The sequence below is a fragment of the Rana temporaria genome, chromosome 3 (genome assembly GCF_905171775.1).
Source record: "Rana temporaria chromosome 3, aRanTem1.1, whole genome shotgun sequence".
In the NCBI taxonomy this organism is placed as follows: Eukaryota; Metazoa; Chordata; class Amphibia; order Anura; family Ranidae; genus Rana; species Rana temporaria.
Genome location: NC_053491.1, coordinates 486119215 through 486263393, shown reverse-complemented (window position 1 = coordinate 486263393; position 144179 = coordinate 486119215). Strand labels below are relative to the sequence as shown.

The window sequence follows — 144179 nt, the reverse complement described above, 5'->3', positions numbered from 1 at the left end:
ATCACACATGTGATAAAGTCCTGTCCATAAATAAGGATCAGACCTAGCAGTCCAGTAATTCCTCCACAGAACAGTGTCTAGATGAAACACCTCCACCCAAAATGCAACGTGCAAAAATGAAATCTTCAGTGATGACACCTCTGAGTGTGCTAGCAGCTTACCTCACGGCTGTTTGTCCAAACAGCTAAAAGAGACACTGATCGCAGCTGGAGATAATTATCTCTGTTAGCTGTTTGGACAAACAGCCGTGAGGTGAGCTGCTAACACACTCAGAGGTGTCATCACTGAAGATTTCATTTTTGCACGTTGCATTTTGGGTGGAGGTGTTTAATCTAGACACTGTTCTGTGGAGGAATTACTGGACTGCTAGGTCTGATCCTTATTTATGGACAGGACTTCATCACATGTGTGATTTTTGATAGTTTTGCACCTTTTTTTCACTTATTTTATGCTAGTTTTGGTGTTTGTATATGTAGTAGCCATTTTACTGTGCATTTTCACTGTTAAATCTTTACAGGATTATAGGTGTTTGTTCACTTTCATCTGTATTGTTCATTGTAGTATCATCAGATACCTCCTTTTTTTCTTTCACTGTTTAGTTCACCCACGATCCCTTCACTCCTCATTCCCTTTCACTTCCCCTTTCCCTTCCCTCCCTCACAGCGCAGCTACCGTACTTTACATTATTATCCCTTTTTCTGTTAGGATCAGATCCACAGGTGCTGCTGCAGTTCCCCCCCTAGTCCATCAGACAGCGCCGGAGTTCTCTATTTCTATAAGAGTCAGGATATATCTGGATTATGAGGCCGGGCGGATCTCTTTTTATGATCTGTGTGACCCGATCCGACACCTCCACACCTTCACCACCACCTTCACTGAGCCCCTCCATGCTGTGCTAGGTGCATGGAGAGGATGTATAAAGATGTGTGGGGGGTTGCCAAGAGAAATAACCAATCTGTCCAGAGAGTGTCGATGTCACTGGGATGGAGGGTCCAATTAATTCAATATTCATCCAGTTGTATAGTTCAAACATACATAGAGAGATACAGTACAAAGTAACATTGTTTATAAACATTGATCAGACAGGAGATGGAGAGATACAAAGTAACATTGTTTATAAACATTGATCAGACAGGAGATGGAGAGATACAAAGTAACATTGTTTATAAACATTGATCAGACAGGAGATAGAGAAATACAAAGTAACATTGTTTATAAACATTGATGAGACAGGAGATGGAGAGATACAAAGTAACATTGTTTATAAACATTGATCAGACAGGAGATAGAGAAATACAAAGTAACATTGTTTATAAACATTGATGAGACATAAGACATAGAAATACAAAATAACATTCATCTGCAGATCAAAAAGGTGCTGTCAATTAAAGGAATGTAACTATAAATGTAAGTATGTAAATATATACAGTATAGATGTGTGTGTAGATATATATATATATCTACACACACAGGCCCAGATTCTCAAAGGACTTACGACGGCGTAGCGCCATGTACGCCGTTGTAAGTCCGAATGAGAGCCGTCGTATCTATGCGGCTGATTCTTAGAATCAGTTACGCATAAATTCGGCTAAGATACGAGTGGCATAAGTCTCCTACGCCGTCGTATCTTAGGGTGCATATTTACACTGGCCGCTAGGGGCGCTTCCGTAGATTTCCGCTTTGAATATGCTAATGAGCTAGATACGCCGATTCATGAACGTACGTGCGCCCGGCGTATCAAGATACGTCGTTTACGTAAGACATACGCCGGCATAAAGTTACCCCTCATAAAGCAGGGGTAAGTCATGTTAGGTATGGATGTCGGAAACGTCGGAACAGCGCGGTGTTTTACGTCGTTTGCGTAAGTCGTCCCTGAATGGGGCTGGACGTAAGTTACGTTCACGTCGACTAGGCACTGAGCGGGCGTAATTTCATTTGAAAATTCAACGTGATACTGAGCATGCGCGCGCATGCACCGTTCGATAAAAGCATCATTTACGTGGGGTCACAAAACATTTACATACAACACGCCCCCTACCAGCCTAGTTTGAATTAGGCGGGCTTACGCCGTATCAGATACACTACGCCGCCGTAACTTAGAGCGGAAGATGTTTCTGAAAACGGGACCTGCCGCTCTAAGTTACGGTGGCGTAGTGTATCTGAGATACGCTACGCCCGCCTAAAGATAGGCGCTTTTTTGAGAATCTGGGCAACAATTTCTATTTAGTTCTTATGCCGCATACACACGACCGTTATTCATGTCATGGAAAAAAAACAAAATTTTTTCGACATGATTCCTCTCAAGCCTGCCTTGAATACACACGATCGTGAAAAAAATGCTCTAGCAAAGCGCGGTGACGTACAACACGTACGACGGCACTATAAAGGGGAAGTTCCATTCGAATAGCGACACCCTTTGGGCTGCTTTTGCTGATTTCGCGTTACTGCGTGTTATTAAAAGTTTGGTGAGAGACGATTCGTGCTTTTCTGTCTGTTACAGCGTGACGAATGTGCTATCTCCATTACCAACGCTAGTTTTACCAGAACGAAGGCTCCTGTCTCATAACTTGCTTCTGAGCATGTGCGTTTTTTCCCCCCTCGTTAAAGCCCACACACGACCGTTTTTCACCACGTGAAAAATGACGAGAAAAAATAGAGCATGTTCTAAATTTTTAATGCCCATTTTTCTCATCGAGAAAAATGCTCTGGAGCCCACACACGACCGTTTTCACGACCAATTTTAAAAATGCCATTTTTTTCGTCATGAAAAACGGTCGTGTGTACGCGGCATAAGTTTACCCTAATCCACCATAATAAACTCCTTCTTCTACTTTTCTAATATATATATATGTTTGCTACTTTTATAATAATTAAACAATTAATTAGGATAGGTTCTTGTGCTGATCAATTTTGGGGCAGGGTGCTTTGCTGGGTGGGCTTCCTTCTCCATATTGAAGACATGTGGCTTGATATTCTTCAGAAGGAAGGGTGCACTCATCACTCCCCTCCCTTTCCTTGCCTGAATTGTGGAATCAGGGTCCAGTATGGAAATTGGAGGGGACCCCAGCGTTTTTATTTATTTATACATCTTTTGTAAGGCGTTCCCCCTTGACATCCAACACCCTCATCAGAAATAAGAGTCTGGGTGTGTGTTTTTTTTAAGTTGGTTTCCCTAATAACATTTTTATCAGATCCTCATCTAGGATAAGTATCTGGTATATATGAGTGAAATTCCTGACCAGAAGTAGCCGGCTGGGAACTGTCATTTACCAGCATTTGTTTCTGTGTTAATGTCAGTGTTGCTGCAGTAGGTCACTGAACATGAAAATTGCTACATCCACCACGTCTCCAGCCAGGTTCCTCCCACCCCTTGCAGCAGCAAAGCCACGCAAGACAAACATGGTTGGGAGAGGATGTGGCAACCATTAATTCTGTGGGTGGCCTATCGCTGGCCCAATACCCTTGTATTTTCTTATAGGGTATGACTGACAAAAAGTATATACACGCTATGTTAAATATTTATTTTATATATTATTTATTTTTTATGTTTATGTGCATATCATTCATATGTAGGGTTGAGCGAACCCGAACTGTAAAGTTGGGGTTCGGTACGGACTTTGGGTTTTTCCCGAACCCGAATAGTTGGAAAAAAAACGGGTTTGGGTTCGGAGTTCGGGTATGTTTTGGCGCGCTGCACGGCAGCCAATCGCCATTCGTGTTACTACTGTGACTGGGAACTGATCACAGCCATGCCTACTTATGGCATGGCTGTGATTGGCCAGTGCAGCATGTGACCCATCATGTGACGTGCCTCTATATTAGATAGAGGCACACAGCACAGATCGTCACTCTGCTTCACTCTAGATAGGGAAAGGCTGCTGGAATCTGCTGCTTAGGGAAAGTCTTAGGTGTATCTGGCTCGTTTTCACTGTATTTCACTTATGTGAGGGAAAGGCTGCTGAATCTGCTCAGGGAAAGTGTTAGGTCTATGCTGTTAGGCCTCGTACACATGGCCGAGGAACTCGACGTGCCAAACACATCGAGTTCCTCGGCCAGTTCAGCCCTGAAGCCGCCGAGGAGCTCGGCGGGCCGAGAGCTCCCATAGAACAACGAGGAAATAGAGAACATGTTCTCTATTTCCTCGCCGAGCTCCTCGTCGGCTTCCTCGGCCGAAAGTGTACACACGGCCGGGTTTCTCGGCAGAATTCAGCCAGAAACTTGGTCGGAAGCTGAATTCTGCCGAGGAAACTGGTCGTGTGTACGGGGCCTGATACTGCTCCAGAAATATCAAGAAGCACACTTAATTTCTTTGATATCTGCATCATCTTATGGCATCTGGCTCGTTGTCGCTGCTTCACTTATGTGAGGGAAAGGCTGCTGAATCTGCTTAGGGACAGTTTTAGGTGTATGTTGCTCCAGAAATATCAACAAGCACTCTATTCCTGTGACATCTGCTGTGCTTCATATAGTTTAGGAATTTTGTTCAGCTATAGGGGCAGTTTCCAATCTATAGGTGACTCTGAATATTTCAACAGCAGTACACCTGCCACACCACCTGTGCACCTGTGATATACTGTGTTTCTGTCAAGTACATAGTCAGGGAGAGTTTCCTGAAATATTTTTCCTATGGGGGCAGGCAGCAATCTATAGGTGACTCTGTATATTTCAACAGCACTGCACCTGTCCCCTGTGATATACTGTCTGTGCAGTACATTGTTTAGGGCTGGGTTCCTGCTTCTTGCTATAGGTGGAGAAATATATAGGTGAATCTCTGCCTATTTCACCAGCTTACACTTTTTTGTATTTAATTTTTTTCAAAATTAGGGCAAGACCCTAAATTTGAGAAATATATAGATGAATCTCTGCCCATTTCACCAGCACTCCACCAGTACATTGTTTAGTGCTGGCTTCCTGCTTATTGCTATAGCTAGAGAAATATATAGGTGAATCTCTGCCTATTTCACCAGCTTACACTTTTTTGTATTTAACATTTCTCAAAATTAGGGCAAGACCCTAAATTTGAGAAATATGAGGAAAACGTCAAATAAGGGACGTGGCCGCGGTCGTGGTGCTGCTGGTGGAGCTCCTGTTACAGGGAGAGGACGTGATCAATCTGTACCAGCTACACGCACAAGTGAAACACCTTTCTCAGGTGCGAGTATCCGACAGAGCCTGCAGCGGTATTTGGTCAGGCCTAATCCAGCTCTACGAATGTTGAGGCCAGGAGCAGAACAGGCGGTAGTAGATTGGGTTGCTGACAGTGCCTCCAGTTCCTTCACATTGTTTTCCAACCAGTCTTGTGCTGAAAAATCAGAGTTGGCGCCTGCAACCGATGTCCACCATCAGTCTTTCACCTCACCCCCTTGCAAATCAGCCAAGCAGTCTGAGCCCCAAAGCATGCAGCAGTCTCTTCTTCTTTTTAATGAGTCTGTTAGCATGTGTTCCCAGGGCCATCCACCTAGCCCAGCCCCAGAAGGGGAAGAGATTGAGTGCACCGATGCCCAACCACTTATATTTCAGGATGAGTTCATGGGGGGACCATCACAGCACGTCTTGCATGATGATGATGAAACACAGTTGCCAACTGCTGGTGCTTTTGCAATTGTGCAGACCGACAAGGAGGGCAGTGGTGAAGACGGGGTGGAAGATGATGTGGAGGACGATGAGGTCCTCGACCCGACATGGAATCAACCTCATGCAGGTGACCCATGTAGTTCGGAGGAAGAGGCGGTGGTCACACAGAGCCACCAGCACAGCAGAAGAGGGAGCAGGGTGCCAAAGCAGAGCGTCTGTCCCCTAGACAGTACGCCTGCTACTGCCCAACGCAGCAAGGGACCGAGCACACCAAAGGCAGGTCCAAGGAGTTCCCTAGCGTGGCAGTTCTTCACACAATGTGCTGATGACAAGACACGCGTGGTTTGCACGTTGTGCAATCAGAGCCTGAAGCGAGGCATAAACATTCTCAACCTGAGCACAACCTGCATGAGGCATCTAAGTGCAAAGCACGAGCTGCAGTGGAGTAGACACCTCAAAAACCAAGAAAGGTCTCTGGCTCCTCCTGCTTCCTCTTCTGCATCAGTCTCGGGCCTCTCGGCCTCTTCATCCACCTCCGTAGTGACAGTGCCACCTGCCACCCCTCAATTAGAGGACTGGCAAGCAACACTACCACCTGGGTCACCAAACATCTCCACAATGTCCCATGGAAGCATTCAGCTCTCCATCTCCCAAACACTGGAGCGTAAGAGGAAGTACCCCTCTAAACACCCACGATCCCTGGTCCTGAATGCCAGCATTTCAAAATTACTGGCCTTTGAAATGCTGTCATTCCGTCTGGTGGAGACGCAGAGTTTTAAAAGCCTGATGGCATTGGCTGTCCCAAAGTATGTTGTGCACAGCCACCACTACTTTTCCAGGCGAGCCATCCCTTCCCTGCACAACCAAGTGGGGGACAAAATCAGGTGTGCACTGCGCAACGCCATCTGTGCTAAGGTCCACCTAACTACGGATACGTGGACCAGTAAGCACGGTCAGGGACGTTATATCTCCCTAACAGCACACTGGGTAAATGCAGTGGCGGCTGGGCCTGAGGCGGATAGCAGTTTGGCGCATGTCCTTCCACCACCGAGGATTGCAGGGCGCTTCAGTTTGCCTCCTGTTGCTAACTCCTCCTACTCCGCTTCCTCATCCTCTACCGCCTCCTCATCCGGTCAGCGTAACACATTTACCACCAACTTCAGCACAGCCATGGGTAAACGACAACAGGTAGTTTTAAAGCTTTCCTGTTTGGGGAAAGAACCCCACACCGTGCAGGAGTTGTGGAGGGACATGGAACAACAGACCGATAAGTGGTTGGCGTCAGTGAGCCTCAAGCCGGGCCTTGTGTGTGATAATGTGCGAAATCTCGCAGCATCTCTGAGTGAGTGAGTGAGTGAGTGAGTGAGAAACTTATATAGCGCAACACATGCAAACTGAATGGCCTCTGGGCGCTTGGTATCCATTCCCTGGGCCCTCAGAAGAGAGGGGTCTTGATCTTTCTCCTGAAGGCCAGGTGGTTTACCTCCAATCGGATGGTGGTTGGTAGAGCGTTCCATAGTCTGCGTCCTTGGCCCGCAAATCTTCGTTCTCCTTTGGACTTGTATCTGGCTTTGGGTATCTGGAGTAGATTTTGGTTGGTGGATCGCAGAATGCGATTGGTTTTGTGAGCTTTTAGTTTTTCGCATAGATATTGGGGGGCGTTTCCCAGAATACACTTATGCATTAGACAGAGTGCTTTGAAAGTGATTCTGTCTTTTACGGGCAACCAATGAAGGGATCTCAATGAAGGTGAGATTGATTCCCATGTTTTTTTGCCAGTCACAATTCGAGCGGCCGTATTTTGAATGACTTGCAGATGAGTGATTTGGTATTTGGGGAGTCCAAGGTAAAGGGCATTTGCATAGTCAAGTCTGGAGTTGATAATTGTTCCCACCATGACTTCTATGTCTTTTTTTGAGATAAAGGGAGTGAGTCTGCGTAGAAGGCGCAGCAGATGGTGCGGTCCGCTGACTACTGACCCTATTTGTGCATCCATTGTCATGTAGGTGTCGAAGATGACTCCGAAACTTTTGACTTTGGTGCTAGGGGTTATGGATTGACCCAGAATGGGTGGGGGCATCCATGTTGTTGCGGGATGAATCTCCGATTGGCCTGAAACAGGAGAAGTTCTGTTTTTGAGCCATTGAGTTTAAGGTAACTCTTTGTTATCCACATTTTTCTATCAAAAAAAGTCATTTCTCTAGTCCAAGATAATGATCCTTTTTGTTGCAGATGCGAAAATATAGTTGTGTGTCGTCTGCATAGAAGTGGTAAAGTAACTTCTGGTTACTGATGATTTCAAAAAGAGGGCGGAGATAGATATCGAAAAGAACAGGCGACAGAGGGGATCCCTGGGGGACTCCGCATGACACCGTGCGTTTTTCAGAAGTGAAAGGGCCCAATTTCACTATTTGTGATCGGTTTTCCAAGAAGGAGGAGAACCACGATAAATCACATTCCGTAACTCCGGCTACTTCTACTAGCCGTGTCAGCAATAATTTGTGGTCTACCGTATCAAAAGCTGCGCTTAGGTCCAGCAGTACTAGAAGACAAGATTCTCCTTTGTCTGCGGCCTCTAGAGCATCATCCCATATTTTGAGCAGTGCTGTTTCTGTCCCGTGACCCGAACGGAAACCGGACTGAAATGGGTCAAGTAATTTATGGGTGTCTAAGTGATGTTGTAGCTGTTGTACAACTTCTTTCTCCATTACCTTGGAGAAGACATTCAGGCCTGTTATGGGGTGACGGTGGTTATGGTCTTTGGGGTCTTTGGGGTCTTTGGGGTCGAGGGTGTTTTTTTTTTAAATTGGTTTGATTATACCTTGTTTCAGCAAGGGTGGCACCACGCCCTCCTTGCAGGTTTATGAGCTGCATGATAGCTGGAGCCAAAATATCGGCACATTCTTTCAGTTTGGTGGGGATGATATCATTGGGCGCTGTGTTATTTCGCAGAGTCCTGATGATATTTTTAGTGCCATCGATGGAAATGGGTTTTAGAGTGAAGTTAGGTGATTGTGGCAGAATTATGTGGGTATAAGGTTTGTGATTTGGGGGGGGGGGGGGTAGATGGAGGTTGTATTTTGTGAAAACTTTCACGGATTCTTTCAATTTTGTTGAGGAAGTAATCCGATAATTTGTTGCAAAATTCTTGTGAATCAGAATTAGGGGCTTCTAGACAGACTAGGTTCATGGTCTTGGTAACTAGATTGAAGAGTTCACAGGGGGCGGTTTAGGGCATTGGTGATAATATTGGAAAAATGATTTTTTTTTGGCAATAAAGATTTCTTTATGGTATTTTTTGGTTATTATCTTATACATGGTGTGGTTTTCCTCTGAAGAGCTTCTTTTCCAGGCTGCTTCAGCTCTTCTACGCTCTTGCTTTACCAACGACAGCTGGTCTTTAAACCAGCTGGAGTTGTTTTTCCAGATGCACGTTGTGCGTTTTGGCGCTACTAAGTCGGCTGACTGTAGCAGAGCCTTGTTTATAGCATCAAGAGTTTCTGTGGCTGTTTGATGTAGTTGGATTGTTTTTATTTTGTTCCCTAATGTAGTTTTGGAGAGTTCCGAGTGGAGCTTCTTCTGAGATCTAGTCCAGTGTGTTGTCACTGGTTTTACCGTTTTTTTTAGGGGGCGTTTATGTTGATTGTGAATTTAATGGTCTTGTCTGAAAATGAGATCGAGCGTGTGACCTGAAGCATGTGTGCGCCCACATACTAGTTGCTGCAGACCTAATCCTTCCAAATGGTCAATGCAGGCATCTGCGACGGGGTCCTGTGAGGAGTTGGCACAGAGGTTAAAATCCCCGAGCAGCAGGAGATGTTTGGTGTTTAGGGTATAGGTGGAGATCAACTCGGTCAATGACATGAGCAGGTGTGTTTTTGGACCTGGTGGTCTATAGCACAGGAGTATGTGAACGGTGTCCTGGGGATTTGTTTGCATTTGCAGAGTGAGGGTTTCCATAAATGGAAGTAAGTACTGAAGGACTGGTTTAGTGATCGAGAGGTGAGTCTTGTGGATCACCGCCAGGCCTCCTCCTCTTTGCCCCACTCTGTTTTCTGTTAGAATGCGATAATTCTCTGGCACCAGTTCTCCCAGAATGGTGTTACAGTCGGCTGTGAGCCAACTTTCTGTGATAAAGAGGCAGTCTAAATTGTTTTGTAGAATGAAATCATGGATTTCTTGTCGGTGTTTTACTGCTGACCTTGTATTGACCAAAGCGCATGATATGTGCTTAGGTTGGGGTAAATGTGTGTATTTTTTGACTGTCGATCGTCGATTGATTCCTAACAGTTGCTCATTCCTTAGAGATTTTTTGGTGACGGCTGGTAATATTGAGGCGAATGGCTTTAGACCCCAAATGATTTCTGCAGGGTATCTCAGATTAGACATAATCGCAGAAAAACGCTGGGGAAGTGATAATTGATCGGGGAGGTATTCAATGATGATGGGAAGGGCGATTTCCAAGTGGGTTCCCCACTCGGCAAATCTTCCTCCCCGTTTGATCCAGAGGAAGTCGAAAAAACCCTGGCCGTGCTATGCCAATCTGCCGTGACCGGGGGAAAAATATTATATAAATATATCAAACACTAAGTGGTGGCGGACCCTGGAATTTGAGCTGTTGGACCTGAGGATGTGGGGGGTGGGAGCCAAATCCCAGCTTTGGGGCTGGGGAAGGGGAAGGGGGCTATGTCCCAGCAATATCACAGTTGCTGGAGTGTAGCAAGATGGCCACCAACCGGGACTAGGCCTGAGCCAGGGGCTGTGCAGCTGGGTGAGGCCTGGTTGTAGGGAGGAGGGGGATGGAAGATCTATCCGTTATCCCCTTTGTTGGGCCACAGCCACGGCTTATCCTAAAAAGGACGGTTGCGAATTAGCCCAGGGGGAGGTGGATAGGCCTGAACGAAAAAAGGCCTTACCTTGATGATGTTGGGGAGGAAAGAGGGAGGCCAAAGGTGGAGGAAGAGTAGCTGTCCTGGATCCTGGCTGAGGAGACCCCTGCCTGTCTGGACCTAGGAGTGAGAGTTAGGAGTCGGCGCTGGGGGTGCAGAGTCTTGCTGGATGTAGGAGGCTGGAATATCGCTGGCTGGACTACCTAACCTTCCTCTGGCAGCAGGTGCTTCAAACCTCACTGCAAGCAGAACAGAGGGCAAATGTCAATTGATTCCTCCTGGTGATCCTCCGAGTGAGAGCAGACTCGTGCAGTCTACCAGGAATCTTGTTGGACCTAGCCGGTTTGACGCACATCCCTTGCCTGGCACATGTGCTGAATTTGGTGGTGCAGAGGTTCCTTAAAACTTACCCCGATGTACCACAGCTGCTGCAGAAAGTGCGGGCCGTCTGTGCGCACTTTAGGCGTTCTCACCCTGCTGCTGCTCGCCTGGCAGCGCTGCAGCGTAACTTCGGCCTTCCCGCTTACCGCCTCATATGTGACGTGCCCACAAGGTGGAACTCCACCTTGCACATGCTGGCCAGACTGTGCGAGCAGCAGGCGATAGTGGAGTTTCGGCTGCAGCATGCACGCGTGAGTCGCTCTGCGTGAACAGAACCACTTCACCACCAATAACTGGGCCTCCATGCAAGACCTGTGTGCCTTGTTGCGCTGTTTCGAGTACTCCACCAACATGGCCAGTGCCGATGACGCCGTTCTCAGCGTTACTATCCCAGTTCTATGCCTCCTTGAAAAAACGCTTCGGGCGATGATGGAAGAGGATGTGGCACAGGAGGAGGAGGAATAGGGATCATTTCCAAGGCTTTCAGGGCAGTCATTCACAAGTGGCTCCGAGGGTGGGTTCCTGCACCAACAAACGCCAGGTACACAATTGTCCAGCAAGAGCACAGTTCAGGAGGATGACGAGGTGGAGGAGGAGGAGGTGGAGGAGGAGGAGGAACCATGTTCACAGCATGGTGGCACCCAGACCAGCTCATGGCCATCACTGGTGCGTGGCTGGGGGGATACAGAGGACACAGATGATACACCTCCCACAGAGGACAGCTTTTCGTTGCCTCTGGGCAGCCTGGCACACATGAGCGATTACATGCTGCAGTGTCTCCGCAACGACCGCCGTGTTTCCCACAGTATCTGTGCACACGCCTACACGTACTGAATGACGGGTCTGCCCCCTTAAACTTCTGGGTCTCCAAATTGGGCACATGGCCTGAGCTTACCCTTTACGCCTTGGAGGTGCTGGCCTGCCCTGCAGCCAGTGTATTATCTGAACGTGTATTTAGCATGGCAGGGGGTGTTATCACAGACAAGCGCAGCCGCCTGTCCAGAGCCAATGTGGACAAGCTCACTTTCATTAAAATGAACCAGGCATGGATCCCACAGGAATTGTCCGTACCTTGTGCAGAATAGACACGTATACCGGCCTTACCCAGCCATTCTTGTATTTCTGATTTTTCTCACTCTTTTGGGGTGTACCCTAATTAAAAAAAATAAAAATAAAAAAAACCTGTGTTGGCTACCTCGTCCTCCTCCACCGCCGCTTCCACCTACACCGCCACATCCACCGCCACCTCAACCTCCTACTCTATATGGACCTTGTCCTCCTAGGCCAAGATTATTATTTTTTTACTTTTATGTATTGTATGTTATTTTTAATTATTTCCCTATCCACATTGGTTTTCAGAGTACTTGCCATGTTCTTACCAACATTTTGCTGCCATTTGCAGACCTCTAGAGTCTAGCCCATTCCATTAGTGTTTTAGAGACATTTTAGTACTGAAAAGTTTGGGTCCCCACTGACTTCAATGGGGTTCGGAGTCAAGTTCGAGTTCGAGGACTTTTTTCTGAAGTTCGGCCGAAACCCGTTGAACCCGAACATCCAGGTGTCCGCTCAACTCTAATTTTAATAATGCTTAAAGCGGGGGTTCACCCCCAAAAAAAAATTTAACATTACATTCAGCCGAGTTGTCCTAATGACAATCGGCTGTTTTTTTAAATTGTATTCCCGTACATACCGTATTTTCACCGCCGCTTCCGGGTATGTCTTCTGCGGGACTGGGCGTTCCTAATTGATTGACAGGCTTCCGACCGTCGCATACTGCGCGTCACGAGTTGCCGAAAGAAGTCGGACTGCGACTTGACTCTATACGGCGCCTGCGCACCGACGTTCGGCTTCTTTCCGCAACTCGTGACGCGCAGTATGCGACGGTCGGAAGCCTGTCAATCAATTGGGAATGCCCAGTCCCGCAGAAGACATACCCGGAAGCGGCGGTGAAAATACGGTATGTACGGGGATAAAATAAAAAAAAAACAGCCGATTGTCATTAGGACAACTCGGCTGAATGTAATGTTAAACTATTTTTTTGGGTGAACCGCTGCTTAAAAGTGAAACAGTAAAAGTGAAATATTCCTTTAAACTTCGTACCTGAGGGGTGCCTATAGTAGCAACTAGGGATAAACATCGAGCTCATCCCTAGTTGCTGTATTACTTGTGATTGATTCTGGTAGGTATCCACCAAGTCATTATGAGCCAAAACTACCTCCACCACTTTTGATTCTAGGTCCCTCGTTTGTTCGGTAATGTGGGTGATCTGCGCCTGTGTGTGGCTGATTGCTCTGTCATTGTTGGATTGGATATCCATATATAGTGACTACAGCATATGTTTGAGCTCTGAAACAGTGGCAGGCTTTTCTGAGGTAGGGAATTTCCTCACAGGGGTGGTCAGGCTTTTTGCAAGGCAGCGGTGTCAGTGCAGCAGAGAGATTCAACTTTTTACTTACATGTGCCCGGGATAGAGAGGATTGCAGTGGTGAGGAGGCTGGTCTTTTATGAGGGTCTTTCTGGGGCAATTGGAGGTCTGCAATATCCTCTGTGAGTTCTACCGTATTTATCGGCGTATACCGCGCACTTTTTTGCCCTGAAAATCAGGGCAAAATCGTGGGTGCGCGATATACGCCGATACCCGCTTCCCGCGCCGAGTTTGAACCACTGCACCGGCATATACCGAGCGCAGTACACTCGGGTATAGTTGGGCAGGCTCGGCTTCTCTTGCGGTCACATCCTGGACGTACAGGACGTGACCGCGAGAGGAGCCAAGCCTGCCCGACTATACCCGAGAGTACTGCGCTTGGTATTTGCCGGCGCAGTGGTTCAAACTCAGCGCGGGAAGCGGGGAGGACACCGCAGAAGGACGCCGGACCCGACAAGGAGGACACCACCAAAGCCGCAGACGGACGCCGGACCCGACGAGACCGCCGATGGACGCCACGCAAAACACCAAAACTGTAAGTACTAAAAACATTTTTTTACAGGAATGCGGGTCCACTTTAGGGGTGCGCGCTATACGACACTTTTAATCCCTTGATCACCCCCTAGTTAACCCTTTCACCCCCCTTTTGCCAGCGTCACTAAGCGATCGTTTTTCTGATCGCTGTATTAGTGTCGCTCGTGCCACTAGGTAGCTATTTTTTTTTTTGAGGTTCGCCGCCATGTTTTTATAGCGTTAGGTACCCCCATAAATTTTCTAACGCTATAAAAACATGGCGGCGAACCTCAAAAAAAAAACTAGCTACCTAGTGGCACGAGCGACACTAATACAGCGATCAGAAAAACGATCGCTTAGTGACGCTGGCAAAAGGGGGTGAAAGGGTTAACTAGGGGGTGATCAAGGGGTTCAAACCTTTATTGGGGGGGGTAGGGGGCTATCCTGGACCTGACACTAACTGCCTGACACTAACTGCCTGTCACACTGACACTAAATGGAGTGATCAGTAAATGATCACTGCTATTTAGTGACAGTGTGACAGGGGGGGGCTGGGGGGGGTGATCGGGGGGGGTTTATTTGCATATGTGTACAGGTGTCAGTGTAGTGCTTGTGTACTCACTGTGTGATGTCTCCGCTCCTCCGCCGGACTAATACACCGGCGGGAGAAGCGGTGACATCACTTCCTCCTCTGCCTGTGTTTACAATGCAGGCGGGGGAGGAAGCGGATTGGCTGGGGAGCGATCCGGAGGGGGCGGACAAAAACGAACCGCCGCCCCCTCATCCCGGATCGCTCCTGAAGATTACCAGACCGCCGCAAGTACCGGAGGGGGGTCCCGATTGGACCCCCGACCCACGTCAAGCAGAGGACGTACAGGTACGTTGATGTGCCTCTCCGTGCCATTCTGCCGACGTATATGTACATGTACATGAGGCAAAACGATGTTTTTAAACCCGCACATGCTCAGAAGCAAGTTATGAAGCGAGCTTCAATGGAAAAGAGTGCTGAACGTAACCGCGCTTTGCTAGAGCATTTTGAAAAAACTATGGTGTGTAGGCAACGTCGTTTTTGAAAATGAAGTTCAAAAACGTTGTTTTTTTTTCCATCACAAAAAACGACCGTCTGTACGCGGCATAAGGCTTACCTGTAGGTCCAATAAATATCTCCTTAACCTACACGAGAGTGACGTCATCACTGCTCCGGCAGCACTCCGGGAGAGATGGTGGCGGTGGAGGTGGTGATCGAGGAGCGCTTCGGGGGCTTAGATTTTGGGTAAGTAATTTATAATGAGCTAGTATGCTATGCATACTAGCTCATTATGCCTTCTCTTGCAGGGTTTTTTTTGCAGATTTTTTTACTTCCTCTTTAACCACTTCAATACCAGGCATTTTCACCCCCTTCCTGCCCAGACCAATTTTTCATTTTCAACGCTGTCGCACTTTGAATGACAATTGTGCGGTCATGCAACACTCTACCCAAATGAAATCTTTTTCAAAAATAGAGCTTTCGTTTGGTGGTATTTGATCACCTCTGCGATTTTTTTTTTGCGCTAAAAACAAAAGAAGAGCGACAATTTTGAAGAAAAAAAAACACAATATTTTTTACTATTTGATTTATTAAATATCACATAAAAAAAAAAAAATTGCAATAAGCGTGTATTAATTGGTTTACGCAAAAGTTATAGCATCTACAAAATAGGGGATAGTTTTATTGCATTTTTATTTATTTAAATAATTTTTTATAAGTAATGGTGGCGATTTTTTATTGTGACCGTGACATTGCGACGGACATATCTGGGGGACTTTTGACACATTTTTGGGACCATTCACATTTATACAGAGATCAGTGCTATAAAACTGCACTGATTACTGTGTAAATGTGACTGGCAGGGAAGGGGTTAACACTAGGGGGCGCTGAAGGGGTTAATATGTTCCCTGGGAGTGATTCTTACTGTAGGGGGAGGGGACTCACAAGGGGAGGAGACCGATCTGTGTTCCTCTGCACTGGGAACATACCATCGGTCTCTTCACCTCTGACAGGAGGTGGATCTGTGTGTGTACACACACACACACAGAGATCCACACTCCTGCCGTGATCACGGGCAATCGCGGGTGCCCGGCATACATCGCGGCCCCTGGGCACGCACACCGGGCTGCGAGCAATGGCGGCGCGTGCGCGCCGCCCTAGTGGCTGCGAAGCAAAGGACGTCGTATGACGTCAGCTCCTTGCGACATCATATTACTATGGCTCAGTAGGGAACTGGGTAAGGCATGTTTAAAGTCATGGCGTATAACACGCACTTTTTCCCCCCTGAAAATCGGGGACAAAGCAGGGGTGCGTGTTATACGCCAATAGTGTACCTCAGAGCTGTCATCTCCTCTCCGTTCGGCTCCTCTGCTTTGACTTTACACACACAGTCCCACCTCCGCCACCGCCATTGGACCAGTGTTCTGCCTATCACAGTAGCTGGTCCAATGCCAATGGCGGAGGCGGGATTGTGTGTGTAACGTGAGAGCCGAGTGCAGAGGAGATGATGGCTCAGCGATTTCCTGGTTCAGGCCTCTGCACAGCAGATGGTGAGACTGCAAATGCTTATAGTTATAAAAAGGAATTAATGGCAATAATCAGGCTGCAATGAGGACTTTGTGTGCTGCATTGAGGACTTTATTTGTGCTGCAGATGGACATTGATGGTCACTGACCCTTAATTTTCTTCAAAGTTGTTAATTTTTAAAACATGTTTTTTTTCCTGAAACTTCCCTCTTAAAATTGGGGTGCGATAAATACGGTATATTGCATTGTGTTACTGCAAGTTTGATGCCATAGATTTCATTGCATTACTGCATGTTTAATGCCATATATTTCTGTGCGTTACTGCAGAATTAATGCCATATATTTCTGTGCGTTACTGCCATAGGTGTGCGTAGCCTTTGGCATTAGGGTGTGCACCCCAAGAGTGTGTTTGAGCACCCCAAAGCTCAAACACACTCACTCACGATGTTCATTTAGAAAGGGAAGGGGCCAGTAAATGGCATATTTACTGGCCCCTTCCCCCAATCAGCCTAAAATATCCACAGTAACAACCAGTGGGAGAGGAGGGCAGTGCTGTGGGGGGGGGGGGGGGGAGGAGGGAAAGCCAGGTCAGTAGGGGGGATCTGTTCTTCACAGGGTGAGCCTGGGCACACCTGGCACACCCTGTGCGCACGCCTATGATTGCTGCATGTTTAACCCCATATATTTGTGTGTGTCACTGCACATTTGACGCAGTATATGGTAGTGTATCCGTGGAATGTATCTGTAGTGAGTACTCAAATTAAAGTGCACCAAACAGCACTTTCCATTGATTAAAGTGCACCCCCGTACACATTTCCACATCTTTATTACTTTTGTGGAATAAGAACCCCCATCATGTCTGGGGGGGACAACAAGGAGAGGCAGATGTTTCCATGGCACTGTAAGGGGGCCAGCAGTGTCTGTGTCCACAGGCAAAGGTGGACATGGTCAGTACTCAGGCAGGGCATCATTTCCTCTATTTAGTGATGTTGGCTATGCAATCCAGCCACAACATGCATAGGAGAAGGTGGACTGGCTTACTAAACTACCTCATCCTCTGTCACCCAAGCAGAGACTAGTACAGTCTCCTGCAGCTGCCATAGTGGCTAAACCTGCCAACTTGTCCACAGCTATTCCTGCAATAGCATCAGGCATGGAGGAGTCAGCTGAGTTATTTGAACACAGCGTCAGCCACTTGCTACTTGATGATGCACAGCCATTACTTGATTCAGATGTTGGTTCTGAGGTTGAGGAAGGCAATAACACGAGCCTAGAGAGAGGGGAGAACACTGGTGCACAAATTGGCATTCATGTTCCCCCAGCCGCAGCATATTGTCAAGTTGTCTCCAGTGGTAATATGTGTAGCAGGCACATATTGCGATTTTTATTACCAAACATATGTAGAAGAATACATTTTTGGACTAAAGTGAGAAAAAAAAAATTGTTTAAAAAAAAAATTAGATATTATAGCAAAAAGTACAAAATGTGTTTTTTTCAAAATAGTCGCTCTTTTATGTTTATAGCTCTATTTGTGGGGGGAAAAAAAAAGAAGGATATATATTTTGTTTGGAAGCCACGCTGCACGACCGTGCAATTGTCAGTTAAAGCAACGCAGTGCCGAATCGCAAAAAGTGGCCTGGTCTTTGACCACCCAAATGGTCTGGGGCTGAGGTGGTTAAAGTAGAACTATAGGCAACACTTTTTTCATTTTGGATAGAGTAAGGAAGGGTTATAGCCCCTGTCAGTTTATTTTTTACCATCCCTGTACCACTGCAGAGATTTCCCTTCACTTCCTGCCCCATAGCCAAACAGGAATCGTGGGCAACCTGGACAGGCAAGTGTGCTTATTATCACAGTGTTTGTAGCGGCTGACTCAATTATTTTTTTTACCGCCGGACCTTCGCTTTAAAAAACCCTTTCAAGCCTAATCCCATTTCTGATATTTGTTGCTTGTGAGTTAAACTGTTTTTTTTTTTTCTAGAAAATTTACTTAGAACCAAACATTTTATATATATTTTATTTTTAGCAGAGAATCTAGAGAATAAAATGGCGATTGTTACAATATTTCATGTCACACTCTATTTGTGCAGCGGTCTTTCGTTTGCCTTTGTAAATATGAGGGCTGCTGCAGCTATCTCTATCTCTGGGCCAGATTCAGAAAGAATTACGTTGCGCAGCGGCGGCGTAACATATCCCATTTACGTTACACAGCCGCAGGTTTACAGCGTAAGTGCATGATTCACAAAGCACTTACCTGTAAACTTGCGGTGGTGTAACGTAAATCCGCTCGGCCCAAGCCCACCCAATTCAAATGGAGCGGGCACCATTTAAATTAGGCGAGTTTCCGCGCCGAGCGTACTGCGCATGCTCCGTCCGTCAAATTACCCGACGTGCATTGCGCTAAATGACATCGCAAGGACATCATTGGTTTGACGTTAACGTAAATGGCATCCAGCGCCATTCACGGACGACTTACGCAAACGACGTGAAATTTAAAATTGACGCGGGAACAACGGCCATACTTAACATTGCTTAGACCACCTAGGAGGCAGCCTTAACTTTGCGACGCGTATCGCTACGGAAACTACGTAAATTTAGATCGACGGGCATCGCGGACCACCATAACTAGTCATTTGCATATTCTACGCCGACCGCAATGGCCTTGCCACCTAGCGGCCGGCCTAGAATTGCAGCCTAAGAGCCGACGGTGTAACACAAGTTACACCTGTCAGATCTTAGGGCTATCTATGCGTAACCGATTCTATGAATCAGTCGCATAGATACGACAATCGTATCTCAGATACGACGGCGTATCAGGAGATCCTCTACCTCAAATGTCATATGTATTATAGCAATAAGCAATCAATTATTTTTCCAACTTTGTTGCTTTTTTTTGTTTATAGCCCAAAAAATTAAAACCACGGAGATAATCAAATACCACCAAAAGAAAGCTATTTGTGGGGAAAAATTTTGCTTAGGTACAAAGTCGCACGACCGCGCAATGGTCAGTTAAAGCGACAGTGGCGTAACGCAAAAAATGGCCTGGTCATGAAGGGGGGGGTAAACCTTCCAGAGCTAAAAATGGTTAAATAAAGGTAAATGGAAAAAAAAAAAAAAAAACATTCAAAATGTTGCGATGGCAGAATATGATATCACTGACGCCGTCTGTATAAATTGTATTGTTGGCAAAAAGAAGGGTCTTTTTTGCCCAACTCCTCATGCCCTTTGTTTGACAATCCCTTTCCTATTAGGAAGTAGAGGGGGAGGGTGGGGGATGGAGGAATGGTTGCTGAGGCCAGACCCAGAACAAACCCGCCCAATTGATGTATGGACTATCTCGGTACTGATAAGTCAAAGTAAACAATAAGTGAATAAAAATATATATATTTATTATAATAAAAAGTTGCATTGAACAATAATGTACACCAAAGGAATGGTCAGAGTCTCTACTAGTTTCGCGGGGGAGCCGCTTCTTCAGGAGAACCAATCTAAGACAATAATGCAATAAAATACATATAATGCAATTCAGCAATGCAATTAATAATACATAACAATTAAAGGTTTACCCAATGTGTAGCGAAGCAGGCGCGGAGCCCAACTGCCCGGGTGATTGCCCCCTTTCATATTAGCCTTGGAAATGTCCTCTTTAGACTTAAATGGCGTTTAGATTAAATTTCACTGAATAAACTTTCTGACTTTACAATGGATATGAGAAATAAACCAAACCCAGGCTGTTCCATGAATCTCCAGTTCCCATCCAAACATGGCTCTTCTCCCAAGAGACGCACAGGAATCTACAGGAGATCATTTTATGTTTGTTCCTCTGTAGGATTTATCCAATGGAGTGCAGGTTGTAGTGACGCCTCGTCCTGTGTAATAAAAAAATGTGCAACTCCATTTACTCTGAGACTTTCACTTTCATTTCCTCGCCTGCATCGCGTCTGGCGATCTGAGAGCTGAGCTGGAATGTTCCGTCTGAACAAATATACCGATCCTGTAAAAACCTGAGATGTGGACACGACTTCTTCCGGGTCTGTTTTGATCGTGTGCTGATACACAGGGGGGGGTCTGGAGATTTCTTCTGTCCTGTGTGCAGAAAAAGGTTCAGGAGTCGTCCTGCACTGCAGAGGAACACAACACTTCAGGGAAACATTACTGGCTGGGAGGTAAATGTCGGGGGGATCAAACAGATGGAGAGTCGGAATAAGTTCTGGAAAGTGTTGATGTCACTGGGATGGAGGGTCCAACTGATTCCGTATTCATCCAGTTGTGAGTTTCAAACACACCTAGAAAGATACAGTACAGAGTAATATTGTTTATAAACATTGATCAGACAGGAGATAAAGAGATACAAAGCAACATTGATCAGATGGGCAGGAGACAAAGTAACATTGTTTACAAACATTGATCCGATGGGCGGGAGACAAAGTAACATTGTTTACAAACATTGATCAGATGGGCAGGAGACAAAGTAACATTGTTTACAAACATTGATCAGGCAGGAGATAGAGACAAACAAAGTAACATTGTAAGTATATAAATATTTACAGTTATATATAAAATGTAATTTATATTCAACCCTTAGTTTTCCATAATCCACCTTAACCACTTAAGGACCGCCTCCTGCACATTTACGTCGGCAGAATGGCAGGGCTGGGCACGTACAGGTACGTCCTGTGCTAGGGCGCACGACCCGATCGCCGCTGGAGTCCCCGCGATCGGTCCCCGGAGCTGAAGAACGGGGAGAGCCGTGCATAAACACAGCTTCCCCGTTCTTCACTGTGGCGGCGTCATCGATCGTGTGATCCCTTTTATAGGGATACATGATTGATGACGTCACACCTACAGCCACACCCCCCTACAGTTGTAAACACACATGAGGTCACACATAACCACAGGGGGCGCTGATGGGGGTTAACTCCCAAACTGCAATTGTCATTTTCACAGTAAACAATGCATTTTGAATGCATTTTTTGCTGTGAAAATGACAATGGTCCCAAAAATGTGTCAAAATTGTCCGAAGTGTCCGCCATAATGTCGCAGTCACAAAAAAATATATAATTTTTTTTTTTTTAAAAAGCACACGCCTCCATTCTTCAACCTGTACACAGCACGCGCCTCCATTCTGCAACCAGTACACAGCACGCGCCTCCATTCTGCAACCAGTACACAGCACGCGCCTCCATTCTTCAACCAGTACACAGCACGCGCCTCCATTCTTCAACCAGTACACAGCACACGCCTCCATTCTTCAACCAGCACACGCCTCCATTCTTCAACCAGCACACGCCTCCATTCTTCAACCAGCACACGCCTCCATTCTTCAACCAGCACACGCCTCCATTCTTCAACCAGCACACAGCACACGCCTCCATTCTTCAACCAGCACACCGCACACGCCTCCATTCTTCAACCAGCACACAGCACACGCCTCCATTCTTCAACCAGCACACAGCACACGCCTCCATTCTTCAACCAGCACACAGCACACGCCTCCATTCTTCAACCAGCACACAGCACACGCCTCCATTCTTCAACCAGCACACAGCACACGCCTCCATTCTTCAACCAGCACACAGCACACGCCTCCATTCTACAACCAGTACACAGCACACGCCTCCATTCTACAACCAGTACACAGCACACGCCTCCATTCTGCAACCAGTACACAGCACACGCCTCCATTCTGCAACCAGTACACAGCACACGCCTCCATTCTGCAACCAGTACACAGCACACGCCTCCATTTTGCAAGCCCCCCTACACAGCAACCTCCCCCTTCTCTACCAGACCAGCACAGTCAGAATGGCAGAGGGCAGACACCTTCTCACAACCCATACACCCCCCTATCATCAGCTCACCTGGGGCTCTCAGTTTCAGACTCCAGAAGTTGGTGTGGACACAGTGTGTAACAGCAGCACCCACCCCCGCGCTGGCTTCTCAGCAGTGGTGGGGGGAGCTAGCAGGGCAAAACAGAAACCAGACCATACCATTTTGGCCACAGCACTGGGGGTGTTCCAGCTAACAGAAACAATACTAAACAGAGCAGCCAGAGACAGGGAGGCCCTTGGGAGTCTGTTAGTATCACCCGACCTCGGTGCAGAGTGCACCCCCATAGCAATGTCACCTGGCCACTGACACCCCCCAATGTGTGGCACCCTGGGGCAATATATGGTGCAAACAGCCTAACCAAAACCCCCAGCAAACAACTTACAGTTTAGTAGAGGCTGAAGACAGGAACCGAGGGGGAGAAAGGACAAGCCAAGTAAGCGGATCAAGGCGGATATACACGGGGGCAACCAGAAAGCAGCATCAGAAACAGGCAGGGTCAGCAACAAGATAAGCAAAAATCCAAGGCTCACCATCAGGGTCCCATCAGCACCACAAACAGGTACCTATACTAGGGGGGAAGGACAGGAAGGGGAAGTGGAGATTTATAGGGACACTAATGAGATGACTACCAACAGCTGGTCCCAGGGTGGAGCCCACATCCCAACTCATGAAGTAGAAAATAACCAGGGTTCTGCCATAATACAAGTTTCCTGGTGGTCCAGGCCAAGAGAAACCACCCATGAACACCAGGTCCCAGGATCAAATCCTGGACACAGTGTGACAATGAGTTTAATAAAGTTGTGAAAACTCTCAAACAGCTGAATAAAAATTTGGAAGGGACGTCACGTGTTGCATTTTTGAACGATCGCTGCACTGATTAAATGAAAATCGTACGATTTTTTTTCCCCGTACATGTCCGATATAATAATATCAGATGAACTGTCGTGATCGGCTCTCGAAATGCTCTGTACTAACAATCCGATTATCGTATGATCGCTTCATTTTTCTGAGGATTCGGATGATTTTCTGATCGTGTGTACGGGGAGTTTAACCACTTCCCGCCCCGGTTCATAGGGGAATTACGTCCGGGAAGTGGTTCTGAAATCCTGACTGGACGTCCATGGACGTCCTGCAGGATTTCATGCCGTGCGCGCCCGTGGCGGCGATCGGTGATGCGGGGTGTCAGTCTGACGCCCTGAACCTCCGATCAAGGGAAAGAGCCTCTGGCGTAGACTCTTTACCACGTGATCAGCCGTGTCCAATCACGGCTGATCACGATGTAAACAGGAAGAGCCGTTGATTGGCTTTTCCTCACTTGTGTCTGACAGACACGAGTAGAGGAGAGCCGATCGGTGGCTCTCCTGACAGGGGGGTTCGCACTGATTGTTTATCAGCGCAGCCCCCCCTCGGATCGCCACACTGGACCACCAGGGAAGCCCACACTGGACAACCAGGGAAGGAAAAAAAAAAAAAAGGGGACAAAAAAAAAGGGGGGGCAAAAAAAAAAGCAGTAAAAAATAAAAAAGATGCCAATCAGCGCCCACAAATGGGCACTGACTGGCAACATGGATAAATCAGTGCTGCCCCACATTGTCCATCAGTGCCACCCCACAGTGTCCATCAGTGCCACCCCACAGTGTCCATCAGTGCCACCCCACAGTGCCCATCGGTGCCCACCTATCAGTGCCCATCTGTGCCACCCATAAGTATCCATCAGTGCCACCCATAAGTGCCGCCCATGAGTGCCCATCTGTGCCGCCTATGAGTGCCCATCAGTGCCGCCCATGAGTGCCCATCAGTGCCGCCCATGAGTGCCCATCAGTGCCAACTATGTGTGCCCATCAGTGCCGCCTATGAGTGCCCATCAGTGCCGCATACCAGAGCCGCCAATCAGTGCCACCTCATCTGTGCTCATCAGTACTACCTCATCGATGTCCATCAGTGCCATCTCATCGGTGCCCATCAGTGCTGCCATATCAGTGCCCGTAATTGAAAGAGAAAGCTTACTTATTTACAAAAAAAATTACAGAAAAAAATAAAAACGTAATTTTTTTTCAAAATTTTCAGTCTTTTTTTAGTTGTTGCGCAAAAAAAAAAAAATCGCGGAGGTGATCAAATACCACCAAAAGAAATCTCTATTTGTGGGGAAAATAGGACGCCAATTTTGTTTGGGTACAGTGTAGTACGACCGCGCAATTGCCATTCAAAATGCGACAGTGCTGAAAGCTGAAAATTGGCTTGGGTGGGAAGGTGCGTAAGTGCCCGGTATGGAGGTGGTGAAACCTCATTTGCCATGTAGGTGCCCCCCCCCCCCCCCCCCCATTTATTTGTTCAGATCTTCTTGCAAGGTTTCCACGTCCTGTGGAGAAGTTATTGCCTTGCTTAGTATTGTCCGCAAATACAGAGATTGAGCCGTTTATCCCATCCTTCAGGTCCTTTATGAACAAATTAAACAGGATCGGTCCCAGCACAGAACCCTGGGGGACCCCACTTTCCACCCCTGACCATTGCGTGTTCTTGCAGTAGGTTGTATACGTTGTACAGATGCTCCACCACTTTACAGGCGGAGTCAGGGCATCCCCCATTTTGCATTTTTAATGTTTCTCTTTAAAGGGGTTGTAATGGTTCATGTTTTTTCACCTTAACCATTTAAGGACCGCCTTACGCCGATATACGTCGGCAGAATGGCACGGCTGGGCACAGGCACGTACCGGTACGTCGCCTTTAAGAGCCCAACTGCGGGTCCCGCGTCCCCGAGTGTGAAGCTCCGTGACCGTGCCTGTGGGACCAGTGGACCCGATTGCCGCCGTTGTCCCGCGAACGGTCACAGAGCTGAAGAACGGATGGAGAGGTGAGTGTAAACACACCTTCCCCGTTCCTCTGTGTGGCAGTGACACTGATCGTCTGTTCCCTGATAAAGGGAACAGACGATCAGTGATATCAGGCCTACAGCCACACCCCCCTACAGTACGAATCACTCCCTTAGGGCCACCTAGTGGTTAACCCATTTACTGCCAGTGTCATTTTCACAGTAACCAGTGCATTTTTAGAGCACTTTTCGCTGTGAAAATGACAATGGTCCCAAAAATGTGTAAAAAGTGTCCGATGTGTGCGCCATAATGTCGCTGTCACAAAAAAAATTGCCGATCGCCGCCATTAGTAGTAAAAAATATTTTAAAAAATGCCATAAAACTATCCCCTATTTTGTAAACGCTATAACTTTTGTGCAAACCAATCAATAAACGCTTATTGCAATTTTTTTTACCAAAAATATGTAGAAGAATACGTATCGGCCTAAACTGAGGAAAAGAATTGCTTTTAAAAAAAAAAATTGGGGATATTTATCATGGCAAAAAGTAAAAAATATTGAATTGTTTTCAAAATTGTCGCTCTATTTATGTTTATAGCGCAAAAAATTAAAAACACAGAGGTGATCAAATACCACCAAAAGAAAGCTCTATTTGTGGGAAAAAAAGGACGCCAATTTTGTTTGGGAGCCACGTCGCACGACTGCGCAATTGTCAGTTAAAGCGACGCAATGCGGAATCGCAAAAAGGGCCAAGGTCCTTAACGTGCATAATGGTCCGGGTCTTAAGTGGTTAATGCATCTTAATTTGAAAAAACATCTGATGTTTGCCGCCCCCCGTTTACTTACCTGAGCCCTCGAAAGTCCCGCGTTGTGAACCAGGAGGCTTCTCAACCGGGCTTTTCGGCTAATTCAATAGCCATTGGTTCCCGCTGCTGTCAATCAAACCAATAATGTCCCGGGGCGGGGCCGAGTGATACAGTCGGCGGCTATGGCCACCGACTGTATCACGGGAGCGTGCCCGCAAGCTAACCCCCTTGGGAGAGAGCTTCCTTTGAAGGGGGTTAGCTGATGCAGGGAGGAGCCTAGACAGCCGCCGAGGGACTCCAGAAGACCAGGATCGGGGCCACTCTGCACAATGGAGGTAAGTATAACATGTTTGTTATTTAAAAAAAATGTGATCCTTTACAACCCCTTTAAGGCCCAGTTCCCACTGCTGCGACATGCGCTTCCGACTTTGAGAGCACAACTCGCATGACAAGTCGCTCCCCATTAAGTGCAACGGAAACGTTCTAATAGGCGCGACTTCAGTCGCTCTGACTTAGAAAAAGTTTCCTGCACTACTTTAGGTGCGACTTTCGACTTGCATTGACTTCTGCTAAAAAAGTCGTATGCAAGTCGTGCCAAAGCCACGCTGGGGTGTCGGCATCAAAGTTGCGAACTGGGCCTAGGCATTATTAAAATTTGCCTCTCTCCACCAAATTGAATTTTTTTATTTTTACTTTTTTACTTTGGTGCCTTGTCCCCCAAGGCAGTGAACAATCAGATAAACATACACAAGGAATGAGCTAGTCACAGCTTTTCTAACACTTTATTTCTCAGCAGTCAGTAAAACACAATACAACATACAGACTCCTATCGTGTTTCCCCGAAAATAAGGCCTAGCGTTATTTTCCAGGAGGGCTGCAATATAAGCCCTACCCCGAAAATAAGCCCTAGTTTAAAATGCTTGGAAAATCCTATAACCCACTCTATTACAGGAGTATATAATGTACAATGTGTGTGTTTCTGTAATATAATTGCGGGGAAGAGAACTTCGGCGGGTCACAGAAGCGCAGAGCGGCGCTACAACGAAGGAATTTGGTACAATTATATTACATAAACACACATATTGTACATTATATAATACTGTAATAGAGTGGATTATAGGATTTTACAAGCATTTTACCTCAGTTCACAGTGGGGATTCCTGACAGGAAGGGGGGGGAGAGGGGGGAGAGAAGACCACACATTACATGTGTAGCACCCTCTACCATAGGTTGGTGCTAGGTAAGGTTTTTTTTTGTGATAGCTGCCAGGCAGGTAAATTTAGGCAGGCCTATGCTTCAGGCTAGGCCTGCTTGTTTTGATCTGGGGGGCAGGGAGTGGTTAGTGTAGCCGTGGGTGTGACCACCTGTGCTTCAGTTCTTGGTTGCCTCCCCTGCTTCCAGGGAGAATGTTCCGGAAGAAGGGCAGGGTTGGGAATTGGAGTGACAGGGAGATCCTGTGAGGAGCCCTGACCAATCCCCAACTGAAATTGACAGGGGGCAGGCCTCCTTCATAAGCTGAGGTCCAGCCCACTGGAGGGGAGTTGTCGGCTGGGTGAAGTGAAGAATGGAGTGTTAGACTGCAGCAGGAGGCCCATCCCCATCTGGGGGGGTGCAGACCTCGGCGGAGGAGCTCAGATGCCTCTCCTTATACGGTCATGGAGGAGGTGTCCTGGAACAGAGGAGCTGGAGAGGCAGTCGGTACACATGTCTGGGTAAATTCTTCATCAAGGACTCAGGGCAGGAGAAGTTCGGTGAGCAAGGCACAGTGGATATCTGGAGGAGGCATGCCAGGGGAGCTGGGTGCAGGGCCAGAGGAGAGACTGTGGGGTTTTGTGTCAAATCTATGCAGCCACGCTACACATGGTAAGACCTACCCCGAAAATAAGCCCTATTGTGTCTTTTGTTGCCAAAATTAATATAAGACCCGGGCTTATTTTTGGGGAAACACAATATCATGGCTGCTTCGTGTGGATTATTATATGTGATTCTGTGGTTTTAATAAAAGAGCCAGCAGGCTCCAGTCACTTTCTCTTGCTGGTGAATGCTGAAAGAGGTGAGATGTGGTCTTTTTGTCTATGGATTGCACAAAGTCTCACCATATTAATTTGGACAAGCGGCAGAATGGGTTTCGCCTTGAGAAATTGTGTCAGGAAATTAATTAATCTATTACAGATGAGTGAGTGTCAGGATCAGATTAGTCCCCAAAATTATGATTTTTTTTTCTGAAAACCACATATGTTAATACAGAATAATATGTCATCACATTCATACATTCTATGACCGTATCCAGACACCTTTTTTGCTTAATTTTCTTCTTTCCCCTTCAACTTTTATAGGGCATCAAGATGAGCGGTGGCCAGCTGGTTCCCGGGCTCAGCGATCAGTAACGTAAGCCTGGGAACCACCGGGAGGTGACAGCAGGCAGGAGGGGGGGCGGCACCTCTCCCGCTACTTCTAAAAGTGATCCTGTGGGGGAACGTGTCTTAATGTATGGAGCTGTAGAACATGTTCCTCTGTAGCTCCTGATCCTAGAGACTCCCATGTGGCTCTATTCTCTCTCCCTTCTCCTCCAAACTACACAGATGGGCAAGGGCGCAAGCCTAAAGACTTGAGGAAGCGGTGGCCATGTAGGAGGCGATCTGGATCACTTTTTCACCCGTTCCTCGGCTGCATCGCCAACATGGCGCCAGCGTCCTCTTCACAGGCCCGCTCTGAGTCAGCAGGCAACATTCAGATGAGCACACAGGGCTGCTATGTTTCCCCTGAGGGTACTGATGGGCACACACACTGCTCCCAAAGCCTCTCACAAGCCTAACTATGCTCTGGGGATGGTTGGGACATGGAATCCCAGATGAGATCCCTTCACAAATATATGCATTCACTGCCTACTAAAGGAGACTTTGAACATTATGTTAAACGCATTGAGAAAACCTATCAGGAGGAGATCACTGAGCTTAAAGAGGATCTGGGGGTCATTAAAAACACCACGGACGGGCTGTGTAATGCTACACAGCCTCATGAGGAGATTTTAAACTCTCATGCCCCATGCACACGATCGGAAATACCGTCGGGATAAACTCTGACAGAATTCCGTTCAAGCTGTCTTGCATACACACTGTCACACCAGATTCCGACCGTCCAAAACGTGGTGACATACAACACTACGACGAGCTGAGAAAAATGAAGTTCAATGCTTTCGAGCATTCGTCGACTTGATTCTGAGCATGTGTGTTTTTTCTCCATCGGAGTTCCATACAGACAAACGGAATTTCAAATGGAAATTGTTTTCATTGGAAAAAAAGAGAACATGTTCTCTTTCTAAGTCCGTCGGAATTTCCGATGGGGGACACACATGGTCGGAATATCCAATGAAAAAATTCCGTTTGACTTTTTCCATCGGAAATTTCCGATCGCGTGTACAAGGCATCACACTGTTTTGCAGCAGCAGCAGCAGCTTATGTACCAGCAGGATGATATTGAGAACAGAAATCGACGAAACAATATAAGAATCTGGGGTATTATTGAAACTGTTAAGCATAAAGATTTGGCAGGGGGAGTCACTGCCATCTTTAATCAGCTTCTTCAAAAGCCTAAGGACTCTCGACTTGAGCTGGACAGAGTTCATAGGACTGCAGACCTGAGGAACCCTGAATCATCTTTTGTATGAGACAAATTGTGCAGGGTGCACTTTTATAAGATCAAGGAGGAGATCATGCCGGCTGCCACCACACAAGATTCCATTTTGCTGAATGAGACCCCTGTCATGCTTTTACCAGACTTGTCTTGCCAAACAGCTGTGAGTGCCTTAAAACCACTCAAACTACTTCTGTGTCATGATCCGTGTCATGACTCTGGTCACCTGCTGGTGGCACTGTTCCCTCCAGTAACAGGGGTGCCGTTCTGGTGGCCACCAGCAGGTGTCTCCCTATGTATATTTGCACAGGTATTTAACCCCGCCCTAAACTGGAGTTCAGGGCTTCAGTATTTTGCTTGTCAGCCTGTTCCCTGCCTGATCTGATAGCTGTAGCCAACCTGTTCATGATTTGCTCCCTGCCCTGGACTCTGGTTCTCCCTTTTGTCGCTTATTGACCCCGGCTTGTACTTTTGGACTTTGCTGCTCTCTCCTATCCTGGACCCCCGGCTTGAACCTTGGACTTGCTTGTGTCTCATCCCTGCATTACCTGCTAGTTACGCTCTGATTTCTGGTATATATTCATTCACTAGTTCTGGTGGTTTATAGTTTGCTGTGTCATGCTTGCTTGTCTTGGGGGTTTTCTATGATTGTTTTGCACGTGTGCTTAACCTTTAATAAACATATATTTTTCACTATCTTGGTGCCTATTTCCGTTAGTGCAGCCCATTGACCTGTTACCCAGTACTCAGATGCCTGCGTAGGCATCCCCTGACATAATACTGAAGCCCTATAAACAGGTCGGCTGCACTTAGGAAATTGGCTCTGGGCATTTGCTTTTATAAAAATGCATCTAGAAGATATTGTGTACCTGTCACTCCTGGCAACAGATGACAGAGATTTCTGCTATCAGGAATTAAGTGAATACACTAGAGAGCAGTTATTGGAATGTATCCGTATGGCTCATGTTTTTGTTGATCATGGCCGTGTTTTGTTTGAGGATGTGCATCCATTGATTTGGATCTGCACAGAGTTGGCTCAGTCTGATGCTGCTACTGGGCGTGATGATTACACACCTCCTTTTAGTGCAGCTCAGGTAGAGTCTTTGGTGTGGCTGTTGGAAGATGATTCAGCCTTTTTTCATGAGCAGTACTCAGCTTGTCCTCAACAGGTGCTTGCAGCATGCATTAATTCTGTGCAGTCTTTGGTCAGACAAGCCGTGTGCAAATCTGATTTTGTGCAACCATTATTACAAGCTTGGTCTAGTTTGTTGTACTCAGCCCCTATCAGCTCCCAACCATCCATTTCTAGTTACCAACCTGCTGGGATGTCTTTTTCTTTACCCCCAATTCCCACTTTTGCTGAACAATACACTCTGCTAACAACAAAGTACCAGTCCTCTGTTTCCTCCTGCTGCACTTACCCTGCCTTTAACCCTTCTGCTGCTTCTCAACTGCCTCCGTTTGTTCCACCAAAATCCTCTTCAAGGTCGGGACCCTCTGTTTCACCACCCCTCCGCTCTTCACCCCTACCAGCTGTATCCATTACCTCCAATCCCATACCCATATACAAGTCCTCAGTGGTGAAACCAAAGAAGAAGAAAAAGTTTTTTCCAACCCACTCGATCCTGCCACTAACCCAATCTGCATCCACTTCAGCCAACCTGCTTCAGCCTGTTCCAGTACCTGCTGCCCAGTTTAAAGTTCCAGTACCTGCTATCCAGTCCGATGCACCTGCTGTTCTTCCTGCTGTGCCAGCACCTGCTGTTCTGTCTGATGTGTCAGTGTCTGTGCCCGTTGTCCAGTCCAGAGTTCCAGTACCTGCCGTCCAGCTCAAAGTTCCAGTACCTGCTATCCAGTCCGATGCACCTGCTGTTCTGTTTGATGTGCCAGTGCCTGTGCCCGTTGCCCAGTCTACAGTTCCAGTACCTGCTGCCCAGTTTAAAGTTCCAGTACCTGCTATCCAGTCCGATGCACCTGCTGTTCTTCCTCTTGTGCCAGCACCTGCTGTTCTGTCTGATGTGCCAGTGCCTGTGCCCATTGCCCAGTCTAGAGTACCAGTACCTTCTGCCCAGTTTAAAGTTCCAGTACCTGCTATCCAGTCCGAAGCACCTGCTGTTCTGTCTGATGTGCCAGTGTCTGTGCCCGTTGCCCAGTCTACAGTTCCAGTACCTTCTGCCCAGTTTAAAGTTCCAGTACCTGCTATCCAGTCCGATGCACCTGCTGTTCTGTTTGATGTGCCAGTGTCTGTACCTGCTGCCCAGCTTGATCTGCCACCGTCTGCTGCCCAGCTTGATCTGCCACCGTCTGCTGCCCAGCTTGATCTGCCACCGTCTGCTGCCCAGCTTGATCTGCCACCGTCTGCTGTCCAGCCTGATCTGCCACCGTCTGCTGTCCAGCCTGATCTGCCACCGTCTGCTGTCCAGCCTGATCTGCCACCGTCTGCTGTCCAGCCTGATCTGCCACCGTCTGCTGTCCAGCCTGATCTGCCACCGTCTGCTGTCCAGCCTGATCTGCCACCGTCTGCTGTCCAGCCTGATCTGCCACCGTCTGCTGTCCAGCCTGATCTGCCACTGTCTGCTGTCCAGCCTGATCTGCCACCGTCCGCTGTCCAGCCTGATCTGCCACCGTCTGCTGTCCAGCCTGATCTGCCACCGTCCGCTGCCCAGCCTGATCTGCCACCGTCCGCTGTCCAGCCTGATCTGCCACCGTCCGCTGCCCAGCCTGGCGGCCCGGTTCCTGCCTTTCAGCCTGATGTGTCACCTTCCCAGCCTGATGTCTCGGAGCTCGCTACCCAGCCTGATGTCTTGGTACCTGTTAAACCAGTTCCGGATGCTCAGCTTGCCGCTGATTCTTCCCTGTCCTATCATCAGTCTGATTATGATGCTCTCGTGTTGTCGGCCCCCGAGAGGTTTATACATGTTGCCCTGCCTGTTTTCACCGCTAGATCCAAACTTCCAGACCCTGGTGGTGGTAGGATGCATGCTCTGTTTTTGGACTCGGGGGGCTTGTCTCCCAATGGATTAAGAGACTTTGACCGGAAGACTTTTTGGGACCTTTCCGCATCTACATGCACTACCAGGGCAAGGGCAGAATGGAGTGTCCAGAGGCCACTCCTTGGGGGGGGGAACTGTCATGATCTGTGTCATGACTCTGGTCACCTGCTGGTGGCACTGTTCCCTCCAGTAACAGGGGTGCCGTTCTGGTGGCCACCAGCAGGTGTCTCCCTATGTATATTTGCACAGGTATTTAACCCCGCTCTAAACTGGAGTTCAGGGCTTCAGTATTTTGCTTGTCAGCCTGTTCCCTGCCTGATCTGATAGCTGTAGCCAACCTGTTCCTGATTTGCTCCCTGCCCTGGACTCTGGTTCTCCCTTTTGTCGCTTATTGACCCCGGCTTGTACTTTTGGACTTTGCTGCTCTCTCCTATCCTGGACCCCCGGCTTGAACCTTGGACTTGCTTGTGTCTCATCCCTGCATTACCTGCTAGTTACGCTCTGATTTCTGGTATATATTCATTCACTAGTTCTGGTGGTTTATAGTTTGCTGTGTCATGCTTGCTTGTCTTGGGGGTTTTCTATGATTGTTTTGCACGTGTGCTTAACCTTTAATAAACATATATTTTTCACTATCTTGGTGCCTATTTCCGTTAGTGCAGCCCATTGACCTGTTACCCAGTACTCAGATGCCTGCGTAGGCATCCCCTGACATTCTGCAGGAAAGACACATCAAATATCAATGGCGGTTCCCCTTCCAGCTTCAGTTTCACCATGAGGGCAAAACTGCATTTTTCCGCACCTTGGGAGACCTACCAAACTTTCTCAGTACCCTAAAGCTACCTCAGGTTTCTCTGCTGGATTGGCCCTTTGCTCCTGCGACTCCAAGCCTACCATTCATCCCACAATGGCAGAAGCAAGGGAAGGAGAAGCATTCCAGATCATCTTCATGGAGCTCCCCGGATGACTGATTCCTTCATGAGCTGATTTACTCTCCTATGCTCAAAGTCTTTTTCTTTTTTTGGGTCCACAATGCTCTTTTGCCTTCATTCAGGGGAGATCCCTTAGGGGTTCAGTTTAGTTTTCCATGTTGCTACTGAACTTTTCTTGTTTTAGGTATTCTTTTATGTTTCTGATCTCTATTGTCACATGGCATTGTGATATACATATACCAGTATATTGTTTTTTTGTTTCTTTTTGCTTGCCCTTATAGTCCTATGCCCTTTATTCTGTTACTAAATGGGTCCCTTGGGGCCTACACGGTCCTATAGTTGTTTAGTTGAGGGTAGGGTCTATGTGTTGTGTAGCTCAAATGTTTTCCCGTGGATTGCCAAGACCAGGGGATGGTCTATGTGTTTCAGAGTCCATATTTCAGATGCATGCACTGGGTGGAAACTGTCTGCTCTTAGTAGTGTATTAGCCGCTGTTTCCTTGCGGTAAGTTTTTGTGACCAAAGTGTTATTCTCCACTGCTATCCTCAAATCCAAAAAAGGGATGTCCTCAGGGGCGTTGCTAGGTGGCAAAAAGACCAGGGGGGGTGCGGTGCGACTTACCTGACCTACGCGCGCGTGTATCAGTACACATACTGACGCGCGTCCAATACCTGTCCAACATACACTAACACTGACCAACTAACACTGACCTGACTGACCTACCTACATACACTGTGACTGACCTGGCTGGTAGGCATACACAATCACTGACCTACTTCAGCCGTGGTGTGCCTGTCAGACTGGTGCTACCCCCTTATCAGCGGCCCTGTGCTGGAGCACCGATCACATGATCTATCTCTGATTCTGTCATTGGCATACATCATGTGATTCGTGGTTCACCTTTTACTATTTGTGGTGATCAGGTAAGTCTGGTATTTCTAAAGTTCCGGGGTTGGTCTACCTTAAATAAAGCTGCATCTTCTTCCTCACTATAGTTCTGTTTGGCAGCGTGCTTCCATGGGATTCGGAACCTTGTCTTCTGCTCATACTCCCAGTGAAGTCCGGGTACTTGCCGCTGTCGATCTGAAGTATCAGCCACTCTTTTAGTCTTAGAGGATGGGCAGGCAGCCGTCATAGTGCAGCCAGGGAGGCTTAGGAGCCGAGGGGGAGAGCCGCCGAGCAGGGAGCAGGGAAGCAGCAGGCAGCCGTGGTGTGCGGCGCTGGAGCGCCCAGTGTGCCATCAGGAGCTGTGCCACCGTGGAGAGCCACCAAACCAAGCAGGGAGCAGAGCGGGCATGTCGCACCGTGCAGGATTGTAATTCCCGCCTTCTAAACTTGCGGCGCCTGTGATGGACGTCACAGGTCCTGCGGTCTCGGCATTGGATCAGTGGGACATCCATCATAGGCGTTGGGCTCCAGAAGGCGGGACCAGCCAGCCTGCTATCGCAATCGGCAGGGACTCGGCAGCACTCGGCAGGTCTCTGGGCTAACAATGGCAAGCTAAATGCCCGGGACTCGGGGCCCATTCGGGGCTCCAGCCCCCTAAGCCCGGGCCTAACGACGCCCCTGGATGTCCTTGTTACTAAAATTGTATGTGAGTCTGATATTGCTGGAGTTCAGGTTCAGATAATCGATAAATGTCTTCAGTTCCTCACTGTTGCCCTTCAAGACAATCAACACGACATTGATGTACTTCAACGTGGCCAAGGAGCATCTCTGACACATAGACCTCCTGTTCCTCCCAGTAGTGCAAATGCAGGCTGGCATATGCTGGTGCCCATGGTGCTCCCACTGAGGTGCCTTTTATCTGTTGGTAGTTTTTGCCAAAGAGCTGGAAGTAGTTGTTCACCAGGATGAATTTGAGTAATTCCAGGATGAATTCATTTTGTGTTGCCATCTGTGGAAAATATTGCTTCAAGAAGAACCAGGCTGCTCTCAATCCGCCATGGTGAGAGATTGATGTATATAATCCTTATATTAAAAATCGTGCAGAGCGGCGAATGACGGTGCGGTGTGTCGCTCTGACACACTGCATCTCTGATCTTGGTAAAGAGCCTATGACATAGGCTCTTTACCATGTGATCAGCTGTGACCAATCGCGCTGACAAGGATCGAGCAGAGGAGAGCCAATCAGTGGCTCCCCTGACAGGAGGGTCTACGCTGATATACAGCGCACTGATTATCAGTGAGCCCTCATCAGAGATGCCCACCAAAGATGCCAATCAGTGTCCATCAGATACCAATCAGTGCTTATCACAAATGCCAATCAGTGCTTATCACAAATGCCAATCAATGTCCATCAGTAATGCCGGTCAGTGCCCATCACAGATGCCAATCACTGCCCATCAGTGCTGCCTATATGTACCCATCATTTCCGCCCATCAGTGCCTATTAGGCCCGGTACACACGAGCAAACATGTACGATGAAACCGGTCCGTCGGACCGTTTTCACCGTACATGCCTGCCAGAGGGCTTCTGTACGATGGTTGTACTAACCATCGTACAGAAGTCCGCGCGTAAACAATACGCGGGGCGTGTCCGCGTCGTCGCCGCGGCGATGACGCGGCGGCGTGGGCGGGCCTGCCATTTAAAGGCTTCCACGCATGCGTTGAAGTCATTCGACGCATGCGAGGGACGGCGGGCGCTCAGACATGTACGGTAGGTCTGTACTGACGACCGTACATGTCCGAGCGGGCAGGATTCCAGCGGACGGTTTTAAAACACGTCCAGGAATATTTGTCTGCTGGGAAAAGGCCCGGCGGGCAAATGTTTGCTGGAATTCGGCCCGCTCGCGCCTACACACGACCGAACATGTATGCTGAAACTGGTCCGCGGACCAGTTTCAGCATACATGTTTGGTCGTGTGTACGGGGCCTTACAGTGGTGTATGTAGGTTTTATGCTGCCCTAGTCCTGACTAAATTTGTGCACCCCCTAATTTAAATAGGACCACCCCTTCCTGTCAAGGCCACACCCCTTTTTGTTTAAGACCCGCCCTGAAATGTTCAAGTGGGATTTCCTCTCACTTCCTGTTTGGCTATGGGGGCAGGAAGTGAAGGGAAATCTCTGCAATTGGACAGGGATGGTAAAAAAATAAACTGACAGGGGCTATAACCCTCCCTTACTCCATCCAAAATGAAAGAAAGAAGTGTATAGTTATACATTAAGCACAGATTTCTTATAATTTTATGGAGAGGACTAAGAAGATATAGCCATGCCAATAGTGCAGCAGAAAATATATAGCACAGCGAGGAAGGTTTGTGGTCCAGGATGATAGGAAAGTCAAAATTAGAAGTAGCTTGTGTTACACTAAGGCCTTGTACACACGACCGGATCTGTCCGATGAAAACGGTCCGCGGACCGTTTTCATCGGACATGTCCGCTCTGAGATTTTGGTCTGATGGTTGTACACACCATCAAACCAAAATCCGCGTGGACAGAATACGCGGTGACGTGACGACGACGTGTAGGCGACGTGACGGCGACGATGGCGCGGCGACGTGCGAGGAACCCGGAAGTTAAATGCTTCCACGCATGCGTCGAATCACTTTGACGTCATGCGCGGGTTCTCGGGCCAGCGGACATGTCCGATCGGTCATACTGACCATCGGACATGTCCGGCGGACATCGTTCCAGCGGACAAGTTACTTAGCATGCTAAGAAATTTTTGTCCGCCGGAAAACGGTCGGCTGGACAAATGTCCACTGGAAAACGGTCCGGTCGGCCGTACAGACGACCGAACATGACCGCGGAAACTGGGTCGTGTGTACGAGGCCTTACAGTGTATCGCAAGCCGGCGGGTACTCTTTCCATGTTGCCCTCCTGCAAAGTGCTGCCCTAGGCCTGGGCCTTGTTGGCCTAGGCCAGGATACAGCATTGGCTTATTAGTGCCCCCTTTCAGTGCCCATCAGTGCTACATAATGATGGCTCCTCATCAGCGCCACCTTATCAGTGTTACCTCATCAGTGTCCATCAGTGCCACCTTATCAGTGAGTGTTACCTCATTAGTGCCCATCAGTGCCACCTTATCAGTGTTACCTCCTCAGTGCCACCTTATCACTGTTACCTCATCAGTGCCCATCAGTGCCACCTTATCAGTGAGTGTCACCTCATTAGTGCCCATCAGTGCTGCCTCATCAGTGCCCATCAGTGAAGGAGAAAACATACTTATTTACAACATTTTATAACAGAAACAAAGAAAACTTTTTTTTCCCCCAAAAATGTCTGTCTTTTTATTTAGCAAAAAAAAAAAAAAAAACCCAACGGTGATCAAATACCACCAAAAGAAATCTCTGTTTGAAGACAGTGTAGCATGACCGTGGAATTGTCATTTCAAGAGTGACAGCGCTGAAAGCTGAAAATTGGTCTGGGCAGGAAGGGGGGTAAAAGTGCCCGGTGTTTAAATGGTTAAATTGATCTCATGCTTTCCAGGGAATAGGAGATATATTATTGACCACAGATGTCTCCATACACAGGACCCGTCACGTCTTATTTCTATCACAAGGGGTGTTTACATTTCTTGTGATAGGAATAAATGTGATAAAAAAAAGTTAATTGGACGGTGTAAAAAAAACAAAACAAAAAAAACAAACACAAAATAAATAAAATACATTTACATTTTTGGTTGTAACATGACTATAGCTAGATTCAGAAAGAGTTAGGAATCTGCGCCGACCTATGTTTAAGTGTATTCTCAAACTGAGATACACTTAAACCTATCTAAGATACGACGGCCTGCGCCGTCAGTCTTAGGGTGCAATATTTAGGCTGGCCGCTAGGTGGCGCTTCCATTGAGTTTGAGTCAAAGACAGGTATCCTGTCCCCCCCTCCCCCCTGAAAGGTGACAATTGTGGCACCGGAGGAGGGGAGGAACCCGGTGAGCGGAAGTTCCTATAGCCAAAATAAAGGAATAGTAGTGGTAAAAAACACTTGTGGGTTTAACCAATCTTGTTTTTTTATACAATTCTCCTTTAAGGGGGTGTGGCAAGGGGTGTGTCTTGTTTTGCTGACAGTCCTCCCTCACTCCCATCTCAAAAAGTTGGGAGGTGTGGTCTCATTACCAAGGCGTCACACAATAAACTTATCATGATGGGTAAAAGCAAAGAGCTCTATCAAGACGTTCTCAAATTTATTGATGCAAAACATACTGATGGCATTGGTTACAGAAGGACTTCAAAATGTTCCAGTGAGCACTGTTGGGGCCATAATCCGGAAGTGGAAAGAACATCATTTTACCATGAACTGGCCACGACTGGGTGCTCCTCGCAAGAGGAGTGAAAATAATTATCAGAAGAGTTGTCCAAGTGCCAAGGACCACTTGTGGAGAGCTTCAGGAAGACCTGGAATTAGCAGGTACAATTGTTCCAAAGAAAACAATAAGTAATGCGCTCAACCGCCATGGCCTGTATGCACGCTCACCACGCAAGACTTCATTGCTGAACCTTACCAGAACCCAACCTCCTGTTACTATTATGGCTGCAGACAGTAAGGGACAGACAATAAACAGGTGAGATATGCTTTTCACAGGTATGGTATAGTCGGCTATATATCTCAGCAGGTCCATGCTTTCTCACATATGTAGCCAAGCTTGTCCTCACAGTCCCGGTCATTCATTGATTGCGACCCTCCTAGGATCTCTGCGCAATGTTCTCGGCCTTTGTCATTGTTGGGTTCTCCCGTATTCCAGGGACTGTAAAAACAAGAACAATACCCTTTAAGAATATGTTTTATAATTTAAAAAAACAAAAAACAAATCTGCCTCCAAATCACTCATTACCCTTGATTTAAAAACTGGTTTATTTTAGTCAATGGCGGACGCGGCAAGATTAACCAAAATCTCTTCAGTAGCTTTGTCATGGTCTCATTGGCCCGGATTCAGGTACATTGGCGTATCTTTGGCCCGGTACACACGAGCAAACATGTACGATGAAACCGGTCCGTCGGACCGTTTTCACCGTACATGCCTGCCAGAGGGCTTCTGTACGATGGTTGTACTAACCATCGTACAGAAGTCCGCGCGTAAACAATACGCGGGGCGTGTCCGCGTCGTCGCGATGATGACGCGGCGATGCCGTGGAGACGTGGGCGGGCCTGCCATTTAAAGGCTTCCACGCATGCGTCGAAGTCATTCGACGCATGCGAGGGACGGCGGGCGCTCGGACATGTACGGTAGGTCTGTACTGACGACCGTACATGTCCGAGCGGGCAGGATTCCAGCGGACGGTTTTAAAACACGTCCAGGAATATTTGTCTGCTGGGAAAAGGCCCCGGCGGGCAAATGTTTGCTGGAATTCGGCCCGCTCGCTCCTACACACGACCGAACATGTATGCTGAAACTGGCCCGCGGACCAGTTTCAGCATACATGTTTGGTCGTGTGTACGGGGCCTTTGTGTCGGCGTAGCGCATCTCATATGCGCTACGCCGACGTAACATTGAGAGGCAAGCTGAGTATTCACAAAGCACTCGCTCCCATTTTTATGGCAGCGTAACGTAAATGGGCCGGCGTAAGCCCGCGTAATTCAAAGTAGGCAGGTAGTGGGCGTGATGTATTGAAATTAACCGTGACCCCATGTAAATGAATGGCCGATCGAACGTCGCATGCGCGCGCATGCTCAGAATCACGTTGCATATACTCCCTAAGATACGACGGCTCAACGCATACGACGTGAACGTAACTTACGCCCAGCCCCATTCACGTACGACTTACGTAAACGACGTAAAATACGACGCTTTTCCCACGCCCATACCTTAACATGACTTACCCCTGCTTTATGAGGGGTAAACTTATGCCGGAACGTACGCCTTACGTAAACAGCGTATAATACTGCGACGGGCGTAAGTACGTTAGTGAATCGGCGTATCTAGGTCATTTACATATTCGACACGTAAATTAATGGAAGCGCCCCGACGGCGTAGGAGACTTACATTGGTCGTAGGAAGCCAAAATTCAGGCGTATCTTGTACTGTGAATACGGCACATAGATACAACGGCGCATCCTAGAACTTACGCGGCGTATCAACAGATACGTCGGAGTAAGTTCTCTCTGAACCCGGGCCATTGTGGTGGTTGAGTGATCTCCGGAGTTTTCTGGGATGATTCAGAACCAATGTTTTTTCAAAGTCTTGCTAGTGCCACACTTCCACTTTAACCACTTGATGACCACCCACCATCATTGTACTGCAGACGAGGGTCCATCAGTGGCAGCTGGTGCTCCAAATTTTTGGGGGGCGCAAACAAACTGTAGAATTCAGAAAAAAACACATCAATTGCAGCCTCAATGTGCCATCAATTGCTGTCACTGTGCCCATCAAATGCCGCCACTGTGCCCATCAAACGCCGCCACTGTGCCCATCAAACGCCGCCACTGTGCCCATCAAATGCTGCCACTGCCCATCAATTGCAGCCACTGTGCCCATCAAACGCTGCCACGGTGCCCATCAAATGCTGCCACTGTGCCCATCAAATGCCGCCACAGTGTCCATCAAACGCCACCACTGTGCCCATGGAATGCTGCCACTGTGCCCATCAAACGCAGCCACTGTGCCCATCAAACGCAGCCACTGTGCCCATCAAACGCTGCAACTGTGCCATCAAACGCTGCCACTGTTCCCATCAAACGCTGCCACTGTGCCATCAAATGCTGCCACTGTAATCCCCCCCGCCCCCTCGCCATCACCCGCTGCCCCACCGAGACAGGGTAAGTGTCGGGCATACGGCATCCTCCATGGCATGGGTCTTCTCCCCTCCTCTCCTATAGGCGTTTGGACACCTGGTACTAGGCTGTCGTTTCAGCCAATCAGGTGACGGATAACAGACCCATGCACCTGATTGGCGGAGAGGCGGTTCAGTGTTAAAAAAGCAAATATTCATTTGCTGTTCTAACACAGCTGGGTCACCGTTCTTGATGCCTATTACAGCCTATCGCTGTAATCAGGTGCTTCAACCCCACCCCCCCCCAGCCATGGATAGATTCATGGTCATAGAAGGGGTGGCTGGAGAGAGAGAGGGTGGCACCCGTGCACCCTTATGGACGCACCACCACTAAGGGCCATTGTAGGCAAAGCAACGTACTGGTACATCACTGCCTACTTCCAGGTTTAGGGAGCGCACAAATGCGCACCCTCCACCTGGCATCTACTGTGATTGTACACAGCGGAAGCTTGTCAGCAAGTCCTGGCTGGGACCTGCCTATCGGCTGTGTCCAATCACAGCCCAGAGCTCTGAACAGTCTCTCTGTTTCTCATCCCGGCAAAGAAAGAAGTGTGCATAAGAAGGAGAAGTAGCCTGCTGACAGAGACAGCATTGACGGTGGCTGGAGATGGGGACTCTGATAGTGAGGGGACAGTTTAGTACTTCATGTTCCCCACTTAGTGGTAGGGTCTCCATGTTGGAACTAACTGCGGTACAGAGCACCCCTATGGATTAAGCCTGAAAGTCTTAGGGCCAGATTCACGTAGATGGGCGTATTTTTAGGCGGGCGTAACTTATTTGATTAACGTTACGCTGCCGCAAGTTTTTCAGGCAAGTGCTTTATTCACAAAGCACTTGCCTGTAAAGTTGCGGCGGCGTAGCGTAAATCACCCGGCGGAATTCAAATTCGGCGGGTAGGGGGCGTGTTTCATTTAAATGAAGCGCGTCCCCGCGCCGAACGAACTGCGAATGCGCCGTCCCTAAAAAATCCCGGCGTGCATTGCTCTAAATGACGTTGCAAGGACGTCATTGGTTTTGACGTGGACGTAAACAGAATACAACCTGGTTCAGTGAGTTGAGACAAGTAGAAGATGGTGGAACAAGTGTGTGCTATGCGCAACTTGATCAAAATGACTTCATAGTCAAATGTTGGGGCAAGTAGGAAAAGGTGGCGCCACCGACTGAAGAGGAGATGCTACTTTCTGTAAGTGTGTGGGGCCCAGGAATAGAGTATGCCCTAGGGCCTGCAGGCAGCATCAGCCCCTACTGGTCATTAATGATTGTCATGGCTGGTAACGCTCTCAAGGTGCTCCTAGACCTAGAGGGTGACGTCCAAACATGTTTGGGGCCTAACATGTGCTTACTAATGGAGGCTGGGGCTGGATCACAAGCTGTCCTTGCTGAGGAATGAGAGCCGGGGATGGAGACTCTGATGGAGGAAGGAGCTTGATTCCATGAGGGGCCTGGTGACATGGAATGCCTCATACACACGACTTCTATGACAGCATTTGGCCGGGAAAACTGGCCGTGTGTATGCTACATACCAGTGGCGGCTGGTGCTCAAAATTTTTTGGGGGGGCGCAAATGAAAAAATTAATAAAATAAAAAAATTGTAACCTCACTGTGCCCATCAAATGCAACCACTGTGCCATCAATTGTCACCACTGTGCCATTCCATCAAACGCAGCCACTGTGCCATGCCATCAAACGCAGCACTGTGCCATCAATTATCACCACTGTGCCATGCCATCAAATGCAGTCACTATGCCATCAATTTGCACCACTGTGCCATGCCATCAAACGCAGTCACTGTGCCATGTCTTCAAACGCAGCCACTGTGCCATGCCATCAAACACAGCCACTGTGCCATCAATTATCACCACTGTGCCATGCCATCAAATGCAGTCACTATGCCATCAATTCGCACCACTGTGCCATGCCATCAAACGCAGCCACTGTGCCATGCCATCAAATGCACCACTGTGCCATCAATTATCACCACTGTGCCATGCCATCAAATGCAGTCACTATGCCATCAATTTGCACCACTGTGCCATGCCATCAAACGCAGTCACTGTGCCATATCTTCAAACACAGTCACTGTGCCATGCCATCAAACACAGCCACTGTGCCATCAATTATCACCACTGTGCCATGCCATCAAATGCAGTCACTATGCCATCAATTTGCACCACTGTGCCATGCCATCAAACGCAGCCACTGTGCCATGCCATCAAATGCACCACTGTGCCATCAATTATCACCACTGTGCCATGCCATCAAATGCAGTCACTATGCCATCAATTTGCACCACTGTGCCATGCCATCAAACGCAGTCACTGTGCCATGCCATCAAACGCAGTCACTGTGCCATGCCATCAAACACAGCCACTGTGCCATCAATTGTCACCACTGTGCTTTGCCATTAAACACAGCCACTGTGCCCCTCAATTGTCACCACTGTGTCAATTGTCACCACTGTGCCCTTTAATTGTCACCACTGTGCCCATTGTTGCCACTGTGCATGTCACTGTGCCCTTTATTTGTTGCCACTGTGCCCATTGTCTCCACTGTGCCCATTGTCACCACTGTACCCATTGATGCCACTGTGCCCTTTGTCACCACTGTGCCCATTGTCGCCGCTGTGCCCTTTGTCACCACTGTGCCCATTGATGCCACTGTGCCCTTTGTCACCACTGTGCCCATTGATGCCACTGTGCCCTTTGTCACCACTGTGCCCATTGATGCCACTGTGCCCTTTGTCGCCTCTGTGCCCATTGTCGCCCCTGTGCACTGTAAAATGCACTAACCTTACTCCTTACACTTACCTCAATGTCCTCTCCCGCCTTGGTGACGCTTCAGCTAATCAGGTTACCGATAACCAGAATCGAGGAACCTGATTGGATGAGATGGCCGTCAGTCTTATCCAAGGAACGCACCCCCCGTACGTTCCGAGGATAAGACACCAGGGAGCCGAGGGCTGTACTCGGAAAGCCTATCAGGGCCGCTGTCTCTGATAGGCACTTCCGCACAGCCAACCAGCTGCCGTTATTCAGGTGGCCGGGGCTCACCATCCGGCCATCTCTGAATAGACCAGCGGCAGCTGGCAACAATAACATACATTCATGCAATGCATGAATGTATGTTATTAAACTCAGTGGCGGGCGAGAGCCAGAGGGGGCGGCGCTCCAGCGCCCTCTATGGACGAACCTCCACTGCTCCATACCAGTTTTTCCAACAGGAAAACCGCCGGCAACATGTTCTCGTTTTTCCTGCCGCGATTCCTGGCGGCCTTTTTCCCGGCAGTTTCCCTATGGGAAGCATACACACGGCTGGGATTTCTGGCCAAAGCTCTCACCACAATTTTCCCGACTGGAAAACCTCTGGTGTGTACAGAGGGAATGGACCAAGCAGGTTCTCGGGTTTTCTCCCCAGGATTCCTGGCGGACTTTTTACCGCCGGGAATACCGATCATGTGTATGGGCCATTAGTCTATAATCCAGCAGAAGGTGTTATTTATGATGTTGATGGTGTCAGAGTTTAAGCTTATGTAGTGTTTCTATTACACCTGGAAGACCTCACCTGAATGTAAGATGGCTCCCATCTGCCCACAGCCAACGATTGATATCTCCACTGTCCCTCCTCAGTCCTATCCAGTATCTCCCACTTCCTATGGTTGGCACAAGAGAATCCTGGGTCAATAAATAAAGAAACGGTCATCAGAAATATATAGAACACATACACTAGAATGAAGAAGAGGAATCACTATAACATATACTACAGTGGAACCTCGGATTACGAGCATATTCCATTCCAGGAGAATGCTCGTAATCCAAAGTACTCGCATATCAAAGCGAGTTTCCCCATTGGAGTCAATGGAAAATGAAAATCAATCGTTCCGCATTGACTTCAATTGCATGCAATACCGCATGTGGCCAGAGGTGTGGGGGCACCAGTGAGCCTCGGAAACACACGGAAAGGCCTGAGGACAGCTCGGGCTGACCTCGGCAAACCTTGGAAAGGCTCGGGAACAGAGAATTTCTGAGTCTTTTCGAGCATTTCCGAACGGCTCCGCTTGGCACCGTTCCGCTCCGGCGCCAACCCACACCTCTGGCCAAACGCGGTACTGCACACCGCTGTGGCTTGAATCCTGCTTGTTTTGCGAGACAACACTCGCAAACCGAGTTAGGATTTTTTTAAATACAGTGCTCGTTTCGCGAAACGCTCTTTAACCGCGTTTCTCGCAATCCGAGGTCCACTGTACTTCTTTTTCTCCTGTTGTGCCCTCCTATGATTTTAGATAAAGGGTAATTTTAGGCAGAACCATCACATTGCAGCTTTTTTATTTAAATGTTTCAGTGTGTAACTGTAACGGCTCTTGCCATACAAGAAGAAACAAAAAAAAACAGGCCGCTGAACGCCAGTGACGTCACTTGAATCCTGATTTGTTGGAACTAACAACCACAAAGACAAATGCCTCGTTTCCACTGAGCGTAACGTTTCGGGTCGGTACAGTTTGGAACGGATAGAATGGACCGGTCTATTCTTATGAGCAGTTTCCACTGCAAGTCGGACCGTCAGGGGCCATACAGGGTTTAGAAAAAATGCCTAGGGTGTCCACCAATCAGTGGAATGTATTGTAGCTCCGCCCTAACCGAACCGTTCCATTTTCTATGTCCCCACATCTGAAGCAGGACCCAGAATGGTGCGGTACGGTTCGGTTTCATGGCACACGTTCATAATGGAAACACCCAAAATAGCGTACCGTACCGAACCGTAACGAACCGATCCGCTCAGTGGAAACGAGGCAAAAGTCTCCGTCCATGGGAACTCCCCTTTAATGTGTGTTACCCAACAGGGCTTACTCATAGAGTAGGGTGACCAGATGTCCCCGGTTTCCAGGCTTACTCATAGAGTAGGGTGATCAGACGTCCCCGATTTCCAGGCTTACTCATAGAGTAGGGTGACCAGACATCCCCGGTTTCCAGGCTTACTCATAGAGTAGGGTGACCAGACATCCCCGGTTTCCAGGCTTACTCATAGAGTAGGGTGATCAGACGTCCCCGGCTTCCAGGCTTACTCATAGAGTAGGGTGATCAGACATCCCCGGTTTCCAGGCTTACTCATAGAGTAGGGTGACCAGACGTCCCCGGTTTCCAGGCTTACTCATAGAGTAGGGTGATCAGACGTCCCCGGTTTCCAGGCTTACTCATAGAGTAGGGTGATCGAACGTCCCCGGTTTCCAGGCTTACTCATAGAGTAGGGTGATCGGACGTCCCCGGTTTCCAGGCTTACTCATAGAGTAGGGTGATCAGACGTCCCCGGTTTCCAGGCTTACTCATAGAGTAGGGTGACCAGACGTCCCCGGTTTCCAGGCTTACTCATAGAGTAGGGTGATCAGACGTCCCCGGCTTCCAGGCTTACTCATAGAGTAGGGTGACCAGACATCCCTGGTTTCCAGGCTTACTCATAGAGTAGGGTGATCAGACGTCCCCGGTTTCCAGGCTTACTCATAGAGTAGGGTGACCAGACGTCCCCGGTTTCCAGGCTTACTCATAGAGTAGGGTGATCAGATGTCCCCGGTTTCCAGGCTTACTCATAGAGTAGGGTGATCAGACGTCCCCGGTTTCCAGGCTTACTCATAGAGTAGGGTGATCAGACGTCCCCGGTTTCCAGGCTTACTCATAGAGTAACTCATGAATGCGCTTTAAATCTGATCCCCTGCTTCACCAAATTCCCAGTAGATAAAAAAAACTAAATGCCCCAAACATTTTTCCTGATTTCTTAAGTCACATGATAAGCCGGGTCTCAAGTCTTCTTTCTATTGGAATTCAAAGTGGCAGGTTCCTTTGGACATCCCCATTGCAGCCTGAGGATGTGGTCACTTCTCATTGGCTGCCCATCAATGGGTCCCCTAAAACTCAACGTTTGTGAGTTGGTGCTATGAGGGGAGGGGCAACATTTCTTGGGGTATTTTGCTTAGAAATAAAAATCGATGTTTGTACTCTACAGCTATGTTAATGAGGGCAGGGTGGAAATATAATTACATTGCAGACAATTTCCAGTCAGCCTAAATCTACAAATAAAATACATAGGGCTAGATTCAGGTAGGGAGCGCGTATTTGTGTGCGGGCGTAGCGTATCCTATTTACGCTACGCCTCCGCAACTTTGACAGGCAAGTGCAGTATTCACAATGCACTTGCTCCGTAAGTTGCGGCGGCTTAGCGTAAATTGTCCGGCGTAAGGCCGCCTAATTCAAATGTGCAAGATGTGGGCGTGTTTTATGTAAATTTATTGTGACCCCACGTAAATGACGCTTTTTCCCGAACGGCGCATGCGCCATCCGTGAAAGTATCCCAGTGCGCATGCTCCAAATTACGCCGCAAAGACTCATTGGTTTCGACGTGAACGTAAATTACGCCCAGCCCCATTCACGAACGACTTACGCAAACGACGTAAAACGTGAAAAATTTGACGCGGTCCCGACGTCCATACTTAACATTGGCTGCGCCTCCTATAGCAGGGGTAACTATACGCCTGAAAACGCCTTACGTAAACGGCGTATCTTTACTGCGACGGCCGGGCGTACGTTCGTGAATAGGCGTATCTCGCTGATTTACATATTCTAGGCGTAAATCAGCGTACACGCTCCTAGCGGCCAGCGTAAATATGCAGTTAAGATATGACGGCGTAGGAGACTTACGCTGGTCGTATCTTAGCAACATTTAAGCGTATCTCAGTTTGAGCATACGCTTAAAGTTGCGACCGCGCGGATTCGGACTTACAACGGCGTATCTACTGATACGCCCGTCGTAAGTCTTTCTGAATCCGGGCCATACTGTACATGGAAGTTGTTTTACCTGCCTAAAGGATTTGTATTTCTGTCCATCCATTCCCGAGACTTATACGTCAACCCTGACCTGACTTTTCTCTATTGCAAAATGACAGCAATCAAACAGCTTGGTCGATGCCCCACCCCCCGCCTGTGAGTGGACAGTGAAAGAGTAGCAGAAGAGTAATGAGGACTTCTTTGCCAGCAAATGTGTTGGCAAAACCTCAAATTGCAGCACACTCCAACCCCTGCACAAGTTTATTGTACATACATGCATACCTGCCTTTACACACATGAACTTTAATGGCTCACAGTCTCCGCTCTAATTCATCCCAAAGGTGTTCTATCAGGGTGAGGTCAGGCCAGTCAAGTTCCTCCACCCCAAACTCGCTCATCCATGTCTTTATGAACCTTGCTTTGTGCACTGGTCCAAATCATTTGGTGGAGGGGGGGTTATGGTGTGGGGTTGTTTTTGATGGGTTGGGCTTGGCCCCTTAGTTCCAGTGAAAGAAACTCTTAAGGCGTCGGCATACCAAGACATTTTGGACAATTTCATGCTCCCAACTTTGTGGGAACAGTTTGGGGACGGCCCCTTCCTGTTCCAACATGACTGCGCACCAGTGCACAAAGAAAGGCCCATAAAGTCATGGATGAGCGAGTTTGGGGTGGAGGAACTTGACTAGCCTGCACAGAGTACTGACCTCGACCCGATGGAACACCTTTGGGATGAATTAGAGCAGAGACTGCAAGCCAGGCCTTCTCGTCCAACTTTAGTGCCTGACCTCACAAATGCGCTTCTGAAAGAATGGTCAAACATTCCCATAGACACACTCCATAACCTTGTGGACGGCCTTCCCAGAAGAGTTGAAGCTGGTAAAGCTGTAAAGGGTGGGCCAACTCAATATTGAACCCTACAGACTAAGACTGGGATGCCATTGAAGTTCATGAGTGTGTAAAGGCAGGCGTACCAAGACTTTTGACAATTTAACGTCACTTTGGTGCCACTTTGGTGCCACTTTGATATGAATGGAAGATTATCCTCTGCTGATCAAGAAGGATCTCGACTCCCTCCGATGGTCAAGTTGTGTCATGGCCATCTGTTATTTACTTTCATTGAGTACAGGGAGAAACAGACTACGTTTCCCAGAGAGCAATTGTGCAGTCCCAGAGTGCATTGGCTCCCCTCACAGCCTTGTAGGGGAGGTAATAAAAGGGGGAGTGCAGACATTTTCTGTCTCTTGTTCCTGGGACGCATGGCCTGCCAGCAGAGCTCTGTGGGTGTGTGTGTCCCACAGAGCTCTGGTCTACATCATGCGGAGCAGAACAGCAGCCCTTTGATTCTGCTTTACACCACAGCGTGCTGGAGCAGCAGTGTGGTCGAACCAGAGTCCCTTGAAGGAGGTAACTGAGGACTCCCGGTCCTCTGTGAAACGGAACAGCGTGACAGTGTGGTCGAACCAGAGACCCTTGAAGGAGGTAACTGAGGACTCCCGGTCCTCTGTGAAACGGAACAGCGTGACAGTGTGATTGAACCAGAGACCCTTGAAGGAGGTAACTGAGGACTCCCGGTCGTCTGTGAAACGGAACAGCGTGACAGTGTGATTGAACCAGAGACCCTTGAAGGAGGTAACTGAGGACTCCCGGTCGTCTGTGAAACGGAACAGCGTGACAGTGTGATCGAACCAGAGACCCTTGAAGGAGGTAACTGAGGACTCCCGGTCGTCTGTGAAATGGAACAGCGTGACAGTGTGATCGAACCAGAGACCCTTGAAGGAGGTAACTGAGGACTCCCGGTCGTCTGTGAAACGAAACAATGTGACAGTGTGGTCGCAGTAAACAGACTCAGATCCTGTGGAACGTAAGCATCCATCTGCCTGGACCTTGTGTGGTGAGAGGGCTGATGTCCAGAACTTTGTACTGTATTTCACACACCTAAACTGATTGCATAGTGTTGCTGGGACCTGTAGTTCCACGGAACAGTTCAGTTTGATAGAGTTACCTGTGCATCGGCCTCAAGCCTGATTTAATTATTTAGTGACTGCCGCTGGAGGTACATTTCTGAGAAGGAATACACAGATACTCTGCACAATTGAAGCTACAGTTCTATGTTGTTCTACATTGCTTTATTGATCAGAGAACCCTTTGGATTACGATCTTAGTTTCACAATAGCTAGCAGAAGACAGAAGAAGGAAGACCAGAGACTATTAGGTAGATTCATGTAGGGGCACACAAATCTAAGGTGGCGTAGCCTAGCGTGTTTACACTATGCCGCCTTAAGTAAGAGAGGCAAGTACTGTATTCTCAAAGTACTTGCCTCCTTACTTAGGGCGGCGTAGCGTAAATGTGGCGGGCGTAAGGGCACCTAATTCAAATGTGTTGGAGGGGGGCGTGTTTTATGGTAATGAGGCTTGACCTCACGTTTTTGACGTTTTTTTTTACTGCGCATGCGCCGGGCGCCTACATTTCCCAGTGTGCATTGCGGCTAAGTACGCCGCACGGGCCTATTGATTTCGACGTGGACATAAACGACGTAAATCCCGATTCGCGGACGACTTACGCAAACGACGTAAAAAATTTGAATCTCGCGGTGGGAACGGCGGCCATACTTTAACATTGTTATTCCACCTAATAGATGGAATAACTTTAGGCCTGCTAATGCCTTACGGAAACGGCGTAAATTGACTGCGGCAGCCGGGCGTACGTTCGTGAATCGGCGTACCAACTAATTTACATATTCTACGCCGACCGCAATGGAAGCGCCACCTAGCGGCCATCCGAAAAATTGCAACCTAAGATAGGACGGCGCAAGCCGTCTTATCTTAGATATGTTTAAGCGTATCTCTGTTTGAGCATACGCTTAAACATTAGTCGGCGAAGATTCTGAGTTAGGTCGGCTTATCTACTGATAAGCCGGCCTAACTCTACCTGAATCTACCTATATATTTCTTACTGTAAGGCCTTGCAGTGTTGTTACTACCTACTAGAGACTGTAGGGGGAATATTGAGTTAATTATACTGTGATATATCATTCTTGCCTAATACTGTGTGCCGCATAGTGGGTTTCATAGTGTCTACACGGTGTGCTGGAAGTGGGAAGGTGCCCAGTGCTAAGGTTGTTGCCTGAGCATTAGTCCCACTTGGAGACACCCCTGCTGGAGCAGTTCAGGTAGCTCTGAGGCTATTGCCACTTACAACCTCTTGTCTCATTATTGCATAGCAATTGTGGTTTTGTGTTAATGATAAAACCTTTTCTAGTAAATTTACCTTTTGCTTTAACACAATCTGTTGTGAGGCTTGTTAATTCTCCAAGCAGGTGTAGCAGTGTATGCCCGGGTGACAAAACAAGGAAAAGTGAATATAATCTGTGTCAAGGGGGTGTTAGAGCAGAGTACAGGCCCAATCAAATACCAGCAGCTCCTTCGGGGGTAGTGCTACACATATATATATATATATATATATATATATATATATATATATATATATATATATATATATATATATATATATATATATATATATACAGTATATACATACAGATCTGGGCACAGGGGTTAATTCTTTGAGCATTATTTCACTAGCCTACATCGGAGAAATGTAGAATCTGATTGACTATTGGTGATGAATGGTGGACTCTCCTCAGCCCTTTTCCATCCATAGGTAGGTGTGACACTTACCAGCTCAGCTTTGTCCTTCAGGATCAGCATGACGCCATTACGCTTGTCACATTCCTCCCGACTCCTCGTCCAGGTTTCTCCATTGGCCTGGATATAGTAGCAGTTGGATTTAATTAGTTGCCATCCACTGGGGCAGCTGGTGCAGGAAGCCTCTGGGAAGAGAGGAGAACACAATGAAGTCAGTTCTGAGATCTCAAACCCAAAACAATGCTGTGAAAAAACTGAAGCTGAATTACGGTTATACCAAACACAATCACAATGTAACTTTCTGAATATGTTACTTAAGACATTCTAGTTTTTTTTTATATATATATACATAGACCCCAAAGTGTTATATCACAGTGTGATGATGTGTAATCATGAGTTACTGCATACTACATCAATTGAGACGTGATGAAACTTTGAATGGGCAAAGTCAATGTGTAAGGTTCTATCAATGATGCCATGGAATAAAAGGTCCAAGTTGTACATTAGGAGAGGGAGGAAATTTATAGTTAAATAATATCTTTGGATTGCAGTGGCAGAACTACTGGGGTTGGCAAAGGTCCACTTGTGACCAGGCCCTGGCATTGCACCACCATGGAGGGCCGCATGACCAAATAGTGTTGGGGGGCCAAGGCTGGCATGTGGTGACATCTGTAGAAAGGAGGATGGGAGGCCAGCACACAACTATACTCTGCACACAACAGCTGCTGAGATGAAAGTCTTCCAAAATGTTCACGGAGCCGCACTCCAGACACCAGCCTGGACAGGAGATCTCTATCACCCGGAGCTCAAACTCACGCCAAGCCAATTTCTCTATTACTGGCACCATTTTATTGAAGTCTGCCCATATACACAGATCAGAGTTAGTCTTTAACACAATGGCGTTCAGAGCCGCAAATATGGAATAAATGTTACTTGTTTTTCAGCATCTCACCAAACAGGGCGCTAGAGATGATAAACTACACTGAATGGGCGTGTTATATGAAGAGGGGGAGTGGGAGCGCCAAGAGCAGAAGAGAAGAGGTGATGGATCACAGCCAAGGTCCGTCTGACTGAGCCTGCCCTGCATCTGAGCAATGGAAGAGGTGAGGTCAGTGTGACATCTCCAACCAGGCCACATAGGGTCTATGGGGGGTCACTGTGGTCACCAGAGTCCCACCTTTACATCATCGCCTTTACATCAAACTCTACGGGATTTCCCTCTACGATGCAAGGGGAAACTCTGGGGATCCTGATTTAAAGGGGAACTCTGATGTAAAAAGGAATGTTACAGACATAAGGGGAAACTCTAATGTGTTTTATATAACTGTAAAAAGTTAAGTAACTTGATGTTCTTAGTCTGAGGACCTCCCTTCCCTTAGAGCGGTGAAGACATTAAATGTTTCAGTTAAATTTAACATTGAATAACAGGTAACAGTAAGAATTAGCAGGCGGAAGAACCTATCTGTTCTATTGTATAGGGAATCCTGGAGCACAGTTGGGAAAACTGAGATCAGTTTTTACATCCCTACAGCTTCATCAGTGGCACCTTAACCAAGAGAGAGAAGTGCAATGCATGGAGAGGAAAAATTCCAACTCCGGTATTTGTTTACTGAATGCTGTGGACTTTACTCAGGATGAACAAAGATCCATTGTGGGACCCCATAAATAAAGATTCATGGTGGGACTCCATTAATAAAGGTTAATTGTGGGACCCTCTAAATAAAGGTTGTAACGAATTGGCCCGTGATACCCAGAGACCTTTGAAGGATGTGGGGTACTCCTGTGCCAGCTTCACTAATGACTCTTGGGTCTAGGGTCATCCTATGTCCCTTTTGGGCATAGGATGACTGAGGAATGATAATTCATGCATTGCAGGATATCTTGACATATTACAGGTGGTTTATTCTGACCCCAACAGGTCAATAAGAGTGTCTCATTTAATGTGTATCATAGACTGATGAGATGCTACCGTAATTAAGTCAACCTGGCTGTGGTGATGGGGCTTGCTGTGACTGCATTCTGTTGTCCCTTGTGCTAATTAGGTCTGCTCCTAAGATATTTCATTGTGTATGCTAATGACACTATTTTGTGTGAAGATACTATACGTTACAAAGGTTAATTGTGGGACCCTCTAAATAAAGGATCATGGTGGGACGCTAAATAAAGGTCAATGGTGGAACCCCCATGAAATAAAGGTCCATAGAGGGATGTCTGAAATAAAGGATGATGGTGGGACCCTAAAAAATGGTCCAGGCTGGGATACCATAGATAAAGGTCTATGGATTGCCCCCTATAAACAAAGGTTCTTGGTGGGACTCCATAAAAAAGGTCCATGGTGGGATAAATATTGATTCATGATAGAAGACCATAAATAAAAGTCCTTGGTTGGAACTCATAAATAAAGGTTCATGTTGGGACCTAATAAATAAAGGTCCATTGATGGACTCCATAAATAAAAACTCTTGGTTGGACCTGATAAATAAAGGTTCATGGTGGGACCCCATAAATAAAAGTTCCATTGATGGACCACATAAATAAATATTCATGGTGGGACGCCATTAGTAAAGGTTAATTGTGGGACCCCCTAAATAAAGGTTCATGGTGGGACCCTAAACAACGGTCAGTGGTGGAACCCCCATAAATAAAGGTCCATAGGGGGATGTCTGAAATAAAGGTTGATGGTGGGACCCTAAATAATGGTCCAGGTTGGGATACCATAAAAAAAAGGTCTATGGCTTGCCCCCTATAAACAAAGGTTGCTGGTGGGGCTCCATAAAAAAGGTCCATGGTGGGATAAACAATGATTCATGGTAGAAGACCATAAATAAAAGTCCTTTGTTGGACCTCATAAATAAAGGTTCATGTTGGGACCCAATAAATAAAGGTCCACTGATGGACCCCATAAATACAAGTCCTTAGTTAGACCTTATAAATAAAGGTTCATGGTGGGACCCAATAAATAAAGGTCCATTGATGGACTCCATAAATAAAGGTTCTTGGTTGGACCTCATAAATAAAGGTTCATGGTGGGACCCCATAAATAAAGGTCCATTGATGGACCCCATAGATAAAGGTTTATGGTGGATCCACATAACTAAAGGTCCGTGGTGGGACCCCTTGCTACCTGATTTTAGGGCATGCATAGCATTAGCTCTGCATTAGGCCAGGGAGAGAGAAAGTGAAGGAGAGCTACTTTCTGCGCTTCTGTTTCATAATTTATTTCAGGTACTTATATAGGGCTCTTAATTTACGCCGTGCTTTACATTTATGAATTTTATACATTCACATCAGTCCCTGCCCCCAAGAAGCTTACAATCTATGGTCCCTAACTCACGTTCATACACATACTAGGGCCAATTTAGACAGAAGCCAATTAATCTACCAGCATTCGTTTGGAGTGTGTGAGGAAAACAGAGTATTTAGAGGAAATGCAGGCAGGTAGTGTCGTGGTTAGGATTCAAACCGATGACCCTAGTCCTGCTAGGCGGAAGTGCTAACCACTTATGCTGCGTAAACACGATCGGCATAAGTGGCTTGCATACACATGTACAAGAGATAGTGCAGCGCTAATAGCAAGTCCATAAAGAAGTCATCCACGTGATCTTCAAAATGTGACTATATGTAAAAACATGCGGGTGATGAGCGTGGAATATAGTGAGAGACCTCCACCAATGACAGAAATGGCCGCTCACCTCACAGAGTAGACAATACACATGGTCACACAAATCCTGTTGGAAATGCGTGTTTTTTTGCACGTCGGAATTGCATACTGTAATGGTCAGGGGTTAACGCCGTTACGATATTCCATTCCACCAACCCAAGACAGCTTCCGACACTCCACAATCCAGCAGACAGGACCCATTGGATTTCCCCCCAGAATAACGAGACACAGCTCTGCTCTCTGGTTCCAAACAGACAGATATGTTAATGGTAAAACCCAGGCTTTTATACAGTTAGCAACCAAAAGCATGCTGCAGTAATAAAAATGACAATGACACACTCCACTCACAACATCACACAATGGTTCCTAACGAGTCCCCCTCAATTCACCTCTTAGACAGACATTCTGACTCTGCGATAAGCTATTCTCACCTGCTACACAATACACATTCCTTTGTAGATATAATTGACATGCTAATCCACTACAGCTGAAAAGTCAGACATCTGCCCTTTCAGACTGCCAACCCCCAACACATCTATCATCAATAGACTTTCACACAATGAAATATCTTAGGAGCCAGACTCAATTAACACCTCAACAGTATGCGTCCCCACATGAATGAATACTGTCCTATTGACCTGTTGGGTTCAGAATAAACCACCTGTAATATTTCAAGATATTCTGCAATACATAAATTATCATTAATGTCCCATCTCATGTAACCCGAGATATAATTTCTCAGACATCCTATGCCCCTAGTGGACATAGGATGACCCTAGATGGAAGAGTCATTGGTGAAGCTGGCACAGGAGTAACTTGCATCCTTCAAAAGTCTCTGGGTATCACGGGCCATACCGTTACACATACAGATGATCGGAATTTCCGATGAGAACTTTTCCCATCAGAGAATTTGAGAACCAGCTCTTAAATTTTTCTTGGCGGAAATTCCGACAGAAAAATTAAGATGGAGCCTACACACGGTCGGAATTTCTGACCAAAAGCTCACATCGGACTTTTCTTCTCGGAATTTCTGATCGTGTGTACGTGGCATAAGACACTGTGCTGCCCAATAAAGAATGCAGAATGTTTACCTTTATTTATAATCAATTTTATCTTGTTCAGATCATCCGTTATGTTGGCAACTGGAAAGAGAAAACACAAAGCTGAAGAGAATAAACATAGTAACAATATTACTCATCACCTCCTGTTTAAGTAACAATAGTCACCGGGACAGATATACAGGGTGGAACTCCTCAAGCGGGACACAGACCGCAAATAAACTCACAGAGATTCTAATCCTTCTATCCCAAAAAATGCTTTAGCTTTTCATATACTTTAAAAGATTTCCTATAATTACCTGATTTCTGCAGATCAGATACATCCTTTGTCAATCCAGAATCTAAAAAAAATATATATAATAAAAAAAAAATAAGTAAATAGAAATCAGAAACATTGGACAATAAGGCCCGGATTCACAAAGCACTTGCGCCAACGTAGAACAAGATAAGCCGACGTAAGTGCAAATGTGCGCCATCATATCTGTGCGCCGTACCCACAAACTAAGATACGCCAAAAAACAGGCTTAATCCCGCCGACGTAACTTGCCTACGGCGGCGTAGGGTGGGCGCAAATTTAGGCTGGACGCATGGTGGCGCTCCCATTGATCAGCCATTCAAATATTAAAATGAGGAAAATACGGCGATTCACGAACGTACGTACGCCCGACACAGGCTATGTGATGTGCGCGTAAGTTGTACGTCCGGCGTAAAGTTATGCCCCATAAAGGAGGTGCAACCCAGCAGCAGACATGCAAAGGTCTGCACCAAGGAATACAAGCCGGCGTATTTTATGTAGTTTACGTTGGACGTGTGTCAGGCTTGGCGTAGGTTACATTCACGCCGTAGGCAGTGATCCGGCGTAGTTTAGGCAGTTGTTCCGACATGGTTGTGAGCATGCGCAGGGGGATGCTTCCACGTCACGACGCATGAGCAGTTCGTTAAACGTACTTGTCGGGCGATTGGACCATCATTTGCATGGGGTCACGCCTCATTTGCATGGGTTTGTATGGGTCAAGCCCACTTCCACCTACGCCGGCCTGCGTCTTCGAAACCTACGCCATGCCGACGCAGCGTGGGGAGCACTGGCTTCCTGAATTCCATGCTTGCCTCTCTGCGCTGCGTCGGCGTGGCGTACATTGGTTTGCACTACGGCGGCGTAATGTGCGCCCGCTCTCTGTGAATCTGGGCCATAGGCTCTCCACAAGACTATGCAGAAAATGTGTGACTGCTCAGGACGACAGTCGTGCAGAACACGGCCCACGTTAAAGCTGTGCAATAGATTCAAAAAGTGACATTAGAAGGGTTAGTCACTTCCCCACCGATTTCAGTTGTGTATGTTCAGTATATTTAAGCTTGAGCGTTTGAGCTCTGTACAAAATTGTTTCCAAGAAAATAGACACAAAGAGAGCCTAGAAAAACATGAGGAAAGGAGCAGAGAGAGATCATCTTAATACTGGCTACAAGGCCTGCCTTGTGTATCTGCACTTGGCACTAATTTATCAAGGGTACTAGCACTGCATGTGTGGTTTGTTTTTTATACACAGAGATGGAGGGTGCAGGGTATTGGGACCTGCATTGATGGTGGGGGAGGTTCTCTGGCCTTTAACCACTTCCCACCACTTCTCACCAAGTACTTGACTGGCTTTGGCCTAGGTAGACTTGTGTGTGCCTTGCTCCCCAGGGAGTTAAAGCGGTGGTTCACCCTTAGAGGGCACTTTTTCCCCTTAGATTCCTGCTCGTTTTTACTAGGGGAATCGGCTATTTGTTTTAAAATATGAGCATTACTTACCCGTTTACGAGATGCATCCTCTTCGTCGCTTCCGGGTATGGGCTGCGGGAATGGGCGTTCCTTCTTGATTGACAGTCTTCCGAGAGGCTTCCGACGGTCGCATCCATCGCGTCGCGATTTTCCGAAAGAAGCCGAACGTCGGTGCGCAGGCGCAGTATAGAGCCGCACCGACGTTCGGCTTCTTTCGGCTACGAGTGACGCGATGGATGCGACCGTCGGAAGCCTCTCGGAAGACTGTCAATCAAGAAGGAACGCCCGCTCCCGAAGACCCATACCCGGAAGCGACGGAAGAAGATGCATCTCGAAAACGGGTAAGTACTGCTCATATTTTAATACAAATAGCCGATTCCCCTAGACCGAACGAGCAGGAATCTAAGGGGAAAAGGGGAAACATTTTATAAATGGGTGAACTCCCGCTTTAAAAGTTAGAGGTCACACTTTTTTGCAGGCTTGGAAATTTCTCCACCATCTATGATTTTATGTGTGTGCTGCAATTTCATGGTTCACAGGAAAGTCGCAGAGGTCAACTTTTGCATCGGGGCCCACAAGCTTCAAGCTATGCCTCTGCTTCTATGTATTCAGGAAATCTTATTACTCAACTGAATTGATGAAAAGACAAAAGCATTAAATACTTACCTTTACTCTTCAGCTGTAAAATTTCATCTTCAATATTTTTATCTGAGAAGGAAAAAAAATCACAACAATTAATTTTCATGTTGTTTGAGGACCCACATGAGCAAATGTTTAGAAACCAATCTAACCTCTTCCATACAGGGCTTTTATACACACCTCCATACCGGGCCTATTCTGGCACTTCTCTCCTACATGTACAAATCATAATTTTTTTGCTAGAAAATTACGCAGAACCCCCAAACATTATATATGTTTTTTTAGCAAACACCCTAGGGAATAAAACGACGGTCATTGAAACGTTTTATCTTGCACGATATTTGCGCAATAATTTTTCAAACGCCTTTTTTTGGGGAAAAATTGTTTCATGAATTAAAAAAATAACAAAACGGTAAAGTTAGCCCAATTTTTTTGTAAAATATGAAAGACGATGTTACACCGAGTAAATAGATACCTAACATGTCACGCTTTAAAATTGCGCACACTCATGGAATGGCGCCAAACTTCGGTACTTAAAAATCTCCATAGGCAACGCTTTGAAATTTTTTATAGGTTACCAGTTTAGATTTACAGAGGAGATCTAGTGCTAGAATTGTTGCTGGCACTCTAGCGCATGCGGCGATATCTCACATATGTGGTTTAAACGGCGTTTACATATGTCGGCGGGACTTGCGTGTGCGTTCGCTTCTGCGCGCAAGCTACTGGGGACAGTGGCGTTAAAAAAAAAATTGTATTTCTTTTTTTTTTTTTTACATATTTATTTCTTTTTTTACACTTTTTTATTTTATTTTATTTTTTTTATTATCACTTTTATTCCTATTACAAGGAATGTAAACATCCCTTGTAATAGGAATGTGTGTGACAGGTACTCTTTATGGAGAGATGCGGGGTCAATAAGACCCCACATCTCTCCTCCAGGCCTGAAAGCATGAAATCAGTGAAAATTCACCGATCTCATGTTTACTGTTGCTTAGCAGCCGCAATCGCGGCTTTGTTTACTTACGGGGACCCGGGCGTGACGTCATCACATCGCGCCCGGGTCCTCCGATGGTCATAGAGATGACTGGTGACCATCTGGTCACCAGTCATCTCTATGCTAACTGCCAGCGCCAGACGATTCGTTCTCCGGGCCCCCGATGGCACGGGAGAGCCCGGAGAAGCACCGGATGGCGGCGGGAGGGGGGATGTCCCCTCCCGCCGCCTGTAAGAACGATCTAGCGGCGGAACCGCCGCTATGATCGTTCTTACGTTGTGCAGAATCGCCGGCACAAGAGAAGGATATCTGAATGATGCCTCTAGCTGCAGGCATCATTCAGATATCCCCCCCACAAAGCCCAGGACGTCATATGACGTCCACTCTGAACGGCAGAGGTTCTTTGTGGACGTCATTTTACTATGGGCCGGTAGGGAAGTGGCTAAAGATATAGCCAGCCGACTGGACATAAGTGAATTAAATATTGGTCATCTTAGCTGCAGATATTGTACCCTCCTCCATAGAATTATGTATGCAGGATCTCCTTCCACTGCCTCCTCCTCCACAGAATTATGTATGCAGGATCTTCTTCCAATACCTCCTCCTCCACAGAATTATGTATGCAGGATCTCCTTCCACTACCTCCTCCACAGAATTGTATATGCAGGATCTCCTTCCACTACCTTCTCCTCCACAGAATTATGTATACAGGATCTCCTTCCACTACCTCCTCCTCCACAGAATTATGTATACAGGATCTCCCTCCACAAACTCCACATGATTATGTATACAGGATCACCTTCCGCTACCTCCTCTTCCACAGAATTATGTATGCAGGATCTCCCTCCACTACCTCCTCCACAGAATTATGTATACAGGATCTCCTTCCACTACCTCCTCCTTCACAGAATTATGTATGCAAGATCTCCTTCCACTACCTCCTCCTCCACAGAATTATGTATACAGGATCTCCTTCCACTACCTCCTCCTTCACAGAATTATGTATGCAGGATCTCCTTCCACTACCTCCTCCTCCACAGAATTATGTATGCAGGATCTCCTTCCACTACCTCCTCCTCCACAGAATTATGTATACAGGATCTCCTACCACTACCTCCTCCTCCACAGAATTATGTATGCAGGATCTCCTTCCACTACCTCCTCCTCCACATAATTATGTATACAGGATCTCCTTCCACTACCTTCTCCTCCACAGAATTATGTATGCAGGATCTCCTTCTACTACCTCCTCCTCCACAGAATTATGTATGGAGGATCTCCTTCCATTACCTCCCTCCTCCACAGAATTATGTATGCAGGATCTCCTTCCACTACCTCCTCCTCCACAGAATTATGTAATTAGGATCTCCTTCCACTACCCTCCTCCTCCACAGAATTATGTATGCAGGATCTCCTTCCACTACCTCCTCCTCCACAGAATTATGTATGCAGGATCTCCTTCCACTACCTCCTCCTCCTCCACAGAATTATGTATGCAGGATCTCCTTCCACTACCTCCTCCTCCACAGAATTATGTATGCAGGATCTCCTTCCACTACCTCCTCCTCCACAGAATTATGTATGCAGGATCTCCTTCCACTACCTCCTCCTCCTCCACAGAATTATGTATGCAGGATCTCCTTCCACTACCTCCTCCTCCACAGAATTGTGTATGCACTTGACATTAGACTTCACCTGTGTGTATTCAAGAAAACAAATTGCAAAACTAAAATAATCAGTGATCATTATATACTTACAATTAGCCTTCTGTTGTGTCATTTCTTCTTCAATAATTTTATCTGAGAATGTAAAATAATTCATATGAGTGAATGTTTCTTGATGTTTGGGATCTCACAAGAGCAAATATTTCCATGCTTGGGAGGCACAGCTCTAATATATAGAAAGTCATACTATTGAATGGCTGTATGCTGTCATTGAAAATATGACATCACTGTAAACTCTCAAATCTGCAACATTGGAAATCCATCAATGCACAAATGCCAGCACCCTACTACCCATTACTCTCTTATTCTACTTAAAGTGGTTGTAAACCCTCAATGACAACTTTCACATACAGGTAAGCCTAGATTAAGGCTTACCTGTAGGTGCTTGCAATATCTTCTTAACCTACACGGTTTAGGAGATATTTGCAAAAAAGACGGCACCTATGTCTACGCGCATGCACGCCGTAGACAACGGCGCAGGCACACTGAGCGTGCCGTTTCCAAAGGCAATCCGAAGGCGATCATGCCATCACTGGGGGCTCCTGCGCGCATGGGCGGGAGTGACGTCATCACAGCTCCAGCCAGTCACTGTGCTGGAGCCGCGATACCCGGAAGTCACTCTGGGAGAGATGGTGGCGACGGAGGAGAGGAATGAGGACCGATTTGGGGGCTTCGATGTCAGGTAAGTAATTCATAATGAGCTAGTATGCTATGCATTTGTCTTTGTCTTGCAGGGTCTATTTTCTTTTCTTCAGAGTGTTTGCTTTCTCTTTAAATATATATGTGGTGTCTCATCCCACTCCTCCACAGAATTATGTATGCAGGATCTCCATCCACTACCTCCTCCTCCACAGAATTATGTATGGAGGATCTCCTTCCACTACCTCCTCCTCCTCCACAGAATTATGTATGCAGGATCTCCTTCTACTACCTCCTCCTCTACAGAATTATGTATACAGGATCTCCTTCCACTACCTCCTCCTCCACAGAGTTATGTATGCAGGATCTCCTTCCACTACCTCCTCCTCCACAGAATTATGTATGCAGGATCTCCTTCCACTACCTCCTCCTCCACAGAATTATGTATGCAGGATCTCCTTCCACTACCTCCTCCTCCACAGAATTATGTATGCAGGATCTCCTTCCACTACCTCCTCCTCCACAGAATTATGTATGCAGGATCTCCTTCCACTACCTCCTTCTCCACAGAATTATGTATGCATGATCTCCTTCCACTACCTCCTCCACAGAATTATGTATGAAGGATCTCCTTCCACTACCTCCTTCTCCACAGAATTATGTATGCAGGATCTCCTTCCACTACATCCGCCTCCACAGAATTATGTATGGAGGATCTCCTTCCACTACCTCCTCCTCCACAGAATTATGTATGCAGGATCTCCTTCCACTACCTCCTCCTCTACAGAATTATGTATGCAGGATCTCCTTCCACTACCTCCTCGTCTACAGAATTATGTATGCAGGATCTCCTTCCACTACCTCCTTCTCCACAGAATTATGTATGCATGATCTCCTTCCACTACCTCCTCCACAGAATTATGTATGAAGGATCTCCTTCCACTACCTCCTCCTCCACAGAATTATGTATGCAGGATCTCCTTCCACTACCCTCCTCCTCCATAGAATTATGTATGCAGGATCTCCTTCTACTACCTCCTCCTCCACATAATTATGTATGCAGGATCTCCTTCCACTACCTCCTCCTCCACAGAATTATGTATGCAGGATCTTCTTCCACTACCTCCTCCTCTACAGAATTATGTATGCAGGATCTCCTCCCACTACCTCCTCCTCCACAGAATTATGTATGCAGGATCTCCTTCCACTACCTCCTCCTTCACAGAATTATGTATGCAGGATCTCCTTCCACTACCTCCTCCTCCACATAATTATGTATGCATGATCTTCTTCCACTACCTCCTCCTCCACAGAATTATGTATGCAGGATCTCCTTCCACTACCTCCTCCTCCACAGAATAATGTATGGATGATCTCCTTCCACTACCTCCTCCTCCACAGAATTATGTATGCAGGATCTCCTTCCACTGCCTCCTCCTCCACAGAATTCTATCTCTTGCATTACTGCATTTCTATGTATTCAGGAGAACAAATTACAGCACCGAATAGACAACAAACCAGAAGCATTAGGCATTTACTATTACCTTTCAGTTGTGACATTTCCTCTTCAATTTTCTTATCTAATAATAAAAAAGAAAATATTTATACAGTATGTGATTTTTCCTTGATGATTAAGGAATTACTTGAATAAACATTTGCAATCCTGAAGATATCAGGAGCAAATTGGACAAAAGTTATCAAATATTGATAATCTTTACTACAGACATTTTACCCTCCTCCTCCACAGAATTATGTATGCAGGATCTCCTTCCACTACCTCCTCCTCCTCCACAGAATTATGTATGCAGGATCTCCTTCCACTACCTCCTCCTCCACAGAATTATGTATGCAGGATCTCCTTCCACTACCTCCTCCTCCACAGAATTATGTATGCAGGATCTCCTTCCACTACCTCCTCCTCCACAGAATTATGTATGCAGGATCTCCTTCCACTACCTCCTCCGCCACAGAATTATGTATGCAGGATCTCCTTCCACTACCTCCTCCTCCACAGAATTATGTATGGAGGATCTCCTTCCTCTACCTCCTCCTCCAAAGAATTATGTATACGGGATCTCCTTCTACTACCTCCTCCTCCACAGAATTATGTATGCAGGATCTCCTACCACTACCTCCTTCTCCACAGAATTATGTCTCCTGTATTTTTCACTAAACTTCACTTCTTAGGCCCGGATTCACAAAGCACTTGCGACGTATCTCCAGATATCTGTGCGCCGTACCCACAAACTAAGATACTCCTAAAAACAGGCTTCATTCCACCGACGTAACTTGCCTACGCCGGCGTAGAGTGGGCGCATAGTTATGCTGGATGCATGTGGCGCTCCCATTGATTTTCGATTCAAATGAGGGAGATACGCCGATTCACAAACGTACGTGCGGCCGATGCAGTCTACGAGTGGTGCGCGTAAGTTGTATGTCCAGCGTAAAGTTAAGCCCCATAAAGGAGGTGTAACTCAGCAACAGACGTGCAAAGGGCTGCACCAAGGAAAACAAGCTGGCGTATTTTATGTTGGACGTGAATATGACTAGGCGTAGGTTACGTTCACGCCGTAGGCAGTGATCCGGCGTATCTTAGGCAGTTGTTCCGACGTGTTTGTGAGCATGCGCACTGGGATGCGTTCACGGGACGGCGCATGCGCCGTTCGTGATACGTATCTGCATGGGGTCACGCCTCATTTTCATGGCTCACGCCCACTTCCACCTACGCCGGCTTACGCCTAGGAAACGCAGCACAGTTTTGGGAGCAAGTGCTCTGTAAATTCCATGCTTGCCTCTCTGCGCTGCGTCGGCGTAGCTTACAGGAGATACGGTACGGCGGCATAAATGTGCGCCGCTGTCTGTGAATCTGGGCCTATGTATTCAGGAAATCTAATTATACAATTTAATTGAGTTAAAGACACAGGCAATAAATACTTACCATTACTCTTCAGTTGTGAAATTGCGTCTTCAATTTTTTTGTCTGAGAAGAAAAAACAATTCACAACAATTTATTTTTATGATGTTTGAGGACTCATACAACCTAAAGATATAGTCAGGCAAATGGACAACATTTTTTGAATATTATTCATGTTTACTGCAGACATTGTATGCAGGATCTACTTCCACTACCTTCTCGTCCTCCACAGAATTATGTTTACAGGATCTCCTTCCACTACCTCCTCCTCCTCCACAGAATTATGTATGCAGGATCTCCTTCCACTACCTTCTCCACAGAATTATGTATGCAGGATCTCCTTCCACTACCTCCTCCACAGAATTATGTATGCAGGATCTCCTTCCACTACCTTCTCCTCCACAGAATTATGTATGGAGGATCTCCTTCCACTACCTTCTCCTCCACAGAATTATGTATGCAGGATCTTCTTCCACTACCTCCTCCTCCACAGAATTATGTATGCAGGATCTCCTTCCACTACTTCCTCCTCCACAGAATTATGTATGCAGGATCTCCTTCCACTACCTCCTCCACAGAATTATGTATGCAGGATCTCCTTCCACTACCTTCTCCTCCACAGAATTATGTATGGAGGATCTCCTTCCACTACCTTCTCCTCCACAGAATTATGTATGCAGGATCTTCTTCCACTACCTCCTCCTCCACATAATTATGTATGCAGGATCTCCTTCCACTACCTTCTCCTCCACAGAATTATGTATGCAGGATCTTCTTCCACTACCTCCTCCTCCACAGAATTATGTATGCAGGATCTCCTTCCACTACCTCCTCCACAGAATTATGTATGCAGGATCTCCTTCCACTACCTTCTCCTCCACAGAATTATGTATGGAGGATCTCCTTCCACTACCTTCTCCTCCACAGAATTATGTATGCAGGATATTCTTCCACTACCTCCTCCTCCACAGAATTATGTATGCAGGATCTCCTTCCACTACCTCCTCCACAGAAGTATGTATGCAGGATCTCCTTCCACTACCTCCTCCTCCACAGAATTATGTATGCAGGATCTCCTTCCACTACCTCCTCCTCCACAGAATTATGTATGCAGGATCTCCTTCCACTACCTCCTCCTCCACAGAATTATGTATGCAGGATCTCCTTCCACTACCTCCTCCTCCACAGAATTATGTATGCAGGATCTTCTTCCACTACCTCCTCCTCCACAGAATTATGTATGCAGGATCTCCTTCCACTACCTTCTCCTCCACAGAATTATGTATGCAGGATCTCCTTCCAATACCTCCTCCTCCTCCACAGAATTATGTATGCAGTATCTCCTTCCACTACCTCCTCCTCCACAGAATTATATATGCAGGATCTCCTTCCACTACCTTCTCCTCCACAGAATTATGTATGCAGGATCTCCTTCCACTACCTCCTCCTCCACAGAATTATGCATGCAGGATCTTCTTCCACTACCTCCTCCTCCACAGAATTATGTATGCAGGATCTCCTTCCACTACCTCCTCCTCCACAGAATTATGTATGCAGGATCTCCTTCCACTAACTTCTCCACAGAATTATGTATGCAGGATCTCCTTCCACTACCCCCTCCTCCACAGAATTATGTATACAGGATCTCCTTCCACTACCTCCTCCTCCACAGAATTATGTATACAGGATCTCCTTCCACTACCCTCCTCCTCCTCCACATAATTATGTATGCAGGATCTCCTTCCACTACCTTCTCCTCCAGAGAATTATGTATGCAGGATCTCCTTCCACTACCTCCTCCACAGAATTATGTATGCAGGATCTCATTCCACTACCTCCTCCACAGAATTATGTATGGAGGATCTCCTTCCACTACCTCCTGTCAGAAACCATGAATCAGACCGAGACAGAAGTCCAGTCAAATCACACTTGTTTAATAATAATAATAATAATAATAAAAAGATAAACAGAGTAAGCGTAGTCAAAACATAGCCAAAGTTCAGGAACCAGATCGGAAAGTCATAGAGCCGGAGATATACGTAGTGGAACAGCAACCAGGATCAGGAGCCAGAAGGGATGTCAGCCAAGCAAAGTCTTCAACAGGAATGCAGGAGAAAGTCTCTGTGATGTTGATCAAGGCGAATGCAGAGATCATCTGAACTGGAAGGCTTAAGTAGGCAGGTCTGATGAGCAGGATCATCAAAAGGTGAGTAACTGTAGAGAGATTAGCTGACAGCTGAGCGGCCAGCTCAGAGAAGGAAGGGTTGAGCCCAGTCCTGACAGTACCCCCTCCTCAACGACCCCTCCCCCTCGAAAGGCCACCAGGCTTGAGTGGAAAACATCTATGGAAATCACGGAGGAGGACATGGGAATGTACGTAGGAGGATGAGACCCAAGAGCGTTCCTCCGGACCGTACCCTTTCCAATGCACTAGGTACTTATGCGCCCACTGAACTTAATACTCCTCATGGTTCTCAACCTGTATAAGGTGAGGACGTGGCACTGAGGTGATTAAGCGGTTGCAGACCAAAGGTTTAAATAAGGAGACATGAAACACATTTGAGATACGCATACTAAGGTCCAACGCGTAAGCCACTGGGTTAATCCTGCGAAGGATACGGAAAGGCCCAATAAACCGAGGTGCGAACTTCAGCGAAGGAACACAAAGTTAGAGGTTGCGAGATTACAGCCAGACCCTGTCCCCAACCTATTAGGAAGGCGCAGGCAGGCGTCAGCATGGAGACTGTGCCTATCGTTAGCATGTCGTAAAGCCTCTTGGACTTGTGCCCAAGTGGAACGAAGACCATGGAGATGCCCCTCTAATGCAGGAATGCTCTGCGGAACAAACAAACATGGAAGGTTGGAAACCATAGTTCACCATAAACGGGGACAATCGGGAAGCAGAATTCAAAGCACTATTGTAAGCAAACTCCGCCCACGATAAGAGGTCTGACCAGTTGTTATGGTGGTCAGAAATATATTGCAATGTAGGAATTGCTCCAAGGGATGATTGGCTTTTTCTGCGGCCCCATTAGACTGCGGGTGATACACAGAGAAGAAAGCAAGCTGAATTCCCCACTGTGCACAAAAAGCTTGCCAGAATCGGGACACAAACTGACTACCCCTGTCTGAGGCAATCGCCTTGGGTAGCCCATGTAAGCGAAGGATCTCCCAAACACAAATATGGAAGCCAGTTCCTTAGAAGTGGGCAACTTCTTAAGTGGAATACAATGAGACATTTTCAAGAACCGGTCTACCACCATAAGGATAACTGTGTTGCCCTGGAAGTTGGGTAACTTCACAATGAAATTCATAGACAGGTGGATCCAGAGCCTCTCTCCATTGGGTATGGGTTGTAGGAGGCCCATTGGAAGGTGTCGTGGAGTTTTACTCTGAGCACACACGGAACAGGCAGCTACGAAGGCGGTTACATCAGCACGAAGACTAGGCCACCAGAATTTTTGGGAAATGGCTCAAAAGAGTTGATTCTACCCAGGGTGGCCAGCAGCCTTGAGAGAATGGCAAGTCTGGAGCATGGCAGTTCGGAGACTCTCTGGGACAAGCAGTGGTCACACGGTTTCTCAAGAGGAGCATCGACCTGAGCAGCAAGAATTTTGTCACCCAAAGGAGAAGTGAGACTGGTGAAAAGCGTAGCCAGGATACGATCAGGAGGAATCACAGGAACCGGAACCGACTCATCTTGGAAGTGGAGGAAAATTGTTGTGACAAAGCGTCAGCCCTTACATTCTTAGTACAGGGTAAGAATGAGACAATAAAATTAAAACTTGACAAGAAAAGAGCCCAAATACCGGTTCTGTCACGGGAGGAGAGAGAGATCTACTGTTCCTAGTGATCAGGAACAGCGACCTGTCTCCTCTTCAAGTCAATCCCATCCCCCATAGTTAGAAACACCTCCCTGGGAACACTTAACCCCTTGATCGCCCCCTAGTTTTAACCCCTTCCCTGCCAGTGACATTTACACAGTAATCAGTGCATTTTTATAGGTAAAAGCAAAGGGCCAGATTCACGTAGAATCGCGGCGGCGTAACGTATCCTAGATAGGTTACACCGACGCAATTTTTCATCGCAAGTGCCTGATTCACCAAGCACTTGCGATGAAAACTACGCCCGCGGCCTCCGGCGCAAGGCGGTCCAATTCAAATGGGCGTGTGCCATTTAAATTAGGCGCGCTCCCGCGCCGGACCTACTGCGCATGCTCCGTTTCCTAACTCCCGCCGTGCTTTGCGCGCCGTGACGTCATTTTTTTGAACGGCGACGCGCGTAGCGTACTTCCGTATTCACGGACGGCTTATGCAAACAACGTTAAATTTTGAATTTCGACGCGGGAACGACGGCCATACTTTAGACAGCAATACACTTGCTGACTAAAGTTAGGGCACCAAAAAAAACGACTAACTTTGCGACGGGAAACTTGACTAGCGGCGACGTAGCGAGCGCGAAAAACCATCGTGGATCCGCCGTAACTCCTAATTTGCATACCCGACGCTGGTTTACGCCGCAAACTCCCCCCAGCGGCGGCCGCGGTACTGCATCCTAAGATCCGACAGTGTAAAACAATTACATCTGTCGGATCTTCTGGCTATCTTTGCGTAACTGATTATATGAATCAGTCGCATAGATAGAAACAGAGATACGCCGGAGTATCTCATTTGTGAATCTGGCCCAAAGGGTGCAATCAGCGCAAAAAAATAAATATAAAATAGTGTACAAAAATCCAAATGATGCAGCAAATCCAAACTTTGTGAAACAAAAGTCCAAATAATAAAAGTCAAATGAAGTCCAAAGTTGTGTAACGACAGGTTCCAGAAAGCCTTCACCAGTGACGTTAAATTTGATTGGTGATCCCTCCACCTCTGATAAGGTTGGCCAAGCAGAGATCAATATCACAGGTTAAACCAGGGAACGTATATCCATGTCAGATTCCTCGGAATTCAGCAGAAATATCGGACCATAGACAGAAAAAAGGAAAAGTGCTCACTTATTTGGACTTTTGTTTCACAGAGTTTGGATTTGTTGCATCATTAGGATTTTTGTGCACTATTTTATATTTATATTTTTGCGCTGCACTTAGCACTTTAACCACTTCCATACCGGGCACTTACACACCTTCCCGCCCAGACCAATTTTCAGCTTTCAGCGCTGTTACACTTTGAATGACAATTGCACGGTCATACTACACTGTACCCAAACTACATTTTTATCATTTTGTTCCCACAAATAGAGATTTCTTTTGGTGGTATTTGATCGCCTCTGGGATTTTTATTTTCTGCAAAAAAAAATTAAAAAATGACCGAAAATTTAGAAAAAAAATGTATTTTTTTGTTTCTGTTATAAAACATTGTAAATAAGTAAGTTTTCTCCTTCACTGATGGGCACTGATGGTACTGCACTGACGGTCACTGATAAGGCGGCACTGATGGGCACCGATGAGGTGGCACTGATGTGGTGGCATTGATGGGCACTAATATGCGGCACTGATGGGCATTGATAGGCGGCACGGATAGGCGGCATGGATGGGCATGGATAGGCAGCACGGATGGGCATGGATAGGCGGCATGGATGGGCACTGATAGGCGGCATGGATGGGCACTGATAGGATGGTATGGATGGGCATAGATGGGCACTGATAGGTGGCACTATCGTATGTGTTGTACTAATGGATGCCAATCAGTGCCAAACAATGCCTGCCAATCAGTGATGCCCATTGTGGGCACTGATTGGCATTCATTGCGGGCACTGATTGGCATCCATTTTTTTGTGTCATTGTCATCCCTGGTGGTCTAGGGTGGCATACCTTTTTCTTTTTTTTTTGCATCCCTGGTGGTCCAGTGGGCATCCCTGGTGGTCCAGTGGGCATCCTCGGGGGGGCTGTGCTGATAATCGATCAGCACAAACCCCCCTGTCAGAGGAGCAGCCGATCGGCTCTCCTCTACTCGCGTCTGACAGACGCAAGTGAGGAAAAGCCGATTACCGGCTTTTCCTGTTTACATCGTGGTCAGACGTGATTGGACACGGCTGATCACGTGGTAAAGAGTCTCTGTGACAGACTCTTTACCTAGATCGGTGTTGCGGGGTGTCAGACTGACACCCTGCAACAACGATCGCCGCGATGCGCGCCCCCGGGGGCTTGCAGCGGCTCAATATCCTGAGGACGTCATATGACGTCCAGTCAGGATATTGAAACCACTTTGCCGACGTCAATTTGTCATTGGCGGGCGGCAAGTGATTAATAGTGCATTTTTATAGCACTGATCGCTGTATAAATGTCAAAGGTTCCAAAAAAAGTGTCAAAAGTATCTGATTTGTCCGCCGCAATGTCGCAGTCCTACTTAAAATCGCAGATCGTGGCAGGAAAGTTAGTAATAAAAATAGATAAATAAAAATTACATAAATCTATCACCTATTTATGAGACATTATAACTTTTGCGCAAAACAATTAATATACACTTATTGCAAATTTTTTTACCAAAAATATGTAGAACATATTGGCCTAAACTGATGAAAACATTTTTTTTTATTTTTTTGGGGGGGATATTTATTTTAGCAAAAAGTACAAAAATATTGTTTTTTTTGTTTTGTTTTTAAATTGTCGCTCTTTTTTTGTTTACAGTGCAAAAAAATAAAAACCGCAGAGGTGATCAAATACCACCAAAAGAAATCTCAATTTTGTTTTGGGTACAACGTCTCACGACCGCGCAATTGTCTGTTAAAAGCGACGCAGTGCCGCATCGCAAAAAATGGCCGGGTCATTAAGGGCTGAAGTGGTTAATACGTACATGGAATATTTATTTTTTAAATCAAATCCTTGTTTTGTTAATTTTTATTAAACAATCAATACAAAACACACGTACGTGTGTTTTGTATTGATTGTTTATAAAATTAATAAAATGAATAAAAAAAAAGAGACCGTTTGCAGACTGAATGGCAGTCCGGATTCCTCATACACTCACCATTCATCTGAGAAATTTCTCCTCTGATACTTTTGTCTGAGGAAGAAACAGAAAATTCTGTCAGATTTTGGAGAAATCTTTAAAAAATATATATATTTAAAAATAAATACCTAAAGAGATACAGTAGATTACACATTGGTGTGCTTCATCTTTATTTTGGCATTTCAAATAAAATAAAAATACAAATACGCTTACCCCGACTTGTTCATTCCCCGACTTAGTTGGGGTAGGTGGTACACTTAGGTGGGGGTGGGTCAGCCACGCCCTGTGACCTTTGACCTATGGGAACCCACCTTCTGACCTTTGACCTCTGGGGGAGGTCCCTGTTCCAATTACTGAGTCCTAGCCATATTCTTCAATGGTTAACCCCAACCCCTAAACCTAAACATAAACCTAACCCTAACCCTAAACCTAACCCTAAACCCTAACCCCTAAACCTAACCCCTAAATCTAACCCTAACCCTAAACCCTAACCCCTAAACCTAACCCCTAACCCTAAACCCTAACCCCTAAACCTAACCCCTAACCCTAAACCCTAACCCTAACCCCTAAACCTAACCCCTAAATCTAACCCTAACCCTAAACCCTTAAACCTAACCCTAACCCCTAACCCTAAACTCTAAACCTAACCCTAAACCCTAACCCTAAACCCTAACCCCTAAACCTAACCCCTAACCCTAAACCCTAACCCCTAAACCTAACCCCTAAATCTAACCCTAACCCTAAACCCTTAAACCTAACCCTAACCCCTAACCCTAAACTCTAAACCTAACCCTAAACCCTAACCCCTAACCCTAAACCCTAAACCCTAACCCTAATACTAAACTCTAACCCCTAAACCTAACCCTAAACCCTAACCCTTAAACCTAACCCTAAACCCTAACTCCTAAACCCTAACCCTAAACTCTAAACCTAACCCTAAACCCTAACCCTAAACCCTAGCCCTAATACTAAACCCTAACCCTAACCCTAACCCCTAAACCCTAATACTAAACCCTAACCCCTAAACCTAACCCTAAACCCTAACCCTTAAACCTAACCCTAACCCTAACCCTTAAACCTACCCCTAACCCTAAACCTAACCCTAAACCTAACCCTAACCCTAAACCCTAACTCCTAAACCCTAACCCTAAACTCTAACCCTAACCCTAAACCCTAAACCCTAACCCTAAACCCTAATACTAAACCCTAACCCCTAAACCTAACCCTAATCCTAAACCCTAACCCTAAACCCTAACCCCTAACCCTAAACAATTAAAAAATAAAGAAATGGAAACTTTACAATGAAACCAAAGCACAAACCTTTAAATGAATGCCTGACTGCAAAAAAAGTTTAACGATAAAGGCCCAGATTCTCAAAGGACTTACGACGGCGCAACGCAATGTACGCCGTCGTAAGTCCTAATCTGGGCCGTCGTATCTATGCGACTGATTCTTAGAATCAGTTACGCATAGATATCCATTAGATCCGACATGCGTAAGGCTCTTAAATGCAATTTTTTTTTTCGCCGCTAGGTGTCGCCTCCGTCGTTTTCCCCGTCGAGTATGCAAATTTGCAAAATACGCAAATTCCCAAACGTACGCGCGGTCGACGCAGTGAACTTACGATGTTTACGTTAGATTTGCGATGTGTAAAGTTGCCCCTGCTATATGAGGGGCAACCAATGTTAAGTAATGCCGTCGTTCCCGCGTCGAAATTTAAAAATTTACGTTGTTTGCGTAAGTCGTCCGTGAATGGGGCTGGACACCATTTACGTTCACGTCGAAACCAATGACGTCCTTTGCGACGTCATTTAGCGCAATGCACATCGGGAAATTTTAGGGACGCGCATGCGCAGTACGTTCGGCGCGGGAACGCGCCTAATTTAAATGCTCTACGCCCCCTACCCGGCTCATTTGAATTAGGCGGGCTTGCACCGGGGGATTTACTCTACGCCGCCGCAACTTTACAGGCAAGTTCTTTGTGAATAAAGCACTTGCCTGTAAAACTTGCGGCAGCGTAACGTAAATGACATACGTTACACCGCCGCAGTTTAAGGCTCCATTCACACCTAGGCAGACAAATTCGCTGCGTTTTGTCGCCGCAAATCGCGGTACAAATAGCAGCGTTTTGTACCGCGATTTGCGGCGACAAAATGCCGGTATTGTCCGCCTAGATGTGCCCCAGATTGACCCCCTCTATGGAGATGGTTCCCATCTCCTAGCCGAACGCCGAAAGCCGCCTGGAAAAAAGGTCCGGGACCTTTTTTCAGGCGGCAGGCGTCCGGCGTCCGGCGTTCAGCGTGGAGATGTGAACCATCTCCATAGAGGGACATGTGTTTCATCCCTCTGGCGGCAGCGGCGTAGCACTACAGGCGTAAAAATGCCTAGATGTGAATGGGGGCTTATGCCCAGATACGAGAATCTGGGCCAAAGTCTTTATCAACATGGAACAATACTGTATACAATGAAAATAAAATAAAACCTCCAAATACCACCTCCTCATACAAAAGGGAAACCTTTCAGCAAAACCCCCCCCCCCCAAAAAACTAAAACAAACATAAGATCTAAAACGAGGGAAAAAAGTACCGTATATACTCGAGTATAAGCCGAAGCGCCTAATTTTACCACAAAAAGCTGGGAAAACGTATCGACTCGAGTGTAAGCCTAGGGTGTCCATCTGCATGCCTCGCTGTGCCTCACTTTGCCTCACTGTGTTCATGCCTCACTGTGTCCATGCCTCATTGTGTCCATGCCTCACTGTGTCCAAACCCCCCCCCCCGGTTCTCTGCCCCAGGGGGCCATGCCTGAAGCTGTGCCCCATAATTCCTGATGGCGGCTCTGTAAATAACCTTAATGTTATTCATGTTAGGCATTCATATATTTCATTTTTTTTCTCCGTATTTTAGCCCTGAGGATGGAGGCAATTCCCCTGAAGTGTGTTGGCTTGTGACTTTACTTGATATGTAGAAAATTCGAAATTTTGAAAAAAACAAAAAATAGAAGTTACTTTCCGGGGGCGTGGCTTGGCACGCGGCGGACATGGTCGCTCAGTGAGAGAGCTCCGGAGCACACACGACCTGCATCGAGCAAATTCCCCGACCCATAGCTCTCAGATGCCGGGCAAGCGACTCTATAGCACCCCGCACTCCCGCTTGAAGAGAGGAGCGTCCACTATGCCGGCTAGAAGCATCACGGACCTGTTTAAACCTTCGGCTGGGGCCCGCAGCACTATGGGGAAAGCCAAGATGGCGCCTGAGCCACGACACGAGGAGGATTACAGCGAGGACTCCCAATCCCTCCCGGAGGACTCAGGTAGGGAGGTGACCCGCTCCAACCATCCCCTCACGCTGGCAGACATGTCGGTAATAGCTGCAGACATTAAGTCTGCGTTCTCCGCTGCTATCACGGACATCAAGTCCAATCTCCTAGCCCTGAATGAGCGCATGGCGGGAGCTGAATCCGCCGGGAAACAGAGGGATAGAGCCATCCATCGTTTGGAAAAAGCCTCCTCTTCCCATAACTACCATTTCATTGAAATAAATAGGCATTTGGAGGACTTGGACAATAGGGGAAGGAGAAAGAACATACGTGTGAGGGGTATCCCTGAGTCTGTGGAGTCGGCCCAGATAATGCCTGTACTGCAATGTGTATTTAATAGCCTGCTTGAGAGACAGGAGGATGTTGTGATTGACTTTGTTAGAGCGCACAGGGCCCTTAGGCCAAAGGGCCCAGACTCTGCTCCTCCTCGGGACATTATTTGTTGCCTGCAGAGTTTTCCACTTAAAGAGGATATAATGAGAAAGGCGAGGGAGAATGATCACATCGTGTTCAATGGGGCCACCATTATGTTGTTCCAGGATCTATCTCAAATTACATTAAGGAACCGGAGAGCCCTGCGTCCCCTGCTGGACAAGCTGAGAGAACGCGAATTGAGATATACCTGGAAGTTTCCCTTTGCCTTGTCAGTGACCTCTGGTGGCCACCAATACACACTGCGAGACCCGGACGGGTTACAAGACTTTTGTACAGCACTGGATCTGGACTATGTTCCACTCCCCGAGTGGTATGCCGAGTTTCAGGACCCACGGCAAGAGGGTTCGCCCATCAGATCCCCTTTCTCTACCCCAGAGAAAAGGCTCCACAAGAGATTGAAACCACACCGCTCAGATGGCTCTAAGGCGGGCACTCCACGAACATCCAGGGAGGATCGAAGAGATCGTGGGGACGACTGATCAAAGCTGCCCTCCTCCGGATCTTGACCTACCACGTCACCTCATACCCAGCAATTCAGCACCTATCTGGTTCTCAATATGTTTTTACACTTTTTTTTCTCTTTTTTGCTCTTTTTTGTTCTCCAGATTTTTTCTTTTTTTTTTTCCTTCCCTCCTTCCTTCTGGTCCGATGAGTGCCTACTGAGAACGTGATGTACACACTGGCTCCCCTATGGTTGCCTTTCCTGCTTTCACTATGATGCCTTGAAAGTTGACCTAGGCACACGGGCCGCTGGACATTGCTCCCTCCTTCCTGCGGTAACGCCGTTTGACTTTGTTTTCCCTATCTGTCATGCGGATGGGGATCATCTCCATTATCGTTATTTGGGAGGCTGCTCCTTGCTGCACAGAAGACTGTTCGCTGGATCCAAGATTTGCCGCTGTCCTTGACAGGTGTCGTTTACAGTGACGCAAATCTGCAGGAGAGGGAGTATAATCGCCAATGCCCGATTGTGTGCTATATGCAAGGCCTGGGGACGGCACGGGCAGGGTGGAGGAGGGATGGGGAGGGGAAGGGAAGTGAAAAGTTTTTGCACAAAGGCACGAGAATATGTTTGATGCTGGGGGAGGTGGTGTCTGTGGTGGTCCATTTGGGGTACATTGTGTTGCCTGAGTTGCCCACTTGATGGGAATTTCTTCTTTTCTTTTTTTTTTTTAACACCCCCTTTTTTTGGGGTCGGGGAAATTATGTCAGCTATGTATAGTAGTTGACGGTGCTACGTTAGCCTTCATTTGCAGGCTGTGTGTGTTTTTTGATGTGTCTAAAGTTTTCTATATTTTTCTAAGAATATATCGGTAAGGTTGACAGTTTATCGTCTCGTCGACTGCCTCCCTCTACCCCCCCACACAGTGCCTCCACACTCATTGAGTGGCTGTGGACGCACTAACAAACTCCGCCCGGGGAGGGACTTTCTACCCGGGTAGGGAAATCTGTTGCTCTCCTTGTTCTGCTCTACTACATCTCTCGTCTCTATCTTTATTTCTTTCTCTCTCTCTTGCTCTCACCCTGGTTGGTCCTACAACCTCTCTTTCTTTCATGGTATAGTCAGTTCTGATTTGCAACTGTATCTGAACCTTTGTAACAATACCCGTGTTCTGTGATTCTCTACTGCAGGTGTGCTCTTGTCCATCTCGCTCTGGGTCCTGACCATGGCATACTCTGATCTTGGACGTAACCCGTTCGTTGTGTCCCACAATGTGAAGGGACTGAACATTCCTGAGAGGCGCTCCACTCTGCTGAGGGAGCTCAGGAAAGGTAAGCCTCAGTTTGTGTTTCTCCAAGAAACTCATTTTAAAACACATCATGTCCCTCGATTGACAGACTCCTGTTACACGGAGGCACACCATGCTACCAGTGACGACTCCAAGGCTAGGGGGGTGTCCATCCTGATAAACAAAAATGCACCCTTCGTTCTCCAGGAAAGGCTTATTGACCCAGGGGGTAGATACGTATTCCTAAAAGGTCTGTACAACAATTCACCTGTGACCCTGGCGAATGCCTATTTTCCCAATAAGGCTCATGTGTCTTTTTGCCGGAGGATGGTCCAAGACTTGTTGGGCTTCTCCTCTGGTTGTTTGATTTTGGGGGGAGACTTCAATGTCCTCTCAACCCGCTGTCAGACACGTCGAATGGGAAGACTTGCATTACATATAGGACTCTCAGGCGCATTAAAACCCTACTCCAATCCTTGCAACTAATTGATGTATGGAGGTTCCTAAACCCAGATGGACGGGATTTTACCTTCTTCTCCCCCCCACACAATCGACACTCACGAATCGATTACCTTTTTACCTCCCAGAGGGATCTGACGAGGGTCACGGGGGCACACATAGGTATACAATCCTTTTCGGACCATGCCCCAGTATCGCTCTCCCTGGGAAACTTTGCATCCCCACCCAACCCTCCGACATGGAGACTGAATGCTTCCCTCTTAACAGACCCTGACCTTCTGACAGAACTAACTGCTTCCCTAGACGAATTCTTTAAACGTAACGCGACGGCGGACGCCGATCCCCTGATGGTGTGGGAAGCCCATAAATGCACGATACGCAGTGATTTAATACGGATGGGGGCCCGAGGCAAAAGGGATAGAGAAAAAACCATTAGACAATTGACAGAGCGGATAAAGTCTCTTGAGACTCTACACAAACAGTCTTTGTCTATTCAGACGGCGGCTGAATTACTGGACAAGAGGAGAGCCTTACAGCAGCTCTTTGATGAAAGGTCGAAACGGTTCCTTTTCTTCAAGAAGCAGATCTATTACGAATCCGGCAACAAATCGGGGAAGCTTCTAGCCAGGGCCCTGAGGGAGCAAACGAATAAAAACTTTATTCACGGTATTCGGCGGCAGGATGGCACACTGGATGTCACTACCGAAGCGAGTGCGGGACACTTCCATGATTTTTATTCAAAGTTGTACAACATGCAGTCTCAACATAGGATGGAGGGCATGGAGGGTGATAGGTCACACATAATACAAGATTACCTAATTAAAAGTGGCTTACCCACTATTTCAGAGTCAAATATTGCTCTCTTGGAGAGCCCGATCACGTCTGACGAGATAGCCTCTGCCATTACACAACTAAAATCAGGGAAAAGCCCAGGTCCTGATGGCTTCACCTCCATCTACTACAAAACTTTCCAACAGATCCTGGTGAACCCCCTCAGAGCAGCCCTGGATTCCCTATCTGAACCTAGAACAGTCACGCCCGATTTTCTCTCAGCTCACATTACGGTGCTGCACAAGGAAGGCAAGGACCCTGCTGAATGTTCCAGTTACCGCCCCATATCGCTTCTAAATCTCGACGCGAAGATTCATGCGAAGGTATTGGCGACCAGGCTGAGTCCCATTCTTTAGGACCTGGTTGGCCCGGATCAGGTGGGCTTTATGCCGGGACGAGAAGTGCGGGACAATGTAATTAAAGCCTTACTACTTACGCAGGCGGCGCGGAATGGGAACATTGAGGGCCTTCTCCTGTCGACGGACGCGGAGAAGGCCTTTGACCGCGTTGCATGGGACTATATGCTGGCCGTGTGCGCAAAGGTGGACCTGGGCCCTCATATGTTAGCTAGGATCTCGGCACTGTACCAATGCCCTACGGCTAAACTAAAGATTAATGGCTCACTGTCTGACAAAGTCTCGATTGCGAATGGCACTAGACAGGGGTGCCCGTTATCCCCCCTCCTGTTCATACTCTCTCTGGAGCCTTTCATTAGGATGGTCAGAAATAACGCAGACATTCGGGGCTTCAAGATTTCGGATAAGGAATACAAGGTCGCCGCTTATGCGGATGACCTTCTTTTCTTCCTCACTAATCCCGTGACGTCTCTGCCAGTCTTACTGCATGAGTTCGCTAAATACGGGTATATATCTAACCTCAAAATTAATTACTCCAAATCGGAAGCCCTGAATGTCTCGCTGCCGGACAACGTTCTGGCTCAGGTGAAGGGGTCATCCTCATTCAGGTGGGAATCTAGTTCTCTGAAATACTTGGGAGTGTGGCTCACACCCAATCTGGCAGACACGTACAAACAAAACTTCCCCTGTTTCCTCAAAGACGTCGAGGCAGATTTAGAAAGTTGGAGATCGGGCCGATTCTCCTGGTTTGGGCGCGCGGCCATCATCAAGATGGTAATTCTTCCCCGCCTGCTTTATCTCTTTCACACTTTGCCCCTTAAAATTCCTCGGGCCTTTTTCAACCTGCTGAAATCTGCCATTTTGAAGTTTCTCTGGAACTCGCAAAAGCCTAAAATCAAATACTCCTTGCTATTGAAACCTAAGGACCGAGGGGGGGTGGGTCTACCTGACTTCACATTGTACTATAGGGCCGCCCACCTGACTAGGGTTATCGACTGGCACTGCCATGGCTCACTGAAGGACTGGGTATCACTGGAAGCGGACCTGTGCCCACTCCCGCTCAAGTACTCTCCATGGATTGCATGGGAAAGTTGCCCGCCTAGCCTTAAATCACACCCCGTTACGGGATGCACGTTGGAGATGCTTCACAAGCTAGCCAAAACACCCACGATTACCTCCCAACCGGGTCCCCTAACTCCCTTGAAGGACAACCCAGACTTTGAGCCTGGTCTAAACAACCCACACTTCAGATCACCTGCCACCCTGCAGCCTATTTTGGCAGGGGATTGCTTTAAAGATGGGGTAGTGAAGGAATGGACTACGCTCAAGAGGGATCTGAACATACCACAGCTATCTCTCTGGGCATACTTCCAATTACGTAGTTACTTGGGGGGGGGCCCCTAGAAGGGATGCATGTCGTAGAACCCCCACAGCCTTGGAGTTGATCTTCCTTGAGGGCACGCGTTGTGTGAAGCCTACTTCCCAGGCCTATGTTTGGCTACAGAATGCTGAACATGTGGTTGACGATGCACTCAGAGCGAGATGGTCAAGGGAGCTGGATATGGAGATCACACCCAAACAATAGAGGCACGCCTGTATTATGATACATAAGTGTTCGATAAGTACTACTATGCAAGAAACGGCATACAAAATTATGACCCACTGGTATAATACCCCAGCTAAAATGCATGGATGGAACCCACAAATTGCGGACTCTTGTTGGAGATGTGGAAGTGAAAAGGGTACACTGGTCCACATTTGGTGGCAGTGTTCATATATTGCACAGTACTGGGAAAAAGTTATTAGGCTAATTAGACAAATCACTGATACGAGCCTTACCCTGAATGCAGCCGCCTGCTTACTTCATGTCACAAATTTCTCTTTAAAGAGATATAAGAACTCCCTGGCGAGACACTTATTGAATGCAGCAAAATCTCTAATTCCACTATATTGGAAATCGCAAAGGGTTCCTTCCATAGCTGAATGGATTAGGAGGGTCTCAGATGTACATGCCATGGAGGAGACCCTGGCTCAGGCGTCAGAGCGAGTGGAAAAACTACATAAAATATGGCAACCCTGGGTCGCTTTCAGGTACTCCTCTGCATACGCTATTGGCGTATCGCAGACACCTGCCTGAGAGGCTCCTAGGAAACTGCTCCAGTCTGGGCACGGATACGTTACTTTGACTGTTACCATGTCTTCTTACTACCTTGCCTTTCTTTTTCTTCTTCTTCCTTACCTTTTACTGGCTATAATTGTTGCCTATAGCAACGGCTGCTTGTTGGAAATTATTTGCCATGACCACCCTATATATATGTTCTCCTGGGATGATACGTTTATGGAGGTTTTGTTTGGAGAAGGTTAAGGGGTGGGGCCTTCTGCTCTGAAGTGTCAAACGACAATGTCGCTCGCCTCTAGGCACCCTCAGTGTCTGATGAACAAGGTTCTATTTGGGAATCTCTCTGGCCAATTTGCATAGGTCATATATGCTTTCCCTGTTGTATGTTATATGGCTTACTATACCATGTTCACACCATATTACTGCTCTGCGAGCAGCTGTACTGCTATTCGATTCACTTTGTCCTGCTTTTGTTTATTACAATAAACTTGAAATGTCAAAAAAAAAAAAGTTACTTTCCTATCTCTGGTTGAATCTTGGGGTGAATGTTTGGATCCATCGTTGTAAATAACGTAAATATTTGGTGGTGTCTGCTCCAGCACTTTCAGGGTTAACCTTCTTTTCCCTTTGCTCAAACTTCACAATTTGAAAACTGCTGCTTTGCATTGGACATGTTTTTTTTTTTTTAACTCCTTCCCATCCTGCCCTGGTGTCCCTTTATTGGGACCAATAAAGCAGAGTTCCATCAAAAAAATTATAAATAAAAGTCAGCAGCTACAAATTTTGCAGCTGATGACTTTTAATTAGGGCTGTGGAAATTAACTATTAACCACTTAACCCCCGGACCATGTTGCTGGTCAAAGACCAGAGCACTTTTTTGCGATTCGGCACTGCGTCGCTTTAACTGACAATTGCGCGGTCGTGCGACGTGGCTCCCAAACAAAATTGGCGTCCTTTTTCCCCCACAAATAGAGCTTTCTTTTGGTGGTATTTGATCACCTCTGCGTTTTTTAGTTTTTGCGCTATAAACAAAAATAGAGCGACAATTTTGAAAAAATATTATATTTTTAACTTTTTGCTATAATAAATATCCCCAAAAATATATATAAAAAACATTTTTCGTAAAAAAAAATCGCAATAAGCGTTTATTGATTGGTTTGCGCAAAAGTTATAGGCCCAGATTCTCAAAGGACTTACGACGGCGTAGCGCCATGTGCGCCGTCGTAAGTCCGAATGAGAGCCGTCGTATCTATGGGGCTGATTCTTAGAATCAGTTACAGTACATGTTGCCGAGAATGTGTTTCTTTTTTTAACTTCAATACTATTTTTTATTGTTTCCATAGAAATTCAAAACAGAAAATATAAATCCATATTTTACACTCAGTACATTTTATGTGCATACAAAAAGTTAATAACAAAAGCTAAAAATATCCATTAATCCCACCCCCCCCCCTCCCTCCCTCTCTTACTTTTAATATGCATATACGTTTTTAATCCTGTTCTTTTCCTTATATTGAATTATTCTTTACCAGTCTTTCCTTAATTAAAGTGAATGGCCTATTTTACATAACCAGTGCTCCCATATTGCATTACATTTTTTGAGGTTACCACGTCTAATCCATGTTCCCCTCTCCTTCCCTATTGTGCTGTTCATTACATTAACCCATTCCGCTACTGTGGGTGGATTTTGTCCTTGCCATTTTAGTGCTATCAATTTCCTCGCCTGGAACAGACATCTTATAGCTGCTTCTGAAATATCCCTCTGCCCCATTCTCTCCTCGATGCATCCTAATAGGCAAACCCTGGCTTCGAGTTCCAAAGTCATTCCAAAGGTTACATTTATAATGTCCAGAATCTTACCCCAGTATCTGTGCAATTTTGGGCATTTCCACATCATATGGATAAGGTCCCCTGTATTTTGACATCTGGGGCATTTATCATCAGACTTCCATCCAAATCCATATAATTTCTTGGGAGTATAATAAACCCTGTGTAGGAGGAATAAATGGGAGACCCGTTGTGACGGGGCTAATGAAACTACTGTCCCCAGTTCCAATATCCTGTCCCATTGGTCGTTCGTTATGAGGCCAATATCCTCCTCCCACCTCTGTGGGACCCTCTTAACATAATTTTTCCCACTTGCATTTCCTCCCCCCAAATGCTGCAACTGTGCCGCCAAAAAGTAACTATAGGGGTGTGGGACCGCTAGTCCTCCTCTATTTGTTGGTAATTGCAACGTTCGGAGACTGATCCTTGCTTTTCCCTTTTTCCAGATTAGGGTCCTAAAGAGGGTCTCTATCTTTTTAAACCATCGGTTATCAATCCATACTGGGGAGTTGTGAAGTATATAAAGCAATTGTGGCATCCAGATCATTTTGATAAGATTGCTGCGGCCGGCTACCGACAGTGGCAAATGCCCCCATATATCCGCTTTGCGTTTAAATTTACCCAGAAGTGGCACTAGATTATTATTTATAAATTCTTCTGGGTTACGTGTTACCACGATTCCCAGATACTCCATCTTCTCCCCAATTTTTAATTGAGGGATTCCTATCCCATCCATATTGCTTACCGGGTCCACTGGTAAGAGTGTTGATTTTTCCCAGTTTATTACCAGACCCGAGAATCGTTCGAACGCTTCTACTATTTGAACTGCAGTTTTGAGGGAGGTTGTAGAATTCCCCAAGAAAAGGAGGATGTCGTCCGCATAAAGCGCGACTTTTTCCTCCTCTGCTCCTCTCTGGAACCCCTGTATTTCCTGTCTAGCTCTAATTACAGTCGCCAAAGGCTCAATTGCCAGGGCGAAAAGGAGGGGGGACAGTGGGCATCCCTGTCTCGTTCCCCTTTCCAATTCAAACGACTGTGAAACTTCGTTATTTATTTTTATTTTGGCCCTTGGGGAATTATACAGTAGCTTTATCCATTTGATAAAAGATGGACCAAACCCAAATTTCTCCAGAGCGTACCAGAGATAGTCCCACTCCAGACTATCAAAGGCCTTGGTGGCATCCAATGATAGGATTCTCCGTCGGAGTCTGTAGGTTTAAGTACAGCCTTCTTATATTTATACTCGTGGACCGATTTGGAATAAATCCCGATTGATCTGGGTGTATTAATTTCTGGATAGATTTGTTCATTCTCATTGCCAGTACCTTGGCCAAGATTTTTACATCTGAGCAAAGCAAAGATATCGGTCTATAGGATGATGTATCTAGTTGATCCTTCCCTTCCTTCTGGAGCACTATAATAATTGCTTCTAACATTTAAGGGGGTAGCCTTCCTCCTTCTATCGCCCAGTTCAGCGTTTTTAGTAGTTCCGGGAGCAGCACCTCACCGTATTGTTTGTAAATCTCCGCTGGTAGGCCATCGGGCTCTGGGGACTTTTGATTGGAAAGGCCTTTGACTGCCTGTTTTAGTTCCAATAATGTTATTGGGGATTCCATAGCATTTCTGTCCTCCTCAGATAGAACTGGGGTTCCTATTTCCCTGAAGAATTCTTCCATTTGCACCTTAGCTTCCCCCTTTTTGGATCTATATAGATCCTTATAATATACTGCGAACGTATCTACTATTACAGATGTTTCAGATGATATCCCACCTCCTACCGTCCTGACTGCGGGAACACTAGAGGGCGCCATATTAGTTTTCGCTAGGAGGGCCAAAGTATGGCCCACACTTTCCCCCTCTGAAAAAGCACTCTGCTCCTGAAATAAACGCTTATTTTCTACTTTCTTATTTACCACCAGCTTATATTCCTGTTGCTTTTCCAACCATAGCCTTTGTTTAGTTAGTGTTGGATTTTCCACATATTGCTTTTCAGCCTCTAGGACCTCTTCCCTAATTTTCTCCTCCCATTCCCTAGAGTTCCTCTTAATCTTAGCTACCTGCTGGATCAATATCCCCCTGAGAAATGCCTTAAGGGCGTCCCACACCACTCCCTCTGATGCCATCCCTGTGTTAAAATCCAAGATTTCCCTTAATTTGATGCCGGCTTCTTCTGGCTTCCCCATCACTTCTAGCCAGAAGGGACTTATTTTCCAATTACCTGGCGGACATTTTTCCCCTGTACTCAGTGACAGCACCAGAGGGGAGTGATCAGAAACCCCTCTTGGATAATAGGATATTTTACTAACTGCTTGTAAACTTGCACAGTTTCCCAGGGCCATGTCTTTTCTTGACAGTGTAGAGTATGTACTTGAAAAACAGGAGTTCTGCCGCAGATCTGGATGTTTCACCCTCCAAATGTCCCACCACCCAACCTCTTCCAAAAATTGACTTAGATGCCCTTCTCCTAACCCCGGGCTCCGTGTCCCTGGTGGAAATCTATCCATTGTTCTATCTAGCACGTTATTTAAATCTCCAACCACTAATACCGGGATATTTACCACAAATTCTGTTAACTTATACAAAACCTCCATCTTGAAGGGAGGGGGTATATAAATATTAGCCAATACATATGGTACATTTTCTATGAAACAGTGCAGAAAAATATAGCGACCCAGTTCATCTATTCTTGGCTCTATACATGCAAATGATACGCCTGTCTTTACCATTATGCTCACTCCTCTAGAATAGGAAGAGTGGACAGAGTGGTACTGGCTTTGATATTTTTTTTTGTTGACCAATTTTAACTTTGTTTCTTTAGTCAAATGGGTCTCTTGGATACATATCACCTCCACCCCATACCACTACAGAGTAGTAAAAATTGCAGCTTTTTTCACTTGGTCCCCCATCCCCCGGACATTCCAGGAGCCTATATTTATCATTTTAGGTCTCATACCCAGCCTCATAGACAAGAATTACAAGGATGTAAAGCTTCCCAATGGGAACTTGGGTTTCCCAAACTATCGAAAAAAATAATCGACTAAAGCCGTAGATGCATTTTAACATTGTAGCCGAAAAGAGAGCATATTGAACAAAAAGAAAAAAGAAAAAAAAAGGCCTCTAAAGAACAAAAAGAAAAAATATATATACCGTTTTGAATATACCTAGAAAAGAGAAAACATTTAAATGTGCATTCAAATACATTCCCTTCACTTGTGCTTGATAAGTGATACGTGATACTCTGGTACAATTTAGCCCCACCCTCCCCCCTACCCGCCAACCCTCCTCCCCCCTTCCACCCCTCCCCCCTTGCCTATCTAGGCCTACCCTTAGGGCTATACATGTGACCTCTTCCTTCCCATACATTCCCCTTACCTTCCATATCTGTCATAATCCCATGCGATCTCCTCCCCGGCACTCGCCCCCAAACTAACACACAGAAAAACTAAAAAAAAAAAAAAAACACAGGGAGAAAAAAAAAGGGGGGGAGATCCGCCCCTAAAAGGGGGTGGTGGGTTTCTTACTCAGTGCGTGTTCATATTAATATGTACAAAAATATGTATATAAGTATATATTCCTTTTCTTTCTCCCTTTTCCCTTTCCCCCTTCCCCCCCCCGTCCTCCCCTATTCCCCCTTTTCTATCTATTCATGTCCCAATTTATGCCTTTAGTGTTATGTTTTAATGTGTTTTAATGTGTATTTACTTTTCCATTCCTCTCTTCCTCGGTACTTCCAAAAATAACTCCCAGTTACTCCAATCCAAAAAAAAAAAAGGAAACCCCCCCCCCTCAATACCCTCCCAACCCGTAGCCCTTGTTCAAACTATTCCATGTTATCCAGTCAGTCAGATCATAGCCTACTCTTGTACTTTATTCACTTCCAGCCACTGTGCTGCTTTTCCTGGTGAGTCAAAGAATTGGGGGCCTTCTGCTGTCATTACTCTTAGACGTGCTGGATACAATAGTGCGTATTTAATTCTATTCTTCAGAAGATTACGTTTGATAGGTGTAAACTCCGATCTACGTTTACTAAGTTCTGGGGAGAAATCTGGGAATAGTGAAATTCTTGAACCGTTATAAAAAATATCCCCCTTCTCTCTTGCTCTTTGCAATACTGCTGCCTTATCGGTAAAATGAAGGAACTTCAGGAGTAGAGGCCAAGGATGTCCATCTTTAAGGTGTGCTCTAAACGGGACTCTATGGGCCCTTTCTATAGCAAAGAGCGATGAGAAGGCGTTTTCCCCAAAAATATCTCCGAGCCATTTCTCAAAAAACTTTATGGGGTCGGTACCCTCACTGCGTTCCGGAAGACCCACCACTCGAATATTATTTCTGCGTAACCTGTTTTCGATTTCATCAAGTTTAGATGCCTGCCATCCATTTTGTTCCTTTAAAGTGGGAGTTCACCCAAATCCTTTTTTTTTTCCCTTAGATTCCTGCTTGTTTTGTCTAGGGGAATCGGCTATTTGTTTTAAAATATGATCCGTACTTACCTGTTTTCGAGATGCATCTTCTTCCGTCGCTTCCGGGTATGGGTCTTCGGGAGCGGGCGTTCCTTCTTGATTGACAGTCTTCCGAGAGGCTTCCGACAGTCGCATCCATCGCATCACTCGTAGCCGAAAGAAGCCGAACGTCGGTGCGGCTCTATACTGCGCCTGCGCACCGACGTTCGGCTTCTTTCGGATAATCGTGACGCGATGGATGCGACCGTCAGAAGCCTCTCGGAAGACTGTCAATCAAGAAGGAACGCCCAGTCCCGCAGCCCATACCCGGAAGCGGCGGAGAAGATGCATCTCGTAAACGGGTAAGTACGGATCATATTTTAAAACAAATAGCCGATTCCCCTAGACAAAACGAGCATGAAGCGAAGGGGAAAATGTGTAAGGTATGGGTGAACCTCCGCTTTAATTCTTGCATCAGTTGTTTTAAAGAGTACACCTCATCTTCTACTTGACTCACTCTTTCTTCCGCTGATGTTATCCTTTGTACAGTCTTTTGCACTTCCTTGCCCATTGTCACTAGTTCTTCCTTTATTTCATTTATCTGTTCAGTTAAATTATTCAGTAAACCCTTGCATGCATTTATAGCGTTTAATATCTCCTTCAATGTTGGCTCCTCCTCCCGCCTGGGGTCATCTACTATGTTTACCAAAGGAAATTCTATATTGGTTTTTACTGGTGCCGTTGCCCCCCCCCACTTGGGACTCTACTACAGGGTTTTTTTTAATTTTGGGGGCTGATGACCCTTGTCCAGTACTTTTCCTGTCCGTTACTGCCCCTGTTTGATTTTTAACCTGTGTTTGTGGGTGCTGAACTGATTTTCCAGGAGACTTTACTAAAGTATGTGAAAATGGTTCCAATTTGGCTGCAGCTGCGGCTGCTGCTGCCTGTGCCGCTTTTTCCTTGTCCTTCGGGCATCGCGTTATTTGAGGGCCACCGCTCTCCTGATTAGACTGTCCCTTTTTTATGGCTGCTGACATTCTTTAAAGAAATGTAACCAAAAAGGTCACTTTAACCGTATACCTGGTATATCAGTCTGCTCGAATATAATTACCGACAATCAAAGTTCAATAGCTCTTATTTTAAGCAACTTCCAAGATACAAAGAGTACAGAGCTCAGCTTTCCCGTGACTACCTGATAACATTCCAAGCAACAATCTGTTACAAGCCACTTTTCACATATCCCATGTCCCATGTAGAAGGGAGAAAAAGAGAGTATAGGGAGTGTAAGGATACACTGCACTGTTCCGGATCTCTCAGTCTATGCTATAGAGGTTGTTTAAAAGAAGATCTGTTTCCTCTTCCTTTTTAAAAAAAACTTTGTTTCTCTCTTCCTCCCTTTAATTCACTGGTTAATGCTCCCAGCATAATAGGCTTGAGATGTAACTTTATAAAGTCCTATGGAGCAACAAACTGGGCCAATACACAGTTCCACATACAGCCAACACACACAGCTTATACCATCATACTGCGCTTAATCCCGACTGCTGCACCAAGATGTCAAACAGTCTTATAGATTTCAGGCTTTTAAGGGGTTTTAAAGGGATTCCTGGTGCAGGTTTTCAGGATGCCTCAGATACATCAGCTGGCCATTTATGTGTGTGTACAGTAGAGGTTGTCTCCTTACCAGACGCAGCTCCTGCTCTCTGTCTCTCTGCCTCCACTGGATGCTCCGACTGCTGCTAAGTCCCGTATCACCGCGATCTTATGTGCCAAAAGTCCCAATGCTGGACGCAGGATGGATCCCCCTGAGATCCCGTGAGACCACGGACGGCCCCCGTATGCTGCAGCGCCTTCGGCTCTCGGCTCCCCGTCTGATGGAGCCCGCCGGAGCCCGCACCTCGGCCCCCCCTTCAGCCCGACAGCCCCAGGAGAGACCGGGACAGGCCGGCGCAAGGAGCTCTCTGCACGCCCGCCACAGGCACAACAGCAATCAGGGTTCAGAATGCCAGAGCGATGCGCGGCCCCCAGCTACGCCAGACAAGCGGCCACTACGGAGAAGTCGGGAGCAGCACCTCACACCACTGCAGGGACATGTGAGTACCCCCCCATCCAGCCTTTGTCCGGGGGTTACGAGCGCCCGATCGGCGTTCGAATAATAGGCATGTTGCAGGTGCGGGTACGGAGAGGAGACACACACGGCTCACTCACTCGCTCACACTACTCCATCTGGTCACGCCCCCGCCGAGAATGTGTTTCTAGCACGACAGTATCGCGCTGATTCTCGGCGACAGGATGCCGACATATCGCACTCGCTGGAATAGACAAAGCACATTCCAGCAAACGCGCCATAGAAGCGACGGGAGATCGACTTGGTTTCCCGCCAATTCTAGCCGGCGTTTGGTATGCATCCTGAGAGGGAGAACTCCACGCCAAATTTTAAATAAAAAAACGACATGGGTCCCCCCCAGGAGCATACCAGGCCCTTAGGTCTGGTATGGGTTGAAAGGAGACCCCCCCTACGCCGAAAAACTGACGTGGGGGTCCCCCCTACAATCCATACCAGACCCGTATCCAAAGCACACTACCCGGCCGGCCAGGAAAGGAGTGGGGATGAGCGAGCGCCCCCCCTTCCTGAGCCGTACCAGGCCGCATGTCCTCAACATGGGGGGGTTGTGTGCTCTGGGGCAGGGGGGCGCACTGCGGAGGCCCCCCCACCCCAGAGCACCCTGTCCCCATGTTGATAAGGACAGGGCCTCTTCCCGACAACCCTGGTCGTTGGTTGTCGGGGTCTGCGGGCGGGGGGCTTATTGGAATCTGGGAGCCCCCTCAAATAAGGGGGCCCCCAGATACCGGCCCCCCACCCTAAGTGAATGAATATGGGGTACATCATACCCCTACCCATTCACCTGGAGGCAAAGTGTAAAAGTACATAAACACACGACACAGGGGTTTCCCCTGTCTTCTTTAGCTGTTTTAGCAGGGGGGGGGCTTCTTCTTCACCGCCGTCTGGTTCTCTTCCGCTCTCCGGGGGTCTTCTCCGTTCTCTGCTCGGCGCTGGCTCCCGCGATGGGACTCGTAGGTGGTCAATCTCGCCGAGAAAGGGAGCGAGATTGACACAATATCGCGGTCACCTACTGTACGCATAAATTTGCCTAAGATACGAGTGGCGTAAGTCTCTTACACCGTCGTATCTTGGGGTGCATATTTACGCTGGCCGCTAGGTGGCGCTTCCGTAGATTTCCGCGTTCAATATGCTAATGAGCTAGATACGCCGATTCACGAACGTACGTGCGCCGGCATAGCAAGATACGTCGTTTACGTAAGACATATGCCGGCGTAAAGTTACCCCTCATAAGGCAGGGGTAAGTCATGTTAGGTATGGATGTCGGAAACTTCGGAAAAGGGTAGTATTTTACGTTGTTTGCGTAAGTCGTCCGTGAATGGTGCTGGACGTAAGTTACGTTCATGTCGACTATTCATTGAGCGGGCGTAATTTAATTAGAAAATTTGACATGATACTGAGCATGCGCGCGCATGCGCCGTTCAATAAAAGCGTCATTTACGTGGGGTCACAAAACATTTACATACAACACGCCCCCTACCAGCCTAGTTTGAATTAGGCGGGCTTACGCAGTATCAGATACACTACCCCGCCTTAACTTAGAGCGGAAGATGTTTCTGAATACGGGACCTGCCGCTCTAATTTACGGCGGCGTAGTGTATCTGAAATACGCTACGCCCCCCTAAAGATAGGCGCTTTTTTGTGAATCTGGGCCTTAGCGTTTACAAAATAGGGAGTATTTTTATGGCATTTTTATTAATATTTTTTTTTTTACTAGTAATGGCAGCGATCAGCGATTTTTTTCCGGTACTGCGACATTATGGCGGACACATCGGACACTTTTGACACATTTTTGGGACCATTGGCATTTTTATAGCGATCAGTGCTAAAAAAATGCATTGGATTACTATAAAAATGCCACTGGCAGTGAAGGGGTTAACACTAGGGGGCGGGGAAGGGGTTAAGTATGTTCCCTGGGTGTGTTCTAACTGTAGGGGGGGTGGCCTCACTAGGGGAAATGACAGATCGCTGTTCATACATTGTATGAACAGAAGATCTGCATTTCTCCCCTGACAGGACCGGGAGCTGTGTGTTTACACACACAGCTCCCGGTCCCCGCTCTGTAACGAGCGATCGTGGGTGCCCGGCAGCGATCGCGTCAGCCAGGCACGCGCACGGGAGTCGGGGGCGAGCCTAGTGGCCTGCGAGAGAGCCGACGTATAGCTACGTGCTCTCGCGCAGGGTAGCTGACCTGCCACCTTAAAAAAACGGTGGCTGGTCGGCAAGTAGTTAATTCCTCGATTAGTTGTGTTTAGAATTACGATTGCCCTAGGGTGGTAATCAAACACCCCTTAATATAAAAGTGCCACATCCTTAATTATATAGGTATGTAGAAAAAGACAATAAGTCTTATGCCGCGTACACACCATCGTTTTCTGCGATGGAAAAATGCGACGCTTTATGTGCTTTAAAAAAACGTCATTTTTCAAACTTCAATTTGAACAACGACGTAGCATACACACCATCGCTTTTTCACAACGCTCTAGCACAGCGCAGTTCCGTCAATCACGCACGACGTCACTATAAAGGGTCGTTTCCAAGCGGAAGACGGCCTCTTTTGCTGATATCGTGTTGCTGCGTGTTAGTAAAAGTTTGGTGAGATACGATTCGTGATTTTCAGTGACTGTGCTTTAAATTTCGTTTTCTTGTCTATAAGCTGAAAAACACCTTAACGAATGTGCTGATTCCATTCTGAACAGTCGTTTTACATGAATGAGCGCTGCCGTCTCCTAACTTGCTTCTGAGCATGCGCGGGCTTAAATCGACGTTTTTACGTACACACGGTCAATGTTTAGAACACAGAAAACGACGTCGGCCAAAAACGACACATAAAATTGAAGCATGCTTCAATTTTTTTCTGTCGTTTTTTAGAAGACATAAAACGACGTTTTTGCCCACACACGGTCAATTAAATTGACGTTTTTGAAAATGACGTTTTTTTCCATCGCAGAAAACGATGGTGTGTACGCGGCATTAGACTGAGAGAGATTGGACTTTGTAGGCACCAAACTTTAAGATTATAAATATTTTAATTTAGAAAATAAAAAACATAGATATACAGGACAATTGCTCTAAATAATAAGAAAAAAGGAAAAAAGTGGACAATAGAATACACAAAAGAGCTCAAATCCTATCACTTTCTGAAGACACCGCTATTAGCCACAGGGCTGGATGTATGGGATACACTAGAAGCGCTGGGTGGCGTTGTAACTTCGAAAGATGGTACAGGATGAGTTCTGATTAAAATAGGGTTCAGCTCGACATGTTTCGCGACGTCGTCGCTTCTTCGGGAGCTTCTGGGTATTAAAAGACAATATAGTGTTGTCATTAGATGTACATATATACAAAGGTACAAACAATATTATGTATAAGGCATTCATAAACATACATAAAGGCCTCTGAGCAATTAGAAATGCATGTATCCATGACTATAATACTCACCGATAAACGGTGCTTAGTAAGTTTGAAGAATGCTCAACAGCGTCCAAGATGCAAATTGTAATCAGACCATTCACCTTGTGGGGTGGAGTCTGGTACTATAGGTCATACCCACATTCACCATACACCGTTGGGCAGTGTAGAACTAGTTGGGGTATCTATAAGTAAATGGTAAACAACAGGTAATAAGTCCAAAGCTAATTGGGACCATGAAAAATGAATGGAAAAAGAAAAAGAAAAAACTATAAGTATGTGTGAATGACAGGAGCCACTATGTGTGGGTAAGTATAAAATGATCAAAAGAGTGGTATAACCAACTGAATTTTTTAGTCAGCATCCATCCTGAAAAATATTCAGTGGACTAGAATGTCAATTATGGCAGTATGTCAAACACACACAAAACCGGGATCCCATATTCTATAGTTCACCGTATCAATTAGTAGGTTGGTGAATAAAGAAGAATAAAGTTTTACTGGTATTACATACCTTATAAGGAAGTATAATAACCTGGGCGTGAATGGAACAGTTCAAAGGGCCAAAAGAACGCACAATTGGAAAAGCAATGTGAGGACAACAGGTGGAAGAATGTCCGCAAAAGTCCTCTCCTAAATGCAAAAAGCCAAGGAATATATAATATAATATCAATCCAAAATTAAATAAAAAGAAATGTATACTGCGTGAAATTTGCCATAGAAAAAGGCTCCATAATAGAAGACACTATAATCTCAATTTGAGACTTTTATAATCAAAAATGTATTAACGCACTGAAGTCTTTTACCTTAGTTGGCAAATGGATTTGAAGACTGGAATGAGGGTTAACTCAAAAACTGCCACTAGATGGCACTGCGGCAGTGGTGAGGATTGTACTAGTAGAAGGAAAGCCCAGAGAGAGGAAAACAGTCAGCTGTTAAGGAGACAAAAGAGCGCTCTTAATGAGAGCATAAAAATAAAAAATGGCTCCAAAGTTTGCATGAGGAAAGGTGTGCATACCTGTTACTGTGCTCAATCACAGAGAAATCCCAAGGGATGCAACGGCGTGCGGCCACGTTGGACGTCCGCCCTGGTTAGCATTCAGCAAGAGAACCTGAATGTGACAGGCTCTTGCTGAATTTAAATACCCCGCGCGGATGACGTCAGATTGATTGACAGTCATCCGGCTGGCCGGGATACATACACCACGCATGCGCGTACTTCGCGCATGCGCAGAGAGAGCCGCGATCGGGTTCTCTAGGAGAGATGGAATCTCAGTGTGATGTATGACATGGTGTTTCCCAGATGGAAAAGAACAAAGGGGAAACACCATTACTATTTGCCATCACAGGGTCTAAGGTCTGGATGAGAACATCTGACCAGACACTGTGATGGCTTACCTGGCCACTAGTTCAATTGCTCAACGGCACATGGTGCTGTGGTGACTTTTTGGTATGGCAGGTACTGGTTTGATTACATCTTGACGCATGATGAGCAGAAAATACAAAAAAATTACAAGCATTTATATATAAAGGCATGTAAGTACATGCATAACATTTTTGAGTCCATCACATGGTGGGCAAATAGGTAAATATTGATCGGTAATATTAAATAATGCTGCTTCTACTTGTGAAAGAGTAAAAAAGCTGCACATAATTTGTCACAAGAAACTTTCTACCCTGGGAGAGGGAAGAGGGAATGGGAACGGCCCTTGTTTGGGCAAATACGCCACTGAGCGAACCAGCTAGGTCCTAAATTTGGACAGCTTAGTGGATCTAAGCATATTATTTAATAAAAACCATCTGTGAAAGATGTTTGTCGGAGATAGTGCCAAAACACGATAGGATCTATAATTGTCAGACCAACAAAGGCTCAAGGATAAAAATAAAAACAAATATAAAAATTAATCAATAGTGACAATACCATGGACAGATACATGGTTCAAAGGATAATATACAATCACCATTGAAAAACGAATATAAGTGTAATGGATAGGTCCCGGGATGCGTGGGCTGTCATACAGGTACCTGTATGACAGCCCACGCATCCCGGGACCTATCCATTACACTTATATTGTTTTTTCAATGGTGATTGTATATTATCCATTGAACCATGTATCTGTCCATGGTATTGTCACTATTGATTAATTTTTATATTTGTTTTTATTTTTATCCTTGAGCCTTTGTTGGTCTGACAATTATAGATCCTATCGTGTTTTGGCACTATCTCCGACAAACATCTTTCACGGATGGTTTTTATTAAATAATATGCTTAGGCCTTGTACTCACGACCGGATCTGTGCGCTGGAAACTGTCTGCCCGACAGTTTCCGGCGTACAAGGCTGATTTTTGTTTTGTTCCGCTGGCGTGTACACACCAGCGGACCAAATTCCCGTCGTACCGGAACGCGTGCACGTAAACTACGTACGACGTCACTATAAAGGGGAAGACCAAAGTTAATGGCGCCGCCCTCTGTTCCTCTTTTGCTAGTTACGGGTTTGCTCGTGTTAGTGAAGGTTTGGTTAGAGCTGATTCGCGCTTCTCGGTCTCCAGGCTTTGACAGCGTGTATTCACGGGTTCAGTGCGTGTGCTTGCGGTAACGTAGTTGTCATTCGGCTATAGGCAAGCAGGTTGTTTCTGCTTTAGCAGTTGCATCCTGTGCGCTCGTATCTGTTTGTCACGCGTTTGTCGCAGGTAGTGCTGGATTTGCGAGTGCTTTCTGTTTCAGTGTGTTCTTGACTGACCAGCCGGCCGGTTTGAAGCCATGATGGAGCAGCAGCGTCAATTTTCGCGAGTTGGTGCTGTTTATGGGATGGCTGCTGGATATGTTCATTTGTCCAGTACTTTGGCCAGAAACAGGGGGCGGAGGCGTTTCTGGACCAAGAATTGGTTGCGCCAGCGTGACCAGTTCTCACATATGCCTCTGCTTAGGGAACTCCAGGAGAATAATCCTAATGACTTTAGGAATTTTCTCCGCATGACGGACCCCGTATTCAACCGTCTGCTGGATCTTCTGTCCCCCTATATCACGAGGCAGGACACTGTGATGCGCCAAGCCATCACGGCCGAGCAGAGGCTTATTGCCACGTTGCGGTACCTGGCGACTGGGAGGAGCCTGCAGGACCTCAAGTTCTCGACAGGCATCTCTCCGCAGGCGCTTGGGGTCATCATACCGGACACGTGTGCTGCCATCATCAAAGTTATGCATGAGGAGTATATTAAGGTAAGTTTCCTGGCTCTAATAATGTGGCCAACTAACTTTATTTTTATTTTCCCAGATATGCTGTGTGTTTAACTAACGTTACCTTTTCTCCCTATGCATGTTGATATCAGCTTTACATGTTTTATTCTTGGCCTACCTGCATATTTGTCCCTTACCCAATATTAACCTGTCCAGCATGCTATCCTAGGGACAAACCCACCTTGCCATTTTTTCAAACAGGACTTTTTGGTTTTTGTGTCCCCCCCCCCCCCCCCCCTTCAAACTTTTATTGTCCCCATCAGAGGGCTGTGGAGTCTCTTAATGAAGTGGCCCTATATATTTCATTTCCCAAATTCTCCATGCACATTTTTCTAATGCAATTTTAATACTGTGAACTGTCACAAGGATGCTTGTAGGATGTATTTGTTACAAAGTACTAAATCTCTAATTTTGTTTGTCCCCACAGCTACCCTCCACACCACAGGAATGGCAGTCTGTGGCTTCCCAATTTGCCCAGCGGTGTGATTTTCCAAACTGCGGTGGAGCAATAGATGGGAAACACGTCCGCATTGTGCCCCCACCCCGCTCGGGGTCCTACTATTATAATTACAAGGGTTATCATAGTATTGTGTTGATGGCGGTGGTGTCGGCACAGTATGAGTTTCTATATGTGGACGTGGGGAAGAACGGCCGGATGTCTGATGGGGGAGTGTTCGCACGGACTGATTTCTATGATCGTCTCCAAGCTGGTGGTCTGGCATTGCCACCAGATGAAGATAATGTGGAAGGACTTCCGTTTGTGTTCCTAGCGGACGAGGCTTTCGGGCTTGGTCCTCACCTCATGCGGCCTTTTCCCCAGAGGACCCTCACCTCAGAGAGGAGTGTGTTTAATTTTCGGTTGGCCAGGGCTCGGAGGGTAGTCGAGAATGCCTTTGGGATACTCACCAACCGGTTCCGCCTGTTCAGGACATCGATACATCTGGCGGAATATAAATTGGACACCGTTGTATTTGCCTGCTGCATTTTGCACAACTTTTTACGCAGGCACTCCCAGACGTACCTACCCGACATCGGTTCTGAGGCAAGACTACCCTCAGATCCCCTTCCCGGGCTGGACACTGGTCGCACTGGCTTGGCCCCCCAATCAGCTCGTGAGGTACGCGACAAATATGTTGAGTACTTCATGGGTCGGGGGGCCATTGCTATGCCAGATCATATTTCTTTCTAATTCGGCCCCCAAAGAAAGGAATATTCTAAAAAATAATAAATAATTAGACCATTGGACTTTATACAGTTGTTTGTCATTAATGCTTTTTCTCTTTTTCTGTCTTCCTGGTTCTCTAACTAACTTCTTCAATTGTAATGCATAATTGATTTCTCCACTTTTAGTAACTAACCACATTTTGCACAGTATTCACTCATCTACAAACAGGGTATTGAGTCTAGAAATAAGAAGCAACTCCATTTGTAAATTTTGAGGTAAATTTTTTTAATTTTTGCTTGTTCATGACCCCAAAAATAATTTTTGAGTTTTTTCATTACTCCCTTCTTTTGTACTTAGGAGTCTACAAAATTTTTTTATACTTTTTTTTTTTTTCAGGTAATTCAACCAAAAATATTATGCAGATTATACATTTATTAACAAGTTCACTTTTTTTTTTAGCAAATATAGTTAGATTTATTGTTTACATATATATATATATATATATAGATTATTTTTGGTGGGGTGTTTACCGCCTTAATTTTTTTTTTTGGCATATTTTTTATGCACAAAAAACAATAATTTTTTTACAATTTTTTTTGTTTTTGGTGTGTTTTTCTAAAAGTAAATTTTTAGGTGATAATTTGGAGTCAAATCTCTACTTCACTAAATTCAGTGATTAGAGAGATTTATAATTCTATATATATATTTTTAAAATTTTTTGGCGTTGTTTATTCTTTATGGTCTAAACTTTATAGTATCCCAAAATGTTCAACATGGTCAAAAAGTAACAAAATCCAATTCCAAAAATCTTAAAAACTCACAACAGCAGTCAGTCATGGTGTGCTTTCACACTGGAACACGCCAAAATTGGAAGATACACACATTCAGTGCAAACTCGCCAAATGTCATTGGTTCAACAGACAAATGGCCACATGTGCTATCTGACATCATGGGTGATCAATGTCTGTGTTTTGTGGGAGCAAACCCTTCCTCTCAACTACTTGAGGATGGAGGAGGGGGTTGGACCCACAAAGCACAGACATTAGATATTCTGTGATGGCAGATAGCACATGTTGGCACACTGTGTGTGTATCTTCAAATTTTGGCGTATCCATTATTCAAACTGTAAAAATGTTTGTGGGGGCGGGGGATGGGCGGGGGGTGTTTCAGTCTTTGACACGGCCCATCATGTCAATAATGTTCTTAAAATTAGATTCGATGACCATCATTCTTTGCCGCATATTGTCCATTTCCGTGCTGCATTCCAAAAGGACATTTGTTACATTCTGTTCCATGAGAAACATCCTTTCACGCATATTGTGCATTTCAGTGCTGCACTCCATTACCTGCTGAATAATTATAGCAGCACTTGCACGTGAAAATATTGGCACACCATCCTCCTCCCCTAAAACAATAAAAAAAAATGGCATTTACAACATTATTTTTCGATGAGGCCTATCTACATATGTTTTTTTGAATCAAGCTAGGGTGACACTGACCTGATGGGCTTCTCCTTTCCACCTCTTCGACATCTTCTATCACTCCTCCTTCTTCCACCACCTCCCCATCATCTTCTATCACTCCTCCTTCTTCCACCACTTCCCCATCATCTTGGACTCCTCCTTCATCCATCAATCCACCTTCTTTCAATTCGCCAAATTGTTCTTCCGCCACTTGCCCTTCATCTGCTATGACTTCTAAGTCCAAAATTACTTCTTCCTCCTCTCTTCCTTCCTCCTTTCTTCCTTCCTCCTCTCCTTCCACATCCTCTTCTCCTTCCACATCCTCTTCTCCTTCCACATCCTCTTCTCCTTCCACATCCTCTTCTCCTTCCACATCCTCTTCTCCTTCCACATCCTCTTCTCCTTCCACATCCTCTTCTCCTTCCACATCCTCTTCTCCTTCCACATCCTCTTCTCCTTCCACATCCTCCTCCTCCTCCACATGTTGAGATGGCAGATTTTGGCCTTGTCTGGCCCTCTCTGCCTCCTCCAAATGCTGGCGACTTCTTTCCCCTGAAATAAACCAAAAAAAATGTAGACTCATCAGCACACAGATATTGGAGAGCATAAATCGCACACATTGCTTAGAAGATGCTTTCATTTAGTTACTTTTATCTTTCACCAAACCTACATTTTGCAATTACTTCTATATGGCAAGCTCTGATCCTGCCCCTTTTTAGCAAAGTGACACACATGGATGTCCCCCCTAAACTGTATTTCTGGGAGACCCTACCAAAACCCAATTTTTGATTTGGGGAGACACAGGTGCTCTGCATTGCAGATGTGAAAACATCTGCTTTAGTACCACTGTTTTTAGAATGAATCCTGTTTGCCTTTCCCATTCTCATACTTTTTTTTTCTAGAACTAGCTTTTACACAATGTTTACAAACAAAGTTTTTGGCCAGTGAGCCATGTCCAGGTGTGTTGTTCCTGGAATAACCGAGCCTTTATGATAAACTATGTGATGTTACGTTGTTTACTAAGAACACTATTTGTAAATATGTAGTTATTTATGTCCTAAAAAATAAATGACAAAATGTCTTTAAAATTACAAGCAGGCCAAGGAGGCAGATGGTGAAATATACATGGCAACACATTATTGCAGACAATCACCCCCCCCCCCCCCCAACCCCAAAATATATTTACTTACTTTTACGCAGAATTTTAAGTATTTTCTTCATCTGATGTGGCTCCCTCAATTTTAAGTCTGACCATCGTTTCCTCAGCTGTTCCTTGGACCTGGTGATCCCAAACATCCTCTGCATTCTCCTCGCCACCTTGTCCATAATATGTGCCTTTCGGCGGTTAGGGGTCTTGTATGGCCCTAATTCACCATCATAGTCCTTCTTTCGCATGATGTAAACTAACTCCACCATTTCCTGGAACCGCATATTAGTGGCTTTATATCTTCTTTTCCTTGATCGGGACGTCCCTGCCTCTGTCCCTTCACTTGTGGCATGAGAGCATCGTGCCCGCTCGTGTGACATCGCCATCTTTCCTTTCCCACAGTGATTATGGGCGTGGAAAAGATGAATTGTTACGCCATGGGCGGAGAAGAGGGCGGCGTTTAATACATACGCGGAGTGTAGAGAATGCAAACAACGTGTTTACGTCCGTTACGCGGAGAATCTTCGAGCGCATCCAGAACATACACAGTTAACGCCATATTTCCTAAACTCATTGATTAGGGGCCTCGCAAAGGTGACGAGGGCGGGGTTTCATAAATACGCGGAGTGTTTAAAAGGTTTACGCCGTGATTACGCATCTTACGCGGTAATTAGGCGAGCGTGAGAAACGAGGAGCGAGAGACAGGAAGGTAAGGAAATTAAAAATGTGATCAGCAGAGGCCTTGAAAATGTAGACACATGGGATGGGGGTTTGGGCTGTTGGTTGCACCCTTTTTAAGCTATTCTGTCTATGGGGTACCACAATGTTATTTTGGTATCCAAATGCTTTTGGACACCTCACAAAATAGAGATGTGAACAATGCTGTACCTCATTGACACGTTTTTGAATGGTGTATTCAGATCAGGCAAAGTATTGTTCAAGTGTTGGTTGTACAGAGGTCATTAGGAAGTGTCTTTTATGTCATCCATTGTCAGGGGCATGAGATTTACACATGAAAGAGTGCCTAGATGAAAACTGTCATTTGTAAGCATTGTTTAATTTTATATATTTAAAATATTTACTGCAATGTGAACAATGGCTCTGCATCTAGCAAATCAATGTTTGGTACAAGCAATGCGGCCGAGCTGCCAATCATTGTTTAAACAAGAGAGACTGTGTTTGGAATTAGATATAGGTAATAAATTTGAAGACACATATTAGATCAAGGTCAACGCTGATCCTTTGGAATATTTATTTTTCTGTGGTTTATGTTTTTGTAATCTAGACTCAAAAAGAAATATAATTTTGAAACAATTGCAATGGACCTCCTACAAAGCAAGGAATCTATAGAGGCCTTACTTCAAAAATACCAGGACACGCCCATCCTGTGGAATTCTAAGCACTCTTTATATTGCAATAAAGAGGTACGAGCGGCAGCACTAGAAGAGCTAGCAAATTATATGCAAACTTGGGTGCCAGGATGCACTGCCAACATGGTGAAGGATAAACTTGCCAACCTCAGAAGCACATACAGGAGAGCATACAAAGCTAATAAAATCAAAAAATCGGGAGCAGCAGCAAGACAAGCAAAGGAACCCAAACTGTGGTATTATAAACAGATGGCTTTTTTGCGGGACGAAATGGAAGGCAGGAAAACGATGTCGAGTCTTTCTTCCAACCTTTCCTCCATGCTACCTTCCAGCGGACCTTCCCCAGATGACCACAGCCCTGCAGAGTCGGAGGAAGAGGGCCTGGCTGACAGAGATGCAGATCTGCCACCCTTCGATGAGGAGGTATAGTAGTTTCCTGTATATTTATGGCGTAAATAATTCTTGGTGGATTAATGATTAGATATTGTAAAAAAAAAACCAAGCTGGGAAAAAGCAAACAAAAAGGTGTACAGACAAATAGGTGTCAGGGATGACAACTGCAGGGGTCAGAAGTAGAGTGTATTCAAGTAATAATGAACAGAAAATACTAAACGAAAAACATGAAAATGAGTGTGGTTTTATTTAGCGAAATTGTAAAAAAATTCCTTTTTTTTCCACACAGGAAGAAGAGATCAGCCAGGAGGTGGCAGATCCTCAGGTGTCTGTCAGCCAGGAGGAGGCCGGGGTCAGTGGCAGCCAGGAGGAGGCCGGGGTCAGTGGCAGCCAGGAGGAGGCCGGGGTCAGTGGCAGCCAGGAGGAGGCCGGGGTCAGTGGCAGCCAGGAGGAGGCTGGGCCCAGTGGCCTGCAGCAGGTCCACCCGGCCAGGAGAACCACCACCAGCCAGTCTTCTCCCCCCCAGGTGAGGCCATCAGGCCGAAGGAGGCAGTTGAGGCCTGTGGAGGAGGCAAGCCTCCGCATGATCCAGGAGGCAAGCGCCATCATGAGGGCCCCCCTCAACCCCACAGAGGCCTTCAGTGCCTCATTGGCCCATGATTTAAATGAAGGGGAGGAGGACCAGAGAAGACTGGCAAAGGCCCTGATGAACCAGGTCCTTTGGTGGATGCAGAGGGGCCTGCTGACCCCAGACACTGGGCTATGTGACCCGGCCCGGCTTGCGGAACACCATCCTCCTGCTGCCACATCAACCCCACCTGCAAGACCCCGTGTTCGATCCGCTGGAAGGCTGCCTGGAGGGAAGGCTGGAAAGAGGAGGAAACGTTGATTTTCTGCCTTCCATTTCCTTCCACATAAAGGACATCTTGTTTGTACTACCACAGTTTGGGTTCCTTTGTTTGTGTGCTGCTGCTTCATATTTTAGTGTTTGGCTCCTGAGGCTTGGAAGTTTATCCTTCACCATGTTGGAAATGCAAGTTTGCATATAGTTTGCTATCTATTCTAGTGCTGCCGTTCTTTTTATTTTTTGTGCTGACATTTGCCAGAATAAAAGGCTTTTTGCTTTCATTTGAAAACATGTCTATTGTTTGATATACTGTGGGGATTATTAGGCAGCAAACCTTTAATAAATATACAATGGGTAATTTACAAAGGACACACTCCTTGGGGGGGGGGGACATTTGGTGTGCCAACATGGTTTAATATTCTCTAATGAAACACCAAAAAAAAAATAAAAAAAAAAAAATGAAAAAAACATGTTAAAAAAAAATAGTTTAAATGGTGACATAACTAGAAACCAAAAAAAAAATTAAAAAAATTCACATTCCTTTACAAAAATGACTACTCTAAATTATGGAGGACCACCAACCAAAACACACGTCTGGCATAGAAAACATTATTAAAGGATTACATCACAAGCAAGAAATGTGACATTTCAGTATGGGACAACTCTATTGAAATTGCATCAGCAAGAGAACGGGGTTATTCTAGCAAGAGAAGAATTAATAAAACGAGGCTTTAAAATGTGGTTTAGTGCGCCTTTTTAAGACATTGTTCTCTTGCTAGAATAAAAGGTTTCTAATGACGAATGTGCCATATCCCAAAGAAACGCGAGTTTTACCTGAACGAGCGCTCCCGTCTCCTCATTTGGACTGAGCATGCGCGGGGTTTTTGTACGCTGCTTTTGTGTACAGACGACCGAACATGTCTGACGGACACGATTCCAGCAGACTGTTTTAAAGCAAGACCAGGAAACAGTTGTTCGTTGGAAAACGGTCTGGCCGACGATTGTTTGCTGGAATTCAGTACGTTACTGCCTACACACGAACGAACATGTCCGCTGAAACTGGTCCGCGGACCAGTTTCAGCAGACATGTTTGGTCGTGAGTACGAGGCCTTAGACCCACTAAGCTGTCCAAATTTAGGACCTAGCTGGTTCGCTCAGTGGCGTATTTGCCCAAACAAGGGCCGTTCCCATTCCCTCTTCCCTCTCCCAGGGTAGAAAGTTTCTTGTGACAAATTATGTGCACCTTTTTTACTCTTTCACAAGTAGAAGCAGCATTATTTAATATTACCGATCAATATTTACCTATTTGCCCACCATGTGATGGACTCAAACATGTTATGCATGTACTTACATGCCTTTATATATAAATGCTTGTCATTTTTTTGTATTTTCTGCTCATCATGCGTCAAGATGTAATCAAACCAGTACCTGCCATACCAAAAAGTCACCACAGCACCATGCGCCGTTGAGCAATTGAACTAGTGGCCAGGTAAGCCATCACAGTGTCTGGTCAGATGTTCTCATCCAGACCTTAGACCCTGTGATGGCAAATAGTAATGGTGTTTCCCCTTTGTTCTTTTCCATCTGGGAAACACCATGTCATACATCACACTGAGATTCCATCTCTCCTAGAGAACCCGATCGCGGCTCTCTCTGCGCATGCGCGAAGTACGCGCATGCGCGGTGTATGTATCCCGGCCAGCCGGATGACTGTCAATCAATCTGACGTCATCCGCGCGGGGTATTTAAATTCAGCAAGAGCCTGTCACATTCAGGTTCTCTTGCTGAATGCTAACCAGGGCGGACGTCCAACGTGGCCGCACGCCGTTGCATCCCTTGGGATTTCTCTGTGATTGAGCACAGTAACAGGTATGCACACCTTTCCCCATGCAAACTTTGGAGCCATTTTTTATTTTTATGCTCTCATTAAGAGCGCTCTTTTGTCTCCTTAACAGCTGACTGTTTTCCTCTCTCTGGGCTTTCCTTCTACTAGTACAATCCTCACCACTGCCGCAGTGCCATCTAGTGGCAGTTTTTGAGTTAACCCTCATTCCAGTCTTCAAATCCATTTGCCAACTAAGGTAAAAGACTTCAGTGCGTTAATACATTTTTGATTATAAAAGTCTCAAATTGAGATTATAGTGTCTTCTATTATGGAGCCTTTTTCTATGGCAAATTTCACGCAGTATACATTTCTTTTTATTTAATTTTGGATTGATATTATATTATATATTCCTTGGCTTTTTGCATTTAGGAGAGGACTTTTGCGGACATTCTTCCACCTGTTGTCCTCACAATTGTGCGTTCTTTTGGCCCTTTGAACTGTTCCATTCACGCCCAGGTTATTATACTTCCTTATAAGGTATGTAATACCAGTAAAACTTTATTCTTCTTTATTCACCAACCTACTAATTGATACGGTGAACTATAGAATATGGGATCCCGGTTTTGTGTGTGTTTGACATACTGCCATAATTGACATTCTAGTCCACTGAATATTTTTCAGGATGGATGCTGACTAAAAAATTCAGTTGGTTATACCACTCTTTTGATCATTTTATACTTACCCACACATAGTGGCTCCTGTCATTCACACATACTTATAGTTTTTTCTTTTTCCATTCATTTTTCATGGTCCCAATTAGCTTTGTACTTATTACCTGTTGTTTACCATTTACTTATAGATACCCCAACTAGTTCTACACTGCCCAACGGTGTATGGTGAATGTGGGTATGACCTATAGTACCAGACTCCACCCCACAAGGTGAATGGTCTGATTACAATTTGCATCTTGGACGCTGTTGAGCATTCTTCAAACTTACTAAGCACCGTTTATCGGTGAGTATTATAGTCATGGATACATGCATTTCTAATTGCTCAGAGGCCTTTATGTATGTTTATGAATGCCTTATACATAATATTGTTTGTACCTTTGTATATATGTACATCTAATGACAACACTATATTGTCTTTTAATACCCAGAAGCTCCCGAAGAAGCGACGACGTCGCGAAACATGTCGAGCTGAACCCTATTTTAATCAGAACTCATCCTGTACCATCTTTCGAAGTTACAACGCCACCCAGCGCTTCTAGTGTATCCCATACATCCAGCCCTGTGGCTAATAGCGGTGTCTTCAGAAAGTGATCGGATTTGAGCTCTTTTGTGTATTCTATTGTCCACTTTTTTCCTTTTTTCTTATTATTTAGAGCAATTGTCCTGTATATCTATGTTTTGTATTTTCTAAATTAAAATATTTATAATCTTAAAGTTTGGTGCCTACAAAGTCCAATCTCTCTCAGTCTAAGACTTATTGTCTTTTTCTACATACCTATTATTCCTCGATTAATCTTTAATTTTTTTGATCGATCAAAATTCTTTTGATTGGTACTCACCTCTCCGCCGGCTTCTGGACCTTTAGGGAGTTCCGTCGGAGATCCGGTGACGTCACGGACAGGACTGGACGTAAGTTACGTTCACGTCGACTATTCATTGAGCGGACGTAATTTAATTTGAAAATTCAACGTGATACTGAGCATGCGCGCGCATGCGCCGTTCGATAAAAGCGCCATTCGCGTGGGGGGTCACAAAACATTTACATACAACACGCCCCCTACCAGCCTAGTTTGAATTAGGCGGGCTTACGCCGTATCAGATACACTACCCCGCCTTAACTTAGAGCGGAAGATGTTTCTGAATACGGGACCTGCCGCTCTAATTTACGGCGGCGTAGTGTATCTGAGATACGCTACGCCCGCCTAAAGATAGGCGCCTCTTTGTGAATCTGGGCCTTAGCGTTTACAAAATAGGGAGTATTTTTATGGCATTTTTATTAATATTTTTTTTTTACTAGTAATGGTGGCGATCAGTGATTTTTTTTTCGGTACTGCGACATTATGCCGGACACTTCTGACACATTTTTGGGACCATTGGCATTTTTATAGCGATCAGTGCTATAAAAATGCATTGGATTACTATAAAAATGCCACTGGCAGTGAAGGGGTTAACACTAGGGGGCGGGGAAGGGGTTAAGTATGTTCCCTGGGTGTGTTCTAACTGTAGGGGGGTGGCCTCACATTGTATGAACAGAATATCAGCATTTCCCCCCCTGACAGGACCGGAAGCTGTGTGTTTACACACACAGCTCCCGGTCCCCGCTCTGTAACGAGCAATCGCAGGTGCCGGGCACGTGCACGGGAGTCGTGGGCGAGCCTAGTGGCCTGCGAGAGAGCCGACGTATAGCTACGGGCTCTCGCGCAGATTCACAAAGGGTTATGCCGGCGTATCAGTAGATACACCGACGTAACTCGCAATCTAAGCCTGTCGCATGTTTAAGTGTATGCTCAAACTGAGATACACTTAAACCTACCTAAGATACGACGGCCTGCACTGTCGTATCTTAGGGTGCAATATTTCCGCTGGCCGCTAGGTGGCGCTTCCATTGAGTTCGGCGTAAAATATGCAAATTAGTAGATACGCCGATTCACGAACGTACGCTTGCCCGTCGCAGTAAAGATACGCTGTTTCTGTAAGAGCTATGCCGGTGTAGTGTCACAGTTTGCTGCCTATCGTAGAATGCTGCGGAAGTCACGTGGCGGCCAACTGCGCATGCGCGATGCGTTCCAAACGCAAGTGCGATGCGTTCCAATGGATTTACGGCAGTACACACCAGCGAACCCGGCATTCAGGGCGACGTGGATTTAGAGGAAAGTGGCCAGTCGGCCTCACGTCCTCGCTTCGCTCGGACGGCTCGCTCCGCTCGCTCGGCCTCCTGGCTCTTTTTTTAACATCCTCCAATCCACGGGGATGTTAAGGAAAGAGCCTGGATGCCGACCGAGGTTTCACTGGTGTGTACTGTCGTGAATCCGTTGGAACGCATCGCATTTGCGTTTGGAACGCATCGCGCATGCGCAGTTGGCCGCCACGTGACTTCCGGAGCATTGTACGATAGGCAGCAAACTGTGACAATACACCGGCGTAAAGATAAAGCTGCCCCCTAGGTGGCGTATCCTATGTTAAGTATGGCCGTCGTTTCCGCGTCGAAATTTTGAAATGTTACGTCGTTCACGTAATTCGTCTGTGAATGGGGCTGGACGCCATTTACGTCCACGTCAAAACCAATGACGTCCTTGCGACCTCATTTAGAGCAATGCACGCTGGGATTTTTTAGGGACGGCGCATGCGCAGTTCGTTCGGTGCGGGGACGCGCTTCATTTAAATGAAACAAGCCCCCTACCAGCCGAATTTGAATTCCGCCGGGTGTTTTACGCTACGCCGCCGCAACTTTACAGGCAAGTGCTTTGTGAATAAAGCACTTGCCTGAAAAACTTGCGGCGGCGTAACGTAAATCAAATACGTTACGCCCGCCCAAAAGTACGCCCATCTACGTGAATCTGGCCCGATGTAGCTACATCGATTTTATCTCCAGTGGAATATTTATTTTGTTACCTACTTGAAGACTATAAAAGTTTTAATGCTATTCCCATCGAGACAGGTATCTGCTCCCCCCTCCCCCCCTGAAAGGTGGCAAATGTGACACCGGAGGGGGGGAAGGAATTCCGGAAAAGCGAAAGTTCAATTTTTGGGTGGAACTCGGCTTTAAGTCTAGGGGGAGGGGTGATGTGTCTGATCATGTGACCGCTGTGATTAGCTGCCTCTGAAGGAGAAGTTCAGACATTTCCCTTTTTTGGTTCTTACTGCTTAAAACAGAGGTCACATTTTAGGTGACTTCCCCATTTTTAACCCATTTACTAGGTCACCCGATCACTTGTACAATCTGTCCAAGAGCTTGTCAGCCTCCTTGTGACAGAAATAAAGTTACCGATCCTGTCACTAACTTTAAAAACATTGGGCCAGATTCACGTAGAATCGCGGCGGCGTAACGTATCGCATTTATGTTACACCGCCGCAAGTTTTATGGGCAAGTGCTTGATTCACAAAGCATTTGCCTGTAAAGTTGCGGCGGCGTATCGTAAATTCCCCAGCGCAAGCCCGCCTAATTCAAATGATCCGGGTAGGGGGCGTGGATCATTTAAATTAGGCGCGTTCCCGCGCCAAACGTACTGCGCATGCTTCGTTTCTAAATTTCCTGCCGTGCATTTTTTTTAACTTAGACATGAATTACGTCCATCCCGATTCACGCACGACTTACGCAAAAAAAATAAAAAATTAAAATTTTGACGCGGGAACGGCGGCCATACTTAACATGGCAAGTCTAACTATACGCGACGAAATACCAGCTTTAACTATACGCCGGAAAAAAACGACTAGAGACGCCGTAAAAAAATGCGCCGGCCGCTCGTACGTTCGTGGATCGTCGGAAATAGCTAATTTGCATACCCGACACGGAAAACAACGTGAACGCCACCCAGCGGACGCCGAAGTATTGCATCTTAGATCCGAAGGCGTACGAGGCCGTACACCTGTCGGATCTAACCCAGATGCCGTTGTATCTTGGTTTGAGGATTCAAACTAAAGATACGATGCGGCAAATTTGATAGTACGCCGGCGTATCAGTAGATACACCGGCTTACTTGCTCTGTGGATCTGGCCCATTGCACTTAAAGGAAAGCAAAATACTAATTTCGTTTTTTTCTTAAATTCCAATATATTCATATTTAATTACCTGAAATATGCCTTGGATACTAGTAATGATCTGTGATTTTTGTCACGACTGCGACATTATGGCGGACACATCGGACACTTTTTATACATTTTTGGGACCATTCACATTTATACAGCAATCAGTGCTATAAAAATGCACTGATTACTGTATAAATGTGACTGGCAGGGAAGGGGTTAACAATAGGGGTTAAATATGTACCCTGGGAGTGATTCTTACTGTGGGGGGGAGGGCAGGGATGGACTGGCCATTGGGACTACAGGGAGTTTCCCGGTGGGCCGATGGCTCAGTGGGCCGGCTTCAGTGACAGCAGACCGCCGCCCCCCTCCGCTTCTCTGTCTCTCCCTCCCCGCAGCGCTCACCTGGGGGGAACAAAGAAGCAGGGGGATGAGCAGAGGAGCAGGGACGACGACAGAGGAGCATGGGGGGAGGGGACAGACAGCTGATTCAACAGCTATGGCCTGGGAGTTTCACACTTCTTCCTAATCTTGTCCCATAAGGGGGGGGCACCAAACTGATTATTTGCCCCGGGTGAATTGATGTCTAGCTTCCCCACTGGTACTGCCTATAAGAGTACCAGTACCAGCCGTTCTATTCTAATAAAGTAGAACGGCTAGTGGCTAGTGAAGGGGGAGAGGGGGCTTGGGTGGCCGGGGGGTGCGGGAGTTGTCCGGCCGCCATGGGAGAGACCTGTCAAAGTGGGCCAGTCTGGATGAAGTCCAGGGCCAAATTTCTGTCCCAGTCCAGCCCTGGGGGAGGGGACTGAATGGGGGAGGTGACTGATGGTTGTCCCTATGTACAAGGGTCACACCATCGGTCTCCTCTCTCCCTAACAGGACGTGGAGCTCTGTGTTTACACACACAGAGCTCCACGTCCCTGGCTCTGTGACTGCCGATCACGGGAGCCTGGCGGACATCGCGGCTGCCAGGCACGCGCATTGGCACCTGTGTGACTTGGCGCGCACGTGCGCCCTCCTGTGGCGCGCGGCCGGAGGCCGTATATTGACGGCCTCCCGGCAGATCAGAGCCACCTTGTGGCCGTAAATAGTCGGCCGCAGGATGGCAAGTGGTTAAACTAATATTCTGGTAGACACTTGTCCTTTCTTTTTAATGCAATAACAAGAATTTAAATGATAATTACAGTATAATAGAGATACTCACAGTGATTGAAGAGGACACCGGTGAGGATGAACAAAATTAGGAAAGCCAATATAAGGAGGACCCCCAGGATCAGTATCACCCGGTACTTCCTACTCCTGACAGCCAGAATCTCTACAGACAGAGAGGATAGAGAGTAATTCTGAGTGTATCAGACGGTATAATAATCCTCCAGAATTCTTATCTCACATAAAGACATTTTATATTCCCCCCGGATCATCTGTGTGCTCCACCTCACCATACAAACCTTTAATATGAGGTTATTCTGCTGACTGAATGTGACATTGATGTGATATTCTGCTGATTTATGGATCTTTTACTACATATCTACAGTATATTACATCTTATTATATCATATAATAATCTTCTACTATACGGTAGAACCTCGGATTACCAGCATAATCTGTTCCGGGAGAATGCTCGTAATCCAAAGTACTTGCATATCAAAGCGAGTTTTCCCATTGAAGTCAATAGAAACAAAAATTGACTTCAATGGGATGCAATACCGCATGCGGCTAGAGGCGGGGGGGGGGGGGCGCCGGAGATCTTCGGAAGCGGCTGAAAAGGCCCGAGGACACGTCGGCAAACCTCGGAAAGGCTTCCTACCCGAGATTTGCAGAGGTCAGCTATGCTGTCCTCTGGCTTTTCCGTGCATTACCGAACGGCACGGATCACCTGGGATTGCCGACGTTCGGCTCTGCTCGGCTCCGAGGCCCCCCCCACCTCAGGCCAAAAGCGGTACTGCACACGCTTTGGCCTGAATCTTGCTCGGTGTGCGAGACAACACTCGCAAACCGAGTCACGTTTTTTTAAAATACAGCGCTCGTATTGCAAAACGCTCGTTAACCGCGTTACTCGCAATCTGAAGTTCCGCTGTAACTGTTTATATCTTTATATCATTAGACATGTGCAGAACGGAAAGATTTGTTTTATTTGTGATACATTTGTTATGTTGCCAGCTTTGTTGCGTTGATCCGTTTTGTTTTGTCTAATTTTGATTCATTGATCAATTTTCTAACAAATTCCACATTTTTAGAACAATTCAAATTCGGATCTCATCAGCCGCCAACGGGTTTTTTTTTCCCTACTGACAGCTGAAATGTAAACAAAAGAATGCTGGCAATGAAAAATTCATTCCATACCAGGCCCCCTCACTCCATACCAGGCCCCCTCACTCCATACCAAGCCCCCTCACTCCATACCAGGCCCCCTCACTCCATACCAGGCCCCCTCGCTCCACACCAGGCCCCCCCACTCCATACCAGGCCCTTCGGATCTGGAATGGATTTTTAGAGGATCCATTCCCAACGCCAAAACTAAAAAACGGTGTGGGGTCCCCTGCGGGATCCTTACCAGACTCTTATCTGAGCATGCAGCCTGGCAGACAAGGAAAGGGGGGAACAAGCGCCTCCTCCTGAACCATGCCAGGTCACAAGCTCTTAACATGGGGGGGTGCTTTGGGGCAGAGGGGCTCTGCCCCCCCTAGCACCTTGTCCCCATGTTGGTGAAGACAAGAGCCTCTTCCTCACAGCCCTGGCTGTGGTTGTGGGGGTCTGCGGGTGGGGGGCTTATTGAAATCTGGAAGCCCCCTTTAAAAAGGGGTCCCCCAGCTCTCCCCCCCATGTGAATGAGTAGGGATACATAGTACCCCTACTCATTCAACAAAAAAAGTGTAAAATGTAAATAAAAACACAACACAAGTTTTTAAAAATTCCCTTATTAAAAAAAACAAAAATCAAAATAAATGTCCACCGACATAGATCCATAGTCAATCACATAGGCTTTCAGTCCCAACAAAGGCTCCCCACCGTCTGACAGTTCTTAAACAACTAAGGGGCGGGGCCATACAATGACATCACTGGGTGACCCCGCCTCATGGTCTGGGGCATGTTGGGTCTGTGATGTCAAAAGGGGTCACTGGGGGCGGGTGGCCCTGCCCTTTGGTTATTTAAGAACTGTCAGATAGCAGGGGCCAGGATCTGGGGGCCCCCTTGCTGAAGAGGGCTTCCAGATTCCGAAAAGCCCCCTGCCCGCAAAACCCTACAGCCAGGGTTGTGTGGAAGAGGCCTTTGTCTCCATCAACATGGGGAAAAGGTGTTTTGGGGTGCCCCCTTTCTTGGCTTGCCAGGCTGCATGCTCAGGTAAGAGTCTGGTATGTATTTTAGGGGCACCCCACGCATTAAAAAAAAATTGGTGTGGGGTTCCCCTTAAAATCCATACCAGATCCAAAGGCCCTGGTATGGATTAAGGGGGACCCCACTCTGGGATTCGCTTGTACCCCCTTTCCTGGCCTGTTGAGCTGCATACTCGGATAGGGGTCTGATTTGAATTTTAAGGGGAACCCCACGCCAAATGGGACCCTCTCCAAAATTCATACCAGACCCTTACCTGAGTATGCAGCTTGGTAGGCCAGGAAACGGGGGAAAACGTGAATTCCACCCCCTCCTGAACCATGGCAGGCCTCATGCCTTCAACATGGGGGGGTGCTTTGTGGCAGGGGTGCCCCCCCCAAAGCACCTTGTCATCACGTTGATGGGGACAAGGACCTCTTCCCCACATCCCTGGCATGTGGTTGTGGTGCGGCGGGGGGGGTACTTACTGGAATCCAGAAGCCCCCTTTAACAAGGGGTTCCCCAGAAGTAGATCCAACATCAATAAGGATGCCCGTCGCTACTGCCGACCCGCCCTCTTGTGATGTCATTGACCCAGCATGTCGATGATATCACAGGGGGCAGGGTCACCCAGTGACTTTAGCTGGTGGCCCCACTCCTTAGTTATCTAAGAGCTGTCAGACGGCGGGAGCCTTCGTCGTGACCAGAGTTTTTTTCTTTTTTTGGGTCGGCGGTGGTGCAATGTACCCCATACTCATTCATATGGGGGGTGAGCCTGGGTTATGGGTGCCCCCTTGTTAAAGGGGGCTCCCTGATTTTCATAAGCGGCCTTCCTGCAGACCCCAACCCTATCCTGGCAGAGCCCCCTCCAGCCCCAAAGCACCCTGCCTATGTTGAGGGAATGTGGCCTGGTATGGTTCAGGAGTAGGGTGGAGCTCGCTTATCCCCTCCTTCCTTGGCCTGTCAGGCTGCATGCTGGGATAAAGGTCTAGTATGGATTTTGGGAGGCACCCATGCCGTTGTTTTTAAATATTGGTGTGGGGTTTCCTTTTAAATCCATACCAGACCTAGGAGTCTGGTATGGATTTCGGGTGGACCGCCATTTGTTTTGTTTACATTCTGCCGCTGTTGATGTGGTCAAGGGCCTCTTTCTCTCAACCCTGATCCGGTGGTTGTGGGCAGGGCCGATCCTAGGGTCACAGACGCCTGGGTGCAGAAATATTTCTGGCGCCCCCACATGGGCGTGGTCATCTTTCTAACTCCTCCCCTTTACACATGTTTCTATGGCTACGACTCAAACACAGAGATGCTCCCCTAAGAAGTCTTCATTAGTGTCCCCCATCAGAGCCCCCCACAGCAGGTGTCCCCCATCAGAGCCCCCCAGCAGTTGCCGCCCATCAGAGCCCCCCCACAGCAGTTTCCCCCCATCAGAGCCCCCCACAGCAGGTGTCCCCCATCAGAGCCCCCCCACAGCAGGTGTCCCCATCAGAGCCCGCCACATCAGGTGTCCCCATAGATCAGTACTTGTCCAATAGATCCCTGTAACTCGGGCACGCTGGGAGCAGAAGCACATTACAGGGGGTGGGGCATACGTGGCATCTTTGGTTACTTGGAGGGTGACACTCGGAGAGCATTTCTGGGAGTGCACGGGATGATTGGCAGCAGCTACGGCCAACCCAGAAGCCTCTCATCACACCGCCTATGGGAGAAGAGCCAACACACGCAGAGGGGGCGGGGCAGACAGGAGACTGCTCCATGCACACCGGACATAATTAATTAGTGGAGCCTAGTGCCGGAACGTGTTTCGGGGACAGCCGGAGGTATGCACTCTTGTCAGTTGCCAGCGGAGAGAGCAAGCGGGATGGGGAACCGCAGCACCCGTTACATGCGCTCTGCCTCTGGACACAGACAAGGAGGAGGGAGGGGAGCACTTGGAGCTTCGGCGTCCCCACCTCTGTGGCGCCTGGGTGCGGAGCACCCCATGCAGCCTGCCTAGGATCGGCACTGGTTGTGGGGGTGTGGGAATGACTTATCGCAATCTGAAAGCCCCCTTCAAAAAGGGGGCCTCTAGGTCCTGCCCTAACCCCCCTCCCCACCATGTTAATGAGTAAAGGGTACATAGAACCCCTACTCATTCACCAAAAGTGTAAAAAGTAAATAAAAACACAACAGTTTTTGAAAAGTCCTTTATGCATATTAGCTCATTATGCCTTTATCTTACAGGTTTTTTGTTTTCATTTTTTGTTTTGTTTTTTTACCAGGGTTTACAACCTTTTTAAAAAAAACATCAATCACGATGCTCACTGCTACCACCGACCAAAATGAAGGCTTCTGCTGTCTGACAGTTCCTTAATAACTAAGGGGCGGGGCCCCCTGGTGATGTCATTGGATAACCCCGCCACCTTGTGTTGTCATCCACCCCGCATGCCCCAGGAACCCAATGCCCTGGGAGTGTTCATTGTGACCGGAGAGTTTTTTTTTTCCAGGTTGGCAATAGTGGCAGGTGTCATGATTGGCTTTGGGCCAGATCCACATAGCGAGTACGCCGGCGTATCTACTGATACGCCGGCTTACTTTCAAATTACCCGCGTCGTATCTTTAGTTTGAATCCTCAAACCAAGATACGACGGCTTCTGGGTTCGATCCGACAGGCGTACGTCTCCGTACGCCTTCGGATCGTAGGTGCAATACTTCGGCGCCCGCTGGGTGGAGTTTGCGTTGTTTTCCGCGTCGGGTATGCAAATTAGCTTTTTCCGACGATCCACGAACGTACGCGCTGCCGTCGCATTCTCTTACGTCGTCTCTAGTCAGCTTTTCACGGCGTATAGTTAAAGCTGCTATTTTGCGGCGTATAGATAGATTTGCCATGTTAAAGTATGGCCGTCGTTCCTGCGTCGAAATTTGAATTTTTTTATTCGCGTAAGTCGTCCGTGAATAGGGATAGGTTCAAAAAATTACGTCGTTGCGACGTCATTTCGCGCAAAGCACGGCGGGAAATTTTGAAACTGAGAATGCGCAGTTCAATCGGCGCGGGGACGCGCTTCATTTAAATGAACCACGCCCCCTACCCGCCGATTTGAATTCCGCCGCCAGAAATACACTACGCCGCCGTAACTTACGGCACAAAATCTTCCTGGATTTGACTTAAAGCCAGGTAAGATACGGCGGCGTAGCGTATCTCTGATAAGCTGCGCCTATCCAATTATATGTGGATCTGGCCCTATGTATCTACACCAGGGGACATTTGTTAAGATTTTTGATTTTTTTTAATAAAGGACTTATCAAAAACGTGTATTGTGTTTTTATTTACTTTTTACACTTTTTTTGGAGAATCAGTAGGGGTACTGTGTACCCCATAAGTTTTCACATTGGCCCCCCTTTTTAAAGGGGGATTCCAACCGATAACCCCCCTGCCCGCAAACCCCCACAACCACCAGCCAAGGTTGTGGGGATGAGGCCCTTGTCCCCATCAGCATGGGGACAAAGTGCTTTGAGGGGCTTTTTTTCTTGCATTTTTCCACAGCCGGCATTCTTTTGTTTGCATTCATCTGTCAGTGGGGAAATCCCGCTGACAGCTGATGAGTCATCGGGTGTTAAGGACATGTCAGCTCTGGCTTCCCGACCCACTTCTTTAAAAAAAAAACAGCTATACTTTACACAGAATTCGAGTTGGTCGATCATTTTAAGGCCGATCCAAATTTGAATCGCTCTGAAAATTTGGAATTTGTTAGAAAACAAATATTTCGAAATGAAATTTAACAAATTTCATCGAAATTCATTATTTAATTTGGAGATTCGGATACATTCGAATAACTAAAAATTCATCCGAATTTATATTCGGACCGAAACGAAAATGGTACATGTCTATATCACATCCTATTATATCATATAATTATCTTCTACTATAACTCTATGAGCTAGATTCAGGTAGCTCGGCGTATCGTTGAGCGGGCGTAGCGCATCTCATATGCGCTGCGCCGACGTAACTCTGAGAGGCAAGAGCAGTATTCACAAAGCGCTTGCTCCCTAAGTTACGGCGGCGTAGCGTAGATGGGCCGGCGTAAGCCCGCCTAATTCAAATTTGGAAGGTAGTGGGCGTGTTGTATTCAAATTAACCGCGACCCCATGTAAATGAATGGCCGAACGAACGGCGCATGCGCGCGCATGCTCAGAATCACGTCGCATTTACTCCCTAAGATTCAACGGCTCAATGCGTACGACGTGAACGTAACCTACGCCCAGCCCCATTCACGTACGACTTACGTAAACAACGTAAAATCCGGCGGCTGTTCCGACGTCCATACCCTTGCTTTAGGTGGGATAACTTTACGTCGGACGTACGCCTTACGTAAACGGCGTAGCTTACTGCGACGGCCGCAAGTACATTCGTGAATTGGCGTATCTAGGTCAATTACATATTCGACGCGTAAATCAATGGAAACGCCCCTAGCGGCCAGCGTAAATATGCACCCAAGATACGACGGCGTAGGAGACTAACGTCGGTCGGATGGAGCCAGAATTCAGGCGTATCTGATTTCAAGAATACGGCGCATAGATACGACGGGGCATCTGTAGACTTACGTGGCGTATAAGAAGATACGTCGGCGTAAGTCCTACGTGAATCTACCTCTATATATCTACAGCATATATCACGTCCTATTACAGTATATCATATACATTGGCCCAGATTCAGGTAGATTGGAGCAATATTTGCGTGGGCAAAGAGCAAAGATTTTTCTCTGCGCCCACGCAAATATTTCGATTTGCCCAGCGATTCACGGAGCAGTAGCTCCGTAAATTGCGCGGGCGCTATGCTAATTAGCCCTGCGTAAGGGCGCCTAATGTAAATGATCCCGCCGGGGGCGGGAATCATTTAAATTAGGCGCGCTCCCGCGCCGAGCGAACAGCGCATGCTCCGTCGGGAAACTTTCCCGACGTGCATTGCGGCAAATGACGTCGCAAGGACGTCATTTGCTTCTAAGTGAACGTGAATGGCGTCCAGCGCCATTCACGAATCACTTACGTAAACGACGTGAAATTTAAATTTCACGAGCGGGAAGGGTGGCTATACTTTAGCATTGGATGCCCCTGCTATTAGCAGGAGCAACCTTGCGCTAAAGTCGCCGTACGGAAACTCCGTACCTTGCGTGCGCAGGGCCCGCGCAACTTTTGTGAATCGGTGGTAGTATGCAATTTGCATACTATACGCCGATCACAATGGCCGCGCCCCCTAGCGGCCAACGCAAGAATGCAGCCTGAGATATGAAGGCATAAGGAGGCTTATGTCTGTCAGATCCTAGGCTGCAGTCCGTGTAACGAGGTTCCTGAATCAGGAGCACTCGTTACACCGGAGCAAGTAAGCACTTGCGCCGCGCAACCTATGGTTGCGCGGGCGCAAGTGCTTCTTGAATCTGGGCCATTGTATTTAGAAGCGACATTTATACCGAAGCAGGACAACCAATGAGATTCTGGCTTTAATTACCTCTATACAGATATAGTAAGAGGTGATATCTGATTGGTTGCTCTGGGTTATAGATCCAGTATATCAGTATTAGTATTACATGGGTCCTATAAATGAAGACTCGGATCCTCAGCTGTCTATAATAGATGAAGAGGATACCCCTCGTTATAATAACTTACCTTTGGCTGTTGACCTATTCCTCGTCCTCCGTACATCGAGATCACATGTGTTGGCATAAATATTGTCCTCACAAAGTTGATCTGTAGAGGAAAAGAGACCTTCATATGAAAACCTAAAATTCCGGGGGGGGGGGGGGGTAATGGGGGGGGGGGGTAATGGAGCTCTGTGAATGTAATTCTTCTTATGATCTCCATGTATAAATACATAAGGGGGGGATATGATCTCCATGTATAAATACATAAGGGGGGATATGATCTCCATGTATAAATACATAAGGGGGGATATGATCTCCATGTATAAATACATAAGGGGGGATATGATCTCCATGTATAAATACATAAGGGGGGATATGATCTCCATGTATAAATACATAAGGGGGGATATGATCTCCATGTATAAATACATAAGGGGGATATGATCTCCATGTACAAATACATAAGGGGGGGATATGATCTCCATGTATAAATAAATAAGGGGGATATGATCTCCATGTACAAATACATAAGGGGGGGATATGATCACCATGTATAAATACATAGGGGGGATATGATCTCCATGTATAAATACATAAGGCGGGATATGATCTCCATGTATAAATACATAAGGGGGGGATATGATCTCCATGTATAAATACATAGGGGGGATATGATCTCCATGTATAAATACATAAGGGGGGATATGATCTCCATGTATAAATACATAAGGGGGGGATATGATCTCCATGTATAAATACATAAGGGGGGGATATGATCTCCATGTATAAATACATAAGGGGGAATATGTTCTCCATGTATAAATACATAAGGGGGGGGATATGATCTCCATGTATAAATTCATAAGAGGGATATGATCTCCATGTATAAATACATAAGGGGGGATATGATCTCCATGTATAAATACATAAGGGGGGGATATGATCTCCATGTATAATACATAAGGGGGGTATGATCTCCATGTATAAATACATAGGGGGGGATATGATCTCCATGTATAAATACATAGGGGGGGGATATGATCTCCATGTATAATACATAAGGGGGGTATGATCTCCATGTATAAATACATAGGGGGGGATATGATCTCCATGTATAAATACATAAGGGGGAATATGATCTCCATGTATAAATACATAAGGGGGGGATAAGATCTCCATGTCTAAATACATAAGGGGGGGATATGATCTCCATGTATAAATACATAAGGGGGGGATATGATCTCCATGTATAAATACATAAGGGGGGATTTAAACTCCATGTATAAATACATAAGGGGGATATGATCTCCATGTATAAATACATAAGGGGGGATATGATCTCCATGTATAAATACATAAGGGGGATATGTTCACTATGTTTAACAGTGGTGGTTAAATACCACCAAAAGAAAGCTATATTTGTGTAAAAAATAAATGATATAAATGTAATTTGAGTACAGTGTTACATGACCGTGCAATTGGCAGTTAAAGTAGTTCAGTGCTAAAAAGGAAAAAATTGCCCAGTTACGCCAATATAAAATAAAAATGTTCAGACAGGAGATAGAGAAATACAAAGTAACATTGTTTATAAACATTGATCAGACGGGAGATAGAGAGATACAAAGTAACATTGTTTATAAACATTGATCAGACAGGAGATAGAGACATACAAAGTGACATTGTTTAGACACAAATTAGAGAATTGGGAAGTTACAGTTACTTATGAAGCTACCCTGTTTCTTCCATCTGCAGATGCTGTTAAAATAATGTGACACATAAAAAAGTATTTTTTTTTTTTTTTTTTTTTACTTGTATTAACACTTATTCTACCCTAATTGCCTATCATTCACCTACTTTCCCTTCTCTCTTCAGCCTATTATTTAACAATTCTGCTTGTTTTTCTATTTTATAAACCTTTAGAATGTAAACTTAATTTATTTTTAATTTTTTTAACATCCTATTTTTTTTTTTAAAGTACAACATAAAAAAAAACAAAAAACACTTCTTAAGTGTAAATTACTTTGCTTTTCTCTGTACCAGAAACATAGGGCCAGATTCACATACATTTGCTGCCGTGTAACGTAACCCGTTTACGTTACACCGCCGCAAGTTTCCAGTTTTAGTGCCCGATCCACAAAGCACTTACCTGGAAACTTGCGGCGGTGTATCGTAAATACGTCCGGCGCAAGGCGGGCCAATTCAAATGGGCGTGTGCCATTTAAATTAGGCGCGCTCCCGCGCCGGACCTACTGCGCATGCTCCGTTTCGCAATTTCCGTTGTGCTTTGCGCGCAGTGACGTCATTTTTTCGAACGGCGACGCGTGTAGCATAATTCCGTATTCCCGGACGGCTTACGCAAACGACGTTCATTTTTAAATTTCGACGCGGGAACGAAAGGCCATACTTTATACAGCAATACGATTGCTGTGTAAAGTTAAGGCAGGTCAAATAACGACTAACTTTGCGACGGGAAACTAGACTAGCGGCGACGTAGCGAACGCGAAAATCCATCGTGGATCGTCGTTACTCCTAATTTGCATACCCGACGCTGGTTTACGACACAAACTCCCCCCAGCGGCGGCCGCGGTATTGCATCCTAAGATCCGACAGTGTAAAACAATTACACCTGTCAGATCTTATGGCTATCTATGCGTAACTGATTCTATGGATCAGCCGCATAGATAGAAACAGAGATACGACGGCGTATCAGGAGATACACCGTCGTATCCCCTTTGTGAATCTGGCCCATAATTTCCTGTCATTTTAAACAGGGCAATTTGTAGAATAACATTTTAGATTTTTACCTAAAGTAATACTTTTTTTTTTACAACAAAAAAATAGGAAAAAAAACCCACGCCCTGGACTAATGTAAGAAAAAAATAAATCAAAAAATAAAATCAATACACACTCCAACTAATGGGCTATTGCTGCCACCATACAACATTACAAATACTCCATTTATGTAATATATATATATATATATATATATATATATATATATATATATATATATATATATATATATATATATATATATATAAAACTAACACTGGCCAAAAAAGGAAAAAAAAGTGTGTATTTTTTCGTTTTGTTTCTTTTGTTGCATAAGATATATAAAATATCACACAAAGAAAGTTGCATTTTCCCTTTAAAGCAATATATATATACAACTTTGATATCTTAGGTAATGACACAGTTATTGCTGAACAGGTCTATAGCAGAAATTTAAATATCGCTCGGCTCCATAGGGCAGTTTTCGGGTGGGAGACGGTAAGTGGTGAAGAATACTAAATAATATTTTCTCAGGGTTCCTGTCTTCCTCAATACTTATCAATTATCAAGTCCACCACCTACCTGGCTCCATCTCCAGATTTTCAGTCCCCCTCATGGCACGCTGTGAACAAGCTCAATTCCGTGTTCTGTGCGATCTGCGTCTCCAACATCTGCTGTTGCCTCATTTATAGTCTTCCTATAGGAAGATGTTGCCTCATTCTGAATTCACATTTTAGGAACTTACAAACGCCACAATGAAGGGGAAGTGTGTGGAGTTCTGTAGGGTTCTGTATATCATTACTGTACATGAACAGGATATAGTGGGTTCTGATTGGTTAATAATACATTGGTGTGCATTACTTACCATCAAAAAAATAACATTAGAGCTGGACATTAATTGTTTGTTCAAGAGTGGACCATCATTTACACTGGTCTTCTGGGGGGGGGGGGGGGGGGCTTCTCAGGGTAAACGACAGATGATGGAGTGGAGAGAGGAGAAGGGGGGTTGTATGTGGACTCCCTGTCATAACAGGTCAAATGCCCTAGAAATGAGGAGGGTATCTTGCCAGGGAGGAACCCCTGGCAAAGTATTTTGCTCCCATCTTGATGAGGACAAGGGTCTCTTCACCACATCTCTGACTTAGTTCTTAACTCTGATTGGTTTATAATACATTGGTGTGCTTCAAAAATAACATTAGAGCTGGACATGAATTGTTTGTTCAAGAGTGGACCATCACTTACACTGGTCTTGTTCAAGAGTGGACCATCACTTACACTGGGTGCGCGCGCACGTTGACAGTGTTTGGCGCCAAGGATTCCCTATATAAACAACCTGATCCCTCACCAACTTGCTGTCCTGTCTACAGCGTTTAACTGGATAATCTGCACCTGTGTATTTGCTGTTCCTGATTACCTGACCCGGCTTCCTCTGACCTCTCTTGTTTGCAACCTGCCTCTGACCCTGGCTACGTCTGACCTCCGCACCTGCTTAACCCCTGGCTCTGTCTTTGCTCGCCTGTTATACCGACCCGGCCTGAACCTTGACTACCCCTTTTGGACTTTGCTTTGGCTCTGATCTGCTCATCTGTGTTGACCCGGCTTGCCTGACCTGTTGCTTCCTGCTCCACAAGTGCCTCCGTTGCTTCCAGCCTGCTGCCAGCTTCCTGCCAGGACCTCAGTGCTTCATCCTGCTTCTGCTTCCAGCAAACTACTCAGCCTACTACCAGGCACTTGTGCCCCTCTGTACACTTGATCCCCTGTCCACTCTATCAGGGGCTCCTGAGTCGGAGGCTTACGAGAGGCCGCTCCCTGCACATCGGGCTCCCATCACCAGGTACGTGACACATGGTGGACGATGGAATGGAGAGAGGAGATATCAGCCTGGCTGGATAAGATGGGGGGGTTTGTATGTGAACTCCCTGTCATAATAGGCAAAATGTCCTAAACATGGGGAGGGTACCTTGCCAAGGAGGACCCCCTGGCAAAGTATCTTGTTTCCATGTTGATGAGGACAAGGGTCTCTTCACCACTTCCCTGACTTAGTTCTGGACTCTGATTGGTTTATAATACATTGGTGTGCATTAAAAATAACATTAGAGCTGGACATGAATAGTTTGTTCAAGAGTAGACCATCCGTCACCTACACTGGTCTTCTTCTAGGGGGGCTTTGCAGGGTAATTGACAGAGGAGACGCCAATCATGGTGGACGATGGAATGGAGAGAGGAGATATCAGCCTGGCTGGATAAGAAGGGGTGGTTGTATGTGAACTCCCTGTCATGATAGGTAAAATGCCCTCAACATGGGGAGGGTGCCTTGCCAGGAAAGACCCTCTGGCAGAGCATCTTGTTTCCATGTTGATGAGGACAATGGTCTCTTCACCACTTCCCCAACTTATTGGTTTATAATACATTAGCATGCTTTAAAAATAACATTAGACCTGGACATAAATTGTTCATTCAAAAGTGGACCATCACTTACACCGGTCTTCTTGGGGGGAGGCTTCTCAGGGTGAGTGATGGAGGAGACACTTATGATGGTGGACAATGGAGTGGAGAGAATAGATATCACCCTGGCTGGCTAGGAAAGGGAAGGTGGGTGTGAATGTAAACTCCCTGTCATAAAAGACCAATTGTCCTCAACATGGGGAGGGTACCTTGCCAGGGAGGACCCCCTGGCAAAATATCTTGCTTTCGTGTTGATGAGGACAAGGGTCTCTTCACCACATCTCCAACTTAGTTCTGGACTCTGATTGGTTTATAATACATTGGTGTGCATCAACAATAACATTAGAGCTGGACATGAATTTGTTCAAGATTAGACCATCATTTACACTGGTCTTTTTGCGGGGGGAGGCTTCTCATTATGAGTGATGGAGGAGACACTTATCATGGTGGACAATGGAGTGGAGAGAGGAAATATCAGCCTGCCTGGATAAGAAAGAGGGGGTTGAATTTGAACTCCCTGTCATAACAGGCCAATGCCCTCATAATGGGGAGGGTACAGTACCTTTCCAGGGAGGACCGCCTGGCAAAGCATATTGCTCCCATGTTGATGAGGACAAGGGTCTCTTCACCACATACTTGACTTTTCTGGACTCTGATTGGTTTATAATACATTGGTGTGCATCAAAAATAACATTAGAGCTGGACATGAAATGTTTGTTCAAGAGTGGACCATCACTTACACTGGTCTTGTTGGGGGGCTTCTCAGGGTAAGTAACAGTGGAGACACCAATCATGGTGGATGATGGAGTGGAGAGAGGAGATATCAGCCTGGCTAGATAAACAGGTGGGGTTGAATGTGAACTCCCTGTCATAACAGACCAAATGCCTTCAACATGGGGAGGGTATCTTGCCAGCATGGTGGCCAAAACTATACAGCGGTATAACAGGGCAGGTTCCACGCAAAACAGGCCTCACCATGGTCCACCAAAGTAGTTGAGGTCACGTGCTCAGGGTCATATCCAGAGGTTGTCTTTGGGAAATAGATGCATGAGTGCTGCCAGCATTGCTGCAGAGGGTGAAGGAGTGGGTGGTCAGCCTTTCAGTGCTCAGACCATACGCCGCACACTGCATCAAATTGGTCTGCATGGCTGTCGTCCCAGAAGGAAGCCTCTTCGAAAGATGATGCACTAGAAAGCCCACAAACAGTTTGCTGAGGACATGGATTACTGGAACCATGTCCTGTGGTCTGATGAGACCAAGATAAACTTATTTGGTTCAGATGGTGACAAGCGTGTGTGGCGGAAACCAGGGGAGGAGGACAAAGACAAGTGTGTCTTGTCTACGGTCAAGCATGGTGGTGGGGGTGTCATGGTCTGGGGCTGCATGAGTGCTGCCGGCACTGGGGAGCTAAAACCTATTGAGCATCTGTGGGGCATTTAACTGCTAGAAACACCCTATGTTAGAGCAATGGCAGGTGACAGGTTCTCTTTATGGAGATATCAGAGGTCTATTAGACCCCCAATGTCTCCCCTGACCTCCCCAGACGTTTATATACAACCTACTGATTGATAATGGTCAATGATAAAAGGTGAAACGTTGAAAGAATTTATATTGTTGTTGTATATGTTCAGTAGAGGCCTGACTCTGTTCTGGCTCCCTTTTTATCACTTCCTCTTCCTGTATGGCCCCACCCAGGCCAGCCCAGGAAGTCTTTATTAACTGTTGCTCTACAGGTCTGCAGTGCTTTTCCAACAGTGTAGTTTGCTAGTTCCTGTTTCCAGTGTGCTATGATCATCTTTCCGTGTACCGTTTTGGCTTGTTCCTGACTTCTGCTGTTTGCCTTTGCCCCTGACCATTTGCCTGTCCCACGGTTATCCTTGTCTGCCTGTGCCCCTGACCATTTGCCTGTCCCACGGTTATCCTTGTCTGCCTGTTACCCTGACCATTTGCCTGTCCCACGGTTATCCTTGTCTGCCTGTTACCCTGACCTCGGCCTACCCATCACCACCGTTTGTCCTGCTGGCTGCTTCCCTTCTCTCCCTGCGGAGCGTGACCTAGGGAATCTCGGGGACGCGACCTGGATCCAGTTGCGGCCTAGACCATCCCCACCATCAGGGGCCCTGGTGAATACAAAACTGGGTCTTAGACTCCGCGCCCTGGGTGATCTTGGGTTCACACTTCGTTCCTGCTTGCAGCAGTCGGCTATAGGGTTCACCACCCTGTGGTGCATCCCGGACCCCAACGGGGTGCACTTGTCGCCTGGCCACAGGTGACCTGACAACGTAGTTTAAGGTTGAATCTCTTTTCTTCTAATTTTAATGAGTGGCCATGTGTTTTATTAACCACTTGCCGCCCGCCCTATTACAGAATGACGGCGGCAAAGTGGTTTTAATATCCTGACTGGATGTCATATGACGTCTTCAGGATATTGAGTCGCTGCGCTCCCCCGGGGGGCACGCATCGCGGCGATCGTTGTTGCAGGGTGTCAGTCTGACACCCCGCAACACCGATCTAGGTAAAGAGTCTCCGACAAAGACTCTTTACCACGTGGTCTGCCGTGTCCAATTACGGCTGATCACGAAGTAAACAGGAAAAGCTGGTAATCGGCTTTTCCTCACTTGCGTCTGTCAGACGCGAGTAGAGGAGAGACGATCGGCTGCTTCTCTGACGGGGGTTTGCGCTAATCGATTATCAGCGCAGCCCCCCAGAGGATGCCCACACTGGACTACCAGGGATGCCACTAGACCACCAGGGATGCCCACCACAGGTATGCCACCCTAGACCACCAGGGATGACAATCACAAATAATTGTTTGCCAATCAGTGCCCACAATGGATGCCAATCAGTGCCCACAATGGGCATCACTGATTGGCAGGCATTATTGTTTGGCACTGATTGGCATCCATTAGTACAACACATATATTAGTATGTTAGTGCCACCTATCAGTGCCCATCTATGCCCATCCGTGCCGCCTATCAGTGCCCATCCATGCCACCTATCCATGCCCATCTATGCCGCCTATCCGTGTCGCCTATCCGTGCCCATCCATGCCGCCTATCTGTGCCCATCCGTGCCGCCTATCAGTGCCCATCCGTGCCGCCTATCAGTGCCGCATATTAGTGCCCATCATCAGTGCCCATCAATGCCACCACATCAGTGCCACCTCATCGGTGCCCATCAGTGCCCGTCAGTGCAGTACCATCAGTGCCCATCAGTGAAGGAGAAAACGTACTTATTTACAGTGGGACAGATTCAGGTAGCTTTTACGGCGGCGTATCTCCAGCTACGCCGCCGTAATTTGAAATATGCGCCGGCGTATTGTTACGCCGATTCTCCAAGGCAGATACGCTAAAAAAATAGGCTTCCTCCACCGATGTAACTTGAATGTGGCGGCGTATAATTGTGTGCAATATTACGTTGACCGCTAGGGGCGCTTCTGTTGTTTTTGGTGTAGAATATGCAAATTACCTAGATACGTCGATTCACGAACGTACGTGCGCCCGGCGGTACGTTTTTTACGTCGTTTGCGTAAGGCTTTTTCGGCGTAACGTTGCTCCTGCTATTAGGAGGCGCAGCCAATGTTAAGTATAAACGTCGTTCCCGCTTCAAAATTTTAATTGTTTACGTCGTTTGCGTAAGTCGTTCGCGAATAGGGCTGGACGTAATTTACGTTCACGTCGAAACCAATACGTCGTTGTGGCGTACTTGAGAGAAATGCACACTGGGATATGTACACGGACGGCGTTCGTAAAACACGTCAATCACGTCAGGTCATAATACATTAGCATAAAACACGCCCCCCCTTCCACATTTGAATTAAACGGGCTTACGCCGGCCCCATTTACGCTACGCCGCCGCAACTTACGGAGCAAGTGCTTTGTGAATACTGCACTTGCTCCTGTAAGTTGCGTCGGCGTAGCATAAAAACCAAAACGCTGCGCCGCCGTAACTAGGCGCGCAGGTACCTGAATCTGCCCCACTGTTTTATAACTGAAACAAAAAATAAATGTTTTCTAAATTTTCGGTCATTTTGTTATTTTATTTTGCAGAAAATAATATCCCAGAGGTGATCAAATACCACCAAAAGAAAGCTCTATGTGTGGGAACAAAATGATAAAAATGTAGTTTGGGTACAGTGTACCACGACCGCGCAAATGTCATTCAAAGTGCAACAGCACTGAAAGTTAAAAATTGGTCTTGGCGGGAGGGTGTATAAGTGCCCCCCCCCCCCGGTATGGAAGTGGTTAAACTCCCTTCTGCAAAAAAGTTTTCTCCCTATTGTGGGGTCACCAGTACGGTATTTGTACATTGATATCATCCCCCCTCTCAAGCGTCTCTTCTCCAGAGGGAATAAGTTCAGAGCTCACAACCTTTCCTCATAACTAATATCCTCCACACCCTTTATTAGAGTCAAATATATTTGTATTGTGTTTGACAAAAAATAATAGTACAGACAACCAGGGCAGGACTTAGGGTGGTGGGGGCCCCTGGGCTTAATAATCGAAGGGGCCCCCTGGAGCAGAGAAGGGGGGTGGGTTATTACCGCTGACCGATCATAGTTGTTGAGCGGGGGGGAATCCGCCGATCGACCAAAGTCGGCGCCGGCTTGACGGTCTATTTTGGGGCCCCCTTACACAGCTGCAGCTCCTCCCTGGAGCATCGAAGTTGTTGAGCGGGGGGGTGCCGAGGATTACATCCATCCGCCGAAGTCATTGAGCGGGAGGGGTGCCGCGATTGCCGTGAAATTGCGGGAGGGGATTTTCGCGAAATTGCGGGAGGGAATTGCCTTGAAATTGTGGGAGGGGATTGCCTCGAACGGGGGGTTGCCGAGATTGAGCCCGGGGCCCCCTATTTGGCGGGGCCCATGGGCTTGAGCCCAGTCAAGCCCAATGGTAAGTCCGGCCCTGCAGACAACGTTCAAATGACCGCGAGACAAGAAAATACAATGCAATTCCCACTGTCTACCCTCAGCAGAGAACATTATCAACATAAACTCAGAGGCTCCGCCGCCTACGGGGAGCGCACAGTGTCATTCCATACAAAGGGCAGTGCAGGGGCTTAGATGATTTACATAGTACGACACTTGACTTATTCACCTGAAATTTTTAACAGAGAGAAAAAAAAGAAATGAAGGGGAAAAGAGGGAAAGAGAACAATAGAGGATAGAGGAAGAAAGAAAAGAAGAGAGAGAATACATAGAGAAATGAGGGACCGAGCAGACCACAGCATGTCAAACAGGGGAGGGCTGGGCCGGGGGGCAGGGTGGCAATTGCCTCCCAGGCCGCCCTAACTTATGTTCAAAATGCCCGCTACCATTTTATTTTTTAATCTGGTCTTGGAAGTTGGGCCGACCACTAGCTGTTGCATTCCAGGAGTTGTAGTCCACGCTCAAGCTCCCGGTGGGTGATAAACACAGCAGCGCAGAGGAAACTACAACTCCCTGCGACTGGATTCTTGGAAGCAGGCAGAGGCAGGGCATGCCAGAGAGTCAGGATGCAGGGCTGCAGGGCTAAGCGCTGGCTGCAACCTGACTCCAGGACCAAGAGCATTACCCCCCAGGAGGCCGTGGCGTGCAAGGACCTGCTGAGCTGAGATCACTGAGGTGAGAGACCCTGACACCCCTAGCTGACCCCCATCTCCCCCCCATACACCCCATGTAACCTGTCCTAGTGATCAGGCTGCATTGATGGACACTGGAGTTGGCTGCACTGATAGGCACTGGTGAGGCTGCATTGAAAAACCAGATGGGCCATGGATGGTGAGCTGATTCGGCAGTTGAATGACTGGACTTGCCCCCCAGGCCTAAGGCTGCCAGCCCTCCCCTGATGTCAAACCTACATGATGTAATCAGGGTAAGTAGCTGGGTTAACCCAGAGGTGCCAATAATGTTTTCAGAGAGTCAGAGGCAGAGTAGTCAATCCAAAGGAGCCAGAGGGTCTTGAATTTGTCGAAGGTGTCCGTATCAAGGGCCAGCATCTCTTCAATGCGCATAATATCATTGACTGTGGAGACCCACAAGTCCAAGGGCGGGGGGGGGGGGCGCTTAGTAGCTTGCCAAAACATAGGAATAAGCTGCCTAGCTATGGAGGCTCTGGAGCCAGGAAGCATGGACAATAGAGCTATCTCTGGGGAGGGCGTCAAAGGCTGGTCGTATAAACTACTGTATATGGCAAAAACCTGTGACCAGAGGGGCTGAATGGACTGACAATCCCACCGTATGTGAAGGTAGCTACCATCTGCCACTCCGCATCTCCAGCACGAGGCAGGCAGAGGCGTTGCTAGGGGGGTGCGGTCTGCAACGGGTGACACCCGCTAGAGGGGTGACACCATCCCGTTTTTTTTTTTTTTTTTAGCTGACATGCCCAGCCTGCCCTGTGCAATCCCAGCCTGCCCTGTACCACCCCAGCCTGCCCTGTATCACCCCAGCCTGCCCTGTACCACCCCAGCCTGCCCTGTACCACCCCAGCCTTCCCTGTACCACCCCAAACAGCCCTATACCACCCCAGCCTGCCCTGTACCACCCAGCCTGCCCTGTGCCACCACAGCCTGCCCTGTACCACCCCAGCCTGCCCTGTACTACCCTAAACTTTCCCATGCCACCCCAACTTGCCCTGTGCCACCCTAACGTGCCCTGTACCACCCCAATCTGCCCTATGCCACCATAACTTGCCCTATACCACCCCAACCTGCCCAATGCCACCCTAACTTGCCCTGTACCACCCCAACCTTTCCCATGCCATCCCAACTTGCCCTATGCCACCCTAACTTGCACTATACCACCCCAGCCTGCCCTGTACCACCCTAACTTGCCCTATACCACCCCAACCTGCCCTATGCAACCCTAACTTGCCCTATACCACCCCAAACTACCCTATATCACCCCAACATGCCCTATACCACCTTAACCTGTCCTATACCACCCACTACACCAACCTGCCACTATACCACTCTATACTACCCTAACCTGCCACTATACTGCCCTATACTACCATTTACAGGGACTGGTTTGGGGTGCGCCCCATGCCCGTGCGCTGCCTGCTTGGTGCTGGGCAGCCTAGACAGAGGGGGGTGACACCATGTTTTACCACACCGGGTGACACCAACCCTAGTGACGCCACTGGAGGCAGGCACGGATGGAAAAATCTTCTGTAAAGATTGAGGGTCCCTGTACCATCGGGAGATAAGTTAAAAGTTTTTCTTCTGGGAATAACAGGAGATTGAGGATTTGTGTGTAAAATGGTAGGACTTTTGCCAGTCTACCAAGTGGAATTCCGTTCCCAGATCCGAGGACCACTTCCTTGTGTAAGAGGGGGTGCAGACCCTTTATTAGCTTTGTTGCCCTTCTTTGTACTCACTCCATTTCCAGCACATCCTTCTTGAGGACTGGTGCCCAGAACTGGACGGCATACTCCAGGTGCGGCCGGACCAGAGTCTTGTAGAGCTGGAGAATTATCATTTTATCTCTGGAGTTAATCCCCTTTTTAATGGATGCCAATATTGGGGTAGATTCAGTTAGGGAGCGCGTATTTGTGTGCGGGCGTAACGTATCCTATTTACGCTACGCCTCCGCAACTTTGACAGGCAAGTGCAGTATTCACAAAGCAAAGTTGCGGCGGCGTAGCGTAAATAGGCCGGCGTAAGCGCGCCTAATTCAAATGTGGAACATGTGGGCGTGTTTTATGTTAATTTGTTGTGACCCCACGTAAATGACGCTTTTTACGAACGGCGCATGCGCCGTCCGTGAAAGTATCCCAGTGCACATGCTCCAAATTAACCCGCAAAAAGCCAATGCTTTTGACGTGAACATAAATGACGCACAGCCCTATTCGCGAACGACTTACGCAAACAACGTTATCGACGGAAAATTCGATGCTGGCCCGATGTCCATACTTAACATTGGCTGCGCCTCATATAGCAGGGGTAACGTTACACAGGAAAAAGCCTAACGTAAACGGCGTATCTGTACTGCAACGGCCGGGCGTACGTTCGTGAATAGGCGTATCTAGCTGATTTACATATTCTAGGCGTAAATCAGCGTACACGCCCCTAGCGGCCAGCGTAAATATGCAGTTAAGATACAAGGGCGTAGGAGACTTACGTTGGTCGTATCTTAGACAAATTCTGGCGTATCTGATTCTTTTAATCAGGCGCCAAGATACGACGCCTCACAGTCAGAGATACGACGGCGTATCTGGAGATACGCCATCGTATCTCCTACCTGAATCTGGCCCATTCTGTTTACTTTGTTAGCAGCAGCTTGGCATTGCATGCCATCAGGCCCGTCGCTACAGGACAGGCAAACCAAACAATTGACTGCTGGGCTCTGAGGAAGAGGTCTCTGACACCTCGAAACGCGTCAGCCAAGCAGCAACGCACCTCGCCACCCCCCCCCTACATTCTGGAGTGCGGTTTGAGGGGTATTTCAATTTTCAATTTTCGTTTGACAAGCCTTTTATCATCCTTTGTTTGTGAGTAGTTTTCATCATTCTTATTTTTCATTAAAATTTGCCAAACGGTAGTACACGAGGCTGGTGCGCCTTTCTTTCTCCCTTTTTTAAACCAAACAATTGCTTGGGGCCCCGAGCTGGCCTGGGGCCCCCAACTTCCCTATCCCATGCTGTAGCGTGGCCAAGCTCCATTTCCTTCCTCCTGGAGTCCTGTCAGTCCAGCCGGGTACTGCGCGTGGTACAGGAGATTGTTTCCGGTTCCCGGTCAGACTGACAGGAAGTGCATACTGGGTGCTCACTTCCTTTCAGTCCGGCCGGGAACACAGGAAACTGATCTCCTGTACCACACGCGGTACCCGGCCCAGCCCCGGCACTATCTGATAGGGGACCCATAATGATAGAACACCGGACTAAGAGGAGGAAGAGGAGCTCGGCCACGCTACAGCGGCAGCCTACAGGGAAGAAGGGAAGGGGAGGTGAGAATAGAAAAACATAGGGACTAGGGGGGAGTAAGAACATGGGTGTAAAAAATGTGTGTAGCACTAATGCAGGTTTTGTGTGCGCGGAGGGTGCTTGGGGGCCCCCATTTTGCTTGGGGCCCCCAAGTTCCTTCAAACGGCCCTGCATGCCATTGCTGAGCATATCATCTACTAGGACCCCCAGATCTTTTTCCATCCTATATTCCCCCAGAGGTTCTCCCCCCCCAGTGTATAGATTGCATTCATATTTTTGCCACCCAAATGAATTATTTTACATTTTTCTACATTGAACCTTATTTGCCGTGTAATTGTATTATTATTACCAACCATGTGGAAACTCTGCCCAAAACGAATGGGAAAAGTGGAGACCATCTGAAGTGCTGATGCATTTCCTAAAAACCTAGAAGGATCTATAATATTCGATGGAAGAGGAAGAGAGAAAATACGAAAGAAAGAAAAGAGGAACTGGGTGAAATGAAACTCGGAGAAATGAAACTCGGAGAAACGAAACTCGGAGAAACGAAATCAAGCGCAGCGATGTGACCGTGAAATATATGAGAGGATCATTGTATGAGAAAGGAAAGCAGAAGTTTGAATGTCATCCATGAAAACAAGAGAATCTATGTGACACGTCAGGAATTTATTCATGTTGAGTTGTAAAGTTACTCAACAGAGCTATTCAACAATATTACAACATCAAGAAAAATCTTAGTAAAAGGACAATAACCTCCATTGGTCAGAATGGTATCAAGAATTCCTCCAACACCCCTCCACAGAATGTAATGTGAAGAGATCACAAAGATCACATGTTCCCCCCATACCCAGAAATAGGGGGGGGGGGGGGTTCTTAGGATGGATCTAGGTTGGAGCGTGCTTCATATCCAATGGGGTAGATTCAGTAAGATATGCACATTTTTTACGTAGGCGCAGTGCACCGTTTTTGCCCTGCGCCCCCGCAAATTTTCTGCGCTACCCTCGATTCACAGAGCAGTAGTTCCGTAAATTGCGAGGGCGCTCCGGCAAAATTTCCCGGCGTAAGCGCGCGCAATTTAAATGATCCCGTAGGGGGGCAGGAATCATTTAAATTATGCGCGTTCCCGCGCCGAGCGTAGAGCGCATGCTCCGTCGGGAAACTTTCCCGACGTGCATTGCGGCAAATGACGTCGCAAGGACGTCATTTGCTTCAAAGTGGACGTGAATGGCGTCCAGCGCCATTCACGATTCACTTACGCAAACAACGTAAATTTCAAATTTCGCGACGCGGGAACGACGGGTATACTTTAGCATTGGCTGCCCCTGCTGTAGAAGGGGCAGCCTTACGCAAAAAAACGACGTACGCAAACGGCGTAAACTGCGTACGCAGGGCTCGCGTAACGTTGTGAATCGGCGTTAGTATGCAATTTGCATACTATACGCTGACCACAACGGGAACGCCACCAGGCCGCCAACGTAAGAATGCAGCCTAAGATATGAGGGCATAAGAGCCTTATGCCACGCATATCTTAGGATGTAGTCGGCGTAACGAGCTCTCTGAATCAGGAGAACTCGTTACGCCGGGGCAAGTAAGCAATTGCGCTGCGTAACTATGGTTACGCCGGCGCAATTGCTCTTTGAATCTGGGCCAGTGTGTTCTGAGGAAGAAGGTAATCCTTCGAAACGCGTCAGCTGGCAGTGGCCCTGGGAGGGGGTGATTGTCAGATCTGTGGCGCCCACGGGATCTCCCTCCAGCTAGCAGTCCACTTCCCGCTATACAGTGGATGTGCTGGGGGTTGGAGGTGCACATCAAGTGAGTACAGAGCTGAGATAAAGCCCCGTACACACGGCCTGGAATCCCGTCAGGAAAAAAAACATCTGTTTTTTCCTGACGGGATTCCTGGCAAGATTGGCTTGCCAAGCCGTTCATACAAACGGCCATTCAAAAGAACCGCTGTTCTTTTGAATGGCAAGAACGTGGTGACGTCATCGACTACGATGAGCCGGCGCTTGTCACATTTGATGCTGTCGCCGCCATCTTGCTACACCCCACACTATGTCTTGTATGCTATCGTGCATTCGACGAAGGCTTATCGAGCATGGTTTACCTTCGGACAGCTAAGCATACAAACGCCACCTAGCGGCCGGCCTGGAATTGCATCCTAAGATCCGACGGTGTAAAACAATTACACCTGTCGGATCTTAGGCATATCTATGTGTAACTGATTCTATGAATCAGTCGCATAGATACGACCGACGAAACTCAGAGATACGACGGTGTATCAGGAAATACACCGTCGTATCTCTATGTGAATCTGGCCCATAGCGTTTACAAAGTAGGGGATAGTTTTATGGCAGTTTTATTAAAAAAAAAATATTTTACTACTAATGGCGGCGATTTTTTTCATGACTGCGACATTATGGCGGACATATCGGACAATTTTTACACATTTTTGGGACCATTGTCATTTTCACAGCGAAAAGTGCTATAAAAATGCACTGGTTATTGTGAAAATGACAATTCAAGTTTAGGAGTTAACCACTAGGGGGCACTGCAGGGGTGTGTTTCTAACTGTAGGGGGGCGGGGCTGGATGTGTGATGGAGCAGGGTGGGCCTCCTCTAGTGCCCGTGGCATGGGCACTTATCCTGGCCATCTTGTCCCGGACCAGGCTCTTAAGATCATTTATCTTCTTTTGAATACCACTGGGGGTCCTCGTCTCCCCCCCCCCCCGCCGCATTGATCTGATCAGTAATTTTTTGTATGATCTCCTTCTTCCTGACCGGGGTGGTGTTCCGGCTCTCAGGGCCATGCAGATAACGCCCATATCGGGTGATGGCCCGAGCAAGTATCTGCTTCTCTGTGGTCGAAAAATTTAACTTCCTGCGCTTCGGTGCCATAACACCCACCACTCAGCACCAACAAAAAACAAACACAACAAACAAACACAAATACTCACACAACAAACAAACACAAATACTCACACAACAAACAAACACAAATACTCACACAACAAACAAACACAAATACTCACCGAAGAAACACACACAAAAATCAAACCACACAAGCAGACAGCTAATACAAATTCAAAAACAATCAGAAAAAACACACAGAAAATACACTCAGAAAAAAAACATACGCCGTCGTATCTCCTATCTGAATCTGGCCCAGGGTATTTTTATGACTTTGTTTTTTTTTTTACTAGTAATCGCGGCGATCTGTGATTTTTAGCGGGACTGCGACATTACGGCGGACTGATTGGACACTTTTGATTTTTTTTGGGGACCATTGACATTTATACAGCGATCAGTGCTATAAAAATTCCCTGATTACCGTGTAAATGTCACTGGCAGGGAAGGGGTTAACCACTAGGGGGCGATCAATGGGTTAAATGTGTTCCCTAGTGTGTGTTCTAACTGTATGGGGATAGGACTGACTAGAGGGGGAGCTCGCTATGACAATACGTAGACAATACGTAGCACCGCTCTGACCAGTTTCGCCCTTTGAAAACATCATTTTTGCCGAAACTGTGAGGGCGGTGCTACGTATTGTCGTCACCACGTCCCTACGCGACCCCGGAAGCACGGGTGTACGTCTATTTTCTTAGCTAATGACGGATTTTTAACTTTTTCATCCATTTAATTTGTATTCGTTGTATCGTTCGTTTTATTTCTCAATAAATGCTCCAAACTTTTTTTGAGATAATGCACTATGGTAGTTTTTTTTTCATTTTTTGCCACGTATGGGTCCATTTCCCTTGGAGAGAGGGACACTCATTTTTTCCATTTGGCAACTCTAAGGCCCAGATTCTCTAAAAAACGCCTATCTTTAGGCGGGCGTAGCGTATCTCAGATACACTACGCCGCCGTAACTTAAAACGGCAGGTCCCGTATTCAGAAACATTTTCCGATGGCGTAGTGTACGTTACGATGGCGTAGTGTATCCGATACGGGGTACGCCCACGTAATTCAAACTAGGCTAGTGTGGGCGTGTTTTATGTTAATGTAGCGTGACACGACGTGATTGACGTTTTTAACGAACGGCGCATGCGCGCCCATGCTCAGTATCACGTCGATTTTTCTAATTAAATTGCGCCCGCTCAATGCCTAGTCGACGTGAACGTAACTTACGTCCAGCCCCATTCACGGATCACTTACGCAAACGACGTAAAACATGAAAAATTTTACGCTGTTCCGACGTCCATACCTAACATTAGTACGCCTCACATACGCCTCATAGAGCAGGGGTAACTAAACGCCGAAAAAAGCCTTATGCAAACAACGTAAAAAAAAATGCGCCGGCCGCACGTACGTTTGAGAATCGGCGTATCTAGCTCATTACCATATTCAACGCGGAAATCGACGGAAGCGCCACCTAACGGCCAGCGTAAATATGCAACTTAGATACAACGGCGTAAGAGACTTACGCCGGTCGGATCTAAGAGAAATCTATGCGTAACTGAGCTCATTACCATATTCAACGCGGAAATCGACGGAAGCGCCACCTAACGGCCAGCGTAAATATGCAACTTAGATACAACGGCGTAAGAGACTTACGCCGGTCGGATCTAAGAGAAATCTATGCGTAACTGATTCTAAGAAACAGGTGCATAGATACGACGCCTCAAACTCAGAGTTACGACGGCGTATCTGGAGATACGCCAGCGTAACTCCTACGAGAATCTGGGCCTAAGGGTGGAGACGAGGAGGACCATAGGAGTTGGATGATCTCGACACTGTGGAGGAGTACTAAGGGCCAGATTAACCAAAGGGGATACGACGGCATATCTCCTGATACGCCGTGGTATCTCTGCTTCTATCTATGCGACTGATTCATAGAATCAGTTACGCATAGATATCCATAAGATCCGACAGGTGTAATTGTTTTACACTGTCGGATCTTAGGATGCAGTACCGCGGCCGCCGCTGGGGGAGTTTGCGTCGTAAACCAGCATCGGGTATGCAAATTAGGAGTTACGGCGATTCCCGACGGATTTTTGCGTTCGCTATGTCACTGCTAGTCTAGTTTCCCGTCGCAAAGTTAGTCGTCGTTTGACCTGCCCTAACTTTACTCAGCAATCGTATTGCTGTTTAAAGTATGGCCGTCGTTCCCGCGTCGAAATTTAAAATTTAACGTCATTTGCGTAACACGTCCGGGAATACGGAAGTACGCTACGCGCGTGCCATTCGAAAAAATGACGTCACGGCGCGCAAAGCACGACGGGAATTGCAAAACTGAGCATGCGCAGTAGGTCCGGCGCGGGAGCGCGCCTAATTTAAATGGCACGCGCCCATTTGAATTGGCCCGCCTTGCGCCGGAGGCTGCCAGTGTAGTTTTCATCGCAAGTGCTTTGTGAATCAGGCACCTGCGATGAAAACTTGCGGCGGTGTAACGTATCTACGATAAGTTACGCCGCCGCTCACCTACGTGAATCTGGCCCTAAGACCCTGCAGAGGTTCATCTGTTTGCTTCTATGACCTTCTTTTAGAAAGGTCCATCTTATCTGGTAAGGTTCCATTTCTCACCTGTGTGTGCTGCACAAGGAGGAACTCATCTTGGTGGAGGTGAACAGCCATATCATCTCCTTCATCCCTCATTTTCAATTGACATGGATCTTCCTTTGTGGGACTGGATTTTTCCTTCTTTTTAGATACAGTGGATTTTATTTTTATTTTATTTTTCACTTTGTACTGTATATATATGAAGTTGATGGTTTGATCCACAGATATTTGACTCACACAGAGGGGGTCTCTGTGACGTTTTGTATCACAACTTTATATTTATATTTGCATTCACAGATATTTGTTGCTTTTTACTGTATGCGGTTTATTCTTTAATAGCATTCACATGCACCTTTTCAATTGACTAATTTCATTGTAATATGACATCCACAGAGGGGAACTCCCATCCTGGGTGGACGTCATATGACGTCCTGGGCTTTGTGAGGGGATATCTGAATGATGGGGGCAGCTAGAGGCATCATTCAGATATTATTATTTGCCGGCGGCGATTCTGCGCAACACAAGAACGATCATAGCGACGGTTCTTATATGCGGCGGGAGGCTACATCCCCCCTCTCCCGCCGCCATCCGGTGCTTCTCCGGGCTCTCCCGTGCCATCGGGGGCCCGGAGAGAGAATCATTGAGAGCTGGATGGGAAGCATAGAGATGACTGGTGACCAGATGGTCACCAGTCATCTCTATGACCTTCGGAGACCCGGACATGATGTGATGACTTCACGCCCGGGTACACGGAAGTAAGCAAAGCCGCGAATGCGGCTAGTAAGCATGAGATTGGTGATTGTTTTTTCCCGATCTCATGCTTTCCAGCCTGGAGGAGAGATGTGGGGTCTTATTGACCCCGCATTTCTCCAAAATGAGGACCTGTCACACTCCTATTACAAGGGATGTTTACATTTCTTGTAATAGGAATAAAAGTGATCAACATTTTTTTTTTTTTTTAAAGTGTAAAAAAATAAAAAATAAAGTAAAATAAAAAAAATATTAGGTAGATTCACAAAGAGTTAGGCCGGCTGATCAGTAGATAAGCCGACCTAACTCAGAATCTACGCCGATTTATGTTTAAGCGTATGCTCAAACAGAGATACGCTTAAACATATCTAAGATAGGCCGGCTTGCGCCGTCCTATCTTAGATTGCAATATTTTGAATGGCCGCTAGGTGGCGCTTCCATTGCGGTCGGCATAGAATATGTAAATGAGGAGATACGCCGATTCACGAACGTACGCCCGGCCGACGCAGTACTTTTACGCCGTTTACGTAAGAGATAGGCCGCCTAAAGTTAGAGCTTACCCCTAGTGGAATAGTAATGTCAAGTATGGCCGCCATTCCCGCCGCGAGATTCGATTTTTTTACATTGTTTGCGTAAGTCGTCCGTGAATCGGGATTTACGTCGTTTACGTCCACGTCGAAATCAATAGGCCCGTGCGGCGTACTTAGCCGCAATGCACACTGGGAAATGTAGGCGCATGCGCATTAAAAAAAAAAACGTAAAAAACGTGAGGTCAAGCCTGATTACCATTAAACACGCCCCCCTCCAACACATTTGAATTTGGCGCGCTTACGCCCGCCCGCTTTAGGCTACGCCGCCGTATATTAGCAGGCAAGTACATTGAGAATCATGTACTTGCCTAGCTAACTTACAGCGGCGTAGCCTAAACACGCTAAGCTACGCCGCCACAAGTTTGCACCTTTGTACTTGAATCTACCTATTTATATATATATTTTTAAACTCCTCTTTAAACGCGCACTCAGAAGCGAATGCACATGTAAGTCCCACCCACGTATGTAAACGCAATTCAAACCACACGTATCGCCGTGTGCGTTAGAACTCTAAACTGGTAACCTGTAAAAAATTTCAAAGCGTCTTCTATGGAGATTTTTAGGTATCAAAGTTTGGCGGCATTCCATGAGTGTGTGCGCAATTTTAAAGCGTGACATGTTGGGTATCTATTTACTAGGCGTAACATCATCTTTCATATTATACAAAAAAATTGGGCTAACTTTACTGATTTGTTATTTTTTAATTCATGAAACCGTTTTTTTTTCCCAAAAAAAGGCATTTGAAAAATTATTGCGCAAATACCGTGCAAGATAAAAAGTTGCAATGACCCCTATTCTCTGGGGTGTCTGCTAAAAAAAAAACTATATAACGTTTGGGGGTTCTGAGTAATTTTCTAGCAAAAGAATGATGATTTGTACATGTAGGAGAGAAGTGCCAGAATAGGCCCGGTATGGAGGTGGGTATAAAAGCCCGGTATTGAAGGGGTTAATGGAGTGAAGGGTGTAGTTGTGAACACTGTGAAGCCCTCCAGTCAAAAACAGACTAAAAGGATCAACAAGATAATTAGTAATAGTGCATTGGATTTTACATTTCCATATTATGGTAGAAGAAGAGGATATGATCTTCTCTGATGTCATGGTCGGGATATTTTCTTCTATAGTTTGGTAGATGAAGGTGAATGATTAGCAGTTGGAGATCTGATCTTCTCTGATGTCCAAGTTAGGATATTTTCTTCTATAGTCTGGTGGATAAAGAGGAATGATCAGACGTAGATCAGATGTAGACCATTTTTTATTAGTCCTCTGAAGACGTGAACCAATCACGAAACGCATCTGAGGGGACCAGTGATTGCACCCTGAGAATTCCACCAGCATTGTGCAAATTAGCATACAAGGAGTCTATTGGACTCACCTTTAGAATGGGACTCTGGGAGGTTGAAATGTTTGAATGATAATTACACACTTGAGATGATTTGCATTATTATTATTTTACACCCACTGACTCAATTTTATTCAATTTAATTTGATGTATGCAGAATATGAGGGTTTAACTCATGAGCCAGAGTAGGGATGAGCTTTATGTTTGAGTCGAACATGAGTATGGGGTGACGCGCCAGAGGGGGCGGGAGAAGCCGCCGGAAACCCCGTACGTCAGAACGGGGTGGGGTCACTCGTCCACGTCACGGGTGGCCACCGCCTCAGGTTTAAAAGAAACGTCACACGGCTCACGCATCATTTCGCCCGGGAGCCTTCTATGGAGGAGACTGTATAGTTCGTAGCGGCGACAAGTAGCGGCGGGTAGCGTGGGTCCGGATCGTGGAAGGATTTACATCGCTGGAATTTATTTTTTATTAAAGGACTTTTCCCAAGCTGTCTGTGTGTTTTATTTACCTTTTTTTACGCCTTTTTGGTGAAATGGTAGAGATACAATGTACGACATTACCAATTCAAATAGGGGGGGACGGAATCTGGGAGCCCCCTTTGTTAAAGGGGGTTTCCAGATTACAATAAGCCCCCCGCCCACAGACCCCCGACAACCACTGGGCAAGGGTTGTGGGGATGAGGCCCTTGTCCTAATCAACATGGGGACAAGGTGCTTTGAGGGGTCACAGACCCCCAAAGCATCCTTCCCATGTTGAGGGAATGTGGCATGGTACGGTTCAGGAGGGGGGGCACTCTCTCATCCCCCCTCTTTTCCTGCGGCCTGCCAGGTTGCGTGCTCGGATAAAGGATCTGGTATGGATTTTTGGGGGACCCACGCCATTTTTTTTATTTTGGCGCAGAGTTCCCTTTAAAATCCATACCAGACCTGAAGGGTCTGGTATGGATTTTTAGGGGAACCCCACTTCATTTGTTTTATTACACGGGGTTCCCCTTAATACCCATATGAGACCTGCACAAAATGCAATTTTTGAAGGAAAAAAAGTCATTTAAAACTACTCCCGCTATTAAAGAATTGTCGAGTCCGGCAATACAGATAAAAGTCATTGAAAAAAATGGCAGGGCAAGGCCTGAAAATAACTTTTCTCTGTATTTTGGCGAGACTGACAATTCATGAATAGCCGCGAGTAATTCTAAACACGGGAAACATGCACTACTTTACAGTCATACTATAGTCACCCCCCAGGTATGAAATTTAAAGGAATATTTCACTTTTATTGTTTCACTTTAAGCATTATTAAAATCACTGCTCCTGAAAAAACAGATTTTTTTTAAAAAAAAAATTGCATTGATACATGTCCCTTGGGGCAGGACCCGGGTCCCCAAACACTTTTTAAGACAATAACTTGCGTATTAGCCTTTAAAATTTGCACTTTTGAATTTCTCACGTTCGAGTCCCATAGACTTTAACGGTGTTCGCATGGACTTTTGGTCTGTTCACATGTTCTGGATGCAAACCGAACCAGGGGTGATCGGCTCATCCCTAATAAAGATGAACGATTAGCAGTTGAATAGCTGGTCTTCTCCAATGTCCAGGTCAGGATATTGTCTTCTATAGTCTAGTTGAGGAAGAGGAATGATTAGCAAATAGAGATCTGGTCTTCTCCAAATTCCAAGTCAAGATAGCTTCTTCTCTCAGATGTATGGGATTTTCTATGAACAGTTATCATCCTGTTTTCTCATAAGTATTATTGTGGCACAATCTTATCCTGGTGGATAAAAAATTCAATTAGCAGATGGAGATCTGGTCTTCTCTGATGTTAAGGTCAGAACATTTTCTTCTATAGCTTGGTAGAGCAAGAAGAATGATAAGTAGATGGAGACTTTTCTTCCGTGATCTGGTTATTTTTCTTTTATAGTCTGGTGGAGGAAGAGGAATGATTCGTAGATGGAGATCGATTCTTCTCTGATGTCTATGTCGGGAAATTTTCTTCTACAGTCTGGTAGATGAAGATGAATGATTAGAAGATGGAGATCTGGTCTTCTCTGATGTCCAAGTTAGTTTTCTTCTATAGTCTGGTGGATGAAGAGGAATGATCAGATGTAGATCCTGTGTTCTCTGATGAAGGCCCGTCGGAACAGGACAGGCAAAGCAAGCAACTGCTGGGGGCCCCGAGGGGTCAAGTCCTGGGGAAAAAAGTGTGGGAACTCCCACCCAAGATCCACTCCCCCACCAAAAAAAAAAATATGATACGCTCATATGCATAATTACTAAACCCAGGGGCGTACTGACCATTAAGGCACTCGGGCACTGCCCGAGGGCCCCATGCCACTAGGGGGCCCCATCAGGGTTGCCATGCTCAGTAAAACCAGGGACAGTATGCAAAAATCTGTGTTTTTTTACATCTGTCCATGATATGTCCGAAACCGACATGCTTTTGATGTGAAAATCCTGAGATTTTAGCTGCTCCGCCTCTGCCCTGCCTCCTGGCGTGGTGGCCATCTGTAAGCCTGGCGGCCCCATAATTTCTATTACCCGGGGGCCCCATCAGTTGTCAGTCCGCCCCTGACTAAACCGCATGTTTTTTTTTCTTTAAGTAAGTTCTTTCTAAATCCCGCGATAACTCGGGGCAGACCTCCGCAATGTCTCCTGGGAACAACGACAAAAGCTCCCAGGAGACATTGCGGCATCGAGGAAGTGACGGAATACCCGCACACTACCCGATGAATCCATATACAGGAAGCGGCCAGTAACATAAAGGATTACTAAGGTTCGCCTGCTCCTGACAGTGACTCGAGCTGGGCATCGCCGCTTAGTGAAGGATCGGCTCGGGCGGCTCGGTTGATCTCAGCTGCTCTAGTCCTGCAAAGGGAACTGCGTTCCTGCTGTGAAAAAAGTGCAGGAACTCCGTTCCCATGCGTTCCCGCAGGACTTGAGCCCTGCTATAAGTGCTGCAGCCTGTAGTGTAGGCTGACCAGACGTCCCCGGAGGAAATTTGTCCCCGCTTTGCAGGGTCGGGGAAGTCCAGTCACTTACAGATCGAGGGAACAGACTGATTCTCCCATCCGTAGGACAGGAGAATCAGTCTGCACATTACGGGCCGGTGGCTGCAGCTGAGTGGAGTGAGTGTCTCTGACACTCCTCTCACACAGCCCAGCGAGTTCACTCCCCCCTCCCTGCATCGAACAGGAGACACGATGCACACAGCTCCTCCTCTTCCTGTCTCCTCCATGTCTGCCCGATTCCCCGCCCACTCTCCTATCCCGATGTACAGCCGTGTGCAGGAGAGAGAGGGGGAGATGTGCGCGGGAGATATGAAGAACTGCAGTCCTGGCTGCTACACATTCCAAGCTGTGTGTATGATGTCTAAGCCACCAGCTTCCAGCCTCGTCCATCCAATGAGTGAGCTCCGCATTTACACTTTGTTCAGTGAACTCTCCCTCCCTTCTCTCCTCTATCCCCCCCTTGTTGTTCCATTTAGAACTTTAATGCAGCAAATACGTTGATTGTTTTTTTTTTTCAAATCAGTACACCAGTAAATATATATATATGATCCAGTTCCCTCCAAGTGGATGGGAGAATTCTCCCACTTTGCACCAATGGCTGAACAATCAGGGTTTCGGTCCTACCCCTGTAATTGACAGCGCTGGTCTCTGTCTCTATGGCAGAACAATTAGGACACAGTGCTGGTTATGTTATGGGGCTGATAGGCACATGTGCAGAGCGCAAGTACAATTGGCTATAGACAGGCTATGTCTGTGTTAGGCCCCGTACACACCAGAGGATATCCGCTAGAAACGGTCCGCCGGACCGTTCCCAGCGGATAAATCCTCTGGCGGATTTGGATCTGATGGCTGTA

The 144179-nt window shown here is 46.7% G+C and overlaps 1 protein-coding gene across 2 annotated transcripts; it reads right to left on the bottom strand.

The window, feature by feature from the left end:
* Window positions 1–38177: 38177 nt before the first annotated feature.
* On the bottom strand, window positions 38178–121559 carry LOC120933741 (CD209 antigen-like protein C). 2 transcript variants are annotated; one of them, XM_040347114.1, is made up of 13 exons: window positions 121376–121559; window positions 118047–118127; window positions 110299–110409; window positions 71865–71900; window positions 64918–64959; window positions 63524–63559; window positions 61374–61415; window positions 58650–58691; window positions 56524–56565; window positions 56258–56308; window positions 51539–51690; window positions 44613–44722; window positions 38178–39028 (listed from the first exon to the last, which is right to left on the bottom strand). In XM_040347114.1, the coding sequence occupies exons 1-13, from the start codon at window positions 121407–121409 to the stop codon at window positions 38890–38892; spliced, it is 918 nt and encodes a 305-aa protein (XP_040203048.1). In that variant the 5' UTR covers window positions 121410–121559; the 3' UTR covers window positions 38178–38889. The 2 variants fall into 2 exon arrangements, with proteins under 2 accessions (XP_040203048.1, XP_040203049.1); XM_040347115.1 differs by lacking the exon at window positions 71865–71900 and having other exon boundaries at window positions 121376–121558.
* Between the last annotated feature and the right edge of the window lie 22620 nt (window positions 121560–144179).

Excerpts from the sequence above, each read along its gene's own strand:
- LOC120933741 (XM_040347114.1), bottom strand. The coding sequence starts at position 121,409 with ATGAGGGGGACTGAAAATCTGGAGATGGAGCCAG. Across the intron at positions 118,128-121,375 it reads AAATCTGGAGATGGAGCCAG|ATCAACTTTGTGAGGACAAT; the intron begins GTAGGTGGTGGA and ends TTTCCTCTACAG. Across the intron at positions 44,723-51,538 it reads TGAAGGACAAAGCTGAGCTG|GATTCTCTTGTGCCAACCAT; the intron begins GTAAGTGTCACA and ends TTATTGACCCAG.